Source organism: Brassica napus, chromosome C9 (assembly GCF_020379485.1).
Source record: "Brassica napus cultivar Da-Ae chromosome C9, Da-Ae, whole genome shotgun sequence".
Classification (NCBI taxonomy): Eukaryota; Viridiplantae; Streptophyta; class Magnoliopsida; order Brassicales; family Brassicaceae; genus Brassica; species Brassica napus.
In genome coordinates this window covers 48,331,141-48,471,961 of record NC_063452.1, presented here as the reverse complement: position 1 = coordinate 48,471,961, position 140,821 = coordinate 48,331,141, and the positions used below count along the sequence as shown (strand labels likewise).

At 36.7% G+C, this 140,821-nt stretch overlaps 15 protein-coding genes, 1 long non-coding RNA gene and 1 other non-coding gene across 27 annotated transcripts in view; 10 read left to right on the top strand and 7 right to left on the bottom strand.

Annotated features, from left to right (window-relative positions):
* Positions 1–1,116: 1,116 nt before the first annotated feature.
* LOC106402281 (putative glucose-6-phosphate 1-epimerase) lies at positions 1,117–4,034 on the bottom strand. Of its 2 annotated transcripts, XR_007328869.1 has the most exons (9): positions 3,786–4,034; positions 3,383–3,457; positions 2,883–2,939; positions 2,642–2,802; positions 2,352–2,492; positions 2,078–2,180; positions 1,892–1,991; positions 1,521–1,789; positions 1,117–1,289 (listed from the first exon to the last, which is right to left on the bottom strand). XR_007328869.1 is itself a non-coding variant. In XM_013842987.3 (8 exons), the coding sequence occupies exons 1-8, from the start codon at positions 3,879–3,881 to the stop codon at positions 1,581–1,583; spliced, it is 942 nt and encodes a 313-aa protein (XP_013698441.1). In that variant the 5' UTR covers positions 3,882–4,034; the 3' UTR covers positions 1,304–1,580. The 2 variants fall into 2 exon arrangements, 1 of the variants encoding a protein (XP_013698441.1); XM_013842987.3 differs by lacking the exon at positions 1,117–1,289 and having other exon boundaries at positions 1,304–1,789.
* A 177-nt stretch (positions 4,035–4,211) lies between these two features.
* LOC106397717 (probable N-acetyl-gamma-glutamyl-phosphate reductase, chloroplastic) lies at positions 4,212–9,787 on the top strand. 4 transcript variants are annotated; one of them, XM_048768815.1, is made up of 16 exons: positions 5,401–5,473; positions 5,570–5,651; positions 5,733–5,812; positions 5,885–5,974; positions 6,324–6,702; positions 7,365–7,441; positions 7,531–7,650; positions 7,729–7,797; positions 7,881–7,977; positions 8,061–8,185; positions 8,260–8,344; positions 8,474–8,609; positions 8,707–8,885; positions 8,974–9,085; positions 9,162–9,352; positions 9,432–9,787. In XM_048768815.1, the coding sequence occupies exons 9-16, from the start codon at positions 7,946–7,948 to the stop codon at positions 9,436–9,438; spliced, it is 867 nt and encodes a 288-aa protein (XP_048624772.1). In that variant the 5' UTR covers positions 5,401–5,473; positions 5,570–5,651; positions 5,733–5,812; positions 5,885–5,974; positions 6,324–6,702; positions 7,365–7,441; positions 7,531–7,650; positions 7,729–7,797; positions 7,881–7,945; the 3' UTR covers positions 9,439–9,787. The 4 variants fall into 4 exon arrangements, with proteins under 4 accessions (XP_022565600.1, XP_048624772.1, XP_048624773.1 ...); XM_048768816.1 differs by lacking the exon at positions 7,365–7,441; XM_048768814.1 differs by having other exon boundaries at positions 7,531–7,797.
* Positions 9,788–17,686: 7,899 nt separating this feature from the next.
* LOC106397969 lies at positions 17,687–26,153 on the top strand. Its single transcript, XM_048768058.1, has 14 exons — positions 17,687–17,793; positions 17,884–18,007; positions 18,092–18,167; positions 20,268–20,345; positions 20,475–20,555; positions 20,643–20,828; positions 20,918–20,950; positions 21,050–21,359; positions 21,497–22,428; positions 22,541–23,090; positions 23,576–24,231; positions 24,309–25,346; positions 25,428–25,900; positions 26,100–26,153. The coding sequence occupies exons 1-14, from the start codon at positions 17,687–17,689 to the stop codon at positions 26,151–26,153; spliced, it is 4,698 nt and encodes a 1,565-aa protein (XP_048624015.1).
* A 3,297-nt stretch (positions 26,154–29,450) lies between these two features.
* LOC106401256 (villin-5-like) lies at positions 29,451–35,503 on the bottom strand. The gene is made up of 23 exons (XM_022709906.2): positions 35,145–35,503; positions 34,409–34,497; positions 34,210–34,309; positions 34,060–34,128; positions 33,744–33,980; positions 33,494–33,671; positions 33,285–33,417; positions 33,039–33,201; positions 32,806–32,953; positions 32,606–32,712; positions 32,364–32,519; positions 32,220–32,288; positions 32,068–32,136; positions 31,848–31,985; positions 31,636–31,764; positions 31,390–31,537; positions 31,251–31,261; positions 31,009–31,149; positions 30,805–30,930; positions 30,671–30,736; positions 30,229–30,577; positions 29,940–30,130; positions 29,451–29,866 (listed from the first exon to the last, which is right to left on the bottom strand). Exons 2-23 carry the CDS (start codon positions 34,462–34,464, stop codon positions 29,753–29,755), a joined length of 2,898 nt encoding a protein of 965 aa, XP_022565627.1. The 5' UTR covers positions 34,465–34,497; positions 35,145–35,503; the 3' UTR covers positions 29,451–29,752.
* Positions 35,504–37,166: 1,663 nt separating this feature from the next.
* LOC106401257 (2-methoxy-6-polyprenyl-1,4-benzoquinol methylase, mitochondrial) lies at positions 37,167–40,034 on the top strand. Of its 5 annotated transcripts, XM_013841733.3 has the most exons (10): positions 37,201–37,327; positions 37,690–37,827; positions 38,070–38,186; positions 38,305–38,431; positions 38,525–38,586; positions 38,670–38,825; positions 38,936–39,080; positions 39,190–39,261; positions 39,363–39,471; positions 39,777–40,034. In XM_013841733.3, the coding sequence occupies exons 1-10, from the start codon at positions 37,273–37,275 to the stop codon at positions 39,876–39,878; spliced, it is 1,083 nt and encodes a 360-aa protein (XP_013697187.1). In that variant the 5' UTR covers positions 37,201–37,272; the 3' UTR covers positions 39,879–40,034. The 5 variants fall into 5 exon arrangements, with proteins under 5 accessions (XP_013697188.1, XP_013697187.1, XP_013697190.1 ...); XM_013841734.3 differs by lacking the exon at positions 37,690–37,827 and having other exon boundaries at positions 37,167–37,327; XM_013841736.3 differs by lacking the exon at positions 37,201–37,327 and having other exon boundaries at positions 37,362–37,800.
* A 90-nt stretch (positions 40,035–40,124) lies between these two features.
* LOC106401258 (60S acidic ribosomal protein P3-2-like) lies at positions 40,125–40,971 on the top strand. Its single transcript, XM_013841737.3, has 2 exons — positions 40,125–40,462; positions 40,626–40,971. The coding sequence occupies exons 1-2, from the start codon at positions 40,265–40,267 to the stop codon at positions 40,791–40,793; spliced, it is 366 nt and encodes a 121-aa protein (XP_013697191.1). The 5' UTR covers positions 40,125–40,264; the 3' UTR covers positions 40,794–40,971.
* A 23,104-nt stretch (positions 40,972–64,075) lies between these two features.
* Positions 64,076–67,163, top strand: LOC106402023 (glycosyltransferase BC10). Its single transcript, XM_013842655.3, has 9 exons — positions 64,076–64,375; positions 64,714–65,338; positions 65,552–65,623; positions 65,724–65,814; positions 65,921–66,001; positions 66,132–66,194; positions 66,284–66,406; positions 66,529–66,567; positions 66,655–67,163. Exons 2-9 carry the CDS (start codon positions 64,776–64,778, stop codon positions 66,790–66,792), a joined length of 1,170 nt encoding a protein of 389 aa, XP_013698109.1. The 5' UTR covers positions 64,076–64,375; positions 64,714–64,775; the 3' UTR covers positions 66,793–67,163.
* Positions 67,164–67,509: 346 nt separating this feature from the next.
* Positions 67,510–71,199, top strand: LOC106401077 (pentatricopeptide repeat-containing protein At5g57250, mitochondrial). The gene is given in 3 exon segments (XM_013841514.3): positions 67,510–69,391; positions 69,393–70,642; positions 70,737–71,199. Coding segments are annotated over 2 exon segments (2,907 nt in total). The 5' UTR covers positions 67,510–67,669; the 3' UTR covers positions 70,578–70,642; positions 70,737–71,199.
* Positions 70,612–72,888, bottom strand: LOC106401078 (oxysterol-binding protein-related protein 4C). 2 transcript variants are annotated; one of them, XM_013841516.3, is made up of 6 exons: positions 72,813–72,888; positions 72,396–72,554; positions 71,859–72,107; positions 71,672–71,768; positions 71,208–71,505; positions 70,612–71,125 (listed from the first exon to the last, which is right to left on the bottom strand). In XM_013841516.3, the coding sequence occupies exons 2-6, from the start codon at positions 72,534–72,536 to the stop codon at positions 70,771–70,773; spliced, it is 1,140 nt and encodes a 379-aa protein (XP_013696970.1). In that variant the 5' UTR covers positions 72,537–72,554; positions 72,813–72,888; the 3' UTR covers positions 70,612–70,770. The 2 variants fall into 2 exon arrangements, with proteins under 2 accessions (XP_013696970.1, XP_013696969.1); XM_013841515.3 differs by having other exon boundaries at positions 72,632–72,843.
* Positions 72,889–88,247: 15,359 nt separating this feature from the next.
* LOC106397970 (uncharacterized mitochondrial protein AtMg00310-like) lies at positions 88,248–88,892 on the top strand. The gene has a single exon (XM_013838588.1). It carries the CDS (start codon positions 88,248–88,250, stop codon positions 88,890–88,892), a length of 645 nt encoding a protein of 214 aa, XP_013694042.1.
* A 2,720-nt stretch (positions 88,893–91,612) lies between these two features.
* LOC106399453 lies at positions 91,613–93,295 on the bottom strand. Its single transcript, XM_013839937.3, has 7 exons — positions 93,055–93,295; positions 92,660–92,715; positions 92,451–92,570; positions 92,293–92,371; positions 92,123–92,209; positions 91,977–92,039; positions 91,613–91,830 (listed from the first exon to the last, which is right to left on the bottom strand). Exons 2-7 carry the CDS (start codon positions 92,713–92,715, stop codon positions 91,753–91,755), a joined length of 483 nt encoding a protein of 160 aa, XP_013695391.1. The 5' UTR covers positions 93,055–93,295; the 3' UTR covers positions 91,613–91,752.
* A 7,245-nt stretch (positions 93,296–100,540) lies between these two features.
* LOC106397759 (cytochrome P450 81F2) lies at positions 100,541–103,044 on the bottom strand. Its single transcript, XM_013838383.3, has 3 exons — positions 102,328–103,044; positions 101,823–102,110; positions 100,541–101,303 (listed from the first exon to the last, which is right to left on the bottom strand). The coding sequence occupies exons 1-3, from the start codon at positions 102,901–102,903 to the stop codon at positions 100,692–100,694; spliced, it is 1,476 nt and encodes a 491-aa protein (XP_013693837.1). The 5' UTR covers positions 102,904–103,044; the 3' UTR covers positions 100,541–100,691.
* A 2,614-nt stretch (positions 103,045–105,658) lies between these two features.
* Positions 105,659–126,488, top strand: LOC125593001. The gene is made up of 2 exons (XM_048768811.1): positions 105,659–112,327; positions 124,624–126,488. The coding sequence occupies exon 2, from the start codon at positions 124,665–124,667 to the stop codon at positions 126,423–126,425; it is 1,761 nt and encodes a 586-aa protein (XP_048624768.1). The 5' UTR covers positions 105,659–112,327; positions 124,624–124,664; the 3' UTR covers positions 126,426–126,488.
* LOC125593002 lies at positions 114,755–117,205 on the bottom strand. Its single transcript, XM_048768812.1, has 2 exons — positions 116,970–117,205; positions 114,755–116,476 (listed from the first exon to the last, which is right to left on the bottom strand). The coding sequence occupies exon 2, from the start codon at positions 116,471–116,473 to the stop codon at positions 114,986–114,988; it is 1,488 nt and encodes a 495-aa protein (XP_048624769.1). The 5' UTR covers positions 116,474–116,476; positions 116,970–117,205; the 3' UTR covers positions 114,755–114,985.
* LOC125593634 lies at positions 122,408–122,514 on the top strand. Its single transcript, XR_007329534.1, has one exon. It is a non-coding gene; the product is annotated as a small nucleolar RNA R71 (small nucleolar RNA).
* Positions 126,489–126,723: 235 nt separating the features above from the next.
* On the top strand, positions 126,724–130,310 carry LOC106417447. The gene is made up of 4 exons (XM_048768057.1): positions 126,724–126,987; positions 127,066–128,379; positions 128,602–129,983; positions 130,187–130,310. Exons 1-4 carry the CDS (start codon positions 126,724–126,726, stop codon positions 130,308–130,310), a joined length of 3,084 nt encoding a protein of 1,027 aa, XP_048624014.1.
* A 6,090-nt stretch (positions 130,311–136,400) lies between these two features.
* Positions 136,401–140,821, bottom strand: part of LOC106417712 — a 5,663-nt gene continuing 1,242 nt past the window's right edge. Inside the window, exons 1-5 of one of the 2 annotated variants that reach the window (XR_007328868.1) lie at positions 138,999–140,821; positions 138,861–138,935; positions 137,989–138,308; positions 137,783–137,857; positions 136,401–137,672 (exon numbers count right to left, since the gene is read on the bottom strand). The exon at positions 138,999–140,821 is cut by the window's right edge and continues 1,242 nt beyond it. This is a non-coding gene — a long non-coding RNA (uncharacterized LOC106417712). Of the gene's footprint in view, positions 137,858–137,988; positions 138,309–138,860; positions 138,936–138,998 lie in introns of both variants that reach the window. The other variant, XR_002661269.2, reaches the window with a different exon arrangement.

Genomic DNA, 140,821 nt, shown 5'->3' with positions numbered 1-140,821 from the left:
CTCCCACATACAATGAATCAGATTCAGAATATGACTATGTAACCAATGAAAAGCATTAACGACAAAACACCATTAATAATAATAATTATTTTTTCTATAAAAATAATATAATGCAAAAGCTAGGGAATCTCTTGATGTTCGAGCCAGATGTAATCTCGTGTGGATCTAAAAAAAATGCCTTATTTGTTTTCTTTTTTCCTTTCCGGAGATATATTTTTGTTCTGAGTTTTCGTTTTCACATAACAGTCTACTTCTGTTGCTAAATATAAAATATTTTAAAGAATTTTGATGTTTTAATATATAAGATGTTTTTATTTTTCTAAGTAATTTTTTATTTTATTAAAAACTGTGCAACCAATCATATTTGATAATCTATTTTGTAATTAGTTGAATAAAATTAATTTAGAGTTTTAGTGATACTTTCTAGATAAAACAATAATTTTTTTAATATGCGTGTTTTTACCTAAACATCTTATATTTAGTAACAGAGACAAATAGAGTATTTTTTGTTAAGTATCCCCACGATGATTTATCTCGTACTTATTAAGATCTCGAGTCACTTAACAATTATTAAGGCACTTAAATAATTGATGTCCACATCAAACCATTAACTTTTGTAACTATAAGAAATTAGTAGTGTTAATTTCAAATTTAATGCTCGTTTGATGTCATTTAGACAAAGTGGATGCATTGTGAACTCAAGACAGAGACGTTAACTATATAACTAACGCACCATAATCATACTCGAAAAGTATTTGATTTAGGAACTTGTAGTACTATTCTTTCGATTTGATATTCATTTTGTATCAATATATTTTTACAAGTTCGAAATACCTTTGTACCTGACCGGATAAAGGCAGACACAAGGCACACTGATTGGTCTACTACAACTATGTATATAAGCCAAAAAAAAAACTCTCCAACAGGCAAAAAACTGTATAACTAACGCACCATAATCATACTCGAAAAGTATTTGATTTAGGGACTTGTAGTACTATTCTTTCGATTTGATAATCATCTTTTATCAATATATTTTTACGAGTTCGAAATACCTTTGGATCTGACCGGATAAAGGCTAGACACAAGGCACACTGATTGGTCTACTACAACTATGTATATAAGCAAAAAAAAACTCTCCAATAGGCAAAAAATAATCAACAAGGATGTATGATCGACTCTTAAGGGTAAAATACTATTATAGTGCACTTAAAAGAAATTTATTTATTCCATTGCGAAAACCAAAACACCATATCATCTTCACGCCTTCCTTCACTCGTTTCTTCATAGTACTGCACAAACCAAATGTATTTTTTGTTTTTTATCATTTAAAATAAACAGATACCACAAAATCAAAATATTTCTCTTGACAAAATGACAGAATATCTAAATCAAAGGAAAGATACCCCTATCATGTTTGCCAATATAAACGAAAAGATTTTGTATGTTTTTAAGTTTGAAACACGCACACGTGTTCATGAAAGAGATCTAAAAGGGAAAAAAGTATATATTTTGAAAGCTACCTGAAATCAAAAAAGAAAAAGAGAGGAGAAAGGGTGATATTTTTTTGAAGTTTGAAAGGTTCATTGGAGGACTTTCTTGGGGTCAAGCTGTCCACTGGAGTAACTAGAAGGAACCGCAGAGAGCTCGAGTCTTCCTTTCCATTCTTCACCCGGTTTTAATGTGATGGGTCTTTCCACAGCTGCAGCTTCAACACATAGCATATGCTTATAGTCTTCATCTCCCAAGTCCGATATCGACTTCGACTTCTTATCCCATGGATTCCACACCACTGACCACAAGAACCAAAAGAATGAATGATTCAGTTTTTGCTTTGTAATTAGTAGTACGAAAGTAGGATTCTGGTATAAATAAACAGAGTTTTAGGTTTTACCTGCATCGGCAAGCCCGTCCTTGCGAACAACGAAAGTCCTCTTTTTCTCATGGTCCAAAATAGCAATCTTTGTAGGAGTGCTTAGGTATATCTTGTCAATCTAGTTTTCAAACAAGTAACAAGTTTCTTTTTTAAAGTGATGATACTAAGACATATATTTCAGAAAGAAGGATATCGCAAACTTACTTCAGATTCAAAAGTAATAGCATCTCCTTGCTCGGTAAAACGTTCTCTGTTCTTTAAGTTGTCTAGATAATCCAGAGTCTCCAATCCTTCAACCCGTACTTCACTGATCACAAGCAAACCGATGCATATACCAAAATTACTATTCCAAAGCTTCCCAGGAAGATAGATGTAGGAGTTTATCACAGTATAGACTCAATACTTCGAGAAACTGAAAGCAAAAGACAGTGGAGATCGAGGCATGATAACACATGACTCATGAATGCAATGAGAGTACCTGATGTCAGAGACAGAGAAATAGGTGTGATAAGCAAATGTGAATGTAAACGGCTTTCCATCAGCGTTGGTGTTCCTGATACGAGATGTCAGTGTCAATTCTCCTTCAGATCCCAAGTCCACCCTCATCCGGAACTCAAAACTGAAAATGAAGACACCGAGATGAGAGTTAGTAAATACGCTTCAACTCTTCTTTGTGAGAGTTGATGCAGAGAATAGACCCAATATTCAATGTAGACATTTCAAGTTTAATACGTGCATACTGTTCTAAGAAAATATAAAGAATCTTACTTGTGAGGCCATGTCTTCAGATCGTCTTCAGTTGGCCTCAGGATCAGGTCAACGAAAGCATTAGGAGAAGAATACGTTGGCAAAGGAGGTGGGCTAGCATCAACTTCCCAGATCCTGTTTCTAGCGAATCCATGTGATTCGAGTGTACCAAGGTTACTGAACTGCACGTGCAGTAACAGAGTTTCATGAGCACATTCGATAGTAAAATGGAACAAACAAGGGAAGAAATATAAAGATATACTTGTGGGAAGCATAGCGGAATCCCTCCACGGATTGGTTTTGGAGGCTTGAATATAGCCTGCACAACGCATAGCACATGGTCTCAGATCTCTATTGCTTTACGCTCATACACTCACTAAACGAGGCAAAACAAACAACGAGACAGCAAAATCAAATGTCCTCTATTCTTTCAAATGCTTCATTTGGAAATTAAACTAAACATGAAGTGAAGATCATTTCCTTTAAAGTAAGAATTGATGTCATCAATCTCCTTGAACCAATCATTCTACTTTTTTTTTTTTAAAAAGAAGATAAATGCTCTTTTGCATCACAGCCAACCAGAGTAACATCTAATGGCAAATGTATAGCATCCAATATCAACTTCTTTAGGCATTATTATTCTTATTTTTCTCCGCAGATTCAAGATAAAAAGTGACAGTTAGTATGTTTCTAATGGAGTTTGAAGCTGTTTTCATGAACCAAATGTTATTTTTTAAATAAGAAGGAAGATGTGGATAATACCTTGCTGCTGAGGTAAAGCAACTCTTCACCGTTCTCATTCTTCCAAGAAGTCACATGACCACCATACAAGTATACCTGCATTTTTTTTATTTGTCAGAAACCAAATTTGAAGGAATCTTACTTAATAACAACACAAACAAACTGAGATGATCACACTCTTTAAAACTGATGATCGATCAATATAATCCACTCGGAATCAATCAATTCAACAGATCCATGGATTCATAGACTAGACTACTTTGTAGAGGTGTGAGATAAATCCACAGATCTAGTTCAAATCACTAGAGATGAGATTCACAATCGCAATCAAGCTAGAACAGCGATCACAAAAGATGTAAAAAATCTCAGATCAGTTACAGAGAGAGAGAGAGAGAGAGAGAGAGAGAGTGAAAAGGGAGATAACCTCGGCGGAGCGGTAACGAGACTGGCGGAGGACGATTTTGTCGAGGCCATTGATACCTTTGGCGAGCTCAAAAGAAGGATGCTCAGTCGCCGCCATCGAGAATCAAAAACAAGATCTACTCGATCCTTCCTTCCTTCCTTCACGCTAAAGAGTTTATAAGGTATCGCCAAATCTCTTTTTTTGCCGTTTTTGTTCGAACCGTATCTCTCTCTTTCCTTATTATATATGGCTCTTCTGTATATTTATTTTCATATTTTGGTTTATTACATTAAAAATGAGAAAACCGGGTTTTTGATCCGGTTCAACGGTTTTCATGACTTTTAGCTCAATTTGCTTCGAACAAGGATGCTGGTTCAAGGTCTTTTTGCCTCAATCAAATTCACTACCTTTTTTTTTTTTGTATTTGCAGTTTCCCAACAAATGTGTGTTTCACTTTCTTTTTTTTTTTTTTAACTTAAAAGATGAATTTTCTCTGTGTTTCCAAAAGGAGGGTGAAAGGAAGAGGATATTGCTTTGAAAAGGATATTCGTATTGGTCTTCTTGGTGCAAGTGGCTACACTGGTGCTGAGGTCCGTTCTCTCAACTTGTTAATTTCATTTTGAATCTTCTTGCTTATTTTAGTGGTCTCTTTTGATTTTGAAACGCTTTTAAGTAAGTGGTATGCATCTATTTTACAAGTGTGTGTCTTCCTTCTTCAGCTTAAGTGTACATTTGCAGAAATGTTTAATGTGTAAGTCTTGTGTTTTAACCAAATGATTTTTCTTGAATGGCAGATTGTTAGGCTTGTTGCAAACCATCCGCATTTTGGTGTCACACTCATGACTGCAGATAGAAAAGCTGGCCAGTCTATGGATAGCGTTTTCCCTCACCTCACAGCTCAAGTATTAATTAACTCATGATTTCTTCTACCTACCTGTTTCTTTGTGATGGATCAATAGTTGTGATTTTAAACCCGTTTTTTTTTTTAATTAATGAACTCAGAAACTACCTAGATTGATATCGATTAAGGATGCAGATTTCTCTACTGTGGATGCTGTATTCTGCTGTTTGCCTCACGGAACAACCCAGGTCCCCATTTTACTCTCTCTTTTGATTCCTCTCCATTTCCATATTCGCTTCTCTGGTAGCTCAATGGATGTATTTTTCTCACAGGAAATCATCAAGCGACTGCCCACCTCTTTAAATATCGTTGATCTTTCAGCGGTAAAGAAAATGGTTTTTTTTTATGCATTCTTTCTTCCTGTAATATGCTGCTTTATTTAAAAAGAGCGCTTCTTTCTTGTAGGACTTTCGGTTGCGTGATATCTCTGAATATGAAGAATGGTATGGTCAGCCACACAAGGCTGTAGAGTTACAGGTCCCTACTTTTCTCTTGAGAGGCTATTATTGCTCTGATTGTTGTTGGTCTATTGTGTTCACACTTTTCTTATTGTCTTCAGAAAGAAGTTGTGTATGGTCTTACAGAGTTACTAAGGGATGACATCAAAAAGGCTCTTCTTGTGGCTAATCCAGGCTGTTACCCTACTTCTGTTCAGCTTCCTCTTGTTCCTCTTCTAAAGGTTTTTTTCCTCCCATCAGATTGGCTTTGCGTCTTCAATTTAACTCTCTAGATAATATGTTGGTGCAGGCAAATCTCATCAAACATGACAACATTATCATCGACGCAAAATCTGGTGTTAGTGGAGCAGGTTTTGAGCTTTAGTTATCCATGAAGAGTGAATGCAGTAGAAGAGTGTTTCTAGCTAGCTTCTTTACTGATTATTATGATTTTTTTTTTCCATCAGGACACTGGTGCTAAGGAGGCGAATCTTTACTCTGAGATAGCTGAAGGCATTTCTTCTTATGGAGTCACACGGCATCGCCATGGTATATATATATTATTCACAAAACTGGTTGAATAAAAAATGTGTACTGAGTTCAATATTTCTTTGGTTATGTTTTTTGCAGTTCCTGAAATTGAACAAGGCTTATCTGATGTTGCACAATCAAAAGTAACAGTCAGTTTTACACCGCATCTCATGCCAATGGTAACAACCAATCTTTAAGCATCATCTTCTCTACAGTTATCCTTAAAAACTAAACCTCTACTGTTTGAGTAGATCCGCGGAATGCAATCGACTATCTATGTGGAAATGGCTCCCGGAGTTAGAACACAAGACTTGTACCAGCAGTTAAAATCGTCTTATGAGGTTGTGATATGGTTTTTACTCTGTGTTATATGTATCAAAGCCAGATACTAGTTTTGTTTTACTTATCCCTCGACATTATTTGTGAAATGATTTTACACGTGTCATCTCCATAATCACTCTCACCAAAAAAATATGACATCCTCCTATACATTAAAAGAGAAGTCACTTTAGTGATTTCTGCTGAGATGGCTTAGAGCTTCTCAGGAAAAACGTTATAATTTTATTGGCTGATTTTTTGGAATTTTTCTTTTTGATTTATTTTTTTCACTCCCTTCCGCGTCATTGAAAACGCCGTCGTTTTCCTGAAATTTTTTCTTCTTTTTTTTTTCCAATCGCGTGTCAATTGAAGGGGGAGATGGTATCAAACCGATGAAGACAGTCCGACCAGATGAGTTTGGTTCTCCATATTCTAAAGACTCAATCCTATCCATCGCGAACAGCAACAACAACCAGACGAGGTGAAGTTTGTCCTCACTCTCGAAATTTAAAGTTTTTTTTGTTTTCTGATTGGATTCGACTTTTAAGATATGAGGGGAAAAAAACTTTTACATTTTGAATCTGCGTATCTAATTGATTGATTAACATTCTTGCTGTTGAGGTCTTGCTTCTCTTAAACAAGACCATTGCCACGACCAGAGATGTAATTCGCTCACTTTCTACTGATGGAACAAGAAGAGGCAGATATTGACAACAAACTTGCATTCGACTTCATTCTCTGGAGAAGGACTGTAAGATTACCTTCTCCTTTATAACTCAACAAGCATTTGGAGAGTCCTCTCTTTCGATTTTAAATTTTGTTTTTTTGTTTCATTCGCACGATTTAGAGCTTTACATTACTAATTCCAATAGTCTGTTGCATCGCTAATTGCAAAACGATTAAGAGGTTCAAATAACTAATTTAGTCAGTCGGTATCCGGTCTGTTGGTTTTAAGATTTTCAATTTTGGTCTTCTTAATTCTGAGAAAAAAATTGAAAAGCCTATTTAGAAAGTCCAAATATATTGTCGATAGATATTAAGCCCATATGAGTAGATAACTTGCTCAAGATTGTAAACTAATTTGCATATTAATAACTTTCCTTATTATTCGAATCAATTGCTTGCGCCAGTTGTTATCATATTTATTACATTACTTGCGCAAGTTAAAATGATATTATATGCAAATCAATTTATGATAATACACAATTAATATATTTCTTTAAACTATTTCAATCTTTATTAGGGTCATTAATATTATAAATAAAATGGCTTAATATATATATGAGAAACCCGAATGCTTAAGGTACAAACATTTAGCTCTTACAAGAACAATGGCAATGGTGCGTGCCAAAAAAAATATTGTTTCTTATGTGCGAGAATTAAAACCCCGTAAAGATACGTCGCGTATTGAAGTTAGGATTGTTCGCTTGTGGAGAAACTATAACAAAGAATCAGGAAACACCATTGAAATGGTGGTTGTTGATAAAGAAGTAAGTAACTTTATCAATGCATTTTTTTGGAAGCATCGTTTATATAATTATTCTGCATATACAAAACTTTCATAATTTTTTTTGTCTAGGGGACCAGAATTCATGCTTCAGTTGGTGAACAACTCATCAAAAAATTCGATGACAAGCTACGCGAGGGAGATGCGATTGTCCTCCAGTTGTCAAAGTGTACGATGCTACTAGTGAATACCGTACGACGCCACATCCTTACAAAATTGGCTTCTTTCACACAACATTTGTTGGAATAGCTGATGATTTTCCAACTGCAGTTCCCGAAAAGTATTTCGCGGACTTCTCTGATATTCTTGGTGGAAATCTGGATCATAGCTGTTTGGTTGGTGAGTTAGTTTCTTACTCAGTTAAAGAGTCTTTCACTTTGTATATACTTGTTTCTGATTTTAGTCTTATTTTTGTAATGTAGACGTGGTTGGCCAAATAGTTAACTTCGGGTCTCTGGAAAACAAAATAATAAAAGGAAAGGACAACATGAGGCTCTTGGTTGAGTTGCGTGACCCAAAGTAAGACCCGGTTTTAAACCTTATTTATTTTTTGCTAGAAAATCTCTATTAACTGGACCTTAACTTAAGTTTATATTATACAGTAATGTGAAGATGATGTGTACTCTGTGGGGTTGTTATGCTAAACAAGTATACGATTACAGTAGGAGTAACATGTCCACCATGATTATTTGTGTGATCAGATTCTGTTCTATTAAAGAGTGGAAAGGTAAATTATATTCTTCCGGTTTGTGTAAAATGTTACTGAGCATAACATATTAATAAGCTTAATATACTTTGTAGGTACTTACTCCATATCTAGCGGGTATAATTCAACCCATATCCTGCTCAACCCAACACTCGATTTTATTGAGGAGTTCAAAGCAAGGTATGTATCCGATGTTCACCGGATGGAAACCTATGGAGAAGTTCACTACATATAGATGTTTGTTTTTCTTTTTGAACATCGTTTTCACTGAAACGTTTTAACATAAAGTTTGATTATTTTATTTGGCAGTCTCCCTGATGATTCACTTGCTCTTACGAACAACGATAGTAGCCAATGGTCTGTTGGTACTGCTACTTCTATTCGTGCCAGGTTTTTTGTTCTTAATGAGAGGCTAACCATCGGAGAGATCATTGATAGCTCTGTGGTATATAGACTACACTCTTCGCTTTTGAATTTTTTACACATTTATATACTCCATGTGTTATCAGTGCTTTTAAAAAATACTCATTGAGTAATAATAGGTTGGCACTTTTGTTACTCTTGGGACCATTGAAACAATTGATACTGAACGTGGCTGGCAATATCTAAGTTGCAAATACCACAACAAAAAAGTGATGCCTACAACCAATGTTGATGCTGATGATCGGCCCTTGTTCTTCTGCAATACGTGTGACAAAGAACACAGTGATGTTATTTCCAGGTATTGATCGGTTTAGATATACAAAAATATCAGTTAGGTAGGTCGTCATTGAAATAGTCTGTGACGTTTTGTCTTTGGATTTGTTCAGGTTCAAATTAATTGCCAATGTCAAGGACGATAGCGGCGAGGCTAATTTTCTGTTGTTTGATGCTAATGCTCAAGCAATTGTGCGTCATTCTGCTGCTGAACTCTATGACGAGGTTCATTTATAAATTCCATTGTACATCAATTAACACAGTAAATTATATTAGCCGACCGCTATTTATGTAATTGTAGAATGAAGATGAAGACTTCTTACCTGAAGCAGTGAGCGATCTCTTTGGTAAGAGAGTCCTTTTTGAGATTTCAGTTGACGCTGATAACATCAAAACATCAAAGGAAAGAGTTCTCAGTATGTTGTTCGATTGGCTACTGATGACCGTGAAATGGTTGAGGAATTTGCTGATTTGCCTCCTAAATCTAACCCGGTAATTTTCCGCTTATACCTGCGATTAATTTGATTGTTATAGGAGCATAATAGTGATACGATTAAATCTTTTCTTGCAGGTACTAATGTTGGAGTCCGCAGATGATATTTCCTCTGGTTCTGTTGGTTTTACAGCAACTCCTTTGTCCAAAAGAAAAAGCGAACAAGATGACGACAGTTGCCTTGAGGATCAACACTCTGTTAACAAGAAACTCTCTCAAAAGAAACTCAAGGGCGAGTGAGCTGTCTCTTTTTGATGAGTTGCCGTCCTTTATAGTGTTATGGCTTTGTTTTTGCTTCATTTTTTAAAACTTTGTCTGAGTATCTTTGTCTTTGGTTTTGTTTAAGATTTTGGTCTGATCATCTTTGTTTTTTGCTTTTAATTGGAATAAAAATTTATCAAGTTCTAATATAAACCAGACAACCTTTTCTTTGGTTGTCTCTGACTTTTGATTTAGTATTTATGCCAATCGGTAACGTTTTAGAATCATTACATTGGTAAAATTCCTTATTCAGAGAGTTCTTTGGTTGGTTCTGACAATAGATTTTGTATTAAGCAATAAATTGGCATAAATACAAAGTTAGCCCATTTGAAATACTGAATAACAAAAAAATGTAACCGAAATTTTACTAATCGTAACATTATTATCAAACCGATCCCCCTTATTAGAATTTTATTGGTAGTAATACAGTCTCAGCCCATTTGTAATACCCAACTAAAAACCAATTTATTGCCCGAATAGTATTTAAGCCCATAATTTTGTAGCTGCTATACTATTAAAAACTTTTTGACGTTTTTTTTATAGACAGTATTAGACTATATTTTTTAATATGAAAACTTCTTTGTATATTAATTTGTTGATTCTTTAACTAAACATTTATTTAAAAAAATCATGCAAATAGATCATAGATATAAACCCAAGGTAGTGCAAACAATGGGTTCTTTGTACAGGAAGTGAAAATCGAAAATTATTAAAAAAACTGGAGTTTAATGCATAACCTTTTGAGAGAGTAAGGTTATCGAGATTATTTTGGAAGAAAATAATTATCATATTTATAATAAAAACATACACGGAAAATATGATTAAGTCGGTATAATGTACAATTATCTGAAAAGGTAAATACAATTAACATATTTATAATTTATGTTTTCGATAAGTAATGTGAAAAGACACGACTCATCGAGAGTCCCCTAGACATTATAAAGACAGCAGTGAATAATTGTATACAAAATCTTTCATCTCACTTCTTCTCCGATTGAGTCTCTCCAACTTTCGGTAAGTTTATTTTCTTTCTCTTTAGTTTTTTCTTTCAAATATATTGCATGTAGATCCATCAGTTTTCTGTATAAGCGGTTACCAATTGAATCAAGACTTTTTAGGTTTTGTATCCGTCATGCGTCTTTTTGTTCAAAAACCTGTCTAGGATCTTGGTAGGCTTGTTTTCTGTGAAAATCAATGAGTATTTAGGAGATCTTATGTGTACAACTGCTTATTATTGATCGTTGTAACTATTTTTTCCGCTGGCATAATATAACGTTTATAACTAATACTGTTTATAATAAGCAGATCGACCAACATCTGGCGATGGCATTCAAGAAGGACCTTAAACGCAAGTCTCCAATGACTGATGATTACGGTACTTCTCTTGAAGAGGCATTCAAAAATGGAATGGAGGGGACGACTGCGCATTACAAAGCCATTCTCTTTATGTACAAGCAAGTACATGATGCGCTCATCAAGAAGCATGCTGAAGAACTTGAAGTCGCTCGCGTACAAGGTAAACTGGAACTCTTTGACGAACTCTTCAACATGTCTGCATTGAGCGAAGAGAAAGAGAAGATAGAGTCGGAACTCGTGCTTGCAGAGGCCAAGGCGGCTGATGTGAAGGTTCCTTACATCGATTGGTACAAGTTGAATGAGCCACAGATGTTTGATTAACCTTGTTTGCTTCAAGTTAAAACGTTTAATCTTTTTTATATTTTGGTGTTGTATTATGGAACATATTTTCTGGTTTTTAAAACCAGTTTTCCAGCAAAATTTGGTCGGTTATTAAACTATTTGAAGTTTGTTATATTATAATCTGCCTTTATATTAGCCTATCTCAATTTATTTCTTATTGTTATAATTGGCTTTCATGTTCCAATTACACATTTGTTTGATTTAGTTGCTTTAGTTACAAAATATAAATTTCTGTATATAAGACTTTCGAAGAGGAAGTAGGTTTTTTGAACTGGAAGAGGAAGTAGGTTATACCTATAGTGGTGGGGTAAGTTGTTCATAGATTTGTCTAAATCACATTAGTCAAGGTAGCGTGAGTATGTCAAAGACAATATCGCATCATGTTTGGATTCTTGAGATCTTAGAATACCAATGGAAACTGATTTAATAAAATTTAAGAAGGAAATGTACTGACAAAATAATTACGTAATAAGAGTTTATATCTTTAATTTAACTACAGGTCTTTTCGTATCGGATTTGTGAAGTTAAATATATTTGATCGAGGTATGGAAATGATGATATTTTTTGAAATCTTTATAATTTAATTTATTGACATGCGTGCAAGATTATAAATATATTTTATAAATATCTAATTATTCGACATATATTTAAACATGATAGAATCTACTTTTCGGAAAGGAAGGCAATATTTTAAATGACGATCTACATTGCGATCCATATATTAGTTCAAAATCTATTGCTTTCTGTTTTTTTCGGACTATATATTTTTATAAGGTAATATCCGTATTTTGGAAACCTTTATAGTTTCAATGATATAAATGTTTAATAAATATTTGGAAATGAATCTAAAGGGTTTATCATTTATAGGGCAATCGGAAAGGCATTTTTCTAGAACCCATCTTTCTATATAAACTGTTGACTGACGCCTATTTTATCAAACCTAATTTCAGTCATCTTCGCCGACATTGTCTCTACAATTCTTTCCCTCAAAAGAAATCCTTTGTAAGCTTTCATTTTCTTTATTTCTTTTTTTTTTGAAATGATTTTCTTTATTTCTTAGCAACACATGTATATCATTACTCAGTTTTTTGATTATCGAATCACGGTTTGTTACTTCAATTTGACGTAATATAATGTGGGGAGTTTTCAATACATGTGGATCATCTTTGTAGGGAAATATAAGGTGTCATCGGAATAGTTAAATACATTTTGTAAGATCTCTATAGTATCATGTATTGTTTAATTTTGAGAATCTAACTAAATATATATATTTCACTGTGGATCGCTTTGTCTCTATGTTTGATCTGAATTGTAAATAGTTAAATTATGTTATAATTTGTGTTGCTTATATAATCTTTAGTTGATTTATTTTGAGGATCAAAATAAATAGATATATTTCAGTACTGTTAGTCGCTTTGTCTCTATGTTTGATCTGAATTAGCAATAGTATAATTTTGTTTTTAATTGTGTTGCTTACATAAACGACGTATATGTTAATCAATATTTCTTTGCTCCACATGCAAGGCTAGATCTCGCGATGGCATTCAACAGAGATCTAAAGCTCAAAAAACCGATCGTTGAAGATTACAGTTATTCTCTCGAAGAGGCTTTCAACAAGGGAAAGAATGAGACTAGGGACCGTTACCGAGCCATGCTCTTTATGTATCAGAACCAATTGGAAGCCATCACAGCCAAGCATGATGAAGAGCGTGAAGTCTATCGCGTGCAAGGTAAATTAGAGTTACTCAAGGAACTCTTCAAGAAAGACGCAAGGAGGAAGGAGAAGAATAAACTAAAGACTGAACTGGTGCTCGCAAAGGAGAAGATGGATGGGGTTAAGATTCCTTACGTTGATTGGTTGAAGATGGATGAGCCACAAATGTTTGACTGACGTCTCTGTTTTAACAATCTCCAAGTTTGCAATGTTTTAGTTTTTGTGTTGTTTCGGCTACCAATATCGGAATCTATCTTCTGGTTTTGTAAACCAGTTTAATAACATGTTATTTTCAATAGTTTCAACGTATTGTACTGAATTGATGAACTGCTTTTATATTAGCCTGGATCATTGCATTATAGGGGGATTGATTGTTGAACAATGCGTTTAAATGATTTTTACATAATCTTTGCTGAGCTTGTGTGTTCAGTCAGTGTAGTTTCGATCTACTTGAAGAGTATTTTGTGATATGAATTTGGTTGAAATCGTGAAAAAAAGTTATGATTTTGTTCATCATTTGGCCTTAACTTGACACGCGATTATGAAAAGAACCCTTTTAAATATAAAACCAGTTCACTGACTAAACATATTTAAACCCTTTTAAATATTTTTTTTAAGCCATTACTATTAGATTTAGATTTTCGTAATTATAAAACGACACATACTAAATATTACTTGAAAGGGGGGATTTGCATATATCGTTTTACAGATATTGGGTTTAACTGATTTTTAAATTTTAACGCAGCCTATATGTAAAATTGCCCTATATTTAACCTAAAAATTGTCAAATATGTCCTTCATGCTAATTTTGTTAAATACTTCGGTTTGGGTTTAGTGTTTGCGGCTTCGGTTTTAAGTCTAAGATGCCGGTTTATTGCATATGATTTGTGATTAAGGTCAAGGAGCAATACAAGTATATTGGGAAATCGTATTTCAAATTAACGGTTTCGGTTTATGGTCTAGAATTTGAATAGAAAGTATGCGGTTAGGAGTTAAGGTATAGGACTTTGGTTTAGGGTTTAGGGTTTGAATTTCAGGTGTACAGTACAGGGTCCATGGATATATATTTAGGATTTTAATTTTACGGTTTGGATTTAGGGTATAGGACTTCATTTTTGGGTTAAAGAGTTTCTTCAGTTAGAGTTGAGAAATATATGACATTTATTTCGTCCCTTCATTTTTCTGTGAAATAATGATGGCATGAACATAAGAAATACTAATTAACTATTTCGTATCACCAAGAGAGCACAAACATTCAATGTGCAAAACCGATATTAAAATACCATTGATTTAAACATGTTATTATACAATATGACATTGAGTCCTGATTATAAATAAACCCAGAACCGACTATTATCCAAATGAAACCAACCTTGTTTTATGAATTTAAACATGTAGAAAACCATAATGGAACTGATCCCCCGTTATTAGGCTTTTATATGCATTAATACAGTCAAAGCCCATTTAAAAAGTCGATCTGAAAACATAGTTAAGCCCAAATATAAAGAAGACGGATTTCAAAACTCGAAACCCTAAATTGAGCGACGTGTTTAGTAGGTCTCTATAAATCTGCTACCAAAAATTACAATCATAGCGTCTGAACATTCTCCCCTTTCAATGAAGCCGCTCAAATATAATTGGTCAATTCCTACCCAGGTATTAGCGAGCTACTAAACTAAATTTTTTTGCAATACAAATTTGTTCAGCATAAAAGATAATTTTTATGATCCTATAGGAATTATGCACTTTTGATCCTGAAAAATCTCCATTGGATTCCTATGGCTATGTAAGTTTTTTTACACATAAAATATTTTGTTTCTATTATACGTTTGGAGTACTTACAAGTCATAATTTGATGTTTGTTATGTGACAGTGTTACGAAAAAGTTGACAATCATACAGACAATAAAGTCATTAAGAGGCATCAGTTTCACATTATGATGCGCTTTACACACGGAAACCAACATTCAGCCAATATCCACGATGAACCAGATAAATCCAAGTTTATGGATTGGATGGAGACTAACAAACAAATACGTAAAGGTGTAAATCTAAAGTCTTTGATTAGAAAGTGATGTGCTGTTCGTAACTTTGTTTGGGATCCATTGACTAAAACATGGTCATCTAAATTTGAGATTTGAAGTTACTATATGTTTTTTTTTTCGTATTTAACTCTTAATTATTGGATTTAGTTTTATTAATTACTTCGTTGGGTTTTTTTAAATTTTAATATTAAAAATCTTCATTTGTCGTATATAAGTTTCTCTGATATATTTATCCATTACTGTTACTATGAATGCAGCCGTCGTAATATTATGCTTATATTATATACATTAATTTGAAGCATAATAATATCTTAAATATTGAAGTGATTAGGCGGCTAAATATCAAAATTAGTAAAACCAACTTTTAAAAGAAATAAAAAATCAGTTACCTTAATATCAGAAATATTATAGGTAACATGCATGAAGCCGTTCTAATATTAAATTTATAAAGTATAACCTAGGAACTGATTTAACTTGACCAATACGTAATTCATATTGATATCTTTCTTAAAACTGTATATCACACACTTGCCGAATTAATAATTAAATGTGTTTATATTACATCAGATGTCGATCATCGTAGATATTTGGTCGGTAACTTTCTTAATTAGATTTGGTAACAAATTTAAGATTCCCAGTAAATATGAGTAGAGGATATACGCGTAATAATTTTGTAGATCTTTGAAAGTGGATGTTCCTAGACGGACACACCATTTATTAAAAAATGTATATATAAGATTAAAATAACGATAATGAGACTGAGGTTATTTGGAATTGATATTATATAAAAATACAAGCAAAACATACAAAATAGCAACGTACGAAACTGAACGAAATAGATAAATCACATATGTAAAAAACATAAGTTATTTTACATGCGTGCTTAGATAATACATCTCCACAACTCTGCTTGTTTCAGTCTTGATTCATAGCAAACTGAACAAATTGAGTAAGCCTTTTGGAGTAGTAACAATGCTTGCATACTTCAGCCATGTTATCGGGATGGCACTCAGTCCATGGCTCAAGGTTCACCATAGCTGTATAGTAGCGGGTCTCCATAATTGCAGGGATTGTACTTAGAGTTTTCTTGACTCTTTTCCAGCAATAATCGGAGGTTGATAGATTTTCTTTCCATTGGAGTTTATCCAGATACTTCTTACCTTTTGGATAGTGTTCTAATGCAAGCAATAACAAACCGTAAAGATAAGTACCGTTTCTATACTCACCAATGGATGCTTGGCGTAGATGATAGAGGCCTTTGCGTTTTTCTTTGTGGACGAAATATTGAAGTATGCCCTCAATATAGTGTGCCTCAGGGTTATCGTTCTCCAAGCATAGTTCCTTGAATCTGTTGTGCTTGGTGAGCATTTCGAAAGGTTCGGCAGCAAAATATGACAAGGAAATGTTTCTGAAATAGATGGTGGGATCGGAGATGGAGTGGTCGTCGTTTGAATTAGAGGAATCACCGATGTAAACAATGTCATAATTGTTCACCGATTTTTCTTCTCCCATATTCACATAACTGTATGTATTTTGTTTGATATTTTAAGTTTTGTGAAAGTTGTTTCTACTCTCAGTCGATGATGAGAATGCGGATAGGTAATGTTCGATGTTGTAGGAGGATACTTATAAAGATGGTGGTGGGAAAATGATGTGATTGTACATGATGAAAATGCTGTGTAAGTGCTAGAAGTATGTGCTAAAAAGGTCAAGAGACAACACATGCATTGATAAAAGGCTGTGGTTCATGAAGAGTTGTCACGTACTCAGAAAAGTTGGTCGTTGCTTTATTTGCATGCTTATTGATATTACCAATCGAAGTGACAATTAAACAACTATATAGACTGGATTTTTAAAGCTTTCTCAACAAAAACTTATAAAAGTAAAACTATAACTTGACCAACTTTCATTTCCTTATTAGTATGTATTTGAATAGAATAGTTTCTCAAACAATAGACCACTTAAACTTATGGTAATAATATATCCGATATGTATTAGTTTAGGAAATGCATTAAATCAATTGAATAAGTTCATCCGAGATTTCTTCATTCTTAAAAGATAATAAAAGTTAGAAGTTTACTTGACCAGTACTCATGTCCTTATTCATACGAATAAGAATATTTTGTTGTTCAAACAAGAATAATAAAATCAGTTTTACTTAAGTGGTTGGATTTTCTAATTTGACGCTAGGTTTTTCATATGCTCCTATAAATAAAACTAACCTTTACTCGACATGCTATATCGTATTGAGTACAAAGAGGTTACAATCTCCACTCTATATCTTCTCTGTTATTATGTTGTTAGTATGTTATACAAATCGATCTAAGTAGTTTTTATATAGGTCTTTGTCAAAACATAGTATTCTTGAAGCAATGTTAACCATGAAGAGAACAATTTCTGAAATTATTGAAGCACCAACGGTAAATATTTTGGGAATTATCATATGAAAGCGTTTTTTTTTTCTGAAAGAGGAAGACAAATATGATTTAACTACAAATTTATTGTCATTTAAATGCTTCAAATTAGGCTGGAACTTATATGGTTGTTGCAAAAATTGAGGCCATTGATTTGGATAAACCATGGTACTACACTGCCTGCAATTTTTGCAAAAGAAAAATGGCCAGACAAGGAGATGGTTTTGAGGGAAACGTGCAACATCTTCAACATAATCCTATATACAACTGCAAAACATGCAACAAGGATTTTGAACATGCTATTCACTGGTATGGCCGTTTATAAAGATTTATCTTGCTGCCTTTGTAATAAATCAGTATTATATGTTTGTATACTAATTTAAATAGTGTATTTTTTAGTTACTACTTGGTTGTACGTGTCTCTGATGACTCAAAGGGAGAAGTCAAGTTTTTGCTTTTCAACAATATTGCGGAGAGGCTCATTAGGAGACCTGCGTTTGAGTTAGTCCAAGAGGCTGGTCAGGTATTTTCTTCGTTTTCAAGATTAGGGGAACTAAGGAAATTGCATTTATATATATTCTTTGAAAGATGTATTATTGTTTTACAGGAAAATCCACATTTTCTACCTCAGTCTCTAACTGATTTGATTGGGAGAAAACTTCTATTTAAGATTACTATCGCAAGTAATGGTCAACAAGAACATAATGCAGCATATGTTGTTGATTTGGTGATTGACAATGCAGAAATAATTCAACACTTCGATCCACATGTAACAATCATAATAGTGATAAATCAAAATTAATTGTGACCAGTATAAGTTCTCAAGAATTTTTATTTTTTTTTGCAGCCACATTTTGTGATTTTTAATGATTATGAGTCGGACGAGGATTGATGCTAATCCTTTCTTAAGGAACTAAGTTGAAGTCCAATATGGCCGTCAAAGTGCAAGAGTTTAAGAATTATTTTTTTTTCTGCTCATCAAATTTCATAATGTTTTCCGTTGTCTCTCTTTTGGCTTTTATATTTATGAGAATTAATTATGAGGTGTTATTTGGTTCGTTATATATAACAACTCCTTTAATCTATTTATTTTTCCACATTACAGCAAAATTATTGTTTTAAACTTTAAAAGTGCGGAACTTATCACTAGAAGATAGTATAGAACTATATATTCGACATTTCAAACATAAGGTTGTTATATATATGTTAAAGTTCCAAAAAAGCATAATTAATAAACGAATAAAGTAAAAGAAGGTAATATATTGAATTAAATTGTCATAAATAGTTTACCAATAAATATCGTATTCACTTGCGCAAGGAATACATACATGGTAAGAATTTGATAAGGTAACTTTATTTGGCAACAAAGGATTATACGTATATTTTGAAGATGATATAACCTAATGGTCATGTATCGATTTCAATTATATTTTGCTGAAGAGGTCGGCTTCTGAACTTTATATCTTCGACTTTCTTTCAAATTATATAAGTTTATTCAAGCCTGTATTCTAATTGCATACGATTCAATCTATACGTAGTGTTTTGGTGTTACTGAAAAACAAGCATTCGATTTTGAGTGGGAAGCATGAAGAGAAGTAATCCACTGTCTACAGACACGGGGAATAAACCACAGAAGAAGAAAAAAACAGTGTATGTTCTACATAAAATAAATAAAAACATTTATAAATGTTGAATTTTCCTACTACTGAATACAAGGAATGATACATTATCAGTAACGTTTTTGTAGAACATACACTGTTTTTTTTCTTCTTCTGTAGTTTATTCACAGACTTAGTTTGTTGACGCAGGTACCAATGACAAAGAGAATACTCCAATGGGGAATATAACACAAAACTCATCTATTACTAACGTTTCACCTCTGCCCAGTATAAATCTTTTTTAGGACGCCCTTGCAGAATGTTACGAATCAAGTATTTCGACCCATTATTACAATTCCACCAGAGTCAAATCCGTCAAAGAACTTTGAAAATACATCGACACATACTGTCCCATTAAGTTGTGTTTTTCAAAGTTTTAAAGATGGACTAACACATCAAGCTAGAGCTGCGCGAAAGGAAATACTGAATAACAAAAGAACAATAGGGATTACTACCTCAAATAAAGGTTAGTCTCCTAACGCTTTCATTATCCCCACGTTTATTCTTATTACTGTATTGATTAAAAACATTTTTGAAAAATTCATTTTCATTACATTGTACAGTTACCAGGATTTTCAAGCCAACCAAGACATCCGTTGTACCACCTCTAGGTATAAGTTTCTGTTCAAAGGAAGAGTTAGAAGACTTTTTAAAGAATGAGTAATGATGGAACCTTTTCTGAAAATTAGCTTATGAATTCTATTTATGTCTGTAGGTCCCTATAATTCAACGCAAAGTTCACCTACTCTTGCAAATTTGAGTGTTTCTGGAATCAACATGCACCCATCGAGTAATAGCATTGTTTATTAATTACTGCTTATTATATAAGTAGTGCTTATATAGTATGATCGTATACAAATAGTTAATAAAATAGTAATAAATTAATAGTTTAGCACAAGTTACGTATAATTAAAAATTATCATTCCTTAAGGTACTATTGGTTATCAAGAAACTATATCCCGGAGTACCTTGAGGAAACGAAAGACAATTGGATCACCTCCATCGGTGAATTCAAAGACAAGACATAAGGAAGGTAACAACGGGTTTTAAATAATGTTTTGTCGTTATTATAAGTTCTATGCTACTATTTCAAAAGTGCGACTAAACTTAAACAAATTTATACAGCAAGACAAGGTCCCAACATGACACACCATAGTATCCCGACTGGTCCAGCAGTGTCTGTAGAAGATGCACCTCGTGAAGGTAATTTTTTAGATATTTGTAATCGTACTAATATGATGTATACTGAAAGGTAAAAATTAATATTATACCTATTTCATGAATTTATTTGCGCTAGACCTTTGATTATATGTTTAAATAAATCTTTTTCAGCTACTCAAAGTCCATTCCAACAAACCAAAACCAATGAATTCATTCCTCCACCAAGGTTCATCGTCGAGGATCATCCTGAAGGTAAAATGTCTATTCCATCTATACATATACAAAACGTTTTATTTATGGATCATATATTTTGACTTTGTAGTACACTTTTTCACGCAGCTTACAATAATCGATATGCAATGGAAAGTGAGTCTGAAAATGAAAATGATAATGAAGATGAGGAGAATCAGACTTACACTACCTATCCTCCTGGAGAGACTTTGATAAACACATCACCACAACATATCCCACAAGAAACTAATAATACAGTTACTTCGCCTATTGTCATTGGGATACAAAAAAACGGTGATGACCTGAAAATTACTACAATGTTTCTTACAAATAAATAACCTCGATATTAGTTTTTTTTAATGAAGATATTTGACGAAACACAGGTTACTACGACGACGGAGATCCAGGTTGGAATTGTAAGTTTTGTCAAGCATATATGTGGTATGGTGAAAGAATTGGAAAACGCCGGCGTAGTGCCAATCCTGTATTCACAATGTGTTGTAAACATGGTAAAGTTGTACTTCCTCGGCTCGTGAATCCTCCAATGGAGTTAATGACTTTGTTATGCAAAGGAGACGAGTTAAGCAAACATTATCGAGAGTTCATACGAGCTTACAATATGATGTTCTCTTTCACATCTCTTGGGGGGAAGATAGATCATTCTATTAACAATGGTCGTGGACCATTTGTTTTCCGAATGTCCGGTGAGAACTATCATCGTATTGTTGATATAGTTCCCGAGCCTGGACAAGCTCCAAAATTTTTCCAGCTCTATATCATTGACACTTTAAATGAGATCAAAAATAGACTTGACGCTTATGCCGGGTAATTTACTTCATTATATGAAGTTACTATGATTATATTGTTCGCTTTGTAGTATGGTCGACGTTTTGTTATTGTTCGCTTTGTAGTATGGTCGACGTTTTGTTAACTTATATTAGGATTTTTTAAAAACTTTGCAGGTCTGACAGAGTTGCTGCTAAGAAACTAAGAGAACCACTTGTTCTTCTTCTGAAGAATATGTTAGATCAGTATAACCCTCATGTCAAGGCTTTTAGGTCTGCAAGAGACAGATTCGACGTGGAAGGATCAACAGGTTATAGGATGAGATTGATTGAAAGTCAACAATCTGATGGACGGACCCCTAATCTGCCGACTGCAAATGAAGTTGCTGCTTTGATACCTGGAGATTTTGTTTTAAATATGGAGACACGAGATATTGTTCTAGAGAGTACAAGTGGAAAGTTGCAAAGGATAAGTGAATTACATCCGGCGTATTTACCTCTGCAATATCCACTATTGTTTCCATATGGAGAGGATGGCTTTCGATTAAATATTCCTATTGGTTTTGAAGACAGCACTGCGAGAAAACGCAAGAATGTAACTATGCGTGAGTACTTTGCATTTCGGATTTTAGAGAGGAGGTGGGAAGCACCTACAATTACAAGATCAGGCAGATTGTTTCATCAGTTCCTTGTGGACGCTTACACAATGATAGAATCGAGTAGACTACGTTACTTGTGGCTGAATCAGAAAAAGCTCCGGTCAAGTAGTTACGCTGCAATCCAGAAAGCAGCTACAAGAGCTGGAGCTAAGATGGCGGAACAAGGGAGCCGAATTTTCATTCCAGCAACTTTCACCGGGGGAAAAAGGTATATGAAGCAGCACTACTATGATGCCATGGCTCTGTGCAAATACCATGGATTTCCCGATATTTTCATCACTTTTACGTGTAATCCAAAATGGCCTGAAGTTACAAGGTATCTGAAAAAATATAACCTGACCACCGAAGACAGGCCAGAAATATTGTGTAGAGTTTTCAAGATGAAACTCGATAATCTTATCGGCGAGTTGACTAAAAAGAACGGCTCCTTATTCGGTCCTGTTGCTGCAGGTAAATCTCCTTTACATGTTACTTATATTAATTGTTTAATCAAAACAACTAATGTAGATAGCTGTTTTGTTTGTTAAAATTGACTAACTATTTTATTTTTTTATTTTGTCAGTAATGTACACGATTGAGTTTCAAAAAAGAGGAATGCCACACGCTCATATTCTTGTCTTCATGGAAAAAGGATCAAAATTTCCAACAGCCGATGATATAGATAAGATTATTTCCGCTGAAATACCAGACAAGACAGTAGATCCAGACCTGTATGTGATCGTTGGGGATTGTATGATGCATGGTCCTTGCGGTGCAGCAAAGAAGGATAATGTATGTATGGTTAACGGTAAATGTTCTAAGATGTTTCCGAAACCTCTCAACATCAGGACATCGATTGACGCAAATGGATTTCCAGCTTACATGCGTCGGATTGATGGTAGGTTCATTGAGAAAAATGGAATCAGATTAGACAATGGATTTGTTGTACCATACAACAGAGACCTCATGCTTCGATATCGCGCCCATATGAATGTAGAGTGGTGCGTCCAAACACGAGCTGTTAAGTATCTTTTCAAATATATTCATAAGGGACCTGATTATGCCTCAGCTGCAATGGATAAAGAAGATGAAGATGGCGTCATTGACGAAATCAAAACATATTACGACTGCAGGTATTATTATATTTATACCAATTCGTGTTACTATTTAGAAAGTACTATATTCTATAAATTTATAACAATATATTAAAAATTCAGTAGAAACTCTATAAGCTATTCATTAATTATAGAAGATCAATAAATTAATACTAATTAGAATATTGAACTTTATACATTAACTTAATTTCTCCAATCCAAGTTTGCGCAAGTAATCCGCTATTAAAAAAATATAATACGAAAAAATTCTAAGATAATACAAAATTTGTATTGTACTCTATGTCTCTTCAAAGGAAACGAAATTACATCAATAATCTATTACTATTAGTACAAATATATATGTATAAACTTTAAAAAATATCAAATATCATAGATGAAATTTATATAACTCATTTGTTATAAATAAAATAAATACATTATTAACAAATAGAGTTTATCTATCTTTTACATTTTCTGGCCAAGGTTCATCTTTACTCATTTATGTTTTCGTGTTTCTTAATTAGATATATTACTGCATGCGAGTCGTCTTGGCGGATTCTTGCTTTTCCTACACATTTTCGTACTACTTCTGTAGAGAAACTTGGCTTTCATCTTCCGGATCAGGAACTGGTATTTTTTGATGAAGACGAACCTATTGAGAGTATTCTCAACAAAAAGACTGTCAACCAAACCATGTTTTTGGCCTGGTTCATAGCAAACAGAAAATATGCAGAGGCAAGAGAGTTGACATATGCGGAATTTCCAACAAAATTCGTTTGGAAATCAGGTACGAGAGAATGGGTACCACGGAAACGAGGCTTTGCGATAGGGAGGATTGCGCATATTCAGCCATCAGGTGATGAGCTATATTTCTTAAGAGTATTGCTAAACTGGGTAAGAGGGCCGACATCATACGAGGATATAAGAACAGTTGATGGTGTTTTATATCATACATACGAAGATGCTTGCTATGCGTTGGGATTGATGGATGATGACAAGGAATTCATAGAAGCTATCAAAGATGCCAGTGACTGTAGTTCTGCGACGTATGCAAGGAAGCTTTTTGCGAGAATGTTGGTTTCCAAATCGTTGTCTCAGCCTCATGTAGTGTGGGAAGCTACTTGGGAGTATCTTACCGACGATATTCTTTACAAGAAGCGGCGAGAAACTGGAAGACCTGGTGAGTTTTGTCCAATTAAATTTTCTTATTGTAAGAATGTCTATGTTAATTTAATATCTGGATTATCAAACTTGCAGATATGAACTTGACCATAGATCATTTGCTCAGCAATGGTCGTAGCCTCAAGAAATGGCCCCACATGCCAAAGCCAGAAAATTTTGGAGATTACAACGGCAATCGCCTTATAGATGATGAGCTTAATTATGTTGTGGAAGATCAGCTAAAGGAAAATGAAAGACTTATGGCGATGATAACAGATGAGCAAAGAGGGGTATACGAACAGATTCTGGATGCAGTTTTAAATGATAGCGGTGGAGTGTTCTTTCTTTATGGTTATGGAGGCACAGGAAAAACCTTCGTATACAGAGCACTCTCGTCAGCTATCCGATCTAAAGGTATGATTGTTCTAAATACCGCATCAAGTGGAATTGCAGCATTGTTGTTGGAAGGAGGTAGAACCGTACATTCCAGATTTGGTATTCCGATAGATGCAGACGAATTCAGTACTTGCAAGAAAATGGAGGCAGGATCAGATCGTGCAGAATTAGTTAAAGCGGCAAAGTTAATTGTATGGGATGAGGCGCCTATGATGAGCAGACACTGTTTCGAAACGTTGGATCGCACTATGCGTGATATTATAAGATCTTGTGAAGAAAAACCTTTTGGGGGTAAAGTTGTTGTTTTCGGTGGAGATTTCAGACAGATTTTACCGGTTATACCTGGAGGTGGTAGAGCAGAGACTGTTTTGGCGGCTCTGAATTCGTCATATCTTTGGGAGCACTGCAAAGTTCTGAAGCTAACAAAAAACATGAGATTGCTGGCTGGTCTTACTGATGATGCAGCAAAAGAGCTTGAATCCTTCTCAAACTGGATTTTGGATATAGGAGATGGAAAAATAAATTTGCCTAACGACGGTCAAGTTGAGATTGACATCCCTTCTGATTTGCTGATACAAAATAGTGGAGAAGACCCTATTGAGACTATGGCAAAAGAGGTTTATGGACAAGCTTTTCAAACTTCAACAGATAACGATTTGTATAGACATCGAGCCATTCTTACTCCCACAAATGATGAAGTGGATAAAATAAATGACTACATGCTTTCGCAGTTGCCAGGTAACATGTTTTATCATTTATTCTTATGTTCAACTAACTTTGTACATATCACTAAACAAACGGATTTACATATGCTTTTAGGAGAAGAGAAGGTTTACCTTAGCTCTGACAGTATTATCCCATCCGATGTTGACATAGAAGAAAATGTCGTATATTCTGCAGAGTTTTTGAACAGTGTTAAAGTGGCTGGACTGCCTAGACATTGCTTGAAGCTCAAGGTTGGTGCTCCTATCATGTGTCTTCGTAACATGGATGTTGCAGATGGTTTATGTAATGGTACTAGGCTAATTGTTACTCAGTTACTGCCCCATGTGATAGAAGGTAGAATTATAACCGGAAACAAAATTGTTGGACATCCGGTTTGGATCCCTAGAATGTTTGTCACACCACCTGACACCAAGTTCCCCTTCAGAATGCGTCGAAGACAGTTTCCAGTTACTTTGGCTTTCGCGATGACCATCAACAAAAGTCAAGGTCAAACACTGGAAAGTGTTGGGTTGTTTCTGCCTAGGCCAGTGTTCTCTCATGGTCAGCTCTACGTTGCACTTTCAAGAGTTAAGTCGAGATCTGGATTGAAAATCCTAATAACTGGTAAAGAAGGGAAAACGCAGACAAAAACGTTGAATGTTTTCTACAAACAAGTTTTTCAAAATATTTCATAGTCACGGTATGTAATTTTAATCTACTTTCTTTTCAAATACAAAATTTTAAGTATATAGTCTGTTACAATTATTTACTTTTTGTATTTTCCAGATGGGTAGTGATGGGTTAGGAACTGATTGTATTCAGGAGCATCCCGTTTTCTGACTATTTCGATGAAAGTATGTCTACTTTAATATTATTTCATGTTAACTTTTATTTTCTTACTTATAAATCAGTAAAATAATGTTCATCCGACAAATTACTTACAATATTTATTTAATTTTTTGCAGGTTTCTAAATTATTTTGCATTATTTTTCGACAATTGTACTTCATAATTTATATTTTTATGGACAATTTTTCGATTTTTTTTAAATATATTTTCTTTTACTATGTCTACACAAAAGTTTATTTTATTATTAATGGAAATAAAATATTTTATTCTCCATCATAGATTTTAACGACAGATATACAATACATTTCTAATTAATGATAATATAAAATCTGATTTTTCTAAAACTATGCAATATTTATTCCATATTTTGAATGAAAGTTCCTTCGTAAACATACAAAGAAAATATGGACGTTGCAATTATACGTACACGGTACACACAATATCTGCCTCTTCATACTGAAGTTACTTTGTTCCCTCTCGTCCATCTCAAATTGGTGTGCGATCTTTTTTCCACGCCTGATGAATTCTCCCAAAGACGGTTGTTGACATAGTATAAAATCCGTTACTTATAAAATCATATAAGATTTAGTCCATATTTTGAATTTTCTTATGCCCGCACAGGGTGCGGGCCGGTCACCTAGTGTCATACTAAAATTGATGACATGACTTATGTTTAAAAGTGATATGGACAACTACATTTAATGTTAATTTCAATTTTTGGTAACTTTTGATAATATGGTAATAACACATAAATCATCACTAAAATAAATATATTCAAATATATCATTAAATAATATGACAAGGGAAATATAAAAGATTTTAAAATTTCGAAATAGTATTTAAATATATTTTTATAATCATTAAAATTTTATTATTAAAAAATATTTTCAAAATGTTATACAATCTTTTAAAAAAAATTAAATTTTTAATCGCAATATCATTTGTTTATTTTTGATATCTACAAATTTTAGGAATTAATTTTAATTTTTAGTTTTGATAATTATAAAAAAAATATATATCAATTTTACTGTTTTAAAGTAATAATATAAATAAATGAAAATCTATGTAAATTATAGTTTTAAATATAACTTGAATATAATTTAAAATAAATCAAATTATTTATTTTAATTCTATGTTTAACTAAATTAGTATTTAATATTTTTATTAAAATATTATTTTAAAATAATAAAATCTAAAATATTAACAAATTTTTATTTTTAAATATAATTTAAAATTTTATCACTGCACATGGTGCAGGAAAACACCTAGTATATTATTGTACGAAGAAGAATTTGTCAAAGTGGTGGATGAAGGAGTTGTTCCTCAAGCACACAATGTTAGAGGGTCAAACTATTGTTTTGTGAATGTGTTCCCTGATCGTATACCTGGACGAGCTATCATAATCTCAGTGGTGTAACTATCATCTGCTATTTTTGTTTTTGAACGGCTACCATCATCTGCTATAAAACGTATATATATGTAGGGATGTCAACGTAGGTAAAATAACCCAGCACACCCCAGTCCACAGATAACCCAACCCAGTTTATACCCAACCTACAAAAACCCAGAAACATCAAGGTTAAAATCCAAACCCAGAAAATAACTCAATATGGTATAGGTTTACCTGTGGGTATCCAAAGTATTATCTTATTTATTCTGAAGATCATGTAAAATATTAGTATCATTAATGTGAGCTTTAATATATAAACAAGATTTTGCAATTTTATAGAAAACTTGTTTTAGCGCAAAAACTCGTTTACGATTTTGGTGGAAAAACTCGCTTTTTCGGAAAAACATTATTTTGCAATTTTAATCGGAATACTCATTTTGCGGTTTTAGAACTCACTTATGGTTTTAACGAGAAAACTTGTTAAGATGTTTTTGTGGTTTTAGCGGAAATTTTTCTTTTTGCGGTTTTTGGTCGATAAATTTGTTTTTGTGGTTTTGGTGGGAAAACTCATTTTTGCGGTTTGCGGGAAAACTTGGTTTTGCGGTTTTGGCGGGAAAATTTGTTAGATTTTGGCGAGAAACCCGTTTTCGATTTTGGCGGGAACAATCTTTTTGCGATTTTGGCGGAAAAACTCGGTTTTACGGTTTTGCGAGAAAATTCGGTTTTCCAGTTTTGGCAAGAAAACTCGGTTTTTCGGTTTTGGCGGAAAAACTCGTTTTTTATTTTGACGGGAAAACTCGGGCTTACGGTTTTGGCGGGAAAACTCGATTTTGGCGAGAAACTCGGTTTTTCGGTTTTAGTGGGAAAAATCTTTTTTTTTTGCGGTTTTGGCGGGAAAATTGGGTTTAACTGTATCGGCGGGAAAACACCTTTTGCGGGTTTGGCGGAAAAACTCGATTTTGCGGTTTTCAGTCGAAAAACTCTATTTTGCGATTTTAGCGGAAAAACTCGGTTATACGATTTTTGCGGAAAAATTAAGTTTTGCGGTTTTGGCGGGAAAACTCGGTTTTGCGGTTTTGGCGGGAAAACTCGGTTTTGCGGTTTTGGCGGGAAACTTAGTTTTATGGTTTTGGCGGGAAAACTCGGTTTTGTGGTTTCGGCAGAAAAACTCGGTTTTTTTGGTTTCAGCGGGAAAACTCGTTTTTGGTTTATGTGAGAAAATTTATTTTTACGGTTTCGGCGGAAAAATTCATTTTTTTTGGTTCTGACGGAAAAAAAACGTTTTTGCAAATTTTATATAATTTAATTAAAATGGTGAAAATCTATATATATAATTGAAAACCCATGGGTACACCATTACCCTTTTGTATTTACCCAAAGTAAATATGAGTTTTAAAATTAATACCCATGGTTGACCCAATTAATCTTAGATGGGTAAAAACCCAACCCATTACTAATGGGTTTGGGTAAACCCATGGGTAATTTACCCATGTTAACATCCCTATATAAGAAGAGTGTACTTGATCATTTTGTTTTGTGTGTTTGCAGATTGACAATCTTGTGAAAGGAGCTTCAGGGCAAGCATTGCAGAATCTTAACATAATGTTTGGATTACCCGAAACAACGGGACTCCTACACCAGCCTCTTTTCCCTTAAGAAACCATAATATTTCATCTGTCTTAAGTTGTTTGTTTCTACTCTTATCTTCAAAGGATAATTATAAGCACAATGTGGCTGTTTAGAGTGCTTTTATGATTGAATTTACACTATTTATTCAATAATATAAAGCACCAGAGGAAAGTCAGGTCAAGTCTAGGGAATGCAAAATCTACAGCCACACAGATCAGTGAGATAATAAACAGAAAGAATCCTATCATCTTAGAAGATTTGTATTATGTATGATGTTAAAAATGTAAAAAATTGATTATTTGTAAGCAAGCTCAAAAGGTGAAGGAAGATAGATGGATGATGCCCTCTATTTGAACTGCAAACGAAAATGAATAAAGAGTAACCAAAGATGAGAGTATGGCATAACCACTATACTAAACTGGTTCTCTTGATCCATCATTGCATAAGAATATGAGTTCTCAGTTGAACCAGCTCTTCTGATCTATCAATAGGTTCAAATTCCGAGAAAAGGATCAGCTTACGGATGATGATGATGAAGAAGAAGCCTCTGAGTTCTTGAGGGAAGAGTTTGTTCAGAATAATTGAACAGCCATTTTAAGCTTGTTTTGTTTCCACTTTGGCAGTTTATAAAATTCTTTCTTTGTCATTTCAAGTTTCTCATTGAACTCTGCTGCACTCATGTATGCCTGGAAACATAAGTTTTCTTCATTAGCACACAAACCACAATCTTATTAATAAATATGTTTTGAAGAATCTGACCTCTCTTCTAGCGAGGTCGATATCTGGAACAGGATCCTCTGAGTCCGTTTTGAGGCGTTCGTATGGGAAAGTAGGCAGGCTGCTGTCTTCTTCTGCTTCTGCTTCTTCTTTTGAATCTTCATGAATGTTGTTCATTGATTCTTCCTCTGTCGTCTCTGATGTTGGCTTTGGTGCCTCTGCTTCGTTTGTAGCTTCATGCATCAAAAAGATCAAACAAGGGTAAGCTCAACATCTTCACCTTTTCTAACCATATCGATAGTTTTGGGGGTGTTTAAATGTGACTGCGCACCTTCAGATGAACTGGGGGTAGTTGGTGCTGCTTCTTGAGGAGTAGGCCTAAATTTCTCGAAAAGCGCTGTGCGGGCAGCAAAAGCTGCGGATTTGGGAGCGAGCTTTGTGAGGTCTGGTGCATTAGATTTCGGATAAAGCTTCCGGACCAATGGGCTAACCATAGGTGGTGGAGTTGATTGGTTTCTTGTGCCTAATTTCTCAAAGTTCGCAGCAAGTGCGTTGAAAGCTGGAGATCGTCCCCTCACCCGAGCTCTGTCTGGACTAGAAGTCATACTTCTTGACCGCGGCTGTGATTTGTCTGGAACGCTGGACCGGCTACTATACACTGGTACTCTTCTTTTAGGTTTCTGACAGCAAATAAACCACACAACAACATATAAGACACAAGTCCAGATTGGTTTTTGCAGAAATGTAACCAAATGAGGTTAAAGCTTTTTTACATCTAGAAGCGGCTTTCCTTTGTTTGTCAGGACTGCAAGCTTTTTCTGGAAAGAGTTTCCATGCATCTGAAGCAAGTGTATAGTTAGATTACAGGGAGCGAACATGAGCAAGTGTAGAAAGAAATGTCACTTACTGCAGATTTAGAAGAGTCCCAGGTGAAGAACCGAGTAAAAAATGGAGGTTCGTTTCCTTCAGTTACAATGTATATCGGAGTCTCGCTTGCTAGATTCTCTAGAAGGAAATCGTGCTTAAGGAATTTCTGTTGAGGCAGCGGATTCATAAGAACAGCTTTTGTAGTTTTTCTACATTAATATATAGTTGAATGAACATTAAGTACCTCTCCAATGGTTAAAACTTGTGGTTTCTTCTTGGGGTCAACTTGTTGCCCGACCCAGACAAAGATCTCAGTGTGACAATCAAGAATGAAGATATCTTCAGTCATCAAATCATCTTGAGTGAAGCTGAAGATCTCTGTAACCTATATGCGGATAAAATGAAAGAAACAATAGCCTTGGTAAGTACCCGAGATGTGGGATCATAACATGAACATGGCTTATCAAAATGAAAGCCATACGTTACCTTTAGATTTTCTGGTGAGATAGCAACATCCACAAGATGATCAAGGGAGAACAAAACCCACCAGAGAGTGCAGATGAGAGTTTATATCAGTGCTTGGATTTAGAGAAAAGGAAAAGTGAAACTCGTGGAATGTTTTTACCGTTGGAGAATGTGCAAGAGAAGAGATGAGGATCACTCTCTCCATCCTTTTTGATCTTCTGGCTCGGATATTCTGATTTGCCTCCTAATAATTCCCAAAACTGTTCACACTCTGAACCTTCCTTTTGTGCCTTGGTGTGTTCATTTGGCTGCATAGAAAATAAAAAAGACAAGAACCAGAGGTTTAACCATGTGAGAGATCTGAGGAGTTAAGCTTCCAAACTGCAGAAACAAAGCTCAATATTACCTTGATCAGATCCAACATTCTCTCCATAAGTTCTTTATCATCGGAGGAAGTTAGATTGCCACACCAAGTGAAAACAGTCGAGTCACCATGTAATATATAACAATGCGAAGAATTTAGCCCTGTGGAAACCTGTTGGAGCCGGATAATAGTTGAGTTATCTGCTTTTAAACTTATGAATAAAATTGCTTGATAATGGTTTTCAACACACGTACCGCTTCTATCTGTATTGCTTGCATGTTCTCTGGTCCGGAACCTTGAACCCTAAACAGCGCTACACCTTCTTTATCATAAGTATTATCAGGAACTTCGTTCTCTGCTATGTACTTCTTGAAAGCATCACTTACACCACCCTGCGACAAAAATAAACGATTTTTGTAGAGATTGTGATACAAGATCACTTCAAAACTAACAAAACAAAAGCCTAGATATTACCTTAAATGTGATGAAGCTTTGCATGATCACGAAAAACTGAATCGGTTCTTTTCCCTCGTAAATGCGAGCCTGCACGGATTAAGACTAATAAACTCCTGTCCGATATGTACATTGGCCTTAGAATCTATAACGAAAACAACAGGATGAAGCACCTGCGCCGGCATAAACTTCATGGATTCAACCATCTTACTTGCTATGGAAATAGCAGATTCTCTGTCTTCCTATATATCATCATCATCATCACTGAGCACATATAAAGAGAAAGAAGCTTTATATATATATGAGATGAGATTTACCTCGACGCTTTGCTTTCCTAACCAAGTACCCACTAGATGTTCCTCCCTGTCTTCTCCTGGATATGAGTACTGGAATATGTAACAATTTCCGCTGTAGAACTTTGATTGCTCTGCTGCTTCAAGAGAGATCTTTTCCTCGCCATTCATTCGCCAGACCTGAAAAAAATCATAGTTAACAATCAAATGACTATGTTATAGTTATGTTCACTTATTTGAATACATCAACAAAGATATAGTGCTACCTGGAGATTTCCTGTGGCATCAATGTATGGTTTAGGTTCGTCTTTAGAAGAAGAAGAAGAAGTCTTGACCAGGCCTTGAACGTTAACTCCTTGCCGTTGCAAAAGAGCTATAGTGAAAGAACAAACAGAGATTAGTATCTCATAATCAGAGAGATTACAACTTTAGCAATTTGATCAATATAGCTACTAGTCTACTACACCTGCAACTTTGCCTCGGCCCTGTTGGGGCTCAGCTACGGTACTTGTAGCTGGCCATGAATCAAACTTAGATCGGAACATCACTGTTTCAAACCCTTCCATCACACTGACCAGGTTCAATTTTGGACGTTCGGACGATCGAAAAAACTCCTGAAAAAGCCAAGAATGACAATATGACATATAGCAAAGCTCATCAAAACAAGACTGTTCGTTTGGTGCATGAGAAGAAATTTACTTCTGCAGCTTGACTTGCGCTCTTTCTTTGGTCGATTGAAGTACTTCTACCCTTCCAAACGAACAATTCGAGCCCACAGTCGAGAATGTAACATTTGTTAGTGTCCAGAAGGTCTTTCTGCAAAGACTCAACCTCTATGGGTTCTGTCGTTCCCTTCTCAACACTTGAAAGACCAAAAATAACTCACGTCGGAACATACAGTAATCAATTACAAGGCAACTTGTGTTAAGATCAAAGGTATTCTACCTCAAGAGTTTGATCCCGTCAGATTCAGCGGTCTGGTCATCACTGGATGCTGGTTTCTTAGGAAGCGGAGCAAACCCACCAAACAAACCCCAAAACTCTCCAGCTTCAGCATCAGCCATCATCCTCCCATCCTCTACAAGAAAGGAAACCACATTAAACTTGACTAAATCTTTTAGCCTCCATAGCTTTTTACAGTTTAGTTCACTTACCAACAGCAGCAATCTCGCACTTTCCATCATGGTACGTGTCTTTAATGTACTGAACAACCTCAAGAGCTTTGGCTCTTTCTTGAATACTCGATTTGGAACCACTGAACTGGAAAATTTTGGACTCTGTATCAAGAATGAAAACGTCGTCGTGGTTGAGAGTAGACCGAGCAAACGGCACCTGTAAATGAGAGCAAGTTAAATCTCCAGGTTGAGTGAAAAGAAATCTACAGGACATTGTAAAATGACTTGCCTCCTTTACACGGACGACATGTTTGCCTTTGCAAATATACAGACGCGTCTGATGCTCCTCGGGCTTGACGTGGTTGAACCCGGAAGCAACGCCACCTTCCTGAGGTATAATGCAAGGTTTGAAGTAGGAAAGGAACTTCTCGGTCTCTTGACCCTGTACTTCTCGGTACTGAACAGCACGCCCACCTAACGCTGAATCTAGTTCAACTGTCATAACGGCTACAGAACCAGCTTCGTCCTGTTTTAACCAACACACCACCATTATTCTTATTCTTTGATGAATACAAAAAAGAAGAAGAATATGAAGAGAGTATTACCTGACTGGAATCTTTACCAAGCCAGTAGTGAATATCGTGATGGAGGGAACCGCTTCTTGACGCTGTGGTCTGGCATGAGATAGTTGGAAAGAATGTTTCAAGAACTATATATATCATGAACCAGAGATATAAAAACGAGAGACTACCGACCTTTAAGACAATATAGGAATCCCCGGTGAAAAATTTACCATGGGACTCTTTTGGAACAGCGACAGGTTTGAAGCTCTCGATGCGCCATATTTCAATCCCGCTGTATATATATGCAACCACCAGGAAACATAAAATATGCAGATAGTTTAATATGAAGGAGTAAAATACAGAAAAACATTAAGAGTGAGAAAAGCATTACGATTTCTGGCCACATCCTTGGAGAGCCTGATCTAAATCTCTCATAGAAAACGTCATTCCGCTTCTTAGATTTCAAGAAACAAACTCAACCTGCAAAGATTGTTAACGACTATGAATAGAGGGACACGGAAGAAGTTGTAAATGCAGATTTCCAGAAAGGAAAGAAAGAGGTGCTTCTCGATATATCAGTGCATATAATTTCTAATCTACGCAATGCAGTTGAAAACAAAAAGGACAAGTCTCTTGAATCGTGCAGAGGGTGTTTGATAGTTGGTACAATGTAGGTACTAGAATCGCTGTGACAACAACCATTGTAATCGAGACTCGCAAAAAGCTTCTATTGATTCATGTTTTTTTTCTGAAACACCAAACAATCTCTCAACCATATCTACTCAACCATAACATGACAAAATCGTTAGAAGAGCTGCAAAGATTCAGACAAAAGACACAATAACAGAGGATATTCAGGCAGCAAACAAGAAGAAAAAGAAGATTCAAATCAGATCAGATGGATATTCAGACAGATTCGTTAGAAAAAAAAATGCATTGGTCTCGAGGCGATCGAATCCACATGCATAAAAACAATTAATTAAAAGAACGATTATAAACTTCATGCATGAAGGTGATGGATGCATAATGGTGGGATTATAGATAGAAAATAATTATTTCTGTATATTTAAGCAACAACAACGACAAAGACAAAAATGAAAAAAGGAGGAATTGCTACAAAGGAATACCTCTTTTTTTTTTTACAGAGTTTTGTTAAGAACAAGGTGCAATGCTGCTGCGTGCATCGTTCTAAAAAATTCTCCTTGATGCGAAGAAAAGAAAAATGTGATGATCCGAGAAAATAAGATGCGAACTTTGTGGTTAGACTTCCCGCTATTTCAGGTTATAACACATCGAAAACAAATAAAAATAAAAATAATAAAAATGGAGAGAGTCACTTGGCCAATATTAGCTTATATCTATTAATTACTCCCTCAGGAATAATAAATGTTTATTAATTACCCCCTCAGGAATAATTAATATTAGCTTATTAAGAATTTAATAAAGAGAAAAAGACAAAAATAGCACTAAATCAAGTTTTTGTTCCCAAACTAGCACTTAAGGTCAAAAATCACAAAAATAGCACTTAATGTTTTATCAAAAGTCACAAACTTAGGGTTTAGATTTAAAGGGTGGGGTTTAGGATTTAGGGTTTAGGGTTTAGGGTTTAGAGTTTAGGGTTTAAGGTTTAGATTTTAGGGTTTAGATTTAGGGTTTAGGGTTTAGGGTTTAGGGTTTATGGTTTAAGGTTTAGGGCTTAGAGTTTAGGGTTTAGAGTTTAGGGTTTAGGGTTTAGAGTTTAGAAATGATGTTTTGGGGATAAGATTTCAAATTTTGGAAAATATAAAAATTAAAATTTTCAAATGATAAACTTAGAAATGTGCTATTTTGGTCATTTTAGTTTTGAGTGCTATTTTTGTGATATAAACTTAGAAATGTGCTATTTTGGAGATTTGCCCTTTAATAAAGAGAAAAAGACAAAAATAGCACTAAATTAAGTTTATGTTCCCAAACTAGCACTCAAGGTCAAAAGTCACAAAAATAGCACTTAATGTTTTATCAAAAATCACAAACTTAGGATTTAGAGTTAAAGGGTGGGGTTTAGGATTTAGGGTTTAGGGTTTATAGTTTAGGGTTTAAGGTTTAGATTTTAGGGTTTAGAGTTTAGGGTTTAGGGTTTATGGTTTAGGGCTTAGGGTTTAAAGTTTAGGGTTTAAGGTTTAGAGTTTAGGGTTTAGGGTTTAGAGTTTAGGGTTTAGGGTTTAGAGTTGAGAAATGAGGTTTTGGGGATAAGATTTCAAATTTGGAAAAATAAAAAAATTAAAATTTTCAAAGGATAAACTTAGAAATGTGCTATTTTGGTCATTTTAGTTTTTGAGTGCCATTTTTGTGATATAAACTTAGAAATGTGCTATTTTGGAGATTTGCCCTTTAATATATGTTTATAATTTAATTTATTGGCAAATCTCCAAAATAGCATCTTTCTAAGTTTATATCGCAAAAATAGCACTCAAAAACTAAAATGACCAAAATAGCATTTTATCTTTTGAAAATTTTAATTTTTTTATTTTTCAAAATTTGAAATCTTATCCCAAAACTTCATTTCTCAACTCTAAACCCTAAACCCTAAACTCTAAACCCTAAACCCTAAACCCTAAACCCTAAACCCTAAACCCTAAACTCTAAACCCTAAACCCTAAATTCTAAACTCTAAACTCTAAACCCTAAACCCTAAACTCTAAACTCTAAACCCTAAACCCTAAACTCTAAACTCTAAACCCTAAACCCTAAACTCTAAACTCTAAACCCTAAACCCTAAACCCTAAACCCTAAACCCTAAATTCTAAACTCCACCCTTTAACTCTAAACCCTAAATTTGTGACTTTTGATAAAACATTAAATGCTATTTTTGTGACTTTTGATCTTGAGTATTAGTTTGGGAACAAAAACTTGATTTAGTGCTATTTTTGTCTTTTTCTTTTAATTTATTTTTTATTTTATTATACATTTTCCAATAACTTTACACCAACGAAATTTAATCAATTCAAATATTCTCAATTGTATAAAAAAAATACATTAACAATATAGAAAATCGACGTGGAACAAAAAAAAACACATAAACATTTTACTTTTGGGAACGGAGGTAGTAGTAGATTAAGATATTTTCGTAGGAAGAAGTTAAAAAATAAATTAAATTGCAAAAGAGAAGTAGATGGCTCATAAAATATTAATCGTCAAACTTAAAGTTTAAACGCATAGGGACAGGTTATGGAAAACGAAAGCCTAAACAAGAATTAGAGAAATCAGAAAAGTTGAATGCATTTAACCTCTCGTGCGGATTCGTCACTTTCACTTGTCTCCTCGTCGCAAGGTCAGTTTCTCTCTCTCTCTCTCTCTCTCTCTCTCTTCTTCTCACTTTCCTCTTCTTCGTCCCCACCGCGAATCCAAACAATTCTGGAAAATCGCCGATCGATTTCCCCCATGACCGTAGAGCCTTGAGCGGCTGGATTTAATGCATTCACGCGGCGACGGCAACAAACAATGTTTTCCATTCCTTTGCCGCCTCACTCGATCTCGCTGCTACTTCCTCTCGAAATCAGCATAGATTCTACCAGTTATGATCGAATATATTCGAATTAGTGTTGCTCCTCCGTTGATCTTTTGGTTCATCTTCTACTATGAAATCCCAATAATCCTCTTTTTTTGTTTAATTGGCCGGTTGAGCGAATTAAGTTATATGGGCCGAGACCAAAACACAATGGGCCTATAACGAATTACAAGAAGCCCAATATTTATTCCAAAGTTTGATCCGGTACCGGCAACACAAGACTCGATCTCGGAGCTGTGAGTTTGTGATTTTTCTTAAACTAAGTAAGATTCCCATTGATATTACTCTTGATTCGTTCTCGAGTCTAGAACGTCCCCTCTCTTCGTCGAGCTAGATTTCAGATTAGGGTTTTGGTTTCTTCTCAGGTGTGTCGGTGAAGCATTTTTATGTTCTTGCTTCAGTTTCACAACTGATATTTTGCAAATTGTCTTCTCCTCTCTTTTAAGATTTGGTAGGTGAAGTTGTCTCTCTCTTCATCATAACTGTTGGATTTGATTTGTTGCAGGAACAAATTTTGCAGAAGCTATGGCACTTCGATCGATCAGCAGGAGGTTTGGGAGCAGAGTCTTGAGTTACCGTTCCTCCTCTGTTGCTTCCCTTCATTCTCACGCCACAAGTTTCGGTATAAAAATCTATCCTTTTATCTCTCTTGAACTGTCTGCTAAATGAGATGCTCTTTTGTATTTCAGATTATGATTTCTCTTTGGCTTTTACAGTCTGAGTTTAACCTTCCATTTCAGGGTTTCAACAAGTGAAGGAAGAAGAGAAAAGAAAGTTGGTTGGTAACGTTTTCTCCAATGTAGCTTCCAGTTACGATATCATGAATGATGTCATGAGCGGTGGCTTGCATAGGCTTTGGAAGGAAAGGTTACACACTCTGTGGTGATACTCTTTTTTATTACAAGTGTTATAACTTGCTCTTGTGTTAAAAAATTCAACGGTTTTGATGATTTCATTCAGACTCGTTGGGAAGCTGAGTCCATTTGCAGGGATGAAGCATCTTGATGTTGCCGGTGGAACGGGTTAGTCCGTACAATTCTTTTTTTTTTCCATCACTCTTGGAGTTCTATCGTTGAAAATGTTAGGGGTTGTTTTCAATATGCAGGTGATGTTGCGTTTAGGATCTTTGACGCTGTTAACAGTGTCAAACGAAGAGCATTGCGGAAAGTTGATGAGGATTCACTTGAAGAAACTCAGATATACGTATGTGATATTAATCCCAACATGTTAAACGTTGGGAAACAACGTGCTGCTGAGAGAGGTCAGACATCAGATTTTTGTTTCTGCATCAAGTCTTTGACCTTTTTGATTCCTTTATATTTTGCTTTGTGTGTGTGTGTGAGCTCAGGCTTCCTTTACTGTTTTGAATAGGGTTAGGAGATAACAAGTCACTCGTATGGGTCGAAGGAGATGCAGAGGCCTTGAGTTTCGATGACAATTCAATGGATGGATACACTATTGCATTTGGAATAAGGAATGTCACACACATCGAAAAGGCTCTCGCAGAGGCTTATAGGTAAACAAATATCTACACCTTCTTCGGTGCCCTTGGTCTTGATTTTAGTGTGTTGTTTCCTGTTTCAGTGGTTTTACATAAATCTTATAAAAGTCTTTCGCTCTGTCAGGGTACTAAAACGGGGCGGAAGATTCTTGTGCCTTGAGCTCAGCCATGTAGACATTCCGGTCTTCAAAGATGTGTAAGTTTTGATGATTATACAATGCTGTGGAAGCACGTCCCTAAGTCTTTTTCTTTATTGTTTGTTTCTCTGATAGTCCCACTTTGTTTCATGTGTTGCAGATACGATTTGTATTCATTCAAGGTCATTCCAAACTTAGGGGAACTAATAGCCGGTGACCGAGAATCTTACCAATACTTGGTTGAGAGTATTCGTCGGTTTCCTCCTCAGGTTCAAAATATTCAACTTTTTTATTACCTTTCTTGTGATTCTTGCGCTGGAAGATTTGGATAAAATGATGTAGCCATCATGATTTTTTTAATAGTGGGTTTCTTGAAAAACATTAGTAGCAAGTAGTAACATGCCATGACCAAATCTTTAGTTGAAAGGTTGTGCTAGGATCATGTAAGAAGATAGGCGTTACAATTTTGATAGCTAATAAGGTTATATGAGCACATCATATGTTGGTCGGGATATAAGACGTTTTAAGTTTAAAGCATGTATGTAATGGCTAAGATTCAATGAAATGAATGCAGGAGAAATTTGCAACGATGATAGCAGACGCAGGATTCGAGAAGGTGGAGTACGAGAACCTTGTTGGTGGCGTTGTCGCCATTCACTCTGCCATTAAGCTCTGATCTCTCTCTCTCTTTCTTTTTTACTTGTGCATTTTATCTGCCTTCCCAAACTGTAAAAGTTCAAACGTGAAAAATAAAGCTCTGTCCAAGAGTGAATTTGCTTCTTAATTGTTAAATTGTTCAAATTATTATTTATCAAATTTCATTACAAATAAACACACGTACAGTAATTTGAAAACAATCTCATATAAAATCATCACATGAAACTTCTGGCTTAAAAGTGTTTGTTACGTGAAGACCAATTAAAAAATATAGGCTTTTAATGGGCTTATCGGGCCCGTTAGGTTTCACTCACTCAGCGACGTGTTCATATATAAAAGGCAATAAGCACTTCCTTCCCGTCAGCTGAAAAATCTCGCCGCCGTTAAAGAAGAAAGGAGAAGAAGATGGGAGTATTCACATTCGTTTGCAAAAGCAAAGGCGGAGAATGGACCGCTAAGCAGCACGAGGGAGACCTCGAAGCCTCCGCTTCTTCCACCTACGATCTCCAGCGCAAGCTCGTTCAGACTGCTCTCTCCGCCGATTCCTCCGGTGGCGTTCAGTCTTCCTTCTCCCTCGTCTCCCCTACCTCCGCCGTCTTTCAGGTTTCTATGTTACTTACTCTCTCATAAGAAGATGAATCTAGATGTGTGCCCTGCTTCTTATTTGATTGTCTCGAATCTAAGACTTGCGATCGCTGTAATAGAATCTTCAGTTGAAGTGCTTATTGGATCGTTGAGTTAAATAATAGAAAATGAAATCGAGCAGGTGATCATCGGCGGTGGATCTGGAGGAGGATTTGCTGCCGGAGGTGGTGCAGCAGCTGGAGGAGGCGGTAGTGGAGGTGAATCCGCTGCGGCCGCAAAGGAGGAAGAGAAGAAGAAGGAAGAATCTGAAGAGGAGGAAGGCGACTTTGGATTTGATCTCTTTGGTTAAGTCAAGTGACAAAACATAAAACTCTTTCCAAGGTGGTGTTTAGTTTCTGTGGTTGTTGATCTCAGATTCTTTATTTTGGTTTTTCTTTTCGAAACGGTTTTGAGATTGAGCTCTATGATTTTGCAATGTCAGAAATATATGTTTGGTTTCTGGTTATTATGAAACTTATTTAGTCTAATTCTTAATAGTAATGCCAGAGAGATGTTAAATGATCATCCATACACGGCCTATTTGAAGATGGTTGGAAAATTAATTTTCTCAATATACGAGAGCCACTTGCTCGTTTCATATATATATCAAGAGGCTACCCAGTTAGTACATCAAGAAAAATAACCAAGAGGAACCAAAAAGAGCGAAACAAGACCCTCTACCAATTTTTTTTGTTCCACAGCTACAAATGTTTTACACACCCTGAAACATTAAACTACAAATGTTTTACACACCCTGAAACATTAAACCATATATAGTCGACAGTAATTGTAGCATCCCCGATCCTTGCTAAGGATCGTTGGGACGTGCAAGCCGGTCGAAAGACTCAAAGGCAAGTCTTCCATGGTCTGAACAAAGGGTTAAGTCCGAATAATGATCCGGACGTAGCCAAGAAAAGGAAAAAAAATGAAGAAAGGGAGCTGGACCGAGCTAAGCAAGAGTGTAAGAAGCTGGACGAGCTGGGCGAGCTGGAGAACTGGTCAAGCTGTAAGCTGGACGAGCTCACTTAAGCTAGATCAGCTCGATCAGCTAGAAGACTGAGCTCAACCAGCTGGACCAACTGTCGGGTAGCTCAACTCAGCTGGGAGGAGTGTTCGGCGGTTGGGCGAGTTAGACGAGTTCAGGGTGGTTACCAGTAGTTGGTCAGATCAGGTGCGGAGCTGGACTGCTCCGACCAAGTCTTACGCGTGTGGGAAACGTGCCAAGCAGTTGGAGTCGGTTTCTTGCCGAATGGGCGCATACAGATAACCGCCCAAGCGGTTGGAAAATGCACCATTTCGCCCTATAACCGTTCCTGGCCGAGTTTCTATAAATATGGGGCCTTGGGGTCGTTTTTGGACACATATTTTCTTAAGGAAAACACCAAAACTCGATCAGAAACAAAGGCATCCGAAAGAGAGAGGACTTACGCGATCCGAAGAGAAGACTTGATCGGAATCAAGTCCAGAAGGCGATTCGGCCGTGATTGCTGAAAGAACGATCCAAACATGGTGGATCTAAGGGAGAAAGCGAAGCAGACTGCGACTGGAACTCCGGAGCGCATGTCTAAGGTATGGACTGGATAAGCCATCGTCATGGCCTTCGGGTGGATCCGAACGGGGCTATGGCTGATCGGCCTAAACCGGTTCCGTCCTTCAAACCTTACTTGATCGTTTCTTCTTTCTTCTGTATGAACGATCGAGTGTCTTGGTCTTAGGACCGGGTAAGGGATCATGGCTTAGAGCCGGTCCGATCATGCGATCTAATGCTTAAGTGTTGGATCCGATAGATCACAGATCATGGCAGTTTGGCTTGATCGGGTTATAGCCGATCCGGATGGTTCAGTGAGTAAGACGGTTTGTTCTAGATCCGCAAGGTGAACTTGAACGATCTGGTTAAACGACTGGATAAGTCGGATTATACTAAGGGGATTTTCGGGTTGAACTTAGAAAGAACCGTTCATTGTTGCATGCTTAGAAACTGACTGATTAAGTTATCGAATAGATACTTATGTTTTGTTGGTTTGAGGACAAGATGGTGATCGTGGGAAGGACTTGGCTTAGCCGTGAAGACTCGAGGCCGCGAATGGATGGTGGTTGGGTAGACTGATTTAGGATCGAACATTGTAATAGCATATAATGCAAACTTAACAATTGTATCGAATCCTTTGTGATATAAATAAAGAAATCAGTTTATCTTTCAGCATATTGACTCTAATAAAACGCATATAGGCTCTATTTTATGAATCTCAGAATTGTCTGAATTTGACTTAAGATTAATCAGACCTTAAAAACTGACTGGTTGGCCTAGTCAAGCCATGGCCGAACCTGAGAAACCTCACTGGATTAAGTGTCCGGGTTAGGGCGCTTCAAGTTGGTATCAGACAGTGCTTGATTCTAGGATTAGTTGGGTTATGGGGAAACCACTCATCCGGCTCGGGTCTCACGGTAACGTTTTGCTTAGTCTAGGATGTATTATATGTTGCGGTGATTTCGCTAACATGTTTTATCCTCAGGCTGGAAAAATCAAATCATCAAGGACAAGGAAAGACAAGGGACCGGCTGAACCAAGTGCCGCAGCTTTGGATGGAGTCAATCCATTAAACACAACTCCGATCGGACCTGAGATTGAACAGAACGCTGGGGAAACAGAAAGGGTTCAGACCAACCTTGTTGATACCGGGACTCGGGTAGAGGATGACCCTCTTAACCGTAACCTGGAACAACATGACGAGGAAGTCGTTGAGTCCTCGAATGCGGGACGTCATTCGGCTCCGGCTGGTGGAGCGAGAGACGAACATGCCGGATGATACCACTCAAATTACCCTAAGGAGTGATTTATACTCCCTCAAATAAGAGGTCGATTTGTAGTACTTAGGGATCAAATTCACAGGGAGCTAGGGAACCTAAGGATTCTAATATGATTTGTTAAGCAAAGATGTTTTACGAGTTTTAAAAGTAAATTGCAGTTTTATATTGAACAAGTGTTTGTTCAATAGCATATTTTTGGGGTTTTGGTGCTTAAAAAGGAAATAGCTAGACTAAGGGTTTTTATTCAGGAAAGTTAGAATTATAATCCTATAGATGCCTAATGAGTTGCATGCATGATAATGTAAAGCTCAACTATTTGATCAACAAGTCTTTCGGCTCTTGCGGGCATTGACTTGTTGTCTATTAACTAGATCTATGATCTCAACTCTCGTTATATTAATATATAGAAAGTGTCGATCAATATTCCAATGGGCGTATGTATCGATCGATACACCTTTTGCACCGTCGATCGATTATTCAAGTGTGATATCGATCGACGCGCTCTAGTCAAGCTTTATGCGCAGGTTGAATGAATGCTTACTAAGCTCACTAAATCAGCTCTCGCCTTGCTCATATCAAGAGACATAGCTCTATTAGAATGTTTTCAGGATGAGAATTAAGCTATTGCTTTTATCAATCAATCCAAGGGCATGTTCTAGGTAGCTAATCTAAACACATGCATTAATGAACGATCCTAAAGATGATTATCACAACTCATCAATCTATAGTTGGAGCTAATCCCTCCTAAACTATTTAAACCCTAAAATCTAACAAGAGAACTACTCAGACATGGCTAAGCAATTCATAGCAGCAGTTAAGTATAAAAACTTCATAGAATAATAATATAGATATCAATGGAATTCCAATCACAAATTATAACTTTGGATCTTCTCTCCTATCTATCAATAAAACAATGAAACACAAAAAAAGCACGCTTTGCCTCTAACATGGTGGCAAAGCTTATATAATTAGGGTAAAACTTCTTCAGGGGCAATCTTGTAAAATAGTGAAATCTTGGGCTTCAAGTTGGCTGTGACCAAACGGGCTTCCTACGCGCTTCGCTGTCGATCGACACAATGTTTTGTTTATCGATCGATTCTAGCTCTCCAATATCGACCGATAGTCGATCTCGATGGTCATCTCGGGTGCTTGCTCCAAATATCTCCAAAATGCTCCAAAATCATCACTTATATCCAAAACATTCCTGATCTTATAAATATAATAAATAGACTCTATAATAATATAATTATTAGTAAAAACACCTATAAACTATGGATGAAAATGGGTGAAATCCATAGTTTATCAACTCCCGCAGACTTACCATTTTGTTTGTCCTCAAGTAAAACAAACAGGCAGTCTCTCTGAAAGAGATTTTAAAAACAGGAGGGATTCACATGATTTAAAACTTAGAATCATCACCTCTAAAATATTGCAATCCACATCTAAGAAGTCCTAATCACAAAAGTACATCATACCATATCCTAGCTTAGCAACCAAATTCATCTAGCCAACAACTTAGCATAATCTTGTCTTTCATTCCCCTCTACCAACCTCATTTCTTAACATAAAATAAAAGTGAAGGCTTTACCTTGGGATTATCGATCACATGATTCTAGGATTTTCAAACAAGTATCTGGACCTGCAGATAAACATTAGTTCATATCCTCTCTCTCTATTAATTTTCTCTCTTGGTCAAAGTCTGCTTATATGCAAGATCATTAACCAAGATTGGACAAGCTTCCATGAATCAAGCTTTAATGGTGCTTGCCACCAAGTCATGTTCACTTCTTTTTTACCTATATCCTAGGATTATTTGTGAAGCAAGCCTAAATGGTAGTAGCCACCAAGTCCTGTTCTAATCATTTACCTATGAAATTCTTATGAAGCAAGCCTTAATGGTTGTAGCCACCAAGTCATGTTCGAATTCCTTCCTAATAAATCTCTAATATAATAACAATTTTTTTTATATAATCTATATTTCGAAAATAGAGAGAGAAATGGTGATAAATCAATATACACAATGCTTTACCTTCCAGACTTGTTTGAAGATTCTGATCCATGTATACCAAGCCCCAAGACAAGCAGTTGTGTCATGTTTAGTGTTGGAAGTCAGCTTTGGTTCATTCAAAACAATCTTAGCAAGAGTGGATAGTTGACATGTTGATCCACTTTAGTATCTTTAGTATTATCTGCAATCAGTAAGTCTAGAATGGTGCTATAGAGTGGTTAGATATCTAGCAAAAATCTATATGTTCATAATCCCCTTCTTGACTCAATAATAACTAAATTTGAAAACATTTTTAATAAGAATAATAAGTAAATAAATATTAGTAAACCTCCCCCCAGACTTAAACGACACTGTCCCTAGTGTAAATTCAGTCGGAGTTATGGTTAAAAATAAATCATAAGGACTCAATGTAACAAGTAGGAACGATATACCAGACCAGAATAGATGTCGACCGATGTAAGGATGTTGATGTCGGTCGACGCAGGTAAGGTAATGTCGATCGATGTCGACTTGTTCGCGTCGGTCGATACAAATGGCAATCGTCTACTCGGATCTTCTTTTTGTTTTTTTTTATGACCTGCAATAATAAAAAACCAACATAAATAGTAAATTAATAAAAACTTAATAAATATTACCTAATAGTGGGTTGCCTCCCACTCAGCACTTTGTTATAGTCATTTAGCTTGACTTTGGAGGTGTTTTGGCTAGTAGTGTTGAGAAGTGGGACTTGTTGGAAAACAAGTATCCATCTCTTCTTTGCGCTTGCTGAACCATGTACCAGTGAAGTCTCTCATTGCTTCATCCCCTCTGCGCCATTTATCCTTCATTGCTGCAGTTGTGTTTTCAATCCTCTGCAATCTATCACCAAGACTCTCAAGGTTGGATTGATGTCTGGTAAGTGCGGCGTAAGTGTCAGCTGAGATCTCTTTTCCATGGTAAGGTGTGTTGGACATGTCGGATGTCGTATTTGGTACTAGCCGGCCTCGGTTTGTATCACTGTCGATCGATGTTGAATGGTTGGTGTCGATCGATTTGTTTTTGCGTTTGTCGATCGATATCGATGCTTCTGGTCGATGCGCAATGTAACTCTGAATCTCCACCAACTCCTCTTGTATAGCTTCGACCTTGGAGGTTAATGCACTTATGGTAAGATCCATTGGGAAATAGATGTCATCATATCTCCCATCAAGCCTTTCCTCTGTAGTTTCCAGAGCTCTATAGATCCCTTCTACCAACTGATCTACCTCTTCTCTGGTGTGGAAATCTGGTTGAGACTTCATTGTGTGTGGGTGTGGCGGATTGGTGTCGATCGATGCGGCCAAGCGGTTGTCGATCAATGCGTAATGGTGTCTGTCGATCGATGGTGATTGTCTGCTGTCGATTGATTGGGGTTGTCTTCTGTCGATCGATGGAGGTCGAGCAACGTCTGTCGCGTTCTGAATTCTGGCTATGTCTTGCTTCATCTCCTCAATGCAAGTGGTTAGCCAACTTATACTATCATTCAAAGGATAGTAGACAACATCAAGCTTCATTTGGAAGGCTTCTTTGTTCTTCTCATGTTCACCACAGACTCCATAGAATATCTCATTGATCTTGTCCTTGGTGTAGATCTCTGGTACCAACTTCGTCTGTGTGAATGAGCTAGCATGTTCAGGAAGACATATGTAGGCTGGTTCATCTCTTGAAGTTCTTTCCAAAAGTCTTCTGATATCCTTGGTGTGAACATGAATGGTGTGTCCATCTAGATCTCTGGAAAATTCTCGATCATCTCTGTAGACTCCATACTCATATTTCTCTTCCCAGTAGAATTTCCTGTTACCATAAAGGTCATAAGCTCTTTTGCTGAATTATGGCTGTCTCGCGACCGTTTGGGCGTCTATGTTGATCGATTGATGGGTTGTATGGCGAGATCGTTGTTTGAAGCTGTTTTCTATGCCACCAGCTGTGTCATAGAACTCCTTTATAGTCTTCTGTTCTCGGTTGCTGCGTTGATGCATGAACAGATTGTCTGCTCCATTGACTGTTTGAAGGATATCTGCGATATCTTCTCGAGATACGTGTAGTGTGCAGCCATCTATGGCCTTTCCGTAGCCATTAGGGTCCCTGATAATACCAAATTCGTCTGGAGTTAGATACTGGTTATCTAATTTATCTTTTTCGCTTACAGTGGTTTTCGGTATCGGATGGTTGTCGATCGACGTGGTATTGTTGGTGTCGATCGATTATTGAGGAAGCTTATCGATCGATTTCTGGTGATAAGTGTCGATCGATCGAGTTCTTTCCCAAGCAGCATCTGCTTGAATCTGATATGTATCATCGCGCTTTTGCATGTTGAGCATTTCCTCGTCTGTGAAACTATCGTGTAGTTTATCTGCTCCTGGTGTGTAGGTTACTATTTCTACTGCAAAGCTCTCGTGGTGGTGTTCATCTGGCCAACTACCAATTGAGTGGTCTCCATCTCGCACACGGTTGAAATCAGTGTCGACCGATTTGTAGTAGGCAGTGTCGGTCGATGCTCGCTTTCGGCATCGTTGTTGAGGTTGAGTGTCGATCGATGGCAAGCTTGTCATGTCGAACGATGGTGCATTCCTTTTCCAAGAGGAATGATGTAAGAGTTTATCTTCCTCATCAAGGATGGCTCTGTACTCAATGGTTTTTTCCTCCTTGAAGTCTTCATTATACTCTTCTGTATGCATATTTTTTCCGCATATATTTGATCACTTGCCGTTGGCTCTCGCAGAGATCCGGGACCTCTGGGAAATTAGAGTTTTCCTAGTTTCCTAATTTAAACAGAAATCGACAGTGCGAATTTTGGTTCCCACAGTTTGGCCCTAGAAGGAGAAGAGGTACGGATTACTCTAACTCATAGCCGCAAAACGCTTGATCAAAACAATGTCTGGAAATACGAAAGAGAAAATTGCAGTTCGTAACAACGCTGGTAAGAAAACTCCAGCCGCCACTGGGCCTATGGCCAACGCCTATGAAAACGCCACAGTTCTTGAGAAAATCGAAAACCTTGCTGCGACTTTTCGCCACAGAAAGTGCAATGAAATGAGCTCGCGATTTCTCTTTTTAAACATAAAGGGAAACGATAAATCTTATCAAACCCCGTAAGTTTGGCTCATTACCGAACAAAAGAAATCTCAATGCGTACGGGTTTTATCAAAACACGTTTTCCGAAAACATTTCGGAAGGGTAAAACATGTTCTCCCAAAAACCGCAGAAAACCCCTAGGTTAAGCGTGGAAAAAGGAAGCGCAACAAATCGATTACACAACTCGGTCGCTACGTAGCGACCGAGCAAGCACACGGCTCGGTTGTTACGTAGCGACCAAGCTCAAGCCAAGCTCGGTCGCTACGTAGCGACCGGGCATGCACACAGCTCGGTCGCTACGTAGCGACCGGGCACGCACATAGCTCGGTCGCTACGTAGCGACCGAGCTCAAGCCAACTGTCCACTCGCTACGTAGCGACCTGTCAGGCCTAAAAAGGTCCTCCTTTGCGTTCTCTTTTGAATCCTCATCGTAACGCTTTTCGTTTCGTCTCAATCGGCGTTTCCGTTGAGATTTTACGACGAAAACAAGTAGGACTCTTCTTGGCTTGCTTTCACTCGCTACGTAGCGACCTGTCAGACCTCCAGCTCGCTACATAGCGACCTGTCAGGCCTCAAAAAGCTCCTCCTTTGTGTTCTCTTTTGAATTCCGATCGAAACGCTTTTCATTTCGTCTCAATCGGAGTTTTCGTTGACATTTTACGACGAAAATAAGTTAGACTCGTCTAAACTCCTTCGCTTGCTCCTACTGACCCTTACCTCCATCTTTGTGTTCTCCTTCAAATCTCGATCGAAACGTCTCTTGTTTCGTCTCGATTGGAGTTACCATTGAAACTTTACGATTAAAAAAAAAAAAACCCGCAAAGACTAGTTTTCTCGCGTGGATTCAGATTAATCGTATAATACGGCAACGGTTAACTTAGCACCTTAGCCGCCTCAACTATACGATTACGTTGAACCTTTTTATTGACTTCGTATCAATCAAGTTCGGAAGATAAATGTCAAGTTTCAAAGGATAAACACCAATATCGAAAAAGGCGAACATACACAAGAAGAGGAAGGGGAAATGAGCAGGCAAAACTGAGAAGAGACAAAACTTATTCGATAGAACTAAGGTATTTGCGACTTGAAATTTTTGAAATCAGACTTGGAGTTTTCGTAGGAAATTACTAAGAAATAAAAAAGACTTTGAGACTGCCATAGAAGTTTAGGGAACGTAAAACCTAGGTGGATAGTCTAGCGAACTAAGTCTTACGTGATTTTTCCTGTCTCGATATATTGTCCCATAACTGTTCGTCCAGATCTTGCAAACCGATCTAAACTCTCCGAAAATCGAGAAACGATCGCCACGCATATCAAGCTCGCTTCCTAAGGAGAGAAAAAGCTAGAGACATGAACTTCTTCTTAAAACCGATTCGTTTCTGGCAATTCTCTCGGAACCGACATATTCCAAGTCTTCAACTTGGAAACAACCAAATCACAGTCCAAGCGTCGTCTTCAAACCGACTCGGACTGTCGATCATTCTATTCAAATAATGCGATGTCTCGTCAAGATCAAGAAAACACTTTCAACAAGAAAACGCTTTCGACAAAGCAAACTCTCGAAGAAATATGCGGAAAAATATTCATACAATGCGATGTCTCGTCAAGATCATCCTAAAAGCAAACGACAATCTGAGATTCGTCTAAACGCTAGGAACTGATCCAAACCATGTTGGAAAAATTCTCAAAGACTATACAGCATCTATCATCGCAATCATTCGTTTAGAAAACCTCTGCCAAACTTCAGAATGAAAGTCGATGATTTGCTGAAGTCATAACTATCTTTTCCGATTTGATAAAACGAGTTTCGTATAAGAATCATTATACGAGAAATCTTCAGGCATCAAAGCATCACTCTCATTTTCCGTTGAACCAACTGACTCACGGAAAAACATCAAAAACATTTGCGACAAAGCAAAATCAAGAACAAAAGTAACAGAAAATACGACAAAGAGAACACGTCCTCCCCGCTCGTCGACTAAGTCTATCGCTGTTTAACTGATTCATTCAAGAAACCTGCAAAAACGTTTCGCGACTAGATCTCATTGAAATAACCTTTGGTAAAACTCCATGAGTGACTCAGAGAAATTTTCACCGAAGAACAAAAACAAAAGCGAAAACGTTTCTCAAAAATCTGCGGAAACATCGTTATTTTGACATCTCCATATGTCGCGTCAATTTAATAAATTCGTAAAAACCGGTCGCCTGTTATTTACGCAAAAAATCCTTCGTATAATCAGATCATGTCATACGAAGTAACTTTCGAAAGTAAACGTAACAGGTTTTACGAAAAAGTACTTTTCTTATAGCAAAAAACCAAGCTGTATGATCCGACATTGAATGACCAATATAAACTTTACTTCCTCGCACCACGATCTGAAAGGTCTCATTCTTTTGCCCCGCGACTCACTGGCATCCGCTCTCATTCCTCTTGGTCCAGTCCGAGCAGGAAATCACCCCGCAACTGACTCCGCACGGGCTCTGTATCGAGCTTCTTAGGCTTTATCTCCCCCGAAAACAAAAGAAACAACTTCCATACGAATAAAGGAAACATTATACGAAACTTTCATCGTATAAATTAACCCTAAAGTGGAAAAACGTTTTCTACCACCGTGGGCATACTCGGCCTATCAATCTCGATAAACGCCATTCGTCACTCGCCCAATTACGCCTTTCCTTTGAAGCCGAACTAGGTTACAGCATCCTTATTAAGGACGATTCTAACCGACTTGACCTTATTGACAGCACGAAAGTGTCACGGTCTAATCCTTTGGCAATAACGTCCTTGGCTATAAAGCTGAGCACAACCTTCATGCAAAGCCAAAATAATTGAGCGACCACCGCTCCAATAACTTGACGACTAAACGGTAATCCAAAATTTGTCTTGAAACGCCAAGTAACGATTACACAAACAATTATCGTACCACCCAAAAACGGGAATCATACGGTAAATTCGTCATAACAAAACTCTGTCCTAACAACCAAACAGTTAACGGAAAGGTTCCACTTGTCAAAAATCGACCAATTTCCATATACTACGATTCACTTTAAGCCCGCTGTGTTTTACTCGTAAAACGCGGCATGTAAGGAAAACTCGTAACAGAGCTCCTATAGCTATACAGAACATCCTCAAATAGACACGAAAGAAGTCTCGGAAGGCCAACACCACACAAAGCACAGTATAGGAGGATGCCTCTTTCCGGGGACAAATTTACGCGACCCCTTGGTCCTAACTCCTCGATCGCAAATCAAATCCAAACAGGACCAACAATTCTGACTGCGAACATCCGTAGTCAACCCAGAATGTTTCCAAAACTCAGGGCTAAGACTAATCCCTTGCAACATCGCGAAACATCTTCAAGCCCGCGAACATTTCAAGCACGAAACACGGCATACGAAAGAATAACAAATCTTCAGCATCGCGAGACATCGCAGACGCCTGATGATTTGTTCTTCGACAAAATATCCTTCCTCGCTAAAAACACTTTCTTGGAAGACCAGACAGTCATACGCACTAACATTTTCTAAAAACATATCCTTTGCAAAGACTCGAAACAGTAATTTTAACCATTAGGTTTGTTGCTGATCACAACAAACTCTTAACATCCTAAACAGACTTAGCCATCTCGTAGAGATGACTCTCGTACATCCGACACAAGGATAATAGCGCTATAAAAGAAACCCAAAATTTTTGGTCAGCACTTGCAGGAGGCTTAAAAATTGTCCTTGGAGAGATGCTCGGTTCCAACCATACAAGTCGTATAAGCCGAGAACCTATCGCGGACTTTAATCGGTATGGAATCAGGATGAAACTGAAACGGGATACGTAAGTCGAATTAGTCATCACACCCTCTAAAACCAGGAGTAAACCTAGGTCTTGCCCTAAACCTAGCGCACTGGTCTCTAACATCTCTAGGCATAGTATCAAAAACCCTAATACGAGATCCCAAAATTTGTCTCTTTGCCAATATTCGAGCGTCTTCAGAAATTCCGCAAGTTTACACACTGCGGAAAACTCTCGAAACAGATCACAGATATAGCAATTTACACATAGTTAGATTACGAGATGACAACTCGTAGTCTTCCTTCTACACCCATATAAAATGCCATCGGCAGCAACACGCCTGATAACCTCTACATAAAAACCAGACCGTAAAGGTCTCACTGGAAAACTAGCCATACAAACCTTAACTCCAAGACGAACTACGAAAGGCTTTATCCCTTCAACAAGGGTACGTAGGCAGCCGTCATAAGGCGCAGCCCCAATCTTATCGCATTCTACTTTTAAAAGTGCGAGAAAAACAATTACCACGAAAACACTTACCGCGGACCTTTTCGACCATAAATTCCGCCTAACTCACCTAACTTGCCTAACTTGCCAAGCCACTCGCTAGAACCTCACGCTAGAAGCTCATGGTTCTAACAAGCTGGGGGGCTAACTGTTGGAGTCAAAATCGGTCACGACGGAATCAATGTCTGAAAGTCCATAAAAATCGGCATGAACATTTTTACGAAAATAAATCTTCGGAAAAGTTTTATTCTTACGAAGAGCCCTGCGGAAGAAACACGAGACATCGGAGAAAATCCCAAAAAAGGTTGCACGGTCGCTACGTAACGACCGAGCGTCCATCCTGCGAGGTCGCTACGTAGCGACCGAGCGTTCATCCCGCTCTGTCGCTACGTAGCGAACGAGCGTGCGTTCCGTTCGGTCGCTACGTAGCGACCGAGCTCTTCCGAAACGTCGATACGACACGAATCCATGCATTCTCGTCTACCCTTCGATGCTGTCTCCCGAGGACCGTAGCGAACCCATTTCATGTTTTCCGCCATTCGAAGTCATCAATCAAACTTTACGATAAAAACCACGGAAAGTTCTTTTTTATCGAAAGAATTCGTAATAAACGCTTCAAGTCGAAAGACGGCCTAAAGGGACCAAAGGCATGACTCGAAGCCCACCTTACGATTTATTAACCAGCAGCCCGTAAACCGTGGGATGGTTTACGCTTGGTTCGCAAGGAAAGATAAATGTCAAGTTTCCGCAGATAAATACGAAATTTTAAAGATAATTACGAAGATCGGGAAAATGGAATATCTCCATTTTTAGGCTATGACGGCTTAAGGGCAGAAGGGGGAAAGCGCAAACCGACCTAGGAGCGAGTATATAAGGAGTCCTAGACGAGAGGCATGAAAAACAACTTTTTAGACTCAGAACTCTCGGCACTTAGAAACTCAGAGGCATTATTCTCGACATGCTCTGTTTCCATGACTGGCACCCGATTACCAGACGAACGTGCACAAGCAGTTCGATCTCTTGGTTCACTCTTGAACTACGTACGGCCTGATCCTCGAATGGGGTACGTAGGCAGCCTTTCATAAGGTTCAGTCTGAAATCAATCAAAAACCTTTTATGTATTTTCTTCGTCTTTTGTTATCGAGCTGTGAGTCAACTAGGTTTGAGCTTTTAGGCCGCTAGAACTAGGTAACTCGCTGACAGCCTTTGCGGCCAAAGCTTTTATGATCTCTTGTAACGATCGCAACGCTCTCACGCGGACTCGAAATAAGATCTATTGTTTTCTCTAAACTCGTTTGTTATCTTTTCATGATTTCCGCATATATTTGGTCACTTGCCATTGGCTCTCGCAGAGATCCGGACCTCTGGGAAATTAGGGTTTTCCTAGTTTCCTAATTTAAACGGAAATCGACAGTGTGAATTTCGGTTCCCACATAAGTCTCTCTCTCTTTCGGAGCCTTTGTTTCTGATCAAGTTTATGTGTTTTCCTTAAGAAACTCTGTGTCCAAAAACGACCCCAAGGCCCCATATTTATAGAAACTCGGCTAGGAACGGTTATAGGGCGAAAGGGTGCATTTTCCAACCGCTTGGGCGGTTATCTGTACGCGTCCCTTCGGTAAGAAACCGACTCCAACTGCTTGGCACGTTTCCCACATGCGTAAGGCTTGGTCAGAGCAGTCCAGATCCGCACCTGATCCGACTAACTACTGGTAACCACCCCGAACTCGTCCAACTGGCCCAACCGCCGAACATTCCTCCCAACTGAGTTGAGCTACCCGACAGTTGGTCCAGCTGGTTGAGCTCAGTCTTCTAGTTTATCGAGCTGTTCTAGCTTAAGTGAGCTCGTCCAGTTTACAGCTTCACCAGTTCTCCAGCTCGCCCAGCTCGTCCTGCTTGTTACACTCTTGCTTAGCTCGGTCCAGCTCTCTTTCTTCATTTTTCTCCCTTTTCTTGGCCATGTCTGGATAATTTCTCAGACTTAACCCTTTGTTCAGACCATGGAACGCTTACCTTTGAGTCGTTCGACCGGCTTGCACGTCCCCTCGTCCCATGGCCTGTCCCAACGATCCTTAGCAAGAATCGGGGATGCTACAAGTCTTCCCCACTTGATAAGGATTCGTCCCCGAATCCAAACCAAGTACTGCTTCTTCCTCGAATTGTTTGAACCACTCAGGTAAGTCAGCCTTCATCTTTGCTTGTGTTTCCCAAGTTGATTCTTCTTTCCCTTTGCAATCCCAAACAACTTTTATCAATGGGATCACTTTCTTCCTGGTTGCTTTTTCCATCCTATCAACAATCCGAACTGGATTTGTCTCCAAGGTTAGATTCCTGCCTAACTCCGATGGCAGTTCCGACACTATCACGTCTTGATCCGTAAGACACTTTCAGAGTTGGGAAACATGGAACACATTGTGAAATGCATCCATTTCGGTCGGCAAGTTTAACTTGTATGCCATCGGACCAACCTGTTCAATAATCTTAAACAGACCCAAGTACCTCAGATCTAGCTTTCCTCTTCTAGACACTCGGGCTCGGCCCTTGAAGGTTATCATCTTCAGACAGACCAGATCGTCCACTGCGAACTCAAGATTCTTCTGGTGCTTGTCCGCATAGCTTTTCTGTCTATCTTGGGCCTCCTTCATCTTATCCTTTAGGAACTTAATCTTCTCAGTTGTTTCTTCCACTATCTCCGGTTCAATTATGTTGCGCTCCCCCACTTGGGTCCAGCATAATGGGGTTCGGCATGGCCGCCCATATAACGCTTCATATGGCGACATCCCGATGCTCCTATGGAAGCTGTTGTTGTAAGCAAACTCTACGAAAGGTAGATTCCTCTCCCACGAATTGCTCCAATCAAGAGCACACGCCCGCAGCAGATCTTCCAACGTTCTGATGGTCCTTTCGGATTGTCCATCAGTTTGCGGGTGATAGGCCGTGCTCATACTAACTTCGTTCCCAAAGCCTTTTGGAGAGCTTTCCAGAAGTGTGAAGTGAATCGAGGATCCCTATCCGAGACGATACTAACCGGTACTCCATGTAACCGGATTATTTCATCGATGTACTTCCAGACTATTTCTCCAACACCATCTGTCTTCTTTATGGGAATGAAGTGTGCCGACTTGGTCAGTCGGTCCACGACTACCCCGACCGCATCCTTCTTGTTCTTGGTTGTTGGAAGACCAGTCACAAAGTCCATTGTGATATGATCCCACTTGTACTCCGGAATGGGCAAGTTCTGCAGCAATCCACTCGAAAATTGGTGCTCAGCTTTGACGAGTTGGCAAGTGGGACACTTCTCTACCCACTTGGCCACATCCCGCTTCAAGCCCACCCAATGATAGTACCTCTTGATATCACGGTACATCTTTGTCTGGCCGGGATGAACTGCGAACTTGGACGAGTGAGCTTGTCTCAGTATCTCGTCCTTAAGTTCCCCATCATTCGGTACACTGACCCGACCATTGACAAGGATCGTACCATTGGTTGATGTTTGGTACACGGTCTTGTCATTCCGAGCAACTTTGTTCAATTTCTCGTCCTTGCCATGAGAAATCTGGATCCTTGTGAGCAGGTCTGCTTGATCTGCTAAACTCCGACCCAATGGTTCCTGATCCGTAGACAATACGTTGAGATTTAAGGCCTGGATCATTCCTTCAAGCTCTTCAGACTCCTTCTCGGCTGACACATCGGCCCTTCTCCTGCTTAATGCATCTGCGACCAAGTTAGTCTTGCCCGGATGATAAGAAATATCAAGATCATAGTCGGCCACAAATTCCATCCATCGCCTTTGCCTTACGTTTAGATCATAGACGGACGCTATGTAGCGACCGAGCTTGGCTCGAGCTAGGTCGCTACGTAGCGACCGTGCGACCTTTTTCGGGCTTTTCTCCGATGTCTCGTGTTTCTTCCGCAGGGCTCTTCGTAAGAATAAATATTTTCTGAAGATTTATTTTCGTAAAAATGTTCATGCCGATTTTTACGAACTTTCAGACATTGATTCCGTCGTGACCGATTTTAACCCCAACAACTTACGCGATCTGAAGAGAAGACTTGATCGGAATCAAGTCCAGAAGGCTATCCGACCGTGATTGATGGAAGAACGATCCAAACATGGTAGATCTAAGGGAGAAAGCAAAGTAGACTGCGCCTGGAACTCCGGAGCGCACGTCTAAGGTATGGACTGGATAAGCCATTGTCATGGCCTTCGGGTGGATCCGAACGGGGCTATGGCAGATCGGCATAAACCGGTTTCGTCCTTCAAACCTTACTTGATCGTTTCTTCTTTCTTCTGTATGAGCGATCGAGTGTCTTGGTCTTAGGACCGGGTAAGGGATCATGGCTTAGAGCCGGTCCGATCATGCGATCTGATGCTTAAGTGTTGGATCCGATAGATCACAGATCATGGCCATTTGGCTTGATCAGGTTATAGCCTATCCGGATGGTTCAGTGAGTAAGACGGTTTGTTCTAGATCCGCAAACTGAACTTGAACGATCTGGTTAAACGACTGGATAAGTCGGATTATACTAAGGGGATTTTCGGGTTGAACTTAGAAAGAACTGTTCATTCTTGCATGCTTAGAAACTGACTGATTAAGTTATCGGATAGATACTTATGTTTTGTTGGTTTCATGACAAGATAGTGATCGTGGGAAGGACTTGGCTTAGCCGTGAAGATTCGAGGCCGCGGATGGATGGGTGGTTGGGTAGACTGATTTAGGATCGAACATTGTAATAGCCTATAGTGCAAACTTAACAATTGTATCGAATCCTTTGTGATATAAATAAAGAAATCAGTTTATCTTTCAGCATATTGACTCTAATAAAACGCATATAGACTCTATCTTATGAATCTCAGAATTGTCCGAATTTGACTTTAGAATAATCAGACCTTAAAAACTGACTGGTCGGCCTAGTCAAGCCATGGCCGAACCTGAGGAACCTCACTGGATCAAGTGTCCGGGTTAGGGCGCTTCAAGTATCAGCACCACTGGATTCGAGGACTAATCCATCACAAGTGGGGGAGACTTGTAGTGTCCCCGATCCTGGGTAGGATCGTCCGAACAGACCACCAGTCATGTCACATTACCTAAAGACAAGTGTATCATGGTCCATTAGCATGGTTAAGGGCGTCAGATAGCTGAGACTTAACCAAGACAAGGCGGAGACAAGCTCAAAGGATCTGGGCGAGTGTTACGGTAGCTGGACGATGCAATGGTGAAGCTCAGTCAGCTCGTGGAAGCTCGGAGGTAACTCACCTAGTGTAAGTCAGCATGGATCAAGGGAAAACTAAGTCTAGGTCTGGAAATAGACCAAGGGACTTAGAAGGATTGAATAAGATGAAGAAAGCAAGCTGGACGAAGTGTCTAGCAGCTAGGCCATGCAAGAAAGAAGCTCAACCAGCTAGACGAAGCTCGGTAGGAGCTCAAGTAGAGTGTGTCAGCTCCCTGAGCTGGATGGACTATCTCACTCAGCTGGGTCAGCTGGGGATCAGCTCAGCTCATCTGGAATGAGTGTTCAGGTCTCGGACCAGTGGGTCAGGTCTGGACGGTTACCGAGCTGGTTGGTTTGCCAAGGATGGCTATGGACCGGTGGGCTCTTCTGGTCAGACCATGGGCATGGGCAATCCATGTGGGCTTCAGTTTGACATGTCTAGGAGTGGATGAGCAGGCTCAGGACGTCTGGTAACTGCTTTAGGCGAATGGGTGTGATCTGGTCCATTGATTAAATCAATGGCCAGAATTCAAACCGAATGGATGAAATGGTTAAGAAGTAACCACCCCTTCTCCTATAAAAGGAGGACAGTTCTGTGGCTTTGCAGGAACGCCAGGGCTTACTCATACACCCTGAAACACAAATAAAAATAGAGAAAAGGCAGAGAGTTGGTCGGATTCAACATCCAAGACCAAGAGTGGTTTGAAGGCCATAAAGAGGCAGTTTTGGGAGAGATCAAAGGGGAAGTTATGAACGACCCTTTGATGGGTTTTGATTCGTGTTAATAACATCCATAGCATCCTACAGGGCCTGAGAACACACACAAAATAGTCAGGGAAGAAAAGGGATGACCGAATTCCACTTCCTATGGCCAAGATAGCCTTAAGGGTAGAGGTGTGTGGGAAGGCAGTTTCATGGGAGTTGGGAACGACCCTGTGATGGTGTTTGATCATGGATGATCACGCCCTAGGCTTCATCTATGTCTTGGGAACACACACAAATATCCAGGAGAGAAGGGAGAAGGCCGGACTCCACTCTCAATGGCATGAACGGGCTTGAAGGTGGATGCAGTGTAGAACCGGTTTCATGGGAGATCAATGGAAGGGAAGATGGGTGCATCCCATGGAGGGATCTTATCATTACTGGAAGTATATGATAAGACTTGATCAAGGCGTGTGCAAGAGGAGCAGGAACGTCCATGGTAAGGGAAGGCATAAGATCTAGAGAGATCAAGTAATAAGGTAACCGATTTTATAATTACTTTCCAGTTTATATTTCTGTCACTTGTGGTGCGGTTGAGGCCAAGTAAGGCACGGCCCTTGAAGTCCATATATTGTGATGTAAACTATGTTTACATGGAGGCACTGAACCAAGGCCTTGGCCGGTTCAGCAAGATAGTCCTTGGCCTTTGGCCGGACTGGACATGGTCGAGATCTAATAGTTTTGGAAGGATTTGTTGGATTTTGATTATGGGAATATCTTAGTGGGGATTTATCATGAATTTACATGAATTTTAATTAGTTTTTAGGAATTTATTTGAGTATGTCATTTTTGGGCCAGAGATATGCTTTTAGGATATGAACCATGCTTTTATAGATCTGTTGCTAGGATATCGGTTTATATATGTATTGTGATGTATTATAAGGATCCAAGACCTTGAGGAAAGGATCGGATCATTGTTGATCTAATTCATCCATGTGGGATGATAGTTAGATGCTACACGTTGGATAGTGATCTATGGCTGATCATGGATTGGTGTTGGGTTTGATCATGGTGTGAATCATTGATCCGGCTCATGGAGAAACCACATGGGGTCCTAGTATAAGAGGAACCATGTGGAGGGTAAGGTCCAATTCGTTTGGAACCAGCAGCAAGCTATGAAGAAGCGTATGGCTAGTACTATGTGGCGCGTACCATAAGTATTGAGCCTATGTGTGATTATTCAAGGAAGGCCGTGTGTGATCTGATCATGGGTAAAGATGAACGACCTGGTCCATAGATGATGGACCAAGGTGTCTGATATGATTGATCAAAAGATGCATCGGTTGTAGGGGCAAGATTGATCGGTTTGATTGGGACATAGTTCCATGGCCGGTTGGGTAAGTGTGAAGACTCATCATCAGTTCTGAGTCATGTGGGGGGGGGGGGGGGGGTTGATTGACTTAGGATCCGGTGAGCATTGTTAGTCCATGAGAGGGACTTGGTATCATATCCTACAAAGTGTAAGGATGATGCACGAGCTGAGAAGAGCAAGATGCATGTCATTTATCATTGAAGACTTCCCAAAGGTTACTTGGTCAGTGGATATGGTTGGTTGAATGACTGAGTACCTAGGGGAGAGTTTTATGCAGGTATGAGAGAGCTGGAAGAGTAGACGGGGAGCTGGGCGAAGCTAACTCGCAGCTCGATCAGCTGGACAAGAGTAGGTGCAACCTCAAGTGAAGTGGTTCAGCTCAGCTAGCTGGATGAGCTAGCTAAACAGCTAAGTCAGCTGGGACAATGAGCTAACAAGCTCTGTGGATGTGGCAAAGGTATGATCTAGCAATGTTGCATAGATCTAGATAGAATGGTTAGGGGAATGGAACCTCAGATTTGTATGACTTGATTTAGGTTCAGGATCGACCTTGGAGCTAGCTGGTAGTTGAGTATACTAACCATTAGCTGAGGTGATTCGACCAGACAAATATTATATTGGTTTTAGACCAATGGTTAAGTAGATATTATTCTGCTGCGCACAAGTTGAAATGATATAAGCTAGGGAATGATTAAGGTAGTCTTAAGCTAAGGTCTAAGTTAGTCTCGCCTTATAGGCGACACTATAATAAAGCGTGAAAAATTGTGAGGTTCGGTCAGTGTGTGGACCGAGTGGCGTGAGGCTTTGTCTGCGGCCTACACGGCCGGGATGGGGGCATTACAAGTTGGTATCAAAAGCGCCCTAACCCGGACAAGTTATCCATTCGTAAGAACGTTCAACCATCTGTTCCATGTGTTGGCACACATGAAGTTGATGCCATCCATTAAGCTTTGCATCTTCAACATTGTTAGGACACAATTTCTTGTTGTCGTTGCACGATAGCGTTACTATACCATGGAATTTGCAGTCGACATAGAAGTTACTACCGCATTTGAAGCATCTTCTAAGTCTAGAAGATGATCCACAAAGAGAAATCTCTGCTTTAGACATTAGGGACAGTTACTTATCATCTATTAAGCTTATATATCTTTTCTATGTGCAAATTACAACGAAACCCAGTTTTTATCCACCTGAATATTTTCTTGATTTTACCTGGTCCGACCGTCGATGCAATGGACTTTTTTATATTGCTAAGATTTTAAAAACATTTTTTCATCAAAACACTGACCGATATAATAGGTCAAGAAAAAAACGTTTTCCATTAAAGCAGTGTATAATGTTAAAAACCAGTGTGTGATGTTAAAACAGTAATTTAATAATGTGACTTGAGCATTGAATACCACTATTGATACAAAACATACCAAGATTTTGAGGAACAACTCAAAAAGACAAAATCGTAAGAAGAAGAGTCAAAGCTTTTTTTTCTAACAATGGCGGTTACACCATATTTCGTGTTAGCTTATATTGAGGATGCGTTCATGGTTCAGCGATGATCCGGTAATCTCTATCTCACTGGAGCTTTCATCATAGCTCATGTGGTCGCCATTACTCTGTTCCTCTCTCTCTCTTAATAATCTTATTTTTATCAATAGAGATATATTTCTTTAAGAACTGAGACAATTAGTGTTTGTTAAATGTTGTATTTTAAGAATTAAGATTAACATAGACCAAATTAACTGATTTAAGCGGGGAATAAGACAACAAGTCTTATAGGCTGTGTTTTGAAAACTGGACCGGACCGGCTGGTCGAACTGGTCCGACCGTGATTCGTCGAAGAAGCCGAGTCCGGTTCGGTTTAAAACCCAAATTTAAAAAAAACCGGTAAAACCAGTGATCCGGTTCAACTTCAAAACCCGATTCAAAAGAAATCAACATTTAATTAATGTCTTTTCAATTGTTATTAAAATTCAATATTTCATAATCAATGTTTAAATTTTACTATTTAATTGGTTTTCTTTTAATTCTATTTTTCAAAGAAAAATGTTTAAAAGATTTCTTTTTGATTCTCATATTCTATTTTTATTTTGCCATATTTATAAAATTTAAAAATTTTAGCTATAAAAATAAATAAATATGTAATTTAAATGGTCAACCATTTGTTTTTTTTAATCAATTTCAGTTGATATAATATTCACTTGTTAACTATATATATAACTCAACTTATGGTTATTGTGTATCTATCTAATCTATTAAAATAGGAGTACAAATAAAATTTGGTCCTGACTTTTCTAAAAAAATTACAATTTTATCTACTAATCAAAACACATTAGTTTTATACATTTACTAACCTATTACTTCCAACCCTAATCATTTCAAGTCTCAACATTCCCGTGTTATTGATCTTCCATTTTTTTTTATGTTTTGATCTTCCAATTTCTCCTTCTTCTTTATTATATCTATATCCCTCTAGGGTTTCTTCCGGTTTGCCTTAAAAGCAAAATACGTCTTCTTCTTCTCCTTTTATTATAGAATCTTCCAACAATTCTGGAAATATTCCCTCTTCTTCCCTATGATTGTGCCCGAATACTTTGTAAAGAACAAGCGTTGTGATCTTTATGAAACTCAGGTTACAGAAAGAAGCAAGAAGGCAAAGATCGAGAGAAATGTTCCTCTAGGGCCTCCAGTTTCCATCTCTGCCGCTTGCCGCCACGATGTCTTCATTCCCCATAAATGTTGTAATTTTTAAAGAATGAGTAAAAATTGACTATTCTTCTTTATTCCCTATGTCACCATTTGGACCCTAAAACATTATATATGAAAATATCCCTTACATCAATATAGGTATAGGTTTTTGATTTTGTGTGTTCCAAAAAAAAAAAATGTTTTTGATTTTGTAATATATAATATTTATGATAGATCAATATTTTTAATTGTTATAATTTGTTGGTTGTTCATATTGTTTTTAGATATTAAATAAAATAAAATAATATGTTATATAGCATATTCGTCAATTAGTAATTTTTAATTATTTCAACTATTTTGACATGTTTATTTATAAACTAAAAAACCAATTAGTATGTTTATTTATATTAATAAATCTATCTTTTCAAAATAAAATATTTTACGTCAAACAAGATATTTGATATTAAATAAAATTCACTCATGTTTTAATAAAATAGATTTATTAAATATACACATATGGGCTTGGATTATTGGAAAAAGTCCATTATGATGTGCCAACTTTTTTTAATAAAAAATGTCCCCATTTATTAACATTAATTAGGTTTGCTAAATAAATTTTTTTAAAAATGTGTTCTTATTTTTAATTTCTACATTCTTCTTATTTTGAGTGTTTCTTTTTAACTTGGTTTCATTATTTTTTTTGGTTTGTCTAAATATTGTATTTGTATTAAAAATCTCAATAAAAATTTTGAACACAACTTTTAAAAATTATTTATAATATAATTTAATAAAACCAACAAATATACTTAAACCTTCAATACTTCACTGTTTAATTTACCAAATAAACTAAATAAAAACACCAAAAAAAATACAATCACATAATTAATAAATGAAGGCTAATCACATTGACAAGACACACCAATGTCAAACCTGAAAACATATGAACTTATAACATAATGAGTATAAACAATAAATTTATCGAAGAATAAGCACCTAATTAATAAAAGAGAACGAGTCAAAAGCTAGTTACCTAATTAATAAAAGAAAACATAGAATATATTATATGTAAAATACATTTAGGTTACACAATATGATTATATATATATATTTATTTAAAATAGAAAAACTCGGTTTGACCGGTCGAACTGGTCCGACCACTCAACCGGTTATACCGAGTCGGTATCATGTCCTTTCTTATAGGTTTTAGCCTTTTAGGGTCAAACCTAAAATAATTCGAACTTGGCATTTGCAAAATCCCCGCTTGATAATCGTGGTCGGAACGATTGAACCAACTCGACCAATTTGGGTTTTCAAGATTTTTTGGGTTGGTTAGTTGCTTTAATTTTCTATTACGGGCCTAGGCTTATTGGGCCTACATTATTAAGCCTAGATAGTAAACTTTTTGAGTTTCTTTTTTTCTAATCTCTAGTTTCTTCTGATTCCGCCATGATTGGGGGAGCAGAAAAGTCTAGTGTTTACTTGTTTAGAGCAGAAAAGATAATTAGAAGAGTTTATTTTTTCTAGTAACATCTCATCCATATAAACACTTGGCCTGATTTATTTTCTTTGAAAGTTCTTGGCTTGTCCTTCTTAAATTTTCGATATCTTTAAGGTACATCATCAAACTTTCATTTTTGAGATCTGGGTTCCGACAAAGATTCTATTTTTGTTTCTTCAACCCATTTTGCACTCCCCCATTATCGGATCCTGCTCGAATTTTTACAGGTACTGTAATAACTCTTCAAATCTTCATTCATTCCCTTCGCTGATAAATGAATGCTTCTGACTTTACTCTTTCTGTTTAAATCGAATTTGCAAATTAATTTATACTTTATGTGTGTATAGTATGAGTTTCCTCTTTTGTAATTCACATATAACAACGTGCTGTTTGCTTCCCCCCTAGAAAGCAGAGTTTTCTTGTCTGAAAATCCTTGTAAACCAAACGTGTGGTTCTTTTTTTCAATGTTTCTAGTTGCTTCTTTCTGAAGAGAGTTGTGTTAAAAGTCATAAAGTTTCATGCTTTCAATACAATTGTTTCTAAATTACTCCATTTCCATCTTCAGGTTTTAGATCAATGTAAAAGAAAGTTCCAAAAAGATCCAAACTTTTGCTTTCGAGCTTTCAAATGGGGGAGACACAGAACCTGCACTTACCTCTACGAACTCGGTCTTCTCTAAAGAAGCCCTTACTGATCGTTCTATTAGTCTGCATCACAAGCGTGCTCTTAATCTGCACTTACATGTACCCACAGCACAGCGTGAAGAGCCCCGCTTGCGAAGGTTTGTCCACCAGAGGCTGCCAAGCTGCGCTCTCCGGATGGCTTGACGTTCACGTCAGAAAACACACTGACGAAGAAGTCGCTGCTCGTGTTGTGATCAGAGACATACTCAGAATGCGTCCTGCTCTGACCTCTAGATCCAAGATAGCTTTCATGTTCTTGTCTCCTGGTACTTTGCCATTCGAGAAGCTCTGGGATAAGTTTCTCCAGGGTCAAGAAGGGAGGTTCTCAATTTACATACATCCGTCGAGGTTAAGACCAGTTCACATCAGCCGTCACTTTTCAGACCGTGAGATTCACAGCGATCATGTCACTTGGGGGAGGATCTCTATGGTTGATGCTGAGAGAAGGCTTCTTGCAAACGCTCTTGAAGATCCTGATAACCAACACTTTGTTCTTCTTTCTGAGAGGTGAGTCATCATGAATGTATCGAATCTGCACCAAAACATAACTACTTTATCTATTAGATTCAGGTTTAATTACGGGCTTCCAACTTAAAATCAATTGGTGATTAGTGGATTGACCCTAACCCTTTATATATTAGTTAAGGTCCTTTTGAATTCCCCAAGGGGTGATACTTATCCCCCTAATATTACTTACAGCTCTATTATTTAACTTTGCAGCTGCATACCGTTGCATACGTTTGACTACACCTATAGATATTTGATTCACGGAAATGTCAGCTTCATTGACAGGTAAAATAACGGACTCTCAGAAACTGTTAATATCTTTCTGCCATTATTAAATACTAATGCTTGCTTTTCTCTCTCTCTCTCTCTCTCTCTCTCTATCAAGTTTTGAGGATCCTGGTCCGCATGGGACTGGTAGACACATGGATCACATGTTACCTGAAATCCCCAAGATAGATTTCAGAAAGGGTGCTCAGGTAAACTTAATCCCTGAGTTGTGGAATGTTCTGTTTGGTTATGAAATGTTGATAATATGTATAGGAATGATGTTTTGTAAATCTGGTTTCTGTCCTTTGGGTGCAGTGGTTCACAATGAAGCGTCAACACGCTTTGATAGTGATGGCTGATAATCTCTACTACTCAAAATTCCGCCAATATTGCAGAGTGAGTTCAGCTTTCCTTTGATCAACCTTTTCATTAGAAGTCACCAAGCTTTTGATTTAAACTCGAGAGAAGTTTCAGTTTTGTCTTAACTTACTCTATTCCTGATCTGTGTTTCTTACAAAATTTGCAGCCTGGGGTAGAAGCAAATAAGAACTGCATTGCGGATGAACATTACCTGCCTACATTCTTCCATGTGAGTGTATCGAATTAATGCAATGTCTTATACAACTTTGATTCTAGTCCCTTAAATGAAATTCTTACTTTTTTTCTTCTTCTTAAAAGATGCTTGATCCTGGAGGAATATCGAACTGGTCAGTCACGTATGTTGATTGGTCTGAGCGTAGATGGCATCCAAAGACATACAGAGCTCGCGATATCTCACTCAAGTTCCTGAAAAATATCACGGTAATGTCTCCAACAACACTCTTTTCATCACATCAATTAAACATGTTATACTGTACTATCATGCAAACATAGACAGGTAGTTGCTTATCTGATATATACTTTCCCTCCTTGGTTTCTTGCAGTCAGACGACATGAGCGTGCACGTGACAAGCGTTGGCAAGGTACGTTGCTTGATTCTACCGTATTTGAAAACACTGAAAATGTGATATGTTTCTCTTCTTCATTTCTTCTTTATTTATTTTGCTTAGCGTGGAGATGAGCTGCATTGGCCTTGTACATGGAATGGAATTAGACGTCCATGTTACCTATTCGCGAGGAAGTTCCACTCAGATTCTGTTAACAAACTGGTCAGACTCTTCCCAAACTACACGAGCACAGTGGTCTGAGAGAGATAGAGAACCACCAGACACAAATTCTTGAAACTGGAACGAAACACTTCCAGATTATCTTTTGGATTGAATCGCATATTACTGTAAATTTTCTGAAGAATTTGATATTGCCTCTGGTACTTGATGTCTATTTAATGGGACAGGGCTACTCTACTTTTTAAGGCGTAGCAGTAGTATAAGAAAGAACTTAGAAGCAGAGATTTTTGGTTAAGTAATTGGTTATTGTTTTCTTTACTCATGGTTTGGTTAAGAGTGGACCGGTTTATGATGATGTTGTAATTTGAGCTGTTAGTAGTTTACGCAGCACAAGGAGTTGAGAACTTTTACTATAATATATATGATATTTTTGCTCTTGTTTTAGATTAAAAGGCTGTGCATATATATATTGATAATTGCCATTGTTAATTAGAAAATAACTTGGTGATTAGTATGGTTTGTGCATATACAAACAAAAGCGTTGCTCACTTATTCACTTACAAACGTGAACATGTTAAAATATGGCTGTGATGGCTCCTATCACTTATTAAAGATTTCTGACAAACTTTTTTTAACAAAATTTGAGAGTTTAAAATATTTTTGTTGGGACGTATTTATATGTAATTTTCTAGTTCAATGTTCAATTAGGTTTGGGGTTTGGTTCAGGACCGACCATATGGATGAAGCTCCGGGACTCAGAGTCTCACTGCCCTATGCTGGTTCATCTTGGAGTTTCTTGATGGTTAACAATTTGATGGCTAAACCAAGTGATCGAAAAGAACCGGTTTAGTCAGAATGAGACCGGTTAGTTGCGGCAGCCACTTTCTTTGCCGCATGGTTCATTCTTCTGAAATGACGAATTAGCTAAAGGAGAATCCTTTTTGCTCATTTCCCCTCGATGAAGCTCCATCCTCCTCGTCCTTCTTTCTCTCTCCAATCCCTCCTCAAAAGCGGCTTCTCCCCCACCCTAACCTCCTTCGAAACCTTCCTCCGATACCTCCACCGTCGCCACAAGCTCACCACCATCCTCCACCTCTACTCTCAGCTAGACTCCAACAAACTCCCAATCAACCACACCATCCACTCGATCGTCTCACGAGCATTCCTCAATCTCAACAGATACGAAGACGCCGCGAACTTCATCACCGCCCAGATCTCGAAATCCTCCCTTTTCCCCAATACCCGCACGCTGGACTCTCTCATCCGCGGATTCACCGATCCCGACAAGGCTCTCTCGATTCTCAGCGATTGCTTACGTCACCGTAACCACCGCCACGGCGCGTTTCCTTCCCCCTCGTCGTTCTCCTCGCTGATCCACCGCTTCGTCGCGAGAGGAGAGATGGAGAAAGCCGTCGAGGTTTTGGAGATGATGACGACGACGAGCGAGGAAGTGAACTTCGTCTCCAGCGCTGTGGTTTCCGGGTTTTGCAAGATCGGTAAACCGGAGCTTGCGTTAGGGTTCTTCGAGACTGCTGTGAAGTCAGAAGCTTTATCGCCGAGCGTTGTGACTTATACTACGATTGTCACCGCTCTTTGTCAGTTAGGTAGAGTTGATGAAGTTAAGGGTTTAGTTAGGAGACTGGAGGGTGAAGAAGAAGAAGGGTTTGAGTTTGATTGCGTTTTCTATAGTAACTGGATTCATGGGTACCTTAGAGGAGGTGCATTGATGGATGCGTTAATCCAAGATAGGGAGATGGTGGAGAAGGGAATAATCCGAGATGTGGTTAGCTATTCTATACTGATAGATTGGTTTTCGAGAAAAGGAAGGTTCGAGAAGGCGTTTGGGTTGTTGGGGAAGATGATGAAAGAGGGGATAGAACCGAGTTTGATCACTTTCACTGCTCTTTTGAGAGGACTATGCAAAAGGGGTAAACTTGAAGAGGCGTTTAGATTGTTTGATAGTGTTTTGAGCATGGGAATGGATGTGGATGAGTTTGTGTATGTGACTTTGATAGATGGAGTTTGTAGGAAAGGAGATTTGAACCGAGCTTTCGCTTTGTTGGGAGATATGGAGGAGAGAGGGGTTAAACCAAGCGTCCTTACTTATAACACTTTGATTAATGGACTGTGCAGGGCGGGGAGAGTATCCGAAGCAGACGAGATTTCGAAAGGGGTTTTGGGAGATGTTGTAACGTATAGTACTTTGTTAGATAGTTATATCAAGGAAGAGAATGTTGATGCTGTTTTAGAGGTTAGGCGTAGATTTGTAGAAGCTAGCATCCCTATGGACTTGGTTATGTGCAACATTCTCCTGAAAGCATTTCTATTGATCGGTGCGTATGGAGAAGCTCACGTGCTTTACAGGGCAATGCCAGAGATGGAGCTGACTCCTGACGCAGCCACGTATTCGACGATGATTGAAGGATGCTGCAAAACGGGTCAGATCGAAGAGGCGCTTGAGTTGTTTGATGAGTTGAGGAAAAGCTCGGTTTCCTCAGCTGTATGTTATAATCGAATCATTAGTGCACTCTGCAAGAAAGAGATGTTTGAAACAGCCACGGAGGTTCTAATTGAGCTGTGTGAAAAAGGTATGTATCTAGACATCCACACATCTCATACCTTGTTACATTCAGTTCAGGCTAGCGGAGGCGAGAAAGGAATACTCGGTTTGGTTTCTAGACTCGACACTCGAGCAGTTGAGTTCAAACATCCCTCTTGCGTTGTTCAATGATGCTATATTGCTTTTATGCAAGAGCGGTTCTTTCGACACTGCGATTGAAGTTTATATGGTTATGAGGAGAAAGGGTTTAACCGTTACATGTCTTTCCACATTTCTAAAAGCTCTGTTGGACAATCACAGAGCATTGGATGCTTATTCACTTGTTGAAAATACTCTCCTTTCCATGGATGTTATCGATTACACAATCATCATCAATGGTCTCTGCAAGGAAGGGTTTATGACAAAGGCATTAGATTTGTGCACTGTTGCTAAACAGAGAGGCATCATTCTTAACATCATCACATACAACTCACTCATAAATGGACTTTGCCAGCAAGGTTGTCTTGTAGAAGCTCTTCGTCTATTTGATTCGCTAGAGAAAATCGGTTTAGTCCCGTCTCATGTCAGTTACGGAGTTTTGATCGACAGTTTATGCAAAGAAGGGTTGTTTCTTGACGCTGAGAAGTACTTGGACGCGATGATGTCCAAGGGACTTGTACCAAACATTCTCATTTACAATTCGATGATTGACGGGTACTGCAAGCTAGGGAGAACTGAGGAGGCCGTGAACGTTTTAACTCGTAAAATGATGGGAAGGGTAACGCCAGATGCGTTCACGGTCAGTTCTCTGATCAAAGGTTACAGTAAAAAAGGTGACATGGAAGAAGCGCTCAGAGTGTTTGCTGAGTTCAAAGGTAAAAAAGTCTCAGCCGATTTCTTGGGGTTTCTGTATCTGATCAAAGGGTTATGCACGAAAGGGAGAATGGAAGAAGCGAGAAGCGTCCTGAGAGAAATGCTTGTTTCAGAACCTGTTATTGAGCTGATTAACAGAGTTGATGCAGAACTAGTTGAATCTGAATCAGTCAGAGGCTTCCTTGTGGAGCTGTGTGAGCAAGGAAGGGTCTCTCAGGCTGTTAAGATCCTTGATGAGATCAGTTCCACGTTCTATCTGTCTGGTAAAAAAAACTTGGATTCTTATCAAAGGTTGCAGTCATTCAATGATGTTGGTGAAAAAGAGGTGGAGAAAGAAGGCTATGTTAATGGTTTTCAGAGTCTTCACTCAACCGTTAGCTCACTCTGCTCCAATGGGAAGCTGAAGCAAGCTAATGAGTTTGTTATGTCTGTTCTCTCATGTATGCCTAAATAGGTCAGTGTGTTTTCGTGACTGCTAAAACCACCAAAAGCCAAAGCGAACTCATCTGAGATAAACTGGTAAGTTACAAATCTATTTGCTTGTGTTTTTGCGGCTTGAGAATCTCTTGCAACTATGTGTTTGTACTTCTCATGAGTTCTTTACTTATTGTAGGACCTCTAGAGAGAATTATATATATATATATGAATCAGAGAGGTACAACAATAGGAGCTTGAGGAACTCTAGGCTGTAATGGAACACAGTCCCAGTCTTTACCAGCTCGAACCACAGAGAAATGCTTTGGAATCCATGACTGTCCAGAAGCCTCTCTTTGCCTCCGAGACTCTCTCTGCTTCTCCTCCACATCTCTCTTGCCTTCTCTTGCCTTCTCCCACTCTTGCTTCATGATTCCTTCGCTGACCTCGCTCCACACCATCGCAGACTCGCTCTCACTCACCTCCTGCATGTTCTTGACAATGGGTGTTTTGAGCTCTGCAATGTTTTCACTCGCGTTGTATATAACCTCAACCTCTCCAGTCTTCAGATTTTTTGCAGTAACGGTTCTGAAAACATTTTATGGACACACTAAGTTATGTTTTGTAACTTGTAATAAGATTTGAAAGATGGGTTCTGTTTATTTGTTACCTGTCCCATTGTCCAAAGAGTTCATAGAGTCGTCTCCCAGAGGAAGATTCAAAGATCTTGCCTTTAATGGATCTCTTGTTGTTTCCTGTGAATCTACTTAAGAATGAATCAGAGAGTAGTTGCAGTTCGGCCTCGAGTCCAGTCTCCAGGCACTTTATCACGATCTTTCCTGCCCAGTGAGCTCCTGTCACCGGAAGAATTGTCATCACAAGTCTTGGCTGGTTCATTTCGTAAGTCTCTTTTTGATTTAGAAGTTTCACCACTCTTTTACCCTTGACCTCGACGTCCACGTACGCACCTTCAATTTCAAAATAGGACCCACTTTGTATTAACTTTGTTTTTATATTTATGTGTATCACTAAAGACATTAATAAATTTGAATTTTATATCAATTTTGAGGGGATAAATTAATTAATAATTTACCAAAAGGAGGCCAAAGAAGGATATAAATTGTGATTTTGTACCACGAAATTTAGGTGTGAAGTATTGACAAAACGTTACGTCTATGTTTTCTTTCTCGTGGGTTGCATGAAGAGCAGACACTGGTGGATGATGCGATATCTGCAACAACAACAAAAAAAAAGCTAATGATTATACTTTTACATTGAAATAGTAACACTTGTTATTAATTTAAATAGTATAGACACTTGCTTGCTCTACGAGAACGTTAACGTAGCCATTGGACACATGGTGAGTTTCGCCGACGATAGGATTATACGGGGCCAGACCAAAGATCAATGGCCGGAGAGTTGAGAGGTTCCACGTTACGATTGATTTGAGCCGTTCGATTGGTTTGTCACGGCGACCACACTCTCCTAGTAAATCTTGACCGTTCAAACTGTAGACCATCTCGCCATAGCACTGGAGTTGCGATCTCGGTAGGTTCAGTTGAGGTGGAAGCTTTTCACGGTAAATAAAAATTATTAAGTTAATTTATATATAAGAAAAAGGAAGTAAAAATCTGTTCACCAAGCCAGACCATTGTATATCAGTATATGTATATATTAAGATAATGGTAAAATATTTTTTTCTCATTATTTGCCACAAAATATATTTCCTTTTATAGCAAACTATATTATCTACCACAAAATAGATTTTCTTTTGTTGGTAACTGAAATCTGTGGAAGATAGAGATTATTAGACCCAAAAGTGGCAAACGTATAGATCAGAGAAGAGGGAGTTACATACCTGGAAGTTAGTGAGATCGGATCCTGGCCGTACGTTTTTAAAGAGACTTAGGATACGTTGTATGAGATTCGAAGTTGTATGTTCAGAGTCTTTCTCATCGTCTAACGAGAAAGGCTTAACCAACACAACCTGCTTTCTCATTCCTTCTTGTTCTTCCGCCTTGCACACAAAACAAACCAATGAAACATAACTATTATATATAGTGAATAATCATATGAATGAAGTAAAGCACATACCATATAATAAAGTAAGACTGATTATAAGCAATTGTTTTGACGTTTGTTGATTTTAAAGATTCTATGAACAAAATATCAGAAAGAGAATCGGAAAGCCAGAATGATCTAACAGAAACAAAAAGGTATATTAAAATTAGGTAGTGGATGCTATTAATAGATCAACATTTCCGAAGAGAATCACCTTACAAGGCAAACTATTAAAATGGAAGATAAAAAGACAAGGAAAACGTATATGGGCTCTGCTTAATGTGTGTGTATATATATATATACACGCATTGTTTTAATTATAAATGATGATATTTTTGTGAACCATTATTTATCATTTCAATTTTATTTTAGATAGCAGCATTACAAATTAATATTTGCATAACCTTATTACTTACCAAAAATGAAACTAAAATAATTATGATTTTTTTGGAAATTTATCAAAAATTAAATTATCATATAAATTATCTCTTTTCACAAAGATAATCTTTAAAAAGTTTTCTGACATGTTAAAGAAAAAAATATGTTTAACCAAAAATATAAAATTTTGTAACTAAACAATTTCCTATTACTCTAAACTAGTAGTGTTGGGGAAAGTCACACGGCGCAGCGGAAATACTAATGGTCGTGTTCCCCTGACCTTGGTGAACCTGTGAAGAAAATACTTCGACGATGGCAGAATATAGTATAAGCGGAAACGTAAATGAGACAATCACTTTTTACGTGGAAAACTTTCTCGATGTGAGAAGGAAAAACCACGGGACCGTAGTCCACTCAACAATCCACTATATAAATGTTTGTGAGTACAACCACGTCCTCCCTGTTCAACAACCAGAACAGAACATAGACACTAGCTTCAAAGAGCTATCTCCAACACAAACAACAACAACAAGAGAGCAACACAAAGCTTCAAAACCGGCAGCAACCAAACGACCTCATCTCACAAGGATTCCGGCATCCAGAGACTAATCCAACCGTACAAATCTAAGATAAACAAGTCAACAATACCTCCGCCAAATTTCAGCTCAACAAGAGAAGATCTCACCATCGGATTTACCAAACACCCAAGACTGTCCTGTTGAAGAACTGTGACGACCAGCTTCACTAAAACCCAGAAAACAGAAGATCCAACCGCTGAAATCCAAATCCCTTAGGTGAATCTCTAACCCACTGACTGAAGAAGCTTCCCACAAAATATCAGCCCGATCAAGTTCCGTTTGATCCTCCAGAACCAGTCTTGAAATAGCCTGACGAGTTTTCTCCTCCTTCTCTCTTCTTTCTCTCTTTTGTCTCTCTCTCTAAACTCTATTATTGTGAGTCTACAGTGAAAAGGGTCATAAGAATTATTATGTCTCATGCCCACTTGGTTCTCTCCATCTAGGAGGGACCCATCAAACTCCCCCTCCAACTAGATGGAAGAAACAGCCATTCCGGCTATCTCTCGGCATACCTCAAGCTTCCCCCTCGGTAATGACTTCGTCATCATATCAGCTCCATTATCATCCGTATGAACTTTCTCAAGTTCCACTTCCTTAGAAGCAACCACATCACGTATCCAATGATACCTCCTCTGAATGTGTTTTGACTTCGAATGAAATGTAGAATTCTTCCCGAGACAAATAGCGCTTTGACTATCACAAAGCAACACATACTTTTCTTGCTTGAAACCGATCTCTTCACAGAAGTTCTTCATCCACAACAACTCTTTACAAGATTCAACTGCAGCAATGAACTCTGCCTCAGTGGTAGATAGTGCAACACACTTTTGCAACCTTGACTGCCATGCCACAGCTCCACCCGCAAATGTTACCAAGTAACCCGAAGTAGATTTGCTAGAATCAGCATCTCCCGACATGTCAGAATCAGTGTAACTGACAAGCAATGACTTCTTACCTCCAAATGTAATCTTCAAATTAGAAGTCCCTCTGAGATATCTCAAAATCCACTTCACAGCATTCCAATGTTCTCATCCCGGATTGGAGAGAAACCTGCTGACAACTCCAACGGCGTAGGCTAAATCCGGTCTTGTACAGACCATGGCATACATCAAACTACCCACTGCAGAAGCATACGGAACCTTCGCCATATCTTCCTTCTCCGCATATGTCTTCGGACTTTGTTGACTGCTCAGTCTTAAGTGTGGAGCAAGAGGAGTACTCAACACTTTAGACTTGTCCATGTGAAACCGCTTAAGTACTTTTTCAATGTACTTCTCCTGAGATAAGTGAATCAGCTTCTCACCTCTATCCCGAATAATTCTCATACCAAGAATCTGTTTCGCTGGACCCATATCTTTCATGGCAAAGGACTCACTGAGCTGCTCTTTCAACTCCTTAATTATGTCCATGTTCCTGCCCACAATCAACATATCATCGACATACAGCAACAAGATGATAAAATCATCCTCACTGAACACCTTCACAAATACACAATGTTCTGAATCAGTCTCTGCATAACCATGCTCCCCCATAACAGACTTGAACTTCATGTACCATTGGCTTGGTGCTTGCTTCAATCCATAAAGGCTTTTCTTCAAGCGGCAAACCAAATTTTCTTTGCCCTTTTGCACATAGCCTTCCGGTTGTTCCATGTAGATCTCTTCCTCCAAATTACCATGAAGGAAAGCAGTCTTCACGTCCATTTACTCAACCTCTAGATCAAGGCTCGCTGCCAATCCAAGTACAACCCGAATGGATGACATCTTCACAACAGGAGAAAAGATTTCATCATAATCAATTTCCTTCTTTTGGTTGTAGCCTTTCACAACCAATCTAGCCTTGTGTCGAGGTGGCAAATTGTCATCCTCATGCTTAATTCTGTACACCCACTTATTAAGCAGAGCCTTCTTGCCCTTAGGCAATTCCACCAACTCAAAAGTATGGTTCTCCTCAAAAGAATCCATCTCCTCATCCATGGCTCCAAACCACTTATCCTTGTGTTCATCCTCCAAAGCTTCTTCATAGCTTTCAGGCTCTCCCCCATCAGTAAGTAATACATACTCACTAGGATCATACCTTGTCGACGGTTTAAGACCTCTCTCGGATCTTCTAACAATAGTAGGTTGGTTCTCAGCAGCTGGTGTCTCACCATGATCGTCACCATGATCACCACTACCATCTTCATGTGCGGGAGCATCTGCACTAGGTGTATTATCCTGAACTTCAACCTCAACCTCACCGTGAACCGATGTAGAAGGAGTAGCCTCTGTATCGATCAAACCCTCAAAAATCAGAGTTGGCTTTTTGGGCTTGTCAATGTCCTTAATCGTTTGATCTTCCATAATCACAACATCTCTGCTCCTTACGAGCTTCCTCTCAACGGGATCATAAAATCTGTACCCGAACTCATCATGACCATAACCGATGAACACACACTGCCGCGACTTCATCTCAAGCTTCGATCTATCAACCTTGGGAATATGAACAAATGCCTTACACCCAAAGACCCTCAAGTGACTGTAAGAAACATCCTTACCAGTCCAAACCCTCTCTGGAACATCACCATCCAATGGAGCACTTGGTGACAAATTCAGCACATGAACCACCGTGTTCAAAGCTTCTGCCCAGAAAGTCATCGATAAACATGACTGTGAGATCAAACATCTCATCCTCTCGACAATCGTCTGATTCATCCTTTCAGCCAATCCATTCAACTGTGGAGTATGAGGTGGCGTGAACTGATGCCTTATTCCATGCTCTTTGCAATAAGCATCAAATGGTCCAAAATACTCTCCACCATTATCACTGCGGATACACTTCAGTTTCTTCCCCGTTTGTCTCTCAACCAATGCCACAAAGTGCTTGAAATATCCCAGCACCTGATCTTTCGTCCTCATAGGAAATACCCACGACTTCCTTGAATGATCATCAATGAAAGTTACAAAATATGATGCGCTGCCAAGAGATCTTGTCTTCATTGGACCACACACATCTGAGTGTACCAAATCCAGTACCTCGGGTTTCTTAGAAGGTGCAGAAGACTTGAAAGATACCCTGTGTTGTTTTCCCGCAAAGCAATGCGAACACTTCTGTAGGTGCAAACCAGAGATTCCTGGAATCACCTCATTCTTAGACAACACAACCATTCCTTTCTCACTCATGTGACAGAGTCTCTTATGCCATAGCTCCATGGCATTATCATTCTCCACCGCATTAACAACATCTTTGGAGACCTTAGCCTGCATCCAATAGAAAGATGAAGACTTCTCACCTCGAGCCACAATCAAGGAACCGCGAGAGAGCTTCCATTTACCACCACCGTGCAAACTGAAATAACCCTCATCATCAAGTCTTCCCGTCGATATCAGATTCATCCTAATATCAGGAACATGCTTAACATCCTTAAGCACCAGCCTAGTACCAAGACTAGTCTCCAAGCAAACATCACCAATGCCAGCAACCTGAGCCATCGCATCATTCCCCATCTTCACAGAACCATAATTACCCGTAGTATAGGTAGAAAACAAATCCCGCTGTGATGTAGCATGAGTAGTAGATCCATTGTCAATCACCCAACTGGTGTCCTGGCATGCGACATTAATGGCATCACCCTCAAGAAGAATGAGAAACTGATCTTCGGTGAGAGTCACCCAATCCACCTTTTCTTCTTGATTTCCTTACTGCTTGTTTTTCAACTTCCAACAATCCTTCTTCATGTGCCCTTTCTTATGACAAAAATAGCACTCCATATTTGCAAATCTATTAGACTTGCTCCTGCTCCTGTTTTTGTCTCTCTTGGGATCTCTACTTGTACTTCTCCCCCTTGACTCAGTAACAAAGACATCTGAACGCGAACTGCTAGCATTCGACTGCCTTCTTGCTTCCTCATTAAAAACACTGTTCTTCACTGAATCCATCGAAATAACACCTTCCGACGCAGAGTTACAAAGAGACATCCTGAAAACCTCCCAAGAGTCCGGTAAAGTACCGAGAAGCCACAGACCGTGAATCTCATCATCAAACTTGATGCCCATATCAGACAACTTGATGAGCAATCCCTGAAACGCATTCAAGTGATCTGTCATCGGAGTCCCCTCCTGATACCTCAGCTCAATCAACTTCTTGATCATGTACATCTTGTTGTTTCCGGTCTTCCTAGCATATAAATGCTCCAGCTTCTTCCACAAAGAACGAGCATCCGTCTCAGTCTCAATATGATGCAACACATTATCATCTACCCACTGCCTTATCAACCCACACACTTGGCGATGCTGCAGCTTCCACTCTTCATCCGTTTTCTTCTCAGGTTTCTGCTCCTCGAAGACTGGAACATGGAATTCTTTAACAAAGAGCAAATCCTCCATCTTGCCCTTCCATAGATGATAGTTAGCACCATTCAAGCTTATCATCCTGCTCATATTTTCCATCTTTCACACAAGCAAATAACAACCCAAAGTTATCAAAACCAAAGCTCTAAAACGAGAAGCTCTGATACCACTCTGTTGGGGAAAGTCACACGGCGCAGCGGAAATACTAATGGTCGTGTTCCCCTGACCTTGTGTGAACCTGTGAAGAAAATATTTCGACGATGGCATAATATAGTATAAGCGGAAACGTAAATGAGACAATCACTTTTTACGTGGAAAACCTTCTCGATGTGAGAAGGAAAAACCACGGGACCGTAGTCCACTCAACAATCCACTATATAAATGTTTGTGAGTATAACCACGTCCTCCCTGTTCAACAACCAGAACAGAACAGAGACACTAGCTTCAAAGAGCTATCTCCAACACAAACAACAACAACAAGAGAGCAACACAAAGCTTCAAAACCGGCAGCAACCAAACGACCTCAGCTCACAAGGATTCCGGCATCCAGAGAATCCAACCGTACAAATCTAAGATAAACAAGTCAATAATACCTCCGACAAATTTCAGCTCAAGAAGAGAAGATGTCACCGTCGGATTTACCAAACACCCAAAACTGTCCTGCTGAAGAACTGTGACGACCAGCTTCACTAAAACCCAGACAACAGAAGATCCAACCGTTGAAATCCAAATCCCTTCGGTGAATCTCTAACCCACTGACTGAAGAAGCTTCGCACAAAATATCAGCCCGATCAAGTTCCGTTTGATCCTCCAAAACCAGTCTTGAAATAGCCTGACGAGTTTTCTCCTCCTTCTCTCTTCTTTCTCTCTTTTGTCTCTCTCTTTAAATTCTATTATTGTGAGTCTACAGTGAAAAGGGTCATAAGAATTATTATGTCTCATGCCCACTTGGTTCTCTCTATCTAGGAGGGACCATCAAATAGTAGTTCAGAAAATGTAATGCTCAATGTATGTGTGTGTATATATGAACACGAGTATTCTAACTATAATCGAAGATATTTGCGTGAACCATTATTCAGCATGGGACATTGTCAATCACATAACCTTATAACGTACCAAGAATTAATGAAACTAATCATATTTATGAATTTGGAAGTTCATAATCATAGAAAATTAAATTATACTATGTATTCTCTCTTTTTCACAGATATTTTAATAGTTTTTACACATATAAAGAAAATAGCTAATGTTTAATCACAAATATATAACTTTTATGTTAAACAATTTCCTATGATTCTAAACTAATAATAACCCAAAAATATATAAATATATAGTTATTGTTAACAAATATATCTTGATGTCTGTAATTTGTTACTATTAATTAACAAGATATGCATTAGAAACCTAAAAACTTATATTTACAAAAACAGCAAAAGAGGTAAAAAAAATCATCATTATAAAAGAGAGGGAGTTCTTACAATGATTAATTAAATTTACATAGAAAGAAATGATAGAAGTGGTGTGCAGATGACTACAATACATGTCTGACTTTAACACAAAGTCTCATATTCTCTTAATGAATCCGAAAATCAAGTCTTCGTCACATTGAACCCAAAGAAAAAGAAAGAATTGTTTAAGGCTTTTAGTTAACTATCTCACAAGGGATATTTATGGACAAGTTAAAAGATGCATTAGTTGATAATCATATATTATTGATGTATTTTAATAGATCACCAAGGTTTTAAACGATTGATTATAACCATTTTTTTCTTTTGTTGTCCAAAAACCCCTAAACAATGAAATGAAGGGAAAAAAAAAACAGTTACGTCAAAGGAGCATTCATTTGTCGATTGTGGTCTGGGGAAGTAGCAGCAGTACTTGGCAGATCCAATGTTTGCCATTTTTCTTAGTATCAATTAATGTTATACACCGATCCCACCATGCCTGAGTTGATTTATGGAGTAGACGAGTAGTAGACTGTTAAGGGAATGGCCCGCAAAGAAACATGCGTGCACTTTTCTGGACCATGCAAATCATTTTTCTCCTGCAATCCCCCTATATATCAATCTGAGAAATCACTTAAGTAATTTCTAATGACGTGTCGTTAATATGAGAAATTTCCAATTAATTGTTATAATTTGATTAGTTGATGATTTTTAATTTTTAATTTATTTAATTAAAATTTTTAAAAGGAAACTAACCCTAGAATTACGTAATCTAATATATATTTCCAAACATATAATTAAACATCTTAAATATAGATGAATTAATAAAATTTATTTATAGAAACAATTAAATATCATAGAATACAGTATATAAATTGATAATATACATTTAAATCCCTCTATATATTATTTGAGAAGTCACTTAAATAATTTCTGCTGACGTGTCGCTCATATGAGAGATTTTTAATTAATTATTATAATTTGATTGGTTCATGGTTTTTAATTTTTTATTTATTTAATTAAAATTTTTAAAAGAAAACTAACCCTAGAATTACATAATATAATATATGTTTCCAAACATAGAATTAAACATCTTAAATATAGATGAATTAATATAATTTATTTATAGAAACAATTAAATATCATAGATTACATTATATAAATTGATAATATACATTTAAATACATAAACAATTATAAAACATTTTTAATATATTTATATTGGTAGTAAATACAATAAATCACAGATTCTACTAATTAATGTAAACCTAATAATATTAATTAAACTTCACTCATTCACTCTCTCTCTCTCTATATAAATGACTGCAAAATAGTCAATTATATAATTTTTTAAAAAAAATTCATCATTTTCCAATGACAATGTGATATCATAGATAAGTTATCACTTTTAGAAATGATTAAAATATTTTTTATATTTTAAAACATAATAAAGGGGTTTTTGCCAAAACTAACCCACAACTTGATTTTAATCCCAAACCTATACCCAAACTTGAATCAAATGCAAAACTAACCTAAAAGCCTAGTGAAATTACAGCTCAACCCCTTGTGACCAAACAAAAAAACGGAAGCCATTTTTACGAATATAGCCCCAGTAAATCGTCTGAGTCGTCTGAGATGTTGGAAGTCGTCTGGACGACTGAAGTGTAAGTCGTCTGGTACCAGTTTATTTTAAAAATAATTTATAAATCTTGTAAAAAAATATTTTGATGCGTGAAAAATAAAAATCAAGTAATTATAAACAGTTTTAAGTGATATAAATTAAGATATGATAAAATTGATTTGTTCTGAAGATAGATGAGTGGAAGTAGTGAATCATGAAATACTTTGGTTTAGGAGTTTGGCAAACATATGTTGTAGTATTGTATGTATTGTTAGGGTTAGATTTTGGAAAACTAAAATGTTTTTTACAAAAATTATTTTTCACCTATATGTCTTTATTTCTGTGTATAGTAAACACTTTTCAAGTTTGATTTGGTTTTATGAAGTGCTTAATTAGATAAATAAGTTTAGGGGTTATGTTTAGGGTGTGGACGACTTATATTTCAGTCGTCTGTTGAATAATTTACCCGGACGACGTATATTTCAGTCGTCCACATCGTACCGAACCTTTAATTTTACCAATGTACGTTTTAACCTAACCGGATCATTTTACTCGGACGACTTATATTTCAGTCGTCTGGTGAAGAAATTAAAACAGACGACTTACATGTAAGTCGTCCAAATATCCCCGCCTAAATTTTTTTTTAAAAAAAATTTCCCGCTTAAATAATTTAAACCAGACGACTTACTTGTAAGTCGTCTGAAAAGTCTTCTATTTTAGTTTCCCGCTAAAAATATTTAATTTCCCACTAAAAATATTAAACTCTTCTAGATGACTTACATGTAAGTCGTCTGTTTTAATTTCTTCAACAGACGACTGAAGTGTAAGTCGTCTAGGAAGTCGTCTGAGTCAAAAATATTTAACCTAATTGGATTTTTTGTCTCCCTATATAAAGAAAAATTTACACATTCTCTCTCCTCCTCTCAAATGGTTGCAACAAAAATGTAATGTTCATCATTCTAAAACTCTCCAACCTCTCTCTAATCTCTTTGACTTGAAAACACCAAACTTTATATGAATTTTTCAGTTTTGTCTCATGTATTTCTTACTAATCTATCTCTTTTGCAGGTTTTTAATCAAATGGTACTCATTTTCCACTAATTTAAAGGTAGATCTATTAATTTTAGATATGTATTTTTGTGTGTTCTATAAATGTAGATTTATCTATTTTTCCACTCATTTTCTCTATTTTTAAGTCATTTGAACGTTTTTGGATATGCAGGTTTTTCAGATCTGGATTTGATATGCAGGTTTTTCAGATCTGGAAGACTTTTGAGACGACTTACTTGTTAGTCGTCTGGAAGTCGTCTGGACTTCTTGGAAGTCTTCTGACAAAGTCGTCTGGACTTCCAGGAAGTCGTCTGGACTTCCAGGAAGTCGTCTGGACTTCCAGGAAGTCGTCTGGACTTCCAGGAAGTCGTCTGGACTTCCAGGAAGTCGTCTGGATTTTTCTGAGCGTTTTGGTAAGTTTTTATGTCTGATTTTTCTTCATTTGGTAACTTCTTGTTGTATAAAGTTCTTACTTTTTTCCCAAACTAAAACTCTCCAAACCCACTCTAATCTCTTTGACTTGAAAACACCAAACTTTATATGAATTTTTCAGTTTTGTCTCATGTCTTTCTTACTAATCTATCTTTTTTGCAGGTTTTTAATTAGATGGTACTCATCTTCCACTAATTTAAAGGTAGATCTATTATTTTTAGATATCTATTTTTGTGTGTTCTGTAAAGGTAGATTTATCTAATCTTCCACTCATTTTTCTGTTTTAAAGCCATTTGAACGTTTTTGAATATGCAGGATTTTCAGATCTGGATTTAATATGCAGGTTTTTCAGATCTGGAAGACTTCTGGGACGACTTACTTGTTAGTCGTCTGGAAGTCGTCTGGAAGTCATCTGAAAGTCGTCTGGAAGTCGTCTGGAAGTCGTCTGGAAGTCGTCTGGAAGTCGTCTGGAAGTCGTCCGGAAGTCGTCTGGAAGTCGTCCGGAAGTCGTCTGGACTTCCTAAAAGTCGTCTGGACTTCCTGTAAAGTCGTCTGGAAGTCGTCTGAACTTCCTAAAAGTCTTCTGACAAAGTCGTCTGAACTTCCGGGAAGTCGTCTGGACTTCTTAGAAGTCGTCTGGACTTCTTAAAAGTCTTCTGGTCTTGTCTACTCAAGTGGAATCCAAGCTTGTCTTTGTAGAGGAATGATCTATAATAGTTTTGTTTGTGGTCTGTTTTGTGAATTGCATGTCTACTCTTTTAGTTGTGAATTTTTTGTAAAATCAGTAATAATGTTTTCCAAGATGTATTAAATGTGCTAACAATGTGTTTACACATTTACAAATCAATGAAATAATAGACTTCAGTAGTCTTTTTCTTATCTTTGGATCTCTCATATGCAATAATAAACTCCAATGGCCTTTTCTCATCTTAATAAACAAGAATGTTGGTAGCTTCATATTGATACAACATTTTAAGAAGCATTTAACCCTTCTTCCAACTCATAACAATAGTCATCATTATTGTCTATAACAATAATACTTAAGAGATAGAAACAAACAATAGTAACTAGTCAAAGCATATCATATTTTTTTATAAGTTTGCATTGAAAAACTTAGTCAAAATTAGTAAAACTAAGGGAGAGAACATATTTTGTAAATATGAGTTTTACATATCTTGAAGTTACTTATCACTCTTAAAAATACAAGTTATTCAAAAACTAACGTAGAAGACTTAAAAACTAGCGGAGAAGACGCAGACGACTTCAATCTAAGTTGTCTAGACGACTAAACTATACGTCGTCTGGTCAACGCAGAGGTTATTTTTGCAATTGACTTTGAAATCTGTTATTTCGGACGACAGAAAAATAAGTCATCTACTATTGTTTGGTTAAAAAAAAACTCCAAAAAAGCTAGACGACTTACATTTCAGTCGTCATAGGTTAGTTTTGCATTTGACTGGATTATTTCAGAAGTTTGACTTTTCTGGACGACTTACATTTTAGTCGTCTAGTGAAAATTAAAATAATAATTTTTTTTTTAAAGTAGACGACTTACAGTTAAGTCGTCATAGGTTAGTTTTGCAATTGAAAAAAAAAACTTCAAGATTTAATTATATACAGACGACTTATAATTCAGTCGTCCACAAGACGACTGAAATGTAAGTCGTCCAGGATTTACGAGGTTTGACCAGAATCTCGAAAAAAAATCCTCGACGACTTACAAGTAAGTCGTCTGGTGGATGACTGAATTATAAGTCGTCTGTGTATAATTAAATCTTGAAGTTTTTTTTTCAATTGCAAAACTAACCTATGACTACTTAATTGTAAGTCGTTTACTTTTTAAAAAATATTATTATTTTAATTTTCGACAGACGACTGAAATGTAAGTCGTCTGGAGAAGTCAAACTTCTCTAATTATCCAGTCAAATGCAAAACTAACCTATGACGACTGAAATGTAAGTCGTCTAGGTTCTTTGAAAATTTTTTTGAAACCAAACAATAGTAGACGACTTAACTTTCAGTCGTCTTAGGTTACAGATTTCAAAGTCAATTGCAAAAATAACCTTTGCGTTGACCAGACGACTTCCAGGTAAGTCGTCTACAGCCAGACGACTTCCAGTTAAGTCGTCTACAGCCAGACGACTTCCCAAGTAATTCTTCTAACAAACAGATCTGGAAAAAAACTCGATGTCATACCTTAAATTGGTGAGATAAGTTCCTTAGCATACATAAGGCTTCTCCAAGCACACAGAATCACAAACGAAAGTCACCCACCCAGAATCGTTAGCTTCTATGACTCTATGAACCATAAAAATTTTAGAATCAAAATCTTGGGTTTTTAGCTCATTGTGGAGAGAAAGTGAGAGATATGTTGTGTTTAGTTCACAAGAATGGAAAAAGAAGAAGGGTAAATCGATTTTGGGAGCATTAAAAGCTTCAAATTGGTTGTTCATGGTGGTTGTGGTATTGATGATAATGACAATCTTGTAATTACTTGAAGATGATGAGGGTGAGAGAGTAAAGATGTCATTTTCGGAAAAAAAAAGAAAAAAAAAATTGATGGCATTTTCGTAAATTATATGAACTTGTGGGGTGAATAGGGCAAAACCAATTTTCAAAAAAAAAGGAGGTTAGTTTTGTGTTTGACTTTAAGTTGTAGGTCAATTTTGCAAAAAGCCCAAAATTATATGGTAAGTCATTTAAAATTATATTAATCAAGAAATTTGATTTAATTCATCTATTAATATAAAAAGATGAATCAAAATTATTATATGGTAAGTCAATTAAAATTATATTATATGGTAATTCATTTAAAATTATTATATAGTGAGTCATTTAAAATTAAATGAATCAAAGTATTTTTTATAAGTTTTAGAGAATCTGAGTTTGATATAAGGAAAGAAAGAGATTAGAAAGAGTCTAGAGGTTATTTAGGACGAGTTTAGCTAAGAGTTTAGTGTATGATCATGATTGAGAGCCTTTGAGTCTAAGAGATTGTTTTAGTGTCAAGAACTGTCTGATTATCATTAATGAAGAGTTTACAAATATATAGGAGAAGATACAAGGGTTTTCCTAAAGGTAAAGTAAGCAAAGCATGTGAAGTCAAGGAAGAGCTAGGCGCCGGTTTCAAACTAAGCCAATGGGAGACTCCACATGTGTGGGATGAATGGATAAGGTTGCTTTCCCTTTCCAGCTGCATACAGCCTGTCAAGCCGCGGTCTTATCCTTCCCTCAACGGTCTGATCAAGTGCTGGTAACTCTCCATAGTTACCATCACCCTTTTCACAAGTAACCATCCTGAATAGTGAAGAGTATTACCCAAGACTTGTACGGCCACTCCTCATGTACGGCCTGTACGGATTGTACGGACTAAGCCTCCTCAATCCCTTTCTTCCTAATGCTTCACCACTTCATACTCTCTCCTCACATACATTACTCAACACTTCATCTCATGATCTCATCTCAAAGTGATCTCATCTCAACATTTTTCACATGTTTTTCCTAGATTTAATACTCTATTAATATAATTCATATAGCTTTGATTATAATAAAATTAGCATGCTTGTTTTGAATAGTAAAAAAAATAAACGAGACATAAATAAAAAACATGAGGGAAGAATAATAAAATATGTTTGTTGTGTTTTAAAAATACAAAACTAATTAGTTCACATTTATAGTAACACAAAAATAGCTAATGTTTAATCACAAATATATAACTTTTATGTTAGACAATTTCCGATGCTAAACTAATAATAACCCAAAAATATATAAATATATAGTTATTGTTAACAAAGATATCTTGATGTCTGTAATTTGTTACTATTAATTAATAAGATATGCATTAGAAACCTAAAAACTTATATTTATAAAAACAGCAAAAGAGGTAAAAAAAATCATCATTATAAAAGAGAGGGAGTTCTTACAATAATTAATTAAATTTACATAGAAAGAAACGATAGAAGTGGTGTGCAGATGACTACAATACATGACTGACTTTAACACAAAGTCTCATATTCTCTTAATGAATCCAAAAATTAAGTCTTCTTAACATTGAACCCAAAGAAAAAGAAAGAATTTTTTAAGGTTTTTAGTTAACTATCACAAGGAGGGCCGTGCCTGAGTAAAAGCCAATCAAGCATATGCTTGGGGCCTTAAAAAATTATATAAATATTAGGGGCCAAATCCTAACAAAAATAATTAAGTGGATAGGTTGGTAATGTACTTATTAGAAGTATATAATGTGTGTCCAGTTCGATTATTCCCCATACTATTTAAATCTCATAGTTTTGGGGGGGGGGGGGGGGGGGGGGGGCAAATTAATAATTGAGCTTTAGGGCCTAAAATTCTTATGCACGGTCCTGATCACAAGTAAAAAAAATACATTAGTTGATAATCATATATTATTGAATTAGTTGATAATCATATATTATTGATGTATTTTAATAGATCACCAAGGTTTTAAACGATTGATTATAACCATTTTTTTCTTTTGTTGTCCAAAAACCCCTAAACAATGAAATGAAGGGGAAAAAAACAGTTACGTCAAAGGAGCATTCATTTGTGGATTGTGGTATGGGGAAGTAGCAGCAGTACTTGGCAGATCCAATGTTTGCCATTTTTCTTAGTATCAATTAATGTTATACACCGATCCCACCATGCCTGAGTTGATTTATGGAGTAGACGAGTAGTAGACTGTTAAGGGAATGGCCCGCAAAGAAACATGCGTGCACTTTTCTGGACCATGCAAATCTTTTTTCTCCTGCAATCCCCTATATATCAATCGAGAAATCACTTAAGTAATTTCTGATGACGTGTCGTTTATATGAGAAATTTTCAATTAATTGTTATAATTTGATTGGTTGATGATTTTTATTTTTTTATTTATTTAATTAAAAATTTTAAAAAGAAATTAACCCTAGAATTACCTAATCTAATATATGTTTCCAAACATATAATTAAACATCTTAAATATAGATGAATTAATATAATTTATTTATAGAAACAATTAAATATCATAGATTACATTATATAAATTGATAATATACATTTAAATACATAAATAATTATAATTTTTTTTAATATATTTATATTAGTAGTAAATACAATAAATCACAGATTCTACTAATTAATGTAAACCTAATAATATTAATTAAACTTTACTCATTCACTCTCTCTCTCTCTATATATATATATATATTCTAAAATGTTTCAAATGAATGCAAAATAGTCAATTATATAATTTTTTTAAAAATATTCATCATTTTCCAATGACAATGTGATATCATAGATAAGTTATCACTTTTAGAAATGATTAAAATATTTTTTATATTTTAAAACATAAAAATTATATGGTAAGTCATTTAAAATTATATTAATCAAGAAATTTGATTTAATTCATCTATTAAAATAAACAGATGAATCAAAATTATTATATGGTAAGTCACTTAAAATTATATTATATGGTAATTCATTTAAAATTATTATATAGTGAGTCATTTATAATTAAATGAATCAAAGTATTTTTCACATGTTTTTCCTAGAGTTAATACTCTATTAATATAATTCATATAGCTTTGATTATAATAAAATTAGCATGCTTGTTTTGAATAGTAAAAAAAATAAAGGTGACATAAATAAAAAAAATGAGGGAAGAATAATAAAATATGTTTGTTGTGTTTTTGGTTCTTCTATATTCTTATATATTTAACTTTTTTTATTTGTCGAGATGCATGTATTTTTTGTGTTACTATAAATGTGAACTAATTAGTTTTGTATTTTTAAAACATTGTGATAAATTGAGTAAGAAAGATCAATAAAAATGACATGTTCTACATGTTCTAATCAATCCCATAAGGCAAAGGTTAGCTGGGAGGATGTCTGTTATCCTAAAGAGGAGGGTGGTTTAGGGATAAGGAAGTTGCAAGACTCTGGAAAGGTGTTTGCTCTGAGACTTATATGGCGCATGTATACTCAGCCTTCATCACTCTGGGCGTGTTGGACGAAGCACTATCTGTTGAAATATTCCTCTTTTTGGGATGTTCGGGATGACACAAAGAGTTCATGGATATGGCGGAAGTTACTAAAGTTGCACCCTCTAGCATATAGTTTTCTTCGTTGTGAGATCAAAGATGGTACTTCAACGCACTTTTGGTTTGATGATTGGATGAATAGAGGCCGACTTATAGATATCACCGGTGTTGTGGGTACCACTTATCTAGGTGTGACTAGACAATCTAAGGTAAGTGAAGCTGCGAATCAGGATGGTTGGAGAATCCGGGGAGCTCGAATCTGTCGGCTCCAGGCTTTTTACACAGACGTTATCTCCCTGAACCCACCTCACACAAGTTTGGGTTGTGACATTATGCTCTGGAAACATGGAGAGGATGACTTTCGAGACAATTTCTCTTCATCTACAAATTGGAACCAGATTAGGAAGAAGAAAGACCGCGAGCAATGGAGTTGAGTAGTGTGGTTTGCACAGGGAGTACCAAGATATGGTTTTATCACGTGGCTGGCTATGAAGCACCGTTTATCAACAGGAGACAGGATGAGACAATGGGGTGCAGTCCAAGGATGTGAAATGTGTGGAGAGAGGGATGAAACTAGAGATCATTTGTTTTTTGCGTGTCCGTACTCTTACACTGTATGGGAAGCTCTAGCGAATAGGATTCTTGGTCAGGGTATCAATCCGGGTTGGAGCTGGACAGTTCAGTACTTGATAGGAACTCATCATAGACTAGACTCTGTGCTAGCTAAAATGTTGTTTCAGACTACTATCTATCATATTTGGAGGGAGAGGAATGCTAGGAGACATCATCAAATTCCAACAACTGCAGACCAAATGAAAAGAAGAGTGGACAAGGCAATGAGGACCAGAATCATTTCGCTGAAATACCTGTTTCATCACAAGCTCGCAGGCTTGCTTCAACGTTGGTTTCTTCACACAATGTAATTGATAGGTTTTTTTAGCATAGCATTACCACATTTTGAGATGGAGATAGATATGTAAATAACATTTTTTCTGATAGTTCAATAAATTTGAAATTTCATCAAAAAAAATATAAGGTAAATTTCAAGTAGGATAAATTATTTAAAAATAATGAGATGTATATTTTGCGGTATAATAAACTTTTGAAATGTACAATAATATAATTTTAACAAATTTTATACAAATAAAAATATTTTATTTTGATATAATATTGGATCTCACACTAATATTAAGTATATATGCCTAAAATAACAACATTTCGTTGTTTAAAATTCTAAAAAATATTTTTTCTTATTATTTAATCATATTTAATTAAAATATGTATGTTTTAAAGGAAGAAATGGTTTGCTTAACCCATTTAAGTTTTATATTAAACACTAAATAAAAAATGAGTGAAAAAGTGTGATTTGCGATTTGACAAAATTATGAGAGAAATTACTTAAAACTACAATTTTTCTAATACATATTTTCATCTTTACATTAACCAAATTTATCATTGGTTTTAAAGAGATAAATCATACTATATATTAATTGAGAAGTCACTTAAGTGTTTTCTTCCTATGTATTATTAATAGGTTAAGCTTGAAAAAATAGTTATAATTTGATTGGTTGTTGACGTTTATTAGTTATTTATTTTAATCAGATCTAAAAATAAAAGGTAACTATAGAATAATTAATATAAATTACCAAATAACACAAGTAATATTACAAATAATGATTTACGGTAACTAATTGTAGAATTGGAGAAATAATATATATGTTTTATCAATTATTTATATATAATTAAATAAAATACTTTAACTTTTTTTTATTGAAATAAATTTAATGGATATATATTCTTATATAAAAGAATTAGATTTGTAGGTAAAGAATTATTAGAAACTTTTATATTTTCTAAAGTCTACACAAAAACGTTTACAAAATATCGTCATGATAAAATCATTTGAATGGTATTGGTTCTACACAAAAAAAAAACTATCTTTTTATTTTTCGAAAGCTAGAGTATTTCCGGTTTTTTCACATGTTAAAATAAAATATAGAGTAATTCTACAACCAATTATCTGAATTAATCATAATATTGCTTTTCTGTAAGAAAAATATTTGTAATGACTAAAGTTTACGTTGTTGAACTATTTTAAATCTCACAGATCTTCTAAAAATATATACTGAAATTTTTGATTATCCAACTATTTGAAATTTAAAATTTAAAATTTTAATTATTATTCAAAAATTATAACAATGTAAACATAATATATATTTTCATATATTATAATTATCCGCAAAATTGCAGGCAAATACCTAGTTTCTTTTTAAGTCACTCTGCTGGTTAAAGATTAATACTGTGTTACTGTAGAATAGTATTAAAGTATAATTGTTGATTTTGCTTTTTTATAACTAATAGTAGTAATAACAATAAAAGGAAAATGTCAAAATGGTTGGTTCTATGAATGACATGATTGCAAACCCTACCGACTGGCCGGTCTTTACTTCCGAGCTAGTTTCTTTCCGATTTCTAAGAGACGGTTTTTCGGAGCTCAGCATCACCCGCATACCTAGGACTAGGAATTTGCGTGCAGATTCTCTCGCTAAGGAGGCGAGATGTAGTAGTACTCTTTTTCCCATATAGATCAGATCCATCCGGACAGAGCGTCTCTTCGGAACGACTCAGACCCGCTTACCACTTGATATCAGAAGAAGGGCGTCGCTAAAAAAAAAAAAAAAAAGGTTGGTTCTATGAATGACATTTATGTGTATGGAAACAAAGAGATAATATAAAAGAAAAAGAGAAAGAGGATGACACGACTTACATTTTACATCACTGATTTTAACAAAGTTCAAAGCTAAAAATATCTCCCCTCCCCAACTACTACATCATTTATTTTTACTCTGACATCAAATTCAATTTCTTTGTCCCAATGTAGTAATCAAAACAAAAGCATTTAATTGATAACCTGTAATATATGAGTGAGTCATAACCCTTGAGGTCAAGGAATGGAACGTTGACTCTATCTGCCATCGAGGTAACAATTACAAAACCTTCTGAAGAAATGCGAAGGTTCGTTTGTTGTTGGTTGTTTTATATCTGAAGGCATAAGAAATACACCTTCCATGTATTGTGTATAAAGTTCCCTTCTTTACCAATTTAATTTTACTACTGTGATTCATTGCAAATCACAAAACCTGGAAAATTCTCATACTTCAGAAATGATTTTGTTTATTTCTTTTGAAGGAAAAAGTAGTATTACAATAGTTCTTAAAAACAGTCATTGGTAGCTCATAGAAGCAATTGATACACTCAAAAGCTTTTTGAATACACACCGACCTTCAAGTTGCATCACTTCGGATCCGAAGTACGAACTCCCTGGCGCTTGAAGAACTCTCTGAACCCATAAGGACTCATGTCATAATTGTACTGCCCAAAAGAAACAAACAAGACCAATGTTTAGACCCTGCGATAGATTGATACGTGCATTTTCTTCGCATTGTTTCAAACAACAATGCAGGTTTCTATACACAAAAAGGTATATACAAGCGCCAATGTGTGATTCTTCAACTTACAGGTACGACTTTCACAGAATAGCGGGTGACATTTGGATCCTGTACCTTTCCTTCATTACCAGCCTGCATCAGAAGGGTTTTCATTTTACTAGATAAACCAAAGGAGCATGCCATGTTTCAATACAAAAATAAAAAGAGAAGTATACTTGTTGTGGGCTATGGAATATCTCAATGAAGGGATATTCACTTTTCTGGCGAGTAATGCAGAACCCGGGATACTTGGGGCACTCAACCTGAAACAATGCAAACACACAACAGTCAACTTACTCGATTACAAAGTCTTTTGTATTATTTTCCTAATGGTCTAAGAACTCACACGCATGAACTTGATGTTGGGATAGAACTCAGCAGCAGCTTCCTCAAGCATCCGGTCAAGATGTTGTGTGTAGTTGCTTCTGTTACATAGAAAGAGACGAAACGTGAGTTGGAATATAGCAAGAAAGGAACGTAATTTGAGCTGGGAAGTGAAGTTGCCTAATGGTGAATGCGACAACGACAGGATAGCCTTGGTGAAGAAGCTGGACAAACTCTCTTTCTGATGTAAAATGGATAACACGCGATGGCCCAAGATCCTTAGGGTAACCACTGTAGTACCTTCAATGCAGCAGAAGAAACACACGCTTTGTCTATATTGGTATACCAAGTTGTAAACTTCATATGAGTCAAAAATAAAATCTCATTACTTGCAAGTGGAGCGAAGCTGGAGAAGCATTCTATCGAGAAATGAAGTATCTCCCATCTGAGAAGCAGACCAAAAAATGTATTAGGCCGCTTAAGGGATGATGATCAACTTAGCTTATCAGGTGAAAACAGAGCAGAGTACTCAACAAGTCAAACTCTTAAGCCAATGCAAACACCAGGCTAATCAGTAACCTAGTCCATTCAATTACCTGCTAATATTATAGTTTTTTTCTTTCTTTCAGGCATTTCATCGAACAACATGGGCGCATTTAACATATCACGAGTGAGAGCGAGGATGAAAAATAAGATATATATATTTGCTAACAAACGCAAACGAGAATTCAAATTAACACTGGGGAAACTTGGATACGAGAGATTTCTGAGGATAAATTAAAACCTGGAGGATGTTCGCTGCTTCTTCGGATTTGCTTTCACTGCTCGAAGCAGAATCTTTCGTCACAAATCAAACTTGGAAAGAAGCCAAAGTAATGATGATAATGACAATCTGCACTTTTAGGTTTAATTAGTTTAGGGGCCTTTTAGTTCTCTTGATTGTGTTGGGCTTTCTTCTTTAATTGGGGGGGGAGAGATTGGTAAAACATCAAAACATCCCTAATTATTTCTAAAACATCAAATTCAGAGCAATCAAGCTTTAAATCTTTTTTTGAAACCACAACTAATAACCTACAGCTGTACAAGTGCTCTTCAGAACCAAATATCCAAAGTAATTTTTTAGTGCTTTCCATAAAATTCTACAGCAATAAAATATAAAGATTGGTAGGTGCCGTCTACAGCCCTATTTATTTCTAAAACACCAAATTCAGAGCAATCAAGCTTTAAATCTTTTTTTGAAACCACAGCTAATAACCTACAGCTGTACAAGTGCTCTGCAGAACCAAATATCCAAAGTAATTTTTTAGTGCTTTCCATAAAATTCTACAGCAATAAAATATAAAGCCATAGTAAAAAGTTTACAGATTTTTTTCTACAGCAAAAATTTTAAAGCTACAGTCATTACCAATCAAATCCCGTTTTTATCTCTTTCCGACTAATCAAATGTGTGATTTTTTTTGTGGGGCCTATTGGATTCGATGATTTGTGGAATTGTGGGAATTTGGAGATATACCAACTTTGAAGTGGTTTTATGAAAAAAACTAGGGCGTGTCACGCGGAATATTGTTTTATTGTTTCTTAAATATGGTTTTTGGATGATGTGATTATGTGGTTATTATTTATTTGCGAAGAACATTATTTGATGTTTTATTATATTATGTAGCAGTAGGTAATAAGTTAATATATTATGTATTTGTCTTGGGTAATTCTCCTAAATAGACTATTTTCAAGTTTTGATCATAAAATAGACCATAAGGAGGAAAATGACCAAAATGTTTCATTTAATAGGTAAAAGGACACGAATACCCTAGATATATAAAAAATATAAAAAATAATTTTTGAAAAATTTTTGAAAATTTTTTTTGTTGAAATTTTTTTTCGAATTTTTTTTAAATTTTTTTTTCAAATTTTCTTTTTGTAATTCGAAAATACTTTTTGAAACTATTTTAAATTTTTTTTATTTTCAAATTTTTAATATTTATTTTTTATTTTATAAAATTTTAAACTTAAATCCCAAATCCCCACCCCTTAATTCTTAACCTTAAGGTTTGGATTAGTTAATCATAGGGGTATAAGTGTATATTTACCTCTTTAATGAAATATTTTGGTCATTTTGATCCTTGAAGTCTATATTTGTGACACAAACTTTTTAGTGTTATCCTAGGGTATTTCCCATTTGTCTTTTTAATAATGTGTTGTTGTATGTATAATACTACTTGTTAGTTGTGAAGTGAGTTTTTGATATAAAACATACTAAATTTTAATAACTTTGCCCTTAGGCATTTGTTGATTCTAAGATTAACGGCGTCAAAATTGTATTTTAATTTTTCACAATTTTGAACATTACTCTTTTAGATATTGTTTGCACTCTCCCTCATATTTTGACCTTGACACGTCACCATCTATGCATTTCGTTTACCTCTCCGGTATGCAGTGCTTCTCACCATCATTGGGAAAAGATTCACCTCCGTGCTCTTTTTTTCTTCACCTTCTTTTTTTTTGTGAGATTATCTGGTATTTGTTATACTTCAGGCATATTAGTTCCATTTTGTGCGGTTGTTTCTTACGGCGTTGTATGTTATTTCGGTCAATATTGGTCTTTTTTTTCCTTAGATTTTGGCTAAGATTAGAAACTACATCTCGTTGGGTTAGGTCAGAGTTTAGTTGTCATTGATGTTGTTTTCTTCGTCGCTGGTTTGCCGTCGATAGTCTCTGCTCGTCTTGGTTTTCACGATCTGGTTTTTGGTGATCTTACTTCTATGTTCTGTTTCATAGCTCGAGGATGGCTCTACGGTTTGTTGATTTCATTTTGCCTCTTTTTATCTTTTTGTTCTCTCATCTCGTTGCACCTTTCATCGCTGATCGCGTCTCTGGTGGCTCTAACTTTCGCCATATTTGCTACTCCAGTTTGGATAGTGTTTTTCTCTGTGTATGCTTTGTGCGCTTGGAATGTTGTTTATTGTCTCAAGCTTAAGCTTTGGTTTCTCGATGGTTGGCTTCCATTCTCCCCACTCATGTTGTTTATCTTCTTCTCATGCATCCTTTAGTGTAGGTGTGCGGAATTAGTCATTTGGAGCTTTGGTTTCTTCTATTCAGAGTTTTGTGGTTCTTCGCTGGCATGGGCTCCTTGTATGTGCTTGTTTAGTTTGTGAGGTGCTTCTTATCTCTTAGTTGGAGGTTGTGCTTCCGGTGCTTTAGACATGTGTCGTTTTGTTTCGTGGTGACTTTGTTCTTCCGATGATTATTCTTTCTCTGACCCGTTTTTTTGGTTATTTGCGCTGATGCTTGATCGTGATCCTTTGTGTTCCGGGGATTAATCTCTCTCATATTTTATCTTTTTACATTTTTCTGACATCTGCTTATTCTAGCCAAGACATTATATGGTAAGATGAGATAGGTTAGTCTTTTTTGTTGATCTTTTTTCAGCTCCAAACCTTTATTGAGTTAGTGTTACTATGTATTTTGTATTTTCTCTGTGACTGTGAAAGTTTTATGTTTAGATTATGTATTGCACTCTAATTTCTTCTTAGTAGTTTGGTCATTTTATATTTTTAATAGTTAAATAAATATATAATTTGTAAATTAAATAATAGAAAATTATAAAAAAAATAATAAAATAACAAAAAAATTATGTTATTTTTAATTAGTTGTGAATTAATTAAATATGTAAAATTTATTTCTATTATTTTATTTAGTTTTTATTCATCTTGAATTTTAGTGAACAATAAAATAAATTATCAAACTTCATACGATAATAGTTAGTGTGAAAAGAATTAGATAATGCACAATTAGAAAGTACTTGGCCAAATTGCAATAATTTAAAAGAAGAAAGGAAAAAATGTGAAAAAAATAGATGACACATGTTGAAAGACCCTCTGCCACTTGCCAGAAGAAGGAAAAAAACCAATTTTATATATATATATAGATTTGGGATTTGAGCAAGTCTTAAGGAGGTGATTTGAATCGAATTTGGAGATTTGAGAAAGAAAGAAAAAATGAATAATTTGATTTTTTTTTTTTAAATTGACACATATATTGCTTGCCCAAAAATATAAAAACGACATCTAAAAACATCAAAATTATACTCTGGCTTATAGTGCCATGTTAAGATAAAAAAAAAATCTGAGATTGGGAATTTGTGCCTTGGCCCTTAGGTATATGTAACAAACCACTCTTTTCCATCAGTCAACACATATCTTTCTCGATTACATATGTAAAGATGGGGTCTCAATACATTAACCCCCACATATCACTTTTATTTTTCCGCAGGCAAAACAAAGAGATAATAATTTATGACAATAGACAACACAAACTTTTCTTCGTACCAAGCTTGGTGATGCATAACAATATTGTAATTTTCTAAAAGTGACTGATTTCCACATAACTTTGATTAAGCGAGCAAAAAAAAAACTCATCGTGGCTGTGACAACAAAGGTCTTCAAGTAAATTAAAGTACTAAAAACACAAAGAACACTATGCATGTCTCACAATTGATGCCATAAGGCAGAAGAAGTTTCAGTAATTACATTTGTCATTGCAATTGTTTACTCACTGCATACACACGTCCATACGCATACAAAAATAAGAAATGTAAATAAGAGTAAAGGGTACAAAACTCAACAACAGTTCAGTATCAATGTCCATATGTGAAGAAGTGGAAAGTTCGAGGGAGAAATGGTGTGTCGAGGAACTTCCATTCAATGTTGTTGATCTGATGTGAAAGAGAAGTTCCGGAGAAGAAAGGTTTTCTGGTTTTGAAAGGCACTCACCCCTTCATCTCGCACACTTTACGAACACATCAGATCATCGAACCCATTTCTCTGGTTTTCAACTGATTTGATCATTTTATTTTTAATTTGAAAGCATAAAGAGAGGATATAAAATAAACGTGCTTTTTCTTGAAACTCCATTTCTTTACATGCTATTTAATTTTATTGAATTTGAAGTGTAAATATTTTTTTCTAATAATTCAAATAATTCTTGATATATATCTTTGATGAAATCCATATTTTTCAATATTAAAGGGAGATTTGATGGGATTTATATAAATGCTATATCCAATAACCATGGATTCATAAGAATTTTTATGAATGCCATGCATATTCAATAAGGTGGGAGGATTGAGCCAACTTCTCTATTGCCCCCACTTGTGGTAGAACTAATCTCCTATGGCCTCTCAAATCTCTTATACCCCTATTGCTTTAATGAAACATGATTTACCGATTTTGCCATTTTGCATTTTTGAAATTATTAATTTAAATCATAAAAAATTCGAAATTCAAATTTTCAAATTTTTAAATTTTCAAATTTTTAAATTTTCAAATTTTTAAATTTTTAAATTTTCAAATTTTCAAAATTTTACTACATTATTATACTGTATAGTTTTACTTAGTTGTACTGGGTTATACTTCGTTCTACTGGGTAATATTGATGTTAAGTTAAACTTGAGTTATAGTGAGTACTACTGAATGTAGTTATACCGAGTTATACTGAGTTATACTTAGTACTACTAAGTGTAGTTATACCAGATTATAATTAGTTATACTGAGTACTACCGAGTGTAGTTATACCGAGTTATACCGATTGTACTGAGTACTACTAAGTACTACTAGTACTACTACTAAGTTAGTTATACCGAGTTCGACTAAGTTCTACTGGTTATACTGCATAATACTAAGTACTACTAAGTTAGTTAAACCAAATTCGTCTGAGTTAGTAATACCGAGTTATACTAGATCCAGATCTGAAGAAAATAAATAAAAAACACGAAACATACTTTGCAAAGGGGGAACAAGAACAATAAAATTCCAAAATCATAAAACAAAACTCAGATCTATAGAGAACAATAAGAACCCTAATCATACAAAACCCAGAATCTTAATTTACAACCCTAAATCGAAAACATGAGGACAATGAAAACCCTAAATCGTGAGGCACCGCGGATCTGTTTCCATTTTTGTCCCCTTCTTCAGGTTTTCAGATTCCACAGAGAACACTCTTCGCTATCGGATTTGATGTTGAAGAAAAAAGAAGAAGAAACAAGAAAAAGAGAAGTTGCAGAGAGGAAGAGAGAAACCGTCGGGAGAGAGAGAAACCTTCGGGAGAGAGAGAAAGAAAAGAAAAAAAATGAGAGAGTAAATAAAAATGAATCTGGTTTTTAATATTTAGAGTTAGTAATGAAGGGTAAAAATGTAATCAGCCAGCTTTTCGAATTACAAATAATTCATAAAAAAAAAATTTAGGAAGGTCCTCGAGAGATTGGACTTTAAGGGACAGGGGTAATTAATAGAGGAGATGATTCGGGAGGATTTGGAGAAAAACTAAAATTTTATGAAATCTTTCATTCAATAAGCCCCTTTTGTTTGTTTTGTGGTCAACATAATTTATTGATATTTTGATAATTTTACAAGGTATAAAAATATTCATGTACAAGTGTTAATAGAAATAGAAGAAACTGAGACAATATGAAAAGTGAAAAGTAACCAACTGAGACAATATGAAAAGTGGAAAGTAACCATTTAGACCATGTGCAATAGATATGTTAAATTATTTAATTCAACTGTTGAATTTCTATAATGAACTTGTTGACAAAAGCAAAAATAGTATGTAGATTCAAATGAGTTAAATGTTTTCAACTTGTTTAAAAAAAAATGAACAAGTACCATTTGAATGTTTCAATGAGAAAGAGATATGATATATTGATACTTTTTAATCTTGATTGTTTGTGATTAGTTTTTTTATAAGTAGGCCAATTTATTTTTATTTTATATCAAAATTTATCATTTTCCATACTTTACAAAGAAAAATTTGTTTCATTTTATTTGGATACATAATAAAAACACATTTAATATATAATTCTACTAGTTTTTAATAAACTAATTTGATTTTTCACAACAAAAACAATATAAAATAAGATTTTTTTAAAAAAAAAGTTATTTATCTTAGTTTAATTTATTACTGTTGTTAATATGTAGATACACAAATATATAAAAGTGAAATAGAAAATAAAAATAGTGGAATAAAGTGTTGAATTTTATTAAACAAAATCATTGTAAGACTACCAGCAATGAGGTAATTATATCCAAAATTCAACTGTTTAATTCATACAGTGGGACTATTGAATTATAAAAATGTGTATGTGGATTACATTTAATTTATTTAACTAGTTGAATGCAACAAAAATATGGACATAATGATACATAGTGAAATGTGAATGGAAAGGAAATTGAAAGAGTGAAATACACATGCTAGAAAATTGAAAGAATGAAACACATTTGTCAATTTGAAAGGTGTTATATTTTCATTGGTTGTCAAAAAATATTTGAGATTCTTTTCTCCTCTAATTATTGGAACTCATTTATTTTGTAGTAAACCGATTTTTTAAAAAACAATTATATAAAATTTCATGATTTGTTATGATCTATAAATATAGACTATTCTCACCTTATTTGGATATATAAAAAAACTTCAATTTCACTATAATTTTTGTATTAGCCTTCAATCAATATTTTGTGATTAACCTATTTTTTGGTTAAATAGATCACAATAATAATCCTTTTTACCATCAAAATTTAACTAATTAACTTTTTAATGATAAAAGATACTAATCATTTTAACACTAAAAAATTTGACTAGTTATTAAATGATAATAGATAAAAAAAATATGAATTTAAAATAATGGGGTAGGGTTTTGAATATTAAACAAACTTATTGTAGATGTTAAAAATGAAATGAAAATTAAAATAGAAGATGATGTATAATATTTAAAAAAAGTAGGATGTTGAATTAGCCACCATTGTAGATAGTCTAAGATATATAAAAGTAAATTACGTGTCGAAAATTATGTTGAAAAAAGAGAACATATCTAAGTTAAAATGTAGAAAATTAGATTTGAATTTGTAAACCATTATACATAGTCTTACTAGATAGTTTAATTAAAAGTAGCAATAAAATTTTAAAATCATATAAATTTTCAAATTAGAAATGAAACTTACAATATTTAATTGGCACAAAAAATTATAATATGATATATTTTAGCATTTATGATAATAGATTAATACATTTTTCTGATATGATTTGTTATTTCAAAATATTTTCAAAATATGTTTATATACACTACCTTATATTAGAATGTTTTTTTGATGCATCTACCGACAGATTTTATAGAGAAGACTTTCTTACATGTTTCTCTTTCATGCCTTTTAGAACATAGTAATAAGACTGCTACCGGAAACTCTTTATTTTACTTGTATCAGCAAACTCTTTACTTCTTTCGTGATCGAATCTTATTCACAACATTGCAACATTCTTCATCGAATCTTACATTATCTTTATAATAGTCACACCCAAAAAATCAAACAAATTATAAAAGAAATCCGAAAAACACGAACCAGTAATCATGAAAGGGTGAACCGAGTAATTTTAAGCCAGAAGATTAGTCATAATGGGACGCTGATGGCAAACGGCTCGTAACGGCACGAGCTTACGCATAGCCATTCCAGGATTTTCGGTCATATCAATTTCCTCACCCTTGACTTTTTCCCAGTCAAAGCATTGAATCAACGATCCTAAAGCCAACGACACCATCCTCTGACCCAAAGCCGCACCGGGACACGTCCTTCGTCCGTTCCCAAACATCATAAGCTTATTACTATTGGCAGCTTCTTTGTCCTCAAACCGCTCTGGCATGAACCTCTCAGGCTCATCCCAAAGCCTTGGATCTCTATGGATGGCCCAAGAATTCACTAGTACGATGGTGCCACGCGGTATGTCGTATCCGCCAATCTTGAGGTCTTCAGAAGGAGAACGTGGGACAAGGAGTGGTGCTGCTGGACACAACCGGAAGGTCTCGGAAACTATGTTTTGGAGATAAGGGAGATTCAAAATGTCCGGTTCGTCGACCAAACGTTCATGTCCAATCTTATCATCTATCTCGGCTTTCGCCTTCTTCAACACTTCAGGATTTTTCAACAAACTCGCCATCGCCCATTCTAGTGTCACGGCTGCAGTATCCGTCCCCGCAAGCATCATACTCTACATAACATTTAAAACGTTAGTCTATATAATATTATGTAAACATAAATCAGATAGTAAAACATAAACCATCTATGTTTTTTCAGTTTTTTATGTATGCATTTATAATCAAATTGTAATAAAAACATACTCATTCTATGTTTCAAAAAAAATATTCTGAGAGTTTTCACACATTAATAATAAATAATTAAATTTTGATTATAAATATATTGTTTTATATACTTTTTTGTTTCCAGTAATTCTAAACTAGTAAAAATTCAAATAGTAGAATTAACTTATTAGAAGTTTATAGTTTATCATTATTAGCTAATAAAAGATTCATCGGAAAACGCAAAATATTATTTTTCAAACAATTTTTTGGAGAAAATTTATCTCCGTGAAACGGATGAAATATATATTAATGTTAGATGCGAAAAAATATTTATTCGAACTTGTAAACGCATTCTGCAAACTAAGAAACACAAAGAGTTATAATATATAGTATGATTTTGTAGGTTACATACGGACGAGAGAACTTACGAGCATGAGGCCTTTGATGATTACGTCACTGTAATACTTGGGTTGGTCTACTTGTAAAGACAACAAATGACTAAGCATTGTGTTGCTCTCTCCATCTCTTCGGCAATCGTCGAGCAGTCGCTGCAAGAAAGTGTCCATGGCTTCGCCGAGTGCTTTCACTTTCTTCTCGTATCCGTGTCCGAAAACTTTGAGAATTGGTAAATAATCTCCTGGATGGCTCGCACCACTGTTGTCGTTGATCTGCGTCACTAACTTCTTGAATAGGTTCGCTTCTTCCTTGTTGTGAACCTTTAACAAATAATTCATTTTTAATTAGCCAAAATATTCCACATCGAATGACTTTTCATTTTTCATGCATGAGAAGTAGTAAACACAATACAGAACATGTCCATGTCCATGTTAGGTATTAATATTTAATATTTTGTACAAGAACATTAGAATAGTAAAAGATTAGTGAATTCAAACGTATCAATCATTATTATATAATTATTTAAATGAAACGAACCTGGTCTCCGTAGTAACGTCTCCCAGTGACCATACGGACAATATTATTAAACGTCAAATCTGCAAGAAGAGGCTCAAGCTCAACGACACGGCCATTATGCTCACGTGAGAGTTTCGTGAGCAACCGTCGGATCTCATCTTTACGAACGGAGAGGAAGCCAGTAAGACGGTTAGAGGAAAGGATCTCAAGAGAGCAAATACGGCGGAGGTTACGCCAGTGGTCGCCATAAGCGGCGGTTCCGACCGTGGTGTAGTCGTAAGCAACGTACTTTGCGGTCAGAAAATGCGGTCGATTCGTTAAAATAACGTCGTTCTGACCAGTAAAGCATTCTCTGACGAGGGGCAAGGAAGAGATCACGACGACTTGGCGAGAGCCGTAACGAAGGGAGAAGATGTCACCGTACTTGTCCGCGAAACGACGGAAGAGACGGTGCACCGGTGGTTTCACGAGGTGGAGGTTGCCGACGATGGGAAAGGGAGTTGGTCCTGGTGGAAGATTGAAACTCTTAGATGAGAATAAGAATCTGTAAGCTAGTAGAAACAATACGAGTGGCAATAAGAGCAAAATGTAATCCATGTGATTATTTCTATTTTTTGGTTTAGCTAACAAAATGTTGTTTTTAATTTTTTTGGAGTCGAAGCTAACAAAGGTAAGTGATAAAGGTTGATAATCTATGTCTGTATATATATATGGGTTGGTTTTACGACGAAATAGATATAAATAAGAGTGCATGTTTGAACGTTGACTCATTATTTCTTTTCTTTTCTTGTCTTATTTTATTGTAGTGATACCCTGTTTTATACGACTTTTCTTTGACTTTGACAGGTTCTTTGTGTAATCTGTGGTTTCTAATGCGACGATTCATTGGAAAAAGAGTGAGTCTTGGGTTCACCGATCTCGATTTATCTACAATTTCGTTATTTTATATTCGATATCTTTTAAAAAATAAAACAAAATATTATAGTAGTACTGTAGTTACAAAAAAAATTAAATTTTTTTTTAACGTCATTAGAGCATGTTTAATTGGAGGTTTTTAGGGTAGGGTTCTTAACGGAATATAAGAACTCGTCTCTTAATTTTTAACTAAAAAAACTAAGAACCCCTCCATTAAACATACTCTTAGCAAAACATTAAATCCTAAATTTTTGAGTGTTTTAGTGTTTAGTGTTTTTTATTTAGAGTTTAAGATTTATCCAAATGTTTAGAGTTTAGGATTTATGGTTTAGGGATTAGGATTTACGGTTTATGATTTAGTGTTTTGCTGATAACGTTATATTTTTTTTGTAACTACTATTATTTTTCACTTTTTTTCTTACATTTTTATTTTAAAAATATAGTATAACTTGATAATATTTTGTTTCTTTTTTTAAAAAATATCGAATATAAAATAACACAATTCTATTTGTCCGTGAATGTAGAAATTTACCATACAAAGTAATCTAAGAATAAGTCACAGAAAAAGGGTGTATCTAAGAATAAGTCACAGAAAAAGGGTGGTGGACAGGTGAACCCTCCCCGAAATTTCCAACATAGAGATGTTAGCTTTGATATTTCGATGCAAAGATGCGGTGAACTTGATTGTTGTTCTCACTAACCCAAAAGATTATAGGGTGAGTATTTAAAGTATTTTTAGATGATTTCAAGATTCTAGATTAATTTTGTGTCTTGTAATGAATTCTTTTTGTTTTGATTCGTATACAATTTTTTTCCGAAAAATTATCACAAATATTAATTAAACCATAAAATTTAGAATTTTGTATATATAACTCATAATTCTTAAAAATTTAAAACTAATAAAAATGCCCTGAAAAAGGTTATATTTGTTTTAGGAATATCTCAAGCCAAACAAATATCAAGCCGCATAACAAGTTCAAGTACAAGTACAGTTAACAATGAGACCAGCAGACTACGGTATGTCGTCTATCGTTAGAATTTCTGGTAGTCAATGCCGACATATAGAGAAATACAACCCAAACACATTGATATTCATGTAATTACAAACAAATAATTAAAACGGATAAGAACAAATGGTGTGATCACTGATCCACTTGCATTGGATTAACACTATCTAGAAATATTTTAATTGGGGACAAAGCTATTTTCCCATAGTTGAACCCATCAAAATATCAATCGAGTAGAAGTGGCCACATTTTCTTTTTGTTATAATTTTTTTTATTAATATACATAATAATTTTTTTTTACCAATAATTATTTGATTTATATATATTTATATTAAATTTTATTTTTTTTATTAATATATATTTCAAATACCATGTATTATTATTAGTTTAAACATGGTTGCATTTTTTTTTTGGTTGCATTGTTATCTTTGTTAATAGCTTTTGATGATTATATTATAAAAGCTATATATAATATGTTTAATTAAATATTTAGGCAGCATAAACTTTAAAAATAACTAAATATAGTATCCAATAAAAACATTATTAGTATATTATAATATTAATTCATATAGATGCTAGCTAGATAAACTTAAAATATTAAATGTTATCTCAATAAATATGTCTATAGTGCTTTTCCAGAAGAAAAAAACGTCTAGTGTATGAACATAAGAGAAAGATTAAAAGTAAAAAGCAGTCAACTAAGAAAATTGAAAGAATGGACAAAACATAAACCACAATGAACCTGGTTTTGGTAATGTAGCATGTGAAGATTGGAGGACTATCTTTTTCAAAGAAAAAAGATTGGAGGATTATCCTTTTTTATAAAGAAAAGATCGGAGGACTAAATAAATTGCTATCATTAGATTACCAAAATTTGTTTTGCTATCATTACATAGTTTAACGTAATATAGGAATTAAAAAATGACTAGAGTAGTGGGCTATTAATTTTGGACTCAAAGTCCATTTTCTATAAATAATTTGGTCGTGTGGGCAAAAAAAGAATTATGACTGGGGGCATCAATCTAGTGTCTTTATAGTTTACACTATTTTTTGAAAATCTGACTGGTGGCAGCTGCCCCATGTTGGATCAAGTAGATCCGCCACTGACACTAGCACTAGTTTCTTCCAGGCTGCTATTAATTACAAAGCTACCCACCCTCCTCCCGTAACGACTTCTCAAACACGGCTGCTCGTTAAATTTATAATATAATAATTATTATTATTGTTGGGTGACGACGAATGTTCATTTACTTCGAAATTAAGTTATTTTATACAACGAGTTGACAAAATAAACGAAGAAATATTGTTTAGTGAAGTGTATATATCGTAAAGTCTGCGATATGCAATCGGCTGGCGCCCGCCACTGCATACCTCGTCAACAAAAAGTAATATAAAAACAATTAAGTTATTTTTGGTCATAACATAAATGTTATAAAAAAAATTCTAGTGATTTTTATTTACGGGATCATAACATAAATGTTTTTTTTCTGTCATCCATAACATAAATGCATAAGACATAATTTAGTGATGTATAAGACATAATTTAGTGATTTTTATTTACGGGGTCATAACATAAATGTATAAGAAATAATTTTGTGGATTATTAAAATCTTTCCTTACAACATTTACTGTTGGCCCGAAGAAACTTTGAAATGAGTCGAGAGTGGGATGCTATGTTTTTTTTTCTTGATTTTTTAAATAAAAAGGGTGCAACAAAGAGTTTTTTTGGGATCATCTATCCTAGTACTACTTTTACTCAAGCATGTTTAACTACGGAGTTGTGACGGGATCTGATGCATTAGTGGAGGTATGATAGTGGGATGCTGTGTTGTTTCAATATCGTTGAAAAAGTGATTTTTTGTAAAGAGATAAAATTGACTCCATAGCTTAAAACCAAAAATAATTGATCGGTTTTGGTGACCTGTGAAACTTTTTTTGTTTGACAAAGTTACCTGTCAAACTTGATACTTAAGAAGAAGAAGACTTTATATCATGTGAGTTATTACTATAGAAAAATATAAAATCTATCTCTAACACAAAACTTTGTTTAGCTATAAGCAAAAAAATTAGGGAAATTAGAGCCTATAGCAACGAAAAAAGGATAATTAGCAGAGTAGCTATTTTACCTAATACACGAATACACCATGCATCTTATATATAATAATATTACTATGCCTTTTTACACAACCGGTAAAACCTGTAAACAAAAAAAAACTAAAGTAATAATACTTACCTAACACACATACATCGTGGCCTTTGGAGAATCACATACTGAGTTGTTTCTTCTCCATTTTTTATCCACATTAACCACCAAAACCATTTCTGGAGTAGATTTGCCTAGGAGATGCCCATCTGCAACGGCTCGCTTGGCTACTGACGGAAAGCTTTGCGCATCTGAAATCTATGGAGTCGCCGACAACGTAAACGGCACCGCCGCAAGGTTCGTCAACTCTTTCTTCAATCGCCTTAATCTCTTCGGTTTACGAGGCGGTTACATGTACTATTCCCATGGATGTCGTCAGTTACATATATCTTTTTTGCTGTGATTGTTCTTCAATCGATCGGAGAAGATGAACTTTTTTTGTAACATTGTATTCTATACTATTTTATGCGTATGAAATAGAAATGTAAAACAATATGTATTATGAATGTTTTATTCATGTTATGTAATGTGAAATAGTATGTTACTATACTTATTAATAAATAAAGTTTTATTTTGTTCACCAATATGTACTATACTATGTATTTTGTTCCATTCTATTTGCGTTTAGGGTTTAGTGATTAAGATTTAGGGTTTAGTATTTGGAAGGTATGGTTGAGGTTTAATAGTGCCCCTATCGTGTATCGTTCCATTTGATGATTAACAAAGAAAGTGGTATTTTGTTCACCAATATGTACTATACTATGTATTTTGTTCCATTCTATTTGGGTTTAGGGTTTATATTTGGGTTTAAGGTTTATATTTAGGTAAGAGTTTAGTGATTAGAGTCTAGAGTTTAGTATTTATAAGGTGAGAGAGTATGGTTTGGGTCAACATTAACTTTTTCTTTGCAATCATAGACATTCCATAAATTCACTAATATGTGTTATGTTATTTTCTTTGTTCCATTCTATACGGATGTTTGCTTTATATTTGAGTTTATGGTTTATATTTAGATTTATGGTAAACTGATTAGAATTTAGGGCTTAAGGGACATGGTAAGATTGGGATTTGGATATGTTTAGTATTAATGAGTTGTAGGTGGAGTTATAATCTTATACTACTTCGTTGATATGGAATAAAACACTCATGCATATGTTTGTGGTCAACAAAAGTATACGTGGATGGTTCCTCTTTCTTTTATTTGGAATAGTTTTAAAGTGCTCTTGACCTTATATTTTATTGGCCACGTTATTCACTCCAACACAATTACCTGATACCTACAAAGAAAAATGACATAACCAGACGTTTTATGGCATAAATGTCAGAAATTATATTATGTCAAAATCAATGACATTCACCTAATTTGTATTCAAAACATGGCTAGTTCACAGATAAGCCCAAAAAATTATTTAATTTATTTTACAATACATTTGCAATGGTAACTTTATTAAAAAAATTGCAATGGTATTAGATTAGAGCTTTCGGACCTTTTGAATGATGCTAATAGATTTCGAATGAAATTTAACAATTAATAAACACCCTCCTCCGTTTCAGAAAGATGTATGTTTTAAGTTTTTCATATTTATTAAAAAAAACATATCAAATTTTAGTTACCAATACATTATTTTTCGTTATCAACTATTCCCCACAACTTTTAACCAATAATTTTTTTATAAACACTATTATGTTTTTTTGAAGTTTACAATTTACAATTAATTTATGCATTGAAAATGTAAAACATATATCTTTTTGAAACAAATTTTGTTTGTCTAAATGAATCTTTTTGAAACGGATGGAGTACACTAGAATCTATAAATTAATAACAGTACATTTTCATTAAGTTTTAGAATATACTTAAACCAATAATGATAGAGTTTAATAATTATAATAATAAAAAAATTCAATTCCACTCACTTCTCTTAGTCTGTGCGCTTATGTTTTTGTAGAGTTGACCGATTAAAACAAATAAACTTTACATAAATAATTTGTCAAATAAATTATGGTAAATTAACTTGCCAATTTTTTTATAATAGCAATTGCAACTACTAAATTTATAACATTTTAACTATATTTTAAAGTCATACTCTTGTCTCGCTGGTGATATAATGTGCAGCTGATGAGGTTATTAGATCAAAGATTTCATAGAAAAAGTGAATGGCTGATTGTGTACCAAATTCTAACTTTAGAAGAACACACTAAGATTTGACACGCACATACGGAGGTGCAAGGAACAAAGAATTTTTTTTTCCATATAGATCAGACACGGATAAACGAAAGTGATCTTCGGAGAATCGGTCCATCTGATCACAACTTAGTTTAGTTAGATGGATAGTTGACAAAAAAAAACATACACTAAGAATTGTTCCAGATTTATTTTTTAAAAGTAGTCTTTATGAGAAAAACTATTCACAACCAATGAGAAGTTCCGAACCAACGAGCTAAGGGCATCTCCAATGATACACACTAATTTTTTTTATATATTTCACTTTAAAATAGAGTAATTCTAGTATAGAGTGAGATTTGCTCTAGTGGTTCACTATATAATAGAATTACTTTATAATAGAGTGAAATATAGCGTAGTGCTATTTTTTACTCCAAATATAGAATTAAAAAACACCATTATTTTATATTTCACTTTATTTTAGAATGATATATAGAAAAAAATATTGTGTATCATTCGAAATTATATAAGAACAATAAAAATCTGACCCGGTCCCATTTGACTATATGACTCAAGGAACCCATAATGTCAAATGCCTTCTCATGACCAACTCAACTATGCTCAGAAACTTAGTCACGCGCAAGCAACCTGATTCGGCTCTAAACATGCCAAATGCTAAACATGCCTAGTAAGTCAACTAGCGAAGCCTCTAAAATCGTGCAAGTATTTATCCTTGTGTGGATTCATTCAAACCTTAATTTGTGTTCACAAAGGTATTTTCACCTTTGTATGATGAATTTTAATCCATTCAAACTCGTTGCCTTTGAATCCGTGTAAACTAACAAATGTGAAATCCGATCTTATGTCAGTGGCGATGGTCAAAGTTGATTTAGTTCTACAATAATTGAAAACAGATTATTAAATTTAGTTCGACACAAGGGTCTTATCGGGGTTTAACGTTAATAGGTTGCACATATTAACAATTTTTTAGTTTTTTAGTTTTTTTTTCTAGCTCAAAATTAACTGATTTAACTTCAATTCTTTTTTTTTTGAAAAAGATTAAACTTCAAATTTGGTACTATTACTTTTCAAATTAACTTTTAAATGATAACTATTTTCATAAATACTTTAAGTTTATTATGAAAAAAACAAAATTAACTTTCATAAATTATTTATAAATGTTTAAGAATTATATATATAAATTTATAAACCTAATCTCACCCTCTAAATATTAAACCTTATATAAATAATTACTAAATCTTAAACCGAAATGTTAGAATATTTTCTGTTGAATGTATTTTTTGAAATATATTATCAAACTTAGTGTATTTTATTTTTAACCAATTTCTCACAAATAAAGTGATTATGAATGAACTGATTCATGACTTTTATATATTATTCTAGTTCCATCAAATCTCTGATATATCCTTTCGAAATAATAACTTTTCTGCTTTACTTTTTTTTTGGCTCAACAATTACAATTTCATTTCACTAATGCATTGGTACAAAGATTTTAGACCTCAAAAGAGATTCTACCACATAAACAATAATGCAGTCTAGCAACACCCTGAAACACTCATTTGGATCAAGCGTAATCTGACGTACATCATTGCTTTTTCAACCACAATGGGATGAAACAGCTCCACGACACGAAGCGATTCATCCCTTATACCTCTAAATTCTACCACTAATAAACAAGATACAAAGTTTTTTCTTCACTTTCGGTTTATCATAACAAAAGAATTCCAATTACAGCTCATAGCAATTGATACCAAAAGATAGGAGTGAAAATACTTGACAACTGCATCACCACCACAATGGTGCTTATTCTCAGTCCAGATAATCCGAGAGTGAAGGAAAAAACATGCATTGCATCTTGCGGGTGAATGGCAATCTTCATAGCGACAATCTGTAACCAATGCTTCCAGACTCCACTTGATCGGCCAACCACCAAAAGGCGGGTTGAGATTTTGGCACCAGCCACGTTCGAGCTTGTATCCCGCCACACCGAAGACGAGGCAAATCTACCGAGTCTGACTATCATCCAACTGCGAATGATCTGCCTCAAAACGCGAAAACTACTAAGACCACAAGCACTTCCGTTGACCAAGCGAAAGCCTTGAGTCACTTCACGCCCTATCTCTGAGAACCAGAGAAACAACCTCTTCTGCATGAAGCAATCTTGCCGCTGTTGAAACTCCGTTTGTCTGACTAGAGCTTCTTCCTTCTAGCCTCCTGACGAACCATAAATGATCCTTCCTGGTTGCCAAAAGCAAGGAAACAAGCGCCTCTAGAGCCCATCGAGTCAACACACGTTCACCGTTTTGTCACGGGACACTCCTCTGAAAGTATTAATCTTCAAAGTCTACTTAGGCTAGAGGATGAAAGAAGCACCACCATAGCTCGGACCTGCTCCACACACCACAACTCATGCCTCTCTTCTTACGAATATGAGCAACAAGCCAACCCTTCAGTCCAACTTCCAGATCTGCAAGAACATGGAAAAATAAAGGTGCCACGCGCCGCCACATAGATGTTGGGAGTTAACTCTCAAAGGTAAGATGAGCATCAGACTCATCCAACAAAACCCTATACGCCGACTCTTCCAAGAAACTATCTCCTCCCACGACTCCCTGCCGTTCGAAAGATCTGCCGTCAACATGTCTAGCCACACTCCACGCGGTCAGAGCAGAACTAGGAGCTTCAATCGGATCTTAGAAGAGTTTGAGGAGAGCAAAAGAAAACAAGGAGAGGGAGTAGAGAAACCTCTGGCGCCGGGAAAGGGCTCCAACCGTCGGGGACGCCGCGTTAGGGTTAGGGTTGTTCGAAGGAGAAGGTTACCTTTTTCTGCTCTACTTTGATTTGAACTTATTGGAACATATTATATATAAACCCCAAAAATATTATTTAAACCAATTAATAATTATTTGTAAGTCTCATTGGTCCATTGGTTTGATTAAAGGTTCATTAATGTTTTTATATCAGGAGGTTTAAGTTTCGATCCATAGAGAATGCAGAATTATGTGAATTAATGGAGAAAATGCTTACAAGAAGTCTGCAGCGTGAATCGCATAGGACCGCTCAGGTAATGCAGTTAAGCGTGAATCCTCGTAAAGCATGTAAAATTATCGGCTGTAGAATCATTTATAATATTTCTCATAATTTGTAATAACATAATTATCAGCGTTAATAAAAACAATTAATAACTAGACATTTGAAGCCTGGCGGTGAAGTTGGATGACATGTTATTTACGATTAATATCATTTATAATATTTCTCATAATTTATATACGATGTTAGGTTAAGTTTCACAGATTTTTAATTAAAAAAAATCATATAAAATTAACTTTTAGATGACATGTTATTTACGAAATATACCACCACTAGGCCTGAGCATTTTAACCTGGATCCGAAGGGTAGACTCATTGTACCAGAAAGGAAACCCTAGCCGCTCTTTATTGGCGACTGTGATGGCGATTTTGAGATCCGTATGATCACACTGTCGTTCCGACTCACCCTGATCTGCGACGGCTGTATATCAGGCACAAGGGAGACTACCGCACACTCCTTGTCTCTCGCTCCCTCCTGCAGAACCGGCGACGTAGTTTGGGTGGCTTGTTCCTCACGAATCTTCACATACTAACGGCGATCGTCTCTGTTTTTGGTTTCTGTGGATCTTACCGACGATCTTGGTTGGATCAATATCATACACTCCTCGGTGTTTTAGAGCTACCTTATACGGCTCGATCAGGTTATCACCATACACTCATCGGTGTGTGTACCTATCCTCGACGGTTTGTGATGTGTCGAGTTTTAACCCGATTATCTAACTGCAAGTGCACAGTAAAGTACGCAGTAGTAATGCGGGATCGAATCCACAGGGACCGATGATCACACGTAGAGTTGCAGACAAGTTAATAGCTACAGCGAACGAAGAAATATTTTTGATGTTTTTTTTATTTAATTTTCTTTAGTGTCACAAAACATAAACAAGCTGTAAAAAGATGATTTAAACGATTTGAAAACTATTTTAAAACAAACGTTGGGCATTGGGAATTCTCAGGGATTTCTTTTTAATCAAGATACAATTAATGGCAGACACAGGGATATATTAAGAACCGTCTAGAACTCAAACACGATATTAGAATTAACCTACTTCCGTAGCGCTAATTCTCTATGTTATAGAAATCTCCACACTAACTTCCGCTGAGTTTCAATTTCTAAACAAGCATTAAGAACAGGTTCAATATGTTCACAAAGCGCAATAACATCAACTTCCGAGGGTTAAGGACACTTTGCTCATCTAAAGTATTTTCGGAAGTTCAAACAATCACTTTCGGTGCATCAAACAATCTGATATCATGAACTAAGTGATCAATTCAGTTCAAGCAGTAAGAAATCCATTAGATGAAGAACCAAAACGTAATCCCTTAGTCTACACACGTTTTATGAATCAAAACATCAAGAAATCCCCTATGAGAACCCCTAAACCCAACTAGATGACTACTCACACATAACTAAGCAAGAACAACACGATTTTGATGAAGAAAACATGATAAGATTGTATTAAAACAGAGTAAAGGTTCAGAATATCTTCTCCAAATGGTTTTGAGATGAACTCCTTTACAAATCTTCACAAATCACACAAAACAAGTTACAAAACTCTCAAATCTCTCTCAAGAACTTGTAAATCTCCTTCTTGGTCGTCTCTGGTCTTTTCTGAGTCCCAAAAGTCGAGTTCTTTTTTCCATTATTGAGGAGAGTGGGTAAAAAGGAGTGAAAAGCTCGTTGGTGCGTGTGGAGCCCGTAGAGCGTGGGATCGGTCGATCCACATGGACCGGATCGGTCGATCTAGTGCATGAAACCGTAGCGACAAGTTCTGCTTTTCTTCTTAGCTCTGGATCGGTCGATCCACAGACAATGGATCGGTCGATCTATTTCCTGTGCGATCAATACTTCTCATTCGGTCCATTGTTCGGTCCATCTTGCTTCTGAATAAATCCCGAATGTGTTCTTTTCTTGCAAGCTATCTAGTAACCTGCATATTACACTTAAGAACACCAAAACGCATCAAATAGACCAAAACATTAATTAAAACCGACCATTTAATTGCTCCAAAACGAGTTTAAAACCGTTAAAAACACGGAATATCAACTCCCCCAGACTTGAATCTTTGCTTGTCCTCAAGTAAAGAGGATTAAAATTTGGGAGCTCACTAACCCTCAGTAGACCTTACCTTGTGATTTCGCTAACCACTTAAATCAGAGACTGTCAAGGCATTCATTCCAAATCCCCACCAAGACCGCGCAAACCTTTCCATATTTCAGACCTGCAAGTCTCAGTTTCAAGTAATCAACTCTTTACATTCATTAAAAAGGGCGTGACCTTTCCACCAAAGATATCTCCATCAGGTATAACGGGCTCGGTGTTTGGGAGGCTGTTTTAGTGTTTAATTAGGTGAGGCTCAAGTATTTGTGGGTATCAGTGATAACAAAAAATGCAAAACATTATGCAAAATCGCTGGAGAAACCGAGTATATTGATAACCACGTTTTCGAACTGCTCAAGTCTCAAACGATCAAAACCCAACAAATCTCAAACTCTAACCCCAAATTTAAACAACGCATCATCTCTGGTACACAAAATAAAAATAAAATGTCTAAATCAAATCTACTGAATGAGATATAAACATGAACTCTTTTTTTTTTTTTTTTTTTTTTTTTTTATATTTCAGAACGAAAACTTATACAAACCAAAATCGAATATATACACTGCGATGCAATCACACACTTACAACACCCAATTTTTCTATTTACACCTCTAGACACACAGGTCCGTGTCTAACCACCTAAATGTTCCGATCCTACCTAAGCAGTCGGATGAACCATGTCTACCCTAATCTCTCCATTGTTTTTGCACATGTATGCACATATGATCAGTGTGTAAGAATGCATGGAGATGAAATAAAAGGGTAAGGTGTAGGTGTGGTACCAAACTATTGATGAGTCTGGCCATTCAGGATTATTAAAGAGTGGTAAAATGTGGTAAAGAAAATCCTGAATGTGTATATGGTGTACCGTTTCCTGATGTTGATTCCTGGTCAAAAGAAATTAAATTCATTAATGGTCAAAAATAGTTGAGTCGATTACAATTCACCGAGACTTGATAAAAGATTTAAGGAGAGGTTGTTTGGTCAAGTGGTTCCTCGGTTTGTCTGCGCTAACAGTCCTGAAAAATGGCCAATATGAAATGTAATGCACAACACACAAGGAAATAGTCTAATAATCATCACAGGGTCTGATAAAAATACGTAGAGAGTTTTTTAAAACACAAGCAAATCCGATAAACTAAGAAAATAAAAGAAATAATAGCAATATGGTACATAAGTAGCATCCTCCCCCAGACTTACTTCACACCGTCTCGGTGTGAAAATAATTCCAAGAGAGATTACCGATCAGGCGTTGCGGTCAGTGCGCCTCTTCGAGCGCCTCTCCAATGCTCCATCATCATCAGAGTCCTCCGCTGCCTCAGGTCCAGCAGCGGTGTCGTGAGCGCCTGAGTCGTCATCGCTATCTCCAGAAACAGCTGGCTGTGATGCGCATCCCTTCTTAATGTTGCAGATTCCCTTCCACATCTTCAGCAGTATGGAGTTGTTGGTTTGATGGCTCTTGATGGACCAAGCGTTGATCTCAGCAGCGGATGCAGTAGCGGGAGGTGCTGGTGGCAGCATATACGGAGTGAAATCCGTGGGGAAAAGACTTTCCTCATCTTCAGGCTCCTCCTCTATATCATCATGTGGTGCCTGCTGGTGTGTCGATGATGATGCGACTCCTTTCTTCTTCAGTGTCGCGGGTCTGGCGCAGAGAAATGCAGGCGGTGGTAGAAATATGAGAGCACCTGGATCAGTCAGCTCGGTGATGGCGGTATAGGGTAGTTTGACAAATTGCTCTCTCCCTTGTGGGTCATGGAACTGGTAGATATGAGGGGCTGACTTGTCGATGCTACCTCGCCAAGGGCCGGTGAGGTAGTGGCTGCTAATGAGTGCTCTCATGTCGAAAAAGTTCTGATGCATCCCCTTCTTATCCACCACTCTGTCCAAAGGTGGAAGAAACACTCCACATTGCCTTAAGATCCGTGTGATAACCGCTCCAAACCCACATCTCTTCGTGTCTGAAACTTTGAAGTACGCAAGCTTCTCCGCGATCACAGCTCCTATGTTTATGTCCTTCCCGCTAACATAGGTAATGTCTGCGCCCTGAGGCCATAGGTGTCCAGCCCCGATGAACAGAAGAGCTAGCTCATCTTTTGTCACTGCAGCGGGTTCTGTCTTTCCATAGATAACACTGCTGATCACTCTCACTGCATATCGCAGAACAGGGCTACGAATTCTAGCTTGCTTGGCCTCTCGAGAGATGAAGTTTCCTGAAGCGATGAATTTCCAGAAATCATTGTGTTCCGGGAAGTCAGGAACACAAGATTGACGTCCTTTCCCGAACCCAAAGACGTCGCACAGTTGAAAGATGGTCATGGAGTGGAACTGCCTGTTCACAATGAAGGAGAACATTGCCTTATCAGCTACCGGGTTGTCCTCGTCAGGATGGTAGAGGCGGGCTGATGCGAGGAACTGCCTGGTCAAATCAGCATAGCAATCACAGTGAAGATCGAAGATGTTCCCCAGGCCAATCTTCTCGAACAAGGATTCAATATCCTCGGTTATCCCCAATGCATCTGTAGTGTCTCTGTGAGCGAAGCGCGACGGACATATTTCCACTCCCCTCATCTGCTCGTAGAAATCATCATCATGTATATCCCACTGCTGGGTTATCTCTCGATTCGCAGGATGAGACCTATCCGTCTTTCGGAAATTGCCCCTTGTGCTGAGCCTAGCAGTCTGTACCGAGGAACTCCCACGCTCACCCTGCTTCTTCTGTCTCTTAGGCATTATCTGCAAAATTAATTCATCAAAACCCAAGTAAGAGACAAATAGAAAAACACTCTTATAAAATCAATTCTGATCAATCCCCTAAACATGTAAAAATTTAGCACACATCTCTTCTCAAAACTCAAGATAACACATCACACTCCATTCCAATTTTCGTTTTTCAATTAAACTCCAAAATTAAAATTTTTATTTTTCAGTTCCAAATTCATAATTGCTTAAAGAAATCATGCTGCAAAGTGTTAATCATCATGAATATTCAAGCATTTCATTCAAACAATTAGAATTTCAGTTTTAATTTGAACTTTTATCAACATTATGACCATTGGAAATTATTTCTCTAAAATCTCAATTCAACCCACGAAATTGGCAATCAAGGTAACCCATGAGTATAATCATCACAAATAAACCATCCTAGATGCCATTCCATTTAGAATTCGGAGATTCCCCAACATCAAACCCTAGGGCGATTTTAGATTCCAAAATTAGAGAGTCATACCTGTGTCTTGATGAAAACTGATGGTAGAAACGGATAGAGCTTGAAAAACTAATGAGTTTAGCACCAAGAATTACAAAAATCGGATGAGAGATGATGGAAATCGAATTTGGTGTTCTTGAGAGGTTTGAGAGAGTTTGAGAGGAGAGGAAGATGAAATGATATGTGTTTTGATTGATATTTTCGCGAGTTGGGTGTTTTGTGGGTGTTTTCCGGTTTAAATTAAGTGAAATCAAACCGGGCAATACTTACCTTAGATCGACCGATCCTACGCGTATGGATCGACCGATCTTATCCTGAGATCGACCGTTCTGTTTCTTTAGGATCGATCGATCTCTGCCTGATCGTGATACATGCCTGAAAATCATCTAAAAACACAACCAAAAATCAATTCACACAAGAAAACATAATCACAAAAGAGAAAGAAAATCAAACCATGTGGGTTGCCTCCCACTCAGCGCTTGTTTAAAGTCGCGAGCCTGACTATTTTGTTGTCCTTAGGCGAGATCAGGTTCCGATAAAGGAATGTTGGTTCCTTCTTCGGGTTTTGCATCTGTGAAGTAAGGTTTTAGCCTCTGCCCATTGACTGTGAACTTCCTCCCATTCTCTTCCAAGACAACAGCTCCATAAGGTCTAACCTCTGTGATGGTGAAAGGTCCGGACCAACGAGACTTAAGCTTTCCAGGAAATAGCTTGAGTCTAGAGTTGAACAGAAGGACTTTGTCTCCAGCAGCGAAGTCTCTCGGGATTATCTTTCTGTCATGCCACGCCTTAGTTCTTTCCTTGTAGATTTTGGTGTTCTCATAGGCGTTCAACCGAATCTCGTCCAGCTCGTTCAACTGAACCATCCTCCTTTCTGCAGCGGTTTTAATGTCGAAGTTCATCAACTTCGTTGCCCAAAAACCACTGTACTCCAATTCCACAGGTAGGTGACAAGACTTTCCATAGACCAGATTAAAAGGAGTGGTGCCCAAGGGAGTCTTGTAGGCGGTTCTATACGCCCATAAGGCGTCATCAAGCTTCACAGCCCAGTCTTTCCTTGTTTTGCCTACAGCCTTCTCCAAAATCCCCTTGATTTCTCGGTTCGATATTTCAACCTGCCCACTTGTCTGAGGATGATAAGGTGTAGCTACCTTATGCTTTACTCCATGTTTCTTCAGCAGTTTATCGAACGTCTTGTTGATGAAGTGAGAGCCTCCATCACTAATAACCACTCTCGGGATCCCGAATCTTGGAAAAATGACTGTCTTGAACATTTTCTTGACAACACTAGAGTCATTTGTCTTGCTGGCTACTGCTTCCACCCACTTGGAGACATAATCAACCGCAACCAGGATGTACTCATTTCCATAAGAAGATGGGAAAGGGCCCATAAAATCAATTCCCCATACATCAAAAACTTCAACTTCAAGGATGAAATTTTGGGGCATCTCATTTCTCTTACTGATGTTGCCCTTCCGCTGACATGCATCACACTTTGAGACAAACTCATGGGCGTCTCTGAAAAGTGTAGGCCACCAGTAACCAGCCTGCAGGACCTTAGAAACCGTCTTGAATGTTGCAAAATGGCCTGCGTATTCTGAACTGTGGCAGTGGAAAAGAATCCCTTGCATCTCATTCTCCAGAACACATCTCCTGAATAAACCATCTGAGCATCTCTTGTAGAGGAAGGGATCATCCCAGTAGTAGTGGTTCACATCTCTCATGAACTTCTTCCTCTCATACCCCTTCAGGTTCGGTGGTTCAATTCCAGCACATAGGTAGTTTGCAAAGTCTGCAAACCATGGGAGATCATCCTGAATTTGTCTCATGACACAGCAATCAGCCTGATCCAAATACTCATCCTCCAGCAAGGTGATCACATAGACATTCTCCTCGGGTAATGTATCATCCAGTGGTGTTTCAGCTTCCACTCTCATTCGGGAAAGATGATCTGCCACTCCATTTTCTGCTCCTCTCTTGTCTCTGATCTCAATATCAAACTCCTGTAGCAGTAAGATCCACCTTAAGAGTCTCGGTTTAGCATCTTTTTTCGTCATCAGGTACTTCAAGGCTGCATGATCTGTGTGCACAATTACTTTCGAGCCCACCAAATAGGACCTGAACTTCTCGAAAGCATAAACTACTGCCAGCAACTCCTTCTCAGTGGTAGCATACTTGATTTGAGCATCATCAAGCGTTCGGCTGGCATAATAGATCACATGGAGTTTCTTGTCTTTTCTCTGCCCCAAAACAGCTCCAATCGCGTAATCACTTGCGTCACACATTATTTCAAATGGCAAGTCCCAATCTGGTGGCTGCACAATGGGAGCACTGACTAGAGACTTCTTGAGAATCTGAAACGCAGCGAGGCAGTCAGCATCAAAAAAAACTTCGCTTCTTTGCACAGCAGACGGGTGAGTGGCCTCGCTATCATAGAGAAGTCTTTGATAAACCTCCTGTAGAAACCGGCATGTCCCAGAAAACTCCGAATATCCCTCACTGTCCTAGGAGGCTGTAGGCTGGTCATAACTTCAATCTTTGCTTTGTCAACCTCGATACCCTGCTCTGATATCCTGTGACCCAAAACAATGCCATCTTTCACCATGAAATGGCACTTCTCCCAATTTAGCACCAAGTTCTTCTCCTCACATCTTTCCAGCACCTTGCACAGATTAGCAAGGCAGTCGGTAAATGAAGAACCGTAGACTGAGAAATCGTCCATAAAAACCTCCATAATGTCCTCAATAAGATCAGTAAAGATCGACATCATGCATCTCTGGAAAGTGGCAGGAGCATTGCACAATCCGAAGGGCATTCTCCTGTAGGCAAAAGTACCGTATGGACAGGTGAATGTTGTCTTCTCTTGGTCCTCTGGATGAATGGGTATCTGAAAGAACCCGGAGTAGCCATCGAGAAAACAGTAGTAGGGGTGGTTGGCTAGTCTTTCCAGCATCTGGTCAATGAAAGGAAGTGGGAAGTGGTCCTTCCTTGTGGCTGAGTTTAGCTTCCTGTAGTCAATGCACATCCTATGCCCTGTGACTGTTCTGGTAGGAATCAGCTCAGCCTTCTCATTTGTGATGACAGTGATGCCACCCTTCTTAGGAACCACATGAACCGGGCTCACCCAAGTGCTGTCTGAAATTGGGTAGATCACCCCTGCACTCAACAGCTTTAGAATCTCCTTTTTCACAACTTCCATCAGTTTGGGATTCAGTCTTCGCTGGTGCTCTATGGACGTCTTTGACTCATCCTCCAAGTGAATCTTGTGCATGCAAAGATCTGGAGAAATACCTGTAATATCATCCAAAGAGTACCCCAATGCTTTTCTATACTTTCGCAATTTTGAAAGAAGCAAAGCGGTCTCCACATTATTCAGGTTAGCACAAATAATAACAGGATATGTGGAATTCGGTCCCAAGAATGCATACCTCAGCCCAGCTGGGAGGGCTTTAAGTTCCACCTTTGGAGCATTCTCCTCACTCCAATCTGGTTGGGAGGATGACGGTTTGACGGTTTTATCGGTGCCTGAGTCTTCAAGGCTGACATAGGCGACATGCTTCTCAATCGGTGAGGCTGAATCCAAAATCTCAGAAAATCCAACCACTTCTTGGTTCATGAACCCGAACTCACTCTCCCTTTGGGTCAATGCGACTTGTAGAGGATCATCAGTGTGCAACTCTTCATCCATTTCCTCCACCAGTTCAGTCAATGTATCAACCCAGAAAGTCTGTCCATCAATAGTCGGATTTTTCAGCACCTTCTCCACATTGTATCTCATCGCCATGTCTCCTAGACGTAAGTCTATATGCCCATTCTGTACATCAATCATGGCTCCAGCAGTAGCTAAAAACGGTCTGCCCAAAATGAGAGGATCTTTAGGTTCCTCTTCCAGCTCCAGAACTACAAAATCGGTAAGCACATATCCCTTTCCAACACCAACAGGGATGTTTTCTAGTACACCGACTGGTCTTCGCACTGATCGGTCAGCAAGGACCAAGGAGATCCTTGTAGGTTTGTAGTTCGTCATGCCTAGCCTCTCAGAGACAGAGAAAGGCATTAGGCTCACTCCTGAACCCAGATCGCAGAGACTCCTCTCAAAGGTAAGTGATCCAATGCGGCATGGTAGAACAAATGCTCCGGGATCTTCACGCTTTTTAGGCATGACATTTTGTAGAACTGCGCTACATTCCTCATTGAGCATCAACACACCACGCTCTAGGCTCATCTTATCGGTAAGAATCTCCTTCATGTACCTTTTAAGAGAAGGTACCATCTTCACCGCTTCAACGAATGGCAATCTCACATGTAACTCCCCAACAAGGTTCTTTAGCTTCTCGTACTCACGTTCTTTGATCTTCTGCCTTGGTCTGGATGGGTATGGAGCCTTAGGAACATAAGCAGGAGGCGCCACATACACCTCTTCAGGTTCAGAGGAATTTGGCTTCGTTGACACGGGATCGGTCGATCCACATGGACCGGATCGGTCGATCTCCGTCCCCTTGGATCGGTCGATCTGTTCCTGAGATCGGTCGATCTTTTTCTTATTCGATCCCTCAATCGTTTTTCCACTCCTAAGTGTTACAGCATTCACAAACTCCTTGGGATTCGTCTCTGACTTCCCTGGTAGAAATCCAGGTGCTGTTCTGCTGCTGGAGGCGGTTTGAGCAACTTGCTTTTCCAAAACTTTCAAATGGGTGTTCAAAGCTTCAAACTTCCCATTAAGCTCTCCATACATGTTATCCACCTTGGTGTTTATCTCTGCAGTGCTATTCTTCTGACCTTCTAGCACCATTTGCAGCATCTTCTTAATTTCGTTATCCTGAGAAGACTGTGACGAAGAGGCATTCCCTTGATTCTGGTAGTTGTTGTACTGCTGCCTTTGCTGAAATCCTGAGTTGCCCGAGTTGTTCCCCTGATATTGATTTCTGTTCTGATATCCTTGGTTGAACACACTCTGGTTCTGATTCTGGTTCTGCCTGTTTCCTGCCTGAGGGTAGGACTGATGTTGTGGATTCTCCACATTGTTGCTCCGGTAAGACAGATTATTTTGCTGATTTTGACTCCATCCAAGGTTCTGATTGTAGCCTCTGTTGTAGTTTCCTTGACCACCAATGTAGTTCACATCAGCTTGCATATCATCTGAATCATCACCAACAGTTTCTTGTGAGGAACGATAGCCTTGCTCCTCCACAAATTTCACAGATTTCTGATCTCTCTTGAGAAGCATCTCAATCTTGGCATTCAGCTCATCTATCTTCTTGGATTCATAACCAACACCCTTCTGGCTGGTGTCAAACCTTGACTTGCGGTTTGCTTTGCTGGATGACAGGTTGTTCAGCAAGGTGTAAGCTTCTTCAACAGTCTTGGTCATGAAATCACCATTACTTGCTGTGTCCATGGCATCTTGACTCTCTTCATGAACTCCATTATAGAAAATGTTCAGCAAGCTCACATCAGTGTAACCATGGTGAGGGCAGTCCTGTGTGTACTCCTTGAAACGCTCCCAAGCCTCATGAAAGCTTTCTGAATCAAGCTGCTGAAAGCTTCCAATTCTGCTTCTCAGATATGTGGACCTTGACTTGGTGAAGAAATGCTGTAGAAAAGCAGCTCTTGTCTCTTCCCATGTAGTAAGAGATCCTGGAGGGATGGACTTTAACCATCTGATAGCTTTATCAGCTAAGGAAAACGGGAACAACCTGCATTTCAAAGCGCCTTGAGGAACTCCATTATGTCTGCTGGTGTCACAGACTCGCTCAAAATGCTCCAAGTGATACATCGGGTCCTCAGACGGGTTTCCATGAAACGGATTTTTCTCCACCAAATTAATGAGACCAGTCTTGATCTCAAAGTCTCTTCTCTCAATGGGAGGTGGGCGAATCCCAGAACGATCGGCATAGAATGCATCTGGTGTATCATAATGTGCAAGCGTCATCCTAGGCATGCCATAGTCTCCAGCCTGTTGTCTTGCAGCTACACCAGCCTGCTGATTATCACCAGCATTGTTGCCTTCTCGTTCATCTACAGGAATTGGATTTTGCGGGTTGTCCTGAAACTGGTCTTCTTGGTGTTCAGCCATTTCAACCTCTTCAGCGGACTCAAGTCTTTTCTTTTTCACTTGTCTCTCTAGGCGGCCGAGCTCTAACTCCAAAGGTATTAAATTCGATGATCCTTTGCTTCTAGTATGAAATCCGCTCATTCACCTGAAAACACAAACAGAAAGAGAAAGACAGAAACATTAGACAAAATAAAAATGCTATAGTCTTAAACTGATCATTAACTCTAGGGTGACCAAATGGTCCCCGGCAACGGCGCCAAAAACTTGATGTGTCGAGTTTTAACCCGATTATCTAACTGCAAGTGCACAGTAAAGTACGCAGTAGTAATGCGGGATCGAATCCACAGGGACCGATGATCACACGTAGAGTTGCAGACAAGTTAATAGCTACAGCGAACGAAGATATATTTTTGATGTTTTTTTTATTTAATTTTCTTTAGTGTCACAAAACATAAACAAGCTGTAAAAAGATGATTTAAACGATTTGAAAACTATTTTAAAACAAACGTTGGGCATTGGGAATTCTCAGGGATTTCTTTTTAATCAAGATACAATTAATGGCAGACACAGGGATATATTAAGAACCGTCTAGAACTCAAACACGATATTAGAATTAACCTACTTCCGTAGCGCTAATTCTCTATGTTATAGAAATCTCCACACTAACTTCCGCTGAGTTTCAATTTCTAAACAAGCATTAAGAACAGGTTCAATATGTTCACAAAGCGCAATAACATCAACTTCCGAGGGTTAAGGACACTTTGCTCATCTAAAGTATTTTCGGAAGTTCAAACAATCACTTTCGGTGCATCAAACAATCTGATATCATGAACTAAGTGATCAATTCAGTTCAAGCAGTAAGAAATCCATTAGATGAAGAACCAAAACGTAATCCCTTAGTCTACACACGTTTTATGAATCAAAACATCAAGAAATCCCCTATGAGAACCCCTAAACCCAACTAGATGACTACTCACACATAACTAAGCAAGAACAACACGATTTTGATGAAGAAAACATGATAAGATTGTATTAAAACAGAGTAAAGGTTCAGAATATCTTCTCCAAATGGTTTTGAGATGAACTCCTTTACAAATCTTCACAAATCACACAAAACAAGTTACAAAACTCTCAAATCTCTCTCAAGAACTTGTAAATCTCCTTCTTGGTCGTCTCTGGTCTTTTCTGAGTCCCAAAAGTCGAGTTCTTTTTTCCATTATTGAGGGGAGTGGGTAAGACGGAGTGAAAAGCTCGTTGGTGCGTGTGGAGCCCGTAGAGCGTGGGATCGGTCGATCCACATGGACTGGATCGGTCGATCTAGTGCATGAAACCGTAGCGACAAGTTCTGCTTTTCTTCTTAGCTCTGGATTGGTCGATCCACAGGCAATAGATCGGTCGATCTATGTCCTGTGCGATCAATACTTCTCATTCGGTCCATTGTTCGGTCCATCTTGCTTCTGAATAAATCCCGAATGCGTTCTTTTCTTGCAAGCTATCTAGTAACCTGCATATTACACTTAAGAACACCAAAACGCATCAAATAGACCAAAACATTAATTAAAACCGACCATTTAATTGCTCCAAAACGAGTTTAAAACCGTTAAAAACACGGAATATCAGTTTGAACCTTTGCTCAGTCTTCTCTGATCTCATCTCATTGGATGGGATCGTTAACCCATAATCGATCGGCTTACTACACGGATATGAAAGGGAAGGCAATCCTTTATGAGGACGACGATGAACCGATCAAGCTTGTGGATCGCGAGAGATCTTTCGTCATCAAGGAGTTTCACATGACTCTAATAGGAAAGATCCTTAATCCAAAGAAACAGAATGTGGAGAAGCTGCTACAAAAGATGCCGTCCAAATGGGGACTGTCTGAGCGAATTACAGCAAATGATATTGGAAATAGAAAGTTCTTGTTCAACTTTATGAATGAGGAAGACCTGAACTTTGTCCTTAGACAAGGTCCTTTCCATTTTAACTTCTGTATGTTTGTATTGGTTCGCTGGGAACCGATAGTACATGATGATTACCCATGGATTGTGCCTTTTTGGGTTCAGCTCGTTGGCTTCCCATTACATCTATGGACTGATGGCAATCTTCGAAACATTGGAGGACGAATTGGGCACGTTGATACGTTGGAGCTAGCTGAGGGTCGTATGCTCATTGATATTGACTCTCGCAAGCCTCTGAAGTTCTCAAGGAAGGTGGAATACAAAGGAGACGAAGTGACTCTCGAGATCAAATATGATAAGTTGTTTAAACACTGTACAACTTGCGGTATGCTTTCTCATGAGAAGGAATACTGCCCAACTACTGATGTTAGATCACGGATTCAGCCTATGGAACGGCGTGATGTCTTCTCGCGAGTGCAGGCGCCCCAGGAACAGATGGCTCGTCACCATCTGGGCCGTCATGCGCAGGCAACAAGTCATCACTCTTCGCATAATTCGATGGAGAGGGATCGGTCTCTTGCTCACAACTCTAACAATCAGACACCGAGGTATAATGATCGTTACCATAATAACGGAAATAATGCGGATGATAGTGGTAATCAACGCGAGTCACGTGGGCTGCAATCACGTACTGATAATCGTTGGCACGGAAACAATGGAAGGAGTGGTCATGCAGACCGAATCATCCGAGATGAGCTCTCGAGAGGCTCTCGCTATGGAGGGTCTCGGAGTGGTTTGGGTCCTTATGACCGTCCACAGGCCACAAGATGGAGAGCAAAACCCAGGCCAACGGACAAGGATAAAGGTTGGACTGATAAGGGCAAGGATGATGAAGCTGCTCGGGCGAATGTTTCTTATGGACAATCGTCTCGGGGATTGGCTCTTGTAATACACAATCCCGAGAACAAGGAAAGTAGTGGGCCTCAAGGTACAAAGAAGATAGCAAGTGCTATTGTTACACCCTCGCGACTGGACCGTCCTATGGAGGACAATGTGACTGTCAGGAATAAAGGTGAAACTAGGGCTTTAGCTTTCTCTCCATCAGGTGGACAGGATCCTACTACTGCTGATGATCAGATCATTGGGGCATTAAGTGATATGGAATTGGTGGAACAATCGAATGACGGCATGGAAGAGGAAACAGAAGGAGATGACCTATTAGGTGTCGAGCTCATGGAAATGGAAGGCAATAATTTTCATGATGATACCGCGGCCAAGGGAGCTAGAGAAGACATGAGGGCCACGAGGGCCAAGAAACATGGAAGCAAACGTAATGCCCCTTTGGGCATTAAGCATAGGAAGTTTGAGATCCTTCGTAGGGGGTCTCCAAGTAAGCGCTTAACGTCTTCTCGATCACACGTCGAGGGGGGTGATAAGCAACGAAGTAGACATGCAACAACAGTGGTACCGGCGACTAAACATGATGGTTTGATGAGTTCCAAAAACTCATCCAAACATTATTAATGAGGACAATCAGTTGGAACTGTAGAGGGATAGGGAACGACCTCACAGTTCGACGCCTTACGGAGATGTGTCAGAAACATCGCCCAGGACTTGTGTTCCTTTCTGAGACGAAGAACAGAAGGCCGCTGTTGCAAAACATTCATGCCGACTTAGGATTTGATCATAGTTTACTGTTGATCCACTTGGACTCAGCGGAGGTTTAGCTTTATTTTTTATGGATGAATTTCAAGTTAATGTTTTATTTTCAAATAACAGAATGATTGACATTGAGGCAGTCATTGATGGAATAAAAGTGTTTATGACGTTTGTTTATGGTGACCCTGTTTTGGAACGAAGAGATCAAGTTTGGGAACGTCTTACGCGTTTCTCAACAACTAGAACTGGACCTTGGTTCATGATAGGAGATTTTAATGAGATTTTGGGTCATAATGAAAAGGAAGGAGGGAGACAACGTTCTGATAGCTCTTTCCTACCTTTTAAGCAAATGCTTAAAGATTGTGGGATGCTGGAGTTTCCTTTTACAGGGAACATGCTTTCATGGGTAGAGAAGAAAGCAGGACGTGTAATTGTTCGATGTCGTCTAGACAAAGCAGAATGAAATGCTGATTGGCATGAGAAGTTCACACATTCTAATGTGAAGTACATGAGACTATGGGGATCAGACCATCGGCCGATTCTCGCAGATATACTCACAAAGCCAACGAGGAGATCAAAAAAATTTAGATTCGACAGAAGATGGCTAGACAATGAAGAATTAAGGCAAGTCATTCTGGAGGGATGGAAATCTCCTGATCTTCCCCCCGATGCGACTATAATGGAACATATCTCCAGCTGCCGAAAAGCCTTAAGTGAGTGGAGGAAGCAACATAATATTAACTCGGCGAAGCTAGTGGAGGAGTTAAAGGAGAAAGTTGAGGGCTTATACGCAGACGATGGTGCGACGACTGAGGAAATTGCTGCAGCGCTGAAGGAACTCACTGATGCTCTTAAAGCAGAAGAAATGTTCTGGAAACAGAAGAGTAGAGTGCTTTGGCTAAGAGAGGGTGATAAAAACACAAAATTCTTCCATGCCTTAACGAAGCAAAGAAGAGCAAGGAACAAAATCACGCAGCTTATGGATGTAAATGGTAACATAGTTGAGGATGAGGAAGGACTGGTAGCCATTGCTACCAGCTACTTTCGGCAAATCTTCGAGTCTTCTATTCCAGAAGACATTGAAGAGGCGATATCTGAAGTTCCTGCGATGATCACAGGATCAATGAATGATAGCCTCACAGCTCCTGTTTCTGAATGGGAGGTTAAATTAGCTCTCTTTGCCATGCATCCAGATAAGGCGCCGGGACCGGATGGGATGACTGCAATTTTTTACCAACAGTTTTGGGATATAGTCAAGGAGGATTTAACTCTTATGGTGAATAAATTCCTTCTTGATGGACATATAGCCAATGGTCTGAATGATACAAACATATGTCTTATCCCAAAAACAACTAAGCCTAATAATATTGCTCAGTTCAGACCCATAAGTTTGTGTAATGTTAGCTACAAGATCGTCTCTAAGGTTTTATACCAGAGACTAAAGAAAGTCTTGCCAGGATTGATATCAGAAACTCAGTCAGCCTTTGTTGCTGGAAGACAGATTTCAGATAATATCATGATAGCTCAAGAAATGTTTCATGCCCTAAGAACCAAACCGAGTGGACGTAATAAGAGGATGGCCATCAAGACAGATATGAGTAAGGCATATGATAGGATGGAATGGTTGTTTATCGAAGCTGTGATGCGAAAGATGAGATTCTCTGAAACATGGATCACTTGGATTATGAGGTGCATTACGTCGGTTAAATATAAAGTTCTTATGAACGGGCATCCAAGAGGGAATATTGTCCCAGGTAGAGGTTTGCGTCAAGGAGATCCTTTGTCTCCTTTCATTTTTATTCTGTGCACCCAAGCGCTCGTTAGCCTTCTCAATCATGCAGAGAACCAAGGGAAGATAACGGGGATGCGCGTTACACGCGCATGTCCTTCGGTATCCCACCTTCTCTTTGCTGATGATAGCATTTTCTTCTGTAAGGCGGAGCCCCGTGAATGTGAAGAAGTAATGAAAGTAGTCAGGACATATGGTAAAGCATCTGGACAGTGCATAAAATTTGACAAGTCTTCTTTACTCTTTGGTAAGAGGATTAATGCAGCCACCCGGCAAGAGATTAAAGACACACTTGGCATACACAATGATGGAGGGATGGGAAAGTACTTGGGAATCCCAGAGGATATTAGTGGCTCTAAATGTAAACTATTTGCATTTCTAAAAGATAATCTGATGCATCGAGTCAATGGTTGGACTGGTAGGTGGCTCTCTAAAGGGGGAAAGGAAGTAATGATCAAATCCATTTTACTCGCTCTTCCGACATACGTTATGTCGACGTTTCTGCTCCCATTGGAGATCTGTGAAAACCTCGCTAGTGCCATTGCACAATTTTGGTGGAGCTCGAATCCACCAAAAAGAGGAATACACTGGGCGAAATGGGAAAAGGTTTGTTTACCAAAAGAAGAGGGCGGGATAGGATTCCGATTGATTCATGAGTTCAATCTAGCACAACTAGCGAAGCAACTATGGAGGCTGGTCCAATACCCTAATTCACTGGTTGCCCGGGTCTTAAGGGGGAGATATTATAGGACGACCTCGCCATCAAGAGCGACCTCTAGTAGCAGCCCATCATATGTGTGGACAAGCATCTCCGCCGCAAGGAAGCTTCTACTGCTAGGGATCAGACATAAGATTCATTCTGGTTATGACGTCAGGGTGTGGGAGGATCCGTGGATTCCAACGACACCTGCTAGACCAGCTAGACCTGTAGCGCCTGTAATGCACTTAAATATGAGAGTCGGTGACATCATTAACCTGGAATCAAGGGAATGGGATGCAGGATTACTAGATAATTATGTCCATCCTGAGGATATACCACTCATTTGCAGTATGGCCATAAGCTCTACTCATCGCCGTGATACTTTCTGCTGGAACTACATGAGGAATGGACAATACACAGTCAAATCTGGATACTGGATTGCTCAAAATCTATTGAAGCAAGAAGAGGAAAAAGAAATATTGGAGCCAAGTATCACTAAACTCCAGGCCTTTGCTTGGAAGTTGCAAGCGCCAAGGAAGATGTGTCATCTTGTATGGCAATTGATAACGGGTCAGGTAGCAGTAACGAGGAATCTAGCAAGGCGTAATATGAGGTGCGATAATTATTGCCCAAGGTGTGGGGAAATAGAGGAATCTGTAACCCATGCAATATTTGAATGCCCTCCAGCATTGCAAGTATGGTCTTTATCGGCAACTCCTACAAGTCCAGGTATATTCCCAGTGGCAAGCGTCTACACAAACATGGACTATCTTTTCTGGAGGAAAAATAATATCATTGCACCAGATCGAGACAGGGATCCTTATCCCTGGATAATATGGTATATTTGGAAGGCTCGTAATGATAAGCTTTTCAGGGGTATAAACAGAGATCCTTTGGAACTCGTTCGATATGCAGAGAGTGAATGCCAAGCCTGGTTTAATGCAAATGAGATGATACGGCCACAAGTACAGGACAGTAATAATGAGGAAAACCAAGTCTTAAGCTTGGGTAATATATGTCTACTTGACGGATCCTGGAAAGCTTCTGAACGCTTTAGTGGATGTGGATGGGTCTGGATGGATAGTAGAGAGAGCATACAACTTATGGGAACACGAAATTTCACTCGATGTGAATCAGCGTTGCATTCGGAGGTAGAAGCGCTGCGATGGGCGATGGAGAATATGCTTCAACACTCGCTTCAACACTCGCCGTGCCAGAGCTTTGGAACAGACTGCAAGGAGCTGATTGCAATGCTAAATGACCCCCAGGAGTGGCCAAGCTTTGCGACAGAACTGGAGAAGATAGAGACGTTGAAGAATTGTTTTCCGGACTTCAAAATCAACCATGTGCCAAGAGTGCGCAATCAGCTATCTGATTTTTTAGCTAAGACTGCTAGAAACTTTCGTAGGGAGTTACTTTTCATTGGTTGTACTATTCCGGTCTGGTTACCCAGACCACCTCAAGCTTGAGTAATAGAATGGCCGTTTGACGTCAAAAAAAAAAAAAAAAAAAAACCTGGATCCGAAGATCCGAACCGGAACCGACCCGGAACCGGATCGAAAATTTACAAGTACTTTTTGGGTCTAAATGTTTTTTATCCGAAAGAACCGGAACCAAAAAAGAACCGACCCAAATAGACCCGGATCCGAAAAGAACCGATCCGAATTGACCCGACCCGATAAGAACCGATTTGTACCCGACTTAAAAACATGTATATTTAAAACTATGATGTTTTTGTGTTATATTTTATATATATTATTTTATGATTTACTTAAAATATCTTTTGTTAACAACATTTGTTATTATTTTTTAACATTTTTAAAGTAATATAAAGCTTTAAAATGTAAAATTTAGAGTTTTAAAATATTTTATTTTAATTATTAATAGTTTCATTTAAGTTGTTTTGTAAAATTTTAGATATATATGACAAATATTCAACTAAAGTTGATGGAATTGGGTATATCATGTCCTTTTCAGATCCTAAATACCTGAACCCGACCCGGACCCTATATGGACACGAAAAATTACGAGTATTTTATGAGTATTTTAATTATAGACCCGAACCAACCCGGACCCGAGAAGAACCGACCCAAACCCGAACCGAAAATTTCTAAGTACCTATTGGATCTAAATATTTAGGACCCGAAAAGACCCAGACCCGAAAAGAACCGGCCCGAATCCGACCCGAAGACCCGAACACCTATGCCTAACCACCACTACAAAAAAAATGATTGAATTGTATCACTTAAAATGTATCAGTTATGTAAATGATCTTATATTAAATTACTTATTTAAAAATGACACAAATATCAAAATTAGTTTGTATAAGTGATATTAATATTAACTAATTTAACATCAGTTCAATAAATTGATATAATTTTTATTAAATTGTATCATTTTAAAATAAGTGATGTTATTATTATATAAAGTTACGTCATTTAGATAATTGATACATATATTTTATTGGTTAACATCATTTATTACAATGATTCAAGATTTACATCAGTAATAAACTGATACTAACAAAAATTAGGTTACTATATATTCTTTTAGATTTTTTTAACAAAATTTGCATCACTTAAAATATTTATTTTAAATAAAATTTAGTGTTTTAAAAACAACCTAAAATTACGAGATGTGGTTACTATTTTCATGGCTTTAGTTAGTTTTTAACTTTAATTTATTTTCCCCCATGTTCTTCTTAACTGTTTCACCATAAGAACTAAGAAGGCATATTATTTTCGATCTGTCATTCATTCCTCCGTCCTTCTTCTTATCTATCTCTTAACTTTTTTTATCATCTTAAACAATAAATTCTGGGTTATTTGATTTATAAAAATCAACAAGAATCAACCGTCTTTTTTTGAGATGTTTATTCGTCTTATGAATGATTTGAAAGAAAACTAGAGTCTCCTAACCTGACTATGAAAAGGTAATATTTTTCTTTTGTTCCTCTTCTAGTTCTCATTTTCTTTTTCCTTTTGAAAATAACAATTTTTGTATGTTTATGGGATGCATTTTTGTTAGAATTCACTATCATCAGTGGCAAAAATGAAGAATCTCTTGCAAATCCAGAGGAATAGAAGTCTCTGTGAAGAGTTTTTGATGGATAGTTTACTGATTCAATTCAGTGTCACCTTATCAAGGAAGGTTGAAGATCAAAATAAAGAAGATTTTTTTTTAATTATTCAGTAATCGTTTTTTTTTTTTTAATTATTCAGTAATCGTTCCTCTTTCTGAATTCATCATCTTCTTCTTTTATCATTTTCATCTATGCTCTGTATATTCTTTTAGTTGGTTTCCTTGTTCTTCTTATTGTATTGTCAATGAAAAATAAAAATGAAAAATAATTGATCAGAAAGTATTTTAATTAATTTCTCCATCCAAATAAATTTAAAATTAAATATAAAAATGTAAAATAATTTTGGAGTCCTCAGAATTTACATCTATGCTCTGTTATTTACGAAATACACCACTAAAAATATTGGAGTCCTCAGAATTTTATTAATGGTAATAATATCAAATCCATTTATAACCTGGTCTTTTTCTATTATAACAACATTTTATAACAAAAAATTTAGGGAAAATTTGGATAAATGCACTTTAATAAGAATATAATTTGAAAAATACACCCTTGTTTAAGCTTTTTAAAAAATACACTTATCTATATATAAATTTACCAAATTGTCCAATCTTAATAGTTATCAATTCCAATTAAACAATTTTAAAAAAAATTATTTTAAAAGAAAATCATTAGAGATAGAGAATTATTTGTGAATCCACTGTTCAGAATTTCTTCCAACTCTTTCAAATACACATGAAAGTAATCTTTCGATAAGACTTCAATGCAAGCAACACCGTATGTTTTATGTGACTTTAAATTGCTGGTATGTGTTTGTTCTTCTTCTGCCTTTCTTTTTTCATTACTTCATTTTTGAATCTTGTACTCCATCTCTATATAAACAACATACATTAAAAAATTTGTAAGATACATGAATCAAATCATTGGCTCAAACAGATTTATTGGATTTTCATGACACGTAAAAAAAGAAGAACAAACCGATGAATAATAATCAGTGCAATTCTTTTTCATATTCAGAATCAAAAAAAAAAAATACATATCTGAATACATCATATTAGCTAGAACTTACTTGGCTCCAGTAGAGAAGATGAAAATTTTGTAGAAACAAACGTGACTTGTTTTTCTTTTTTAACAACATGACTTGTTTATGTAAGTTGAAGAAAATAAAATAAAGGGAAATCTGTATAAACATCATGATAAAATCAAAACAAGTCATAATTCACATGTTTATCTTTGTTATTGTAAAATTTAAATGGTAAAATAACATATTTATCTTAACACACATATTTATCTAATTTTAATGATATTATTTTATTAATTTCGAATTTATATATTAATTTCGAATTATATCTTGGGTAAAAAGGTCAATTCATAATTAAAGAAGTGTATTTTTCAAAAGTTAAAATAGAAAATGCAATTATCAAATTTCAAATCCTAAATAGGGTATTTTGCAAATTATCCTATTTAGCACATTTATAATTAATTACTGAAATTCGGGCTTGTTGTTAAATATGATCAGTAAATGAAAAAAAATATTTTATGATATTCTTTTTTTAAATAAAATTAATTGTCATAAATAATAATGAAATTATTGTGTGCCTAAACAAAATGTCATTTTTCATTTAACAGTTTTTTGATATCGACAATCATTTATTACAATATGCTATAAGAATCCAACAAAATGAACATATTTTAATTTTAAAATTTAATAATTTTAGCTCAAACAAAACTAAACATATTTATCAGCCAAAATTTTAAAACCAAACTGATCTACAAATATAAACACAATTGAACAATACATTTTTTTTTTTAAGAGTTACAAAAAAAAAAAAAACTTGGTTGCTCAAGTTCGCAACTGTGTAAGCCTGTGACGAGCGATGATAATCAACATCAGAGGTAGTCGGATTGACCCGCCATCTTCAGTATTGCCAAATTAAGATTTTCTATTTGTATAACAAAATTGAAGGTCTCGTCATCATGGCCAAAAGGCGGCTGGTAGCTTGGTTCAATTATTGCGGTCAAATCACTTACAGTATTTCTATTAATTATGGAATAAAAATATATGATCCGAATGGTGACCGCGGAATTGGTAATATTAGCGGGACGGAATTTAAATGCGGTACGGTCCAACTACGGTTCGTGCGGTTTGCAAGATAAGTGCGGTTTTGATTAAAAAAGTAGTGCGGTTTTGATTAAAAAAGTAGTGCGGTTTTGATTAAAAAAGTATTACGGTTTTGATAGAAAAAATAATATAAAATTAATTGTTTAAAATTTTTTATTATAAAATTATTTATTTTAATATATAATTCTAATAAATGTGTTTATTAATCTTTTTTCAAATGTTATACCCAAAGATTTATATTTGTATCTTTTGATATTTGTGCTAGACAAAATGAAGTAAAGTTTAGTTAATATTCTAAAATAAATTTATTCAGTGGTAAAAGTAAAGACATAAAAATACAATACAAAAAAATGTTGAGTAACCATAACGTCATAATATCTTTTTGTAAAATAATGGTGTGATGTTTGATTGGTAAAAAAAACTCTAAAAATATTTTTATTTTAATGTTTAAATAGTTAATGCAAAAGATCAAATAATTTGGTATTTTAGATAAATTATTTTGCTTAAAATATTTTATCTCAAATAATACATAATAACATATGACTTTTTCTAGTAGTTTAAGGTGTCAACTTTCCTCTTGCACTTAAAAAGTTGAATTTACATGGTTTTAGATTCAGTTCAGACAATAAAATTAGAAACTACCTAACACTTAAAAATATAGTTTACTTTTGAAGAAATTTGGATATCAGAAAATAATTATATTAATAATAAATATTGAATATATTAGAATAAATTTGAAACACTTAAAAATAAATAAAATATTTAAACAAAAACGCACTTTAGTGCACATACCACACCACAACCAAAGCGTTACGTACCTCTGTGCGGTTTTATAGCATAACCGAAGAAAGAAAAAGATTTTTTTGTTTTGTTTTTAGAAGTGTGTTATTGGACTAATTAGAAGTGCGTTTTTTCTTGCTACATAACTTTTATTTGAACTAGAGTCTTTGTCCGCGCTATGCGCGAAAAATACTTATAAATATTTTAATTTTAGATGATAATCTATGAAAAAATCAAATTTCATTGTTTAGTTTAATTAAGATTTTATTATATGTTGTATCACGGGTTTTTCCAATTTGTGAATTAATTGATGAGGATAAACTTTGGTGGAAGAATTAATTTAAAGACGTAATATAAAAAGTTGTTAAGACATGAATTAAAAAATAGAAAGATGTTTGGAGAGTTTTTTTGTTTCTCTATAGCTATGATTTGTCTCGATGGTTTTATTCCGATGAGTAGGTTAAGTTCGCCTTGAGTTCATCTTTTGGTTGACTTGTTATTCGTCCTTTGAAGTGCTTGATTTGTTTGATTGAAAAGTTAAAGTAAAATCTTGTAGCCAGTGATGAAGCGAGTTGTAGTTTACCGTAGTAAACTTGAAATTAATAATAAATTAAAAATTAATTTAATAAATTAAATAATAGTAAAATTGTCGCAGATTTTAGGTCCCTGCAGTTTAGTACTTGTATTAATAATAAATTAAATATAGATCAGTACCTTTAGATAGTGTTGGGATGATGCTTGTGACGATAAGAACTTGAAATTTCCTATTTTTTTGGTTTGTAGGGACCTAAAGTCTGCGGCTTAGTTGTCCCACAGCATAAGCTTAACCATTGTGGACCTAAAATGGAATTCTATGTATGATTAGGTGATGATTTAATTTAAAAAAATTATTTTTTCTCGCTTGGTGTTGGTGTTCTTGTGGTACCGATATGTATGAGAGATTTCTATGAAGAAAACATAAAGTGGTACCGATGCCACATCTTAAATTTTACATATGTTTTAAACAATTAGTATAATCCAAATATAGTAATAAATAACATTATGGAGGGATTAGATAGCCTCCATATAATTCTTCCTACTGATTTTATGCTTTGTTGCTTTGCTTACTACTTTTTGCTTTTGTTTAGTCTGCACTCACAAACCTTTACCATTATCACATTCAGTGTGTATAATTGAATGTATGAATGAAGTTTAAGAATCAAATCATTAAACATAATTTGGTTATTTTCTTTCTGTTTCTCAAATGTTCATAGCTTTTTCTTCTTCCTTTTTATCTAATTTGGCTGGCATGTTCAGCGAGAAGTAGACCTTACAGGCTTTTGTTTCTGTTAATTTCTTTGACAACTCATTGTTTTTGAGAAGGAAAAGATGATAACCTAAAACAATTGCATATATTACTGAGTCTGCGTCAAATTAAATATACTTCTAAAAAAAGAGACGATCTATAACATTTTTACATAAACATTTGCTAAAGCACAACTAATACATATATATATAATGTATTCCTGTAAACCATCATCTGCCAATATATACTTTTACCCTATGCACGTCTTTGAAATGAAACATTCTCTTAGCCAATGTCTACCTCCTATATGTTGAGGAAAGTCACACGGCGCAGCGGAAATACTAATGGTCGTGTTCTCCTGACCTTGTGTGAACCTGTAAAGAAAATACTTCGACGATGGCAGAATATAGTATAAGCGGAAATGTAAATGAGACAATCACTTTTTACGTGGAAAACCTCCTCGATGTGAGAAGGAAAAACCACGGGACCGTAGTCCACTCAACAATCCACTATATAAATGTTTGTGAGTACAACCACGTCCTCCCTGTTCAACAACCAGAACAGAACAGAGACACTAGCTTCAAAGAGCTATCTCCAACACAAACAACAACAACAAGAGAGCAACACAAAGTCTCAAAATCGGCAGCAACCAAACGACCTCAGCTCACAAGGATTCCGGCATCCAGAGACTAATCCAACCGTACAAATCCAAGATAAACAAGTCAAAAATACCTCCACCAAATTTCAGCTCAAGAAGAGAAGATCTTACCGTCGGATTTACCAAACACCCAAGACTGTCCCGATGAAGAACTGTGACGACCAGCTTCACTAAAACCCAGACAACAGAAGATCCAACCGTTGAAATCTAAATCTCTTCGGTGAATATCTAACCCACTGACTTAAGAAGCTTCCCACAAAATATCAGCTCGATCAAGTTCCGTTTGATCCTCCAAAACCAGTCTTGAAATAGCCGGACGAGTTTTCTCCTCTTTCTCTCTTCTTTCTCTCTTTTGTCTCTCTCTCTAAACTCTATTATTGTGAGTCTACAGTGCAAAGGGTCATGAGAATTATTATTATGTCTCATGCCCACTTGGTTCTCTCCATCTAGGAGGGACCCAACACTATAATTACATATAGATGTGGATTTTACGGACACTAACAAACACAAAGCAAAAGTATTTCTAAGTTTTCACAGAAGAGGCAAGGAGGGCAATCACAACTTTGTTTTTACTTTATGTTTCCTTGTTCCCTTTGCTTTAGCGTAACTCTGGTTTTGGTTTCTACCGCCAGTCATGTCACTGTGCTGGATCTATCATATCGAAGGTCGTTGCCATCAATCGTGACCGTAGCATTACTGCAGCATCAGTTCATATGCAGTTAAATATATATGGAGTGAAGAACAATGATTATAAAAACTCAATACATGTCCTCCAGCAAATGAAACATCGGATCAAGACTCATTACTTCAGTGCCACCATTATGGATGGTGTCCGTGAGATATTCAATCTCTCTTTGAGTGAAAGAGCAAGGAGACTTCACCTGCAACAGACATTACATACATAAAAGTTTTGAACCAACCGGAACATGGTGAATCATCTTAAACCTGAGAGAGCAATGGCGAAATTATATAGATAACTCATAAATCATCAATGAGAAAACTCAATACAAACCTGTGAAAATATCGCTGAATTTAATTCTTGGTTAACTCATACGCACAGACCCTTTTCAAGAGATGAAGCAAGAGATCTCAAAGGATATGTATGCATACTCTCTTCTTTCCCACTTTCCATTTCATAATAACCCAAGTCTAATACCTCAAACTGAAAAATAGAATTGTGATATTTCAAAGTATTTGGAAAACAGGTTTCTCTGTTCTGGTTTCATCTTAAAAGTGTTTGTTTATCTTTGTTTATCTCTGCCTTTTGGAGTGATCACTTGGATTAGTTCATCGACTGTACCAAATTTTCTCCTTTGTTTCTTCACATGCTCCCTGCAGTCCAAAAAGACAGCCTTGAAGTTCGACCATACCCATTTCTAGACCAAAAATAGTTTATTTGTTCAGTTATATGAACAAATTAAAGTTGATTCCTTTACTATTCACCGACAACAACACATACAAAATGGGCTCGACATTGTCAACCCCTCTAGGGCAACAAAAGTATATATAATGAAGAAAATATACTTGGATTAAAAACTCATTCAAAATGGGCATGGCATTCAAGTTCAACATGGAATAAGATAGAAGATTGGAAGCGCTAAAATAATCTTTATTCTCTTCTGAAGCAATGAGTTGGTGGTTCAGTAGGTTTGACCAATTCTCAAATAATCTGGATACTGAAATTAAGCTATAAAGGTGTTATATTAAGGAAAGGAGTAGCAGACAAATCATTTTTTTTTTCACTTTCAAGACCTTAAGGGACATTATATGAATATATCGTTACTTCCTCTAACAGCCACAGTCGGGGAAAACTCGTATACCATAAAAGAAAAGATTAGCAAGCATGTATGTGATTATTCTCAGACCAAACTATAAAGAACTTACATTCAGTTTCTTCTAAGGTCTCCCTGGAGCTGGAAGTCTTCTCTCCCAACCAATTTTTTAACTCCTCTTTGATATCTGTATTCAACAACGAAACTGAGAATTTCAGTTTATGATCGTTCTCCTTCACATCATCGGTACCTCTCTACATGCTGGTTTCAATTCCAGCGAAGATTTTTCTCCAGACTCCCTATACGCCGCCTCTCGTCCCCAGATTCTACGGCTTCTCACTTCCACCTCGATTCAAGCTATAGAGACGAATCTGTTGGCAGTGTTATCTGCAGACGAAGAAATCAAAATATGTGATGCATATAAGAAAAATAAGTAATCAGAATAAAGTAATGCATTGTAACCTAATTAATTTACTTTCTATGTATATACAGCTAAAAGGCTCATAAAATTTTTGTTTAGCTGGTGTGTGGAATAAGGCAAGAGATAAAGCCGTGACAAAGTTATATATGGCGAGTGTGGGAAATTGAAGAGTTGATTTACACTATTGAAGATGACTTTGATGAATAGAAGAGATGAACATCAAAAGACTAAACGTTGAGGTTTACCAAAAAAAAAAACTAAACGTTGAGGAAGATGAATAGTTAGGTCGTCGAAGATTTAGAAGTGAAGGGCAACAAATTTCTTGGGCCTCGGTTTTGGCAGGAACCAAACAAACTCTCGATTTGGCATGTTTTAGTTTAGTGATTGTAGCTTTAAGCTGATGACATGTTAATTAAGCTGACATGGCGAATTCTGATAGGCTTGAATTAATCAGTCTATGTGGACAGCTTCTCAACTCACTTTATTCTCCTTTTAGTATAGTAAGATGGTAACAAGTGCGTTATTTCACTCTCTCTTTTCTACAATTATGTCCCGCTTTAGTGTCGCCATTCATACACATAATGTCAAAATTTCGGATGTGGAAAACTGGATAGGTCATAATAAAGATATCTTTTACTTTTTAACAAAGAAAAATCACGATGCAAAGTTGCATAAGAATTCTTCTAAATAATAACCCAAATTATAAAGTGTGTTTTTCTCGTGAAGTTATCATTTTCTTAATGATTTTTTTTTTTGATAATCCAGGTAATCCAGACACCCTGGAGGGAACCCGACTAGCGCCTAAGTACACCTCCGCAGAAGGCATTCTGGAGGACCGCCTTTTTCACCCCATTTTAATCGACGGTGGCCAGCGGGATTCGAATCCGGATCTGTATTGGGGCCAAAGCTCTTTCAAGACCACTGTAACCCAAGAAAGGTTGTAAATATGTATTAAAATATTTCCATCGATTTGTTGGTAAGAGATTTTGAGATAGTGACATAGAAAGTGTTAGGTAAGTGATGGTAATAATATCTCCATCTATCCTATGACTTGCATCGCATCTGTATATATCCGTATTTGATGGTAATATCCAATTTAATCAATAATTTGTGGTCAAACAGAGAAGTCAATGTTTCTCTCTTTCTTTTGTATTGTAAACTACAGTTTTTTTTTTCTTAATGTAAATATTAAAATCTCTCTCTCAAAACGAAACTTCTAATTTCTCACTACTTCATCTTCTTCGATCTGCTCTTGCGGCTGTCAGCCGGGCGCGTGGCCGCCGGAAGCTTTTCCCTTTCCCCCTTCCTCTTTGTGTTTTGCTCCGTTTGTGTCTCCTCTCTCCGACCCGTCGAGATACTAGGCGTTCTGAAAAGGACTCCGCCGCGGGCTCTCTAATCCGTGGTTGGTACGCTTTGATTTGGAGCTTCTGTGAGGCGTGAGGGTAGGGGTCAAGCGTAGTCGGCTTTTAGGGTCTGGCTTTGGTGGATCTCGTTATTATCTTGTAGATTCCATCTGAATTCTCGAGTTAGAGGCGTTTGGAGTTTCAGTGAACTCTCTCCCCGTGGTTATCTTGCTTGCAGTTTCGAAGAGTTCTCTTCGTTGTGGAGAGGAGTACAGATCTTCCCTTTCATTTTGGTTTGTGGTCTTGTGA

Excerpts from the sequence above, each read along its gene's own strand:
- LOC106397759 (XM_013838383.3), bottom strand. The coding sequence starts at position 102,903 with ATGGATTACATTTTGCTCTTATTGCCACTCGTATTGTTTCTACTAGCT. Across the intron at positions 102,111-102,327 it reads GACGTTACTACGGAGACCAG|GTTCACAACAAGGAAGAAGC; the intron begins GTTCGTTTCATT and ends TATTTGTTAAAG. Across the intron at positions 101,304-101,822 it reads TCATCAAAGGCCTCATGCTC|AGTATGATGCTTGCGGGGAC; the intron begins GTAAGTTCTCTC and ends AATGTTATGTAG.
- LOC106401256 (XM_022709906.2), bottom strand. The coding sequence starts at position 34,464 with ATGACGTTTTCTATGAGAGATTTAGATCAGGCTCTCCAAGGATGTGGC. Across the intron at positions 32,713-32,805 it reads GGGCCGAGGCAAAGTTGCAG|CTCTTTTGCAACGGCAAGGA; the intron begins GTGTAGTAGACT and ends CTTTCACTATAG. Across the intron at positions 32,520-32,605 it reads ATGCCACAGGAAATCTCCAG|GTCTGGCGAATGAATGGCGA; the intron begins GTAGCACTATAT and ends GATTTTTTTCAG.
- LOC106401258 (XM_013841737.3), top strand. The coding sequence starts at position 40,265 with ATGGGAGTATTCACATTCGTTTGCAAAAGCAAAGGCGGAGAATGGACC. Across the intron at positions 40,463-40,625 it reads CTACCTCCGCCGTCTTTCAG|GTGATCATCGGCGGTGGATC; the intron begins GTTTCTATGTTA and ends GAAATCGAGCAG.
- LOC106402023 (XM_013842655.3), top strand. The coding sequence starts at position 64,776 with ATGGGGGAGACACAGAACCTGCACTTACCTCTACGAACTCGGTCTTCT. Across the intron at positions 66,002-66,131 it reads AATTCCGCCAATATTGCAGA|CCTGGGGTAGAAGCAAATAA; the intron begins GTGAGTTCAGCT and ends CAAAATTTGCAG. Across the intron at positions 66,195-66,283 it reads ACCTGCCTACATTCTTCCAT|ATGCTTGATCCTGGAGGAAT; the intron begins GTGAGTGTATCG and ends TCTTCTTAAAAG.
- LOC106397717 (XM_048768816.1), top strand. The coding sequence starts at position 7,946 with ATGAGGCTCTTGGTTGAGTTGCGTGACCCAAA. Across the intron at positions 8,345-8,473 it reads ATTGAGGAGTTCAAAGCAAG|TCTCCCTGATGATTCACTTG; the intron begins GTATGTATCCGA and ends TTTATTTGGCAG. Across the intron at positions 8,610-8,706 it reads AGATCATTGATAGCTCTGTG|GTTGGCACTTTTGTTACTCT; the intron begins GTATATAGACTA and ends GAGTAATAATAG.
- LOC106402281 (XM_013842987.3), bottom strand. The coding sequence starts at position 3,881 with ATGGCGGCGACTGAGCATCCTTCTTTTGAGCTCGCCAAAGGTATCAAT. Across the intron at positions 2,940-3,382 it reads TGCTTTACCTCAGCAGCAAG|GCTATATTCAAGCCTCCAAA; the intron begins GTATTATCCACA and ends TGCGTTGTGCAG. Across the intron at positions 1,790-1,891 it reads GGACGGGCTTGCCGATGCAG|TGGTGTGGAATCCATGGGAT; the intron begins GTAAAACCTAAA and ends TCTTGTGGTCAG.
- LOC106399453 (XM_013839937.3), bottom strand. The coding sequence starts at position 92,715 with ATGGGAGATACTTCATTTCTCGATAGAATGCTTCTCCAGCTTCGCTCC. Across the intron at positions 92,571-92,659 it reads CAGCTTCGCTCCACTTGCAA|GTACTACAGTGGTTACCCTA; the intron begins GTAATGAGATTT and ends GCTGCATTGAAG. Across the intron at positions 92,210-92,292 it reads CCAACATCAAGTTCATGCGT|GTTGAGTGCCCCAAGTATCC; the intron begins GTGAGTTCTTAG and ends GCATTGTTTCAG.
- LOC125593002 (XM_048768812.1), bottom strand. The coding sequence starts at position 116,473 with ATGCCTAAGAGACAGAAGAAGCAGGGTGAGCGTGGGAGTTCCTCGGTA.
- LOC106401078 (XM_013841515.3), bottom strand. Across the intron at positions 71,506-71,671 it reads CTTCACACCTAAATTTCGTG|GTGCGTACGTGGACGTCGAG; the intron begins GTACAAAATCAC and ends TTGAAATTGAAG. Across the intron at positions 71,126-71,207 it reads CTCTTTGGACAATGGGACAG|AACCGTTACTGCAAAAAATC; the intron begins GTAACAAATAAA and ends AAATGTTTTCAG.
- LOC125593001 (XM_048768811.1), top strand. The coding sequence starts at position 124,665 with ATGGGATCGTTAACCCATAATCGATCGGCTTACTACACGGATATGAAA.
- LOC106417447 (XM_048768057.1), top strand. The coding sequence starts at position 126,724 with ATGACGTTTGTTTATGGTGACCCTGTTTTGGAACGAAGAGATCAAGTT. Across the intron at positions 126,988-127,065 it reads TAGAGAAGAAAGCAGGACGT|TACATGAGACTATGGGGATC; the intron begins GTAATTGTTCGA and ends TCTAATGTGAAG. Across the intron at positions 129,984-130,186 it reads GAGAGTGAATGCCAAGCCTG|CGTTGCATTCGGAGGTAGAA; the intron begins GTTTAATGCAAA and ends GATGTGAATCAG.
- LOC106401257 (XM_013841733.3), top strand. The coding sequence starts at position 37,273 with ATGCATTTAACCTCTCGTGCGGATTCGTCACTTTCACTTGTCTCCTCG. Across the intron at positions 39,081-39,189 it reads GCTCTCGCAGAGGCTTATAG|GGTACTAAAACGGGGCGGAA; the intron begins GTAAACAAATAT and ends TCGCTCTGTCAG. Across the intron at positions 39,472-39,776 it reads TTCGTCGGTTTCCTCCTCAG|GAGAAATTTGCAACGATGAT; the intron begins GTTCAAAATATT and ends AAATGAATGCAG.
- LOC106397969 (XM_048768058.1), top strand. The coding sequence starts at position 17,687 with ATGGCCAGACAAGGAGATGGTTTTGAGGGAAACGTGCAACATCTTCAA. Across the intron at positions 21,360-21,496 it reads AGACTTGACGCTTATGCCGG|GTCTGACAGAGTTGCTGCTA; the intron begins GTAATTTACTTC and ends AAAACTTTGCAG. Across the intron at positions 22,429-22,540 it reads ATTCGGTCCTGTTGCTGCAG|TAATGTACACGATTGAGTTT; the intron begins GTAAATCTCCTT and ends TTATTTTGTCAG.
- LOC106397970 (XM_013838588.1), top strand. The coding sequence starts at position 88,248 with ATGACATGTTCTACATGTTCTAATCAATCCCATAAGGCAAAGGTTAGC.